This window comes from Falco biarmicus, chromosome 11 (genome assembly GCF_023638135.1).
Source record: "Falco biarmicus isolate bFalBia1 chromosome 11, bFalBia1.pri, whole genome shotgun sequence".
In the NCBI taxonomy this organism is placed as follows: domain Eukaryota; kingdom Metazoa; phylum Chordata; class Aves; order Falconiformes; family Falconidae; genus Falco; species Falco biarmicus.
Genome location: NC_079298.1, coordinates 22,253,484 through 22,397,662, shown reverse-complemented (window position 1 = coordinate 22,397,662; position 144,179 = coordinate 22,253,484). Strand labels below are relative to the sequence as shown.

At 40.9% G+C, this 144,179-nt stretch overlaps 4 protein-coding genes across 8 annotated transcripts; 1 reads left to right on the top strand and 3 right to left on the bottom strand.

The window, feature by feature from the left end:
* Positions 1-36,326: 36,326 nt before the first annotated feature.
* RWDD3 (RWD domain containing 3) lies at positions 36,327-49,558 on the bottom strand. The gene is made up of 4 exons (XM_056356066.1): positions 49,368-49,558; positions 43,163-43,647; positions 42,341-42,456; positions 36,327-42,241 (listed from the first exon to the last, which is right to left on the bottom strand). The coding sequence occupies exons 1-4, from the start codon at positions 49,450-49,452 to the stop codon at positions 42,127-42,129; spliced, it is 801 nt and encodes a 266-aa protein (XP_056212041.1). The 5' UTR covers positions 49,453-49,558; the 3' UTR covers positions 36,327-42,126.
* Positions 49,559-55,852: 6,294 nt separating this feature from the next.
* LOC130156619 (holocytochrome c-type synthase) lies at positions 55,853-62,929 on the bottom strand. The gene is made up of 7 exons (XM_056355183.1): positions 62,823-62,929; positions 62,214-62,361; positions 61,324-61,472; positions 60,563-60,711; positions 59,319-59,438; positions 58,412-58,498; positions 55,853-58,171 (listed from the first exon to the last, which is right to left on the bottom strand). Exons 2-7 carry the CDS (start codon positions 62,326-62,328, stop codon positions 57,973-57,975), a joined length of 819 nt encoding a protein of 272 aa, XP_056211158.1. The 5' UTR covers positions 62,329-62,361; positions 62,823-62,929; the 3' UTR covers positions 55,853-57,972.
* Positions 62,930-66,667: 3,738 nt separating this feature from the next.
* Positions 66,668-112,419, bottom strand: TLCD4 (TLC domain containing 4). Of its 4 annotated transcripts, none has more exons than XM_056355180.1 (7): positions 111,989-112,419; positions 91,024-91,189; positions 86,397-86,486; positions 80,994-81,052; positions 79,029-79,123; positions 76,903-76,976; positions 66,668-73,462 (listed from the first exon to the last, which is right to left on the bottom strand). In XM_056355180.1, exons 2-7 carry the CDS (start codon positions 91,176-91,178, stop codon positions 73,147-73,149), a joined length of 789 nt encoding a protein of 262 aa, XP_056211155.1. In that variant the 5' UTR covers positions 91,179-91,189; positions 111,989-112,419; the 3' UTR covers positions 66,668-73,146. The 4 variants fall into 4 exon arrangements, with proteins under 4 accessions (XP_056211155.1, XP_056211152.1, XP_056211153.1 ...); XM_056355177.1 differs by lacking the exon at positions 111,989-112,419 and adding an exon at positions 96,342-96,525; XM_056355178.1 differs by lacking the exon at positions 111,989-112,419 and adding an exon at positions 95,977-96,140.
* A 161-nt stretch (positions 112,420-112,580) lies between these two features.
* Positions 112,581-135,523, top strand: ALG14 (ALG14 UDP-N-acetylglucosaminyltransferase subunit). Of its 2 annotated transcripts, none has more exons than XM_056355181.1 (4): positions 112,581-112,981; positions 115,189-115,340; positions 120,133-120,255; positions 135,138-135,523. In XM_056355181.1, exons 1-4 carry the CDS (start codon positions 112,849-112,851, stop codon positions 135,366-135,368), a joined length of 639 nt encoding a protein of 212 aa, XP_056211156.1. In that variant the 5' UTR covers positions 112,581-112,848; the 3' UTR covers positions 135,369-135,523. The 2 variants fall into 2 exon arrangements, with proteins under 2 accessions (XP_056211156.1, XP_056211157.1); XM_056355182.1 differs by having other exon boundaries at positions 120,133-120,259; positions 135,205-135,523.
* Positions 135,524-144,179: the final 8,656 nt, after the last annotated feature.

Sequence of the window (144,179 nt, the reverse complement as noted above, 5' to 3'; positions counted from 1 at the left end):
ATCCTTTCAAACACCGTGTGTGTCTGAGAGACAAGATTGCCATGTTACTGCCAATTCTCTAATACACAGTCTTGTACACTGGAAATCAGTATGGAACACTGCACTCATCTCCCCTAACTTTTTACAGCCTTTAAACTGACAGTCTTCTGACTACATTTCTTCAAACAATATTGCCATCTGACTGATATCAATCAAACATATTGCCCTTTGATGTCAGAACTCACAGAGTCATCCCACTTGACTGAATCTTGATTACCTCTCTATTCAGAAAAGTAATGTGTTGTTCCTCAAAAAATAAAAAGCGTAGCCACTCCGCATATTTAATAAAAGGACTATTGGCTCCTCTATTAGGAAAATAATGCCAAAAACATTAACTTTGAGATTCCAACTTTGTGTACCTGTTTTGCTTCCTGAGTGGAGGTAAATTTTTTATAGCATAGTATGGAATGGAGAATAAACATTTAGAGATTTAACCTCTAATATCAGGTTTTCATCTGTTTTGGCTCCCAAATTTCCCACATCCCACTAGTCCTACAGTACCAGTTATAAAAGTGGACATGATTGTTGATTGACAGTGCTATTCCATATGTATCAAAGCAGGGGAGATGCTACCACCCTTTTTTTTTTTGTTGCTGCCGTTTCTTTTTTGTTCGTTAAAGCATGACTCAAAGACAGAAGCCTTTGCTCAACAGGGGAAAAAAAAAAAAAAAAACAGATATCAGTTTCTCTGTTGTTTAAGTCAGATATGAAAAACTGCACTAGCAGAGGCACAAAGGATGGGAGTCCAACTAAAAGCCTCAGAAACACTGATCATGGCAACTGCTGCATTCAGGCAGTCCATGTGGAAATTAAAAGAGACTGGATAGCTTGCAATAAAACGTCAGAAAAGAAACTGTCTACAAAACTGTGCTGAAAACCAGAGTCATAACCTGGAGGTTCTCTGATGCTAGGGATTTGGGTTTGGGGTTTTTCTTGCATTTATGGTTTTCCTGTGCTTTACTTTAACCCCTGCAGTATTCTCTTCCTCGGTGTTCTTCTCTTTGATTCAATGAATGCACACCTTTCCCTCAACAAAACAAGAGACAACCTCAAACATTACACCCATTGCTCCATCCCTCCACCCTGCCAGAATGATGGCAAGAACAGCAGACTTGCATCCATGAGTCAGAAGACAACATTTCAACAAAATTACCTTTGCAAGAAGATATTTTAAGAGCTGTCCCAACAGATGAAGCCATTGGCCATCTTTCAGCCTGAGGCTGAGGTTAAGTAAATGTTGCTCTACTCCTGAACAGAAGAGACCAGTTGCAGGATGCAAGAACAAAGATTGCCTAAGCATACCAAAGATAACTTCTTGCAGAGCAGGCAGAGAGTATAGCAAAAATCACTTTCTCCTTAAATTCTTGAGTGCTGAGGAGATAGGAAAGATTCACAACCTTAAGAAGTAGGCAACGCAAGTCACCATCAGATGTAAATGGCTCCCAAACCTGTGGATAACAGAACTAAAAAGATTAGTTTCAAAAGATCCCTTCTAAGAGATAGGACCCCAGGCAGCTAATCTTCAAAGCATTTTAGAGAAAAACATCTTTTGATAGTAAACTAGTAGTTACAAAAAAAAAAAAAAGAAAAAGAAATAAAGGAGAGCAACCAACGCCCTTCTGTACCTTCCTAAGCTTTGTGTTTTGTCCTTTAACTGGATGGGTTGTAACCATTCCTGACTTGGTTACTGTCATACCTGCATTACAGTGCCTGCCCAGCATGCTGCTCAGACTCACTGCATTAGCACAGTGTCTATGGTCTGTGTTTCAGACAGCGTTGACTGTCTTTTGCTTATGTCCCTCATGAAAATTCAAGTCTTTTGCAATGCTTAGCTTTTGCTGCACTCTCACTCCATCACTGTTGCCAATACATAAAGTTCCTTGGCACATCAGGGCAGACAAACTGTTTCTCTGGATGGCTCATTTTTCCAGAAATGACATGTGTCACAAAGCACCTCAGACTCCTTAAACCCTGCATTCATTCCCAGCCAGTCAATATATTCTCATGCCCTTGTATACAACCTTCAGTCCTTGAAAGGAAGAAAAATTAACTTTTATAAAATCAATCCTCAGTATTCCTAGCATAACTGACTGTACTGTCACACCTAAAGCCTCTGCTTCCTCAAACAGCCTTCTCATCCTTTGGGGGGAGTAGGGGGGAAGAATAACACCCACTTTCTTAATTCATACCCTCAGAATAAGCATAAGTATTTATGGAGGTAGCAGAACTCTATGCCTTCAGAATTATGTCCTCTTTTTGCAGGAGACAGACACTCTGAACACTCACAGCATCATTTTCCATTTCTGGGCCAGGCAAATTGCCCTAGCCACTCTTCACCGAGTCTGATCAAGCAATAGGACTTGCTTGAGGCTATACATAATTCTTAAAATTGTACTTTGAAGAATGATTTTAACTCAAAAGCGTGGTGGGCTTTTTTTTTTTCCATTTCAGTCTAAATGGCTTATGCTGACACATATTTCTATTGGTCAGCTAAATGAAAAGATTGGAGCTGCCAGACATTACAGTACATGGGTAGTGCCAATCAGAAAAAAAACCACAAGATTTACAACTGTGTGGGTAGTTTATATCTCTGTTAGTCTTCTTTCTTAGTCTGCTTTTTCCAAGACCATTAAAAATCTCTTTGGAGTTGTACTTATGACACAACTTCTAATATATTGAGAGAAGTATCAGTATGAGTTTTCTTTGCTTTTTGCTGTTCTTGCAGACACACACGCTCCCATCCCACAAGGAAACATTTCATGCATCCAGTATTCACAAATGCTCCACTTACTATCCCAGTTTTATTGCCTGGCTGAGCGTGTTTAAGCAGAAGCACCAGGGAAAAAAGCCAGGCACTGAGGTAAAGACCTCAGGAGCGGAGGTGAGCAGGGCTGCCCTCAGGCTCCTCATGGGGAAAAATGTGGCAGAACCACCCCCACCACCCCCCAGCCATCACAACCCGCACCGGGGCATGGCCCGGGCGTGTGGTGAGGGGTTGCTCACCCAAACCAGCAAACCACAATGCTCAATTGCATTAGGAAATGGAATTCCATCTGGAAACGAAAAAGGCTGTAGTATTACAAGATCATTGCGTTTCCTGTTTCCCCAGCCTCTCTTCTTTCTTCTTTTTTTTAATCTAAGAATGCATTTGCCTTTGACTGTAAACAAAGAAGAATATAGAGAGAGCTCAAGAATCCAAATCCTTCAGTCTATAACTGCATCTATGGAGTGCTTAACTAGCGCAAAAGAGCTCCAGAATGACAGTAGGAAAAGCATAAGTGTGACTGAAATGGCATCTACAAAATTAAGACTCACATCTCTGCCACTTCCTAAAAGCGTCGGTTGCAAGAAAATTGCATTAGAAGTCCACTAGCATGAGGAGCAACCCTCCTCCAAGCCACTAATAAAACAGCCCACTGGTGAATGGTAGATTTTGCATCATTCAGGAAAAAAAAAAATAAAATTTGAGGAGCTGAGCATAGTATATAACAACATTGAATGGTTATTATCTTCTGGTCAGCTGTTAGAAAGCTGTAAGAATATGACACCTGCTTTTCAGAAGAAAACCATACTTAAATGGGGCTTACGTCTCTTAAGTGTAAGCAATTCATTTTTTAAGGCACACTCAGTCACTATTTTTTCAGACATACTTCTTCTTTTCCCTTCTGACAGCCTAACCATAAATCTGTTGTTGCAAATCTGATGGATACCACTCCATCCTCTGTAGGAGTCACGGTCTACTTACAGATAAGGAGGCAGTTCCACCACAAAGTCCAAATCATGACCTGTGTTTTCAACACTCCTAAAACACTACAGTATCCCACTTCCTTCTTCAGTCCGATCCCAACCTCTTAAATAATTGAGTCCAAGTTTCCACATTATGTGCAAACAGAGTCGCTGCTATTTAAAAGAAGCAGGGAAATTAAAAACAGTATGTCATTTTAGAACAGATACAAATGACAATTAGGATGGGCAGAGATATGCAGGCTATGGACTGGTTTAATGAGGAGAAAATCCATACCCGCCCCCAGAAGATGCTCTAGTCAGTGCAGGAAAGGTGCGAAATCCAAAAATTAAAAATCTACCTAAAGGCTGCCCATCCATCCACAGGATTAATGTGGGGGTTGGTTGAAACATCCAGTTCTTTACTAAAGTCTACTGAGCACAGAGAAACAGGAAGGTAATATGAAAGTTTACTCTGGTGTTCTTTAGGGAATTAATGAAAAACATAGGGAATAAATAATATTTTGGTCGGCTGAGATGTCCATTTTAGCAATTCAGAGGACAAAAGTATAACTTTAGAAGCTACTGGCAGGCAGTTCCAAAAGTCAAGCACAAAAAAGGTTAGCACCAGAGGATGCAATAAATAATAAGTTTTAACCTACCATCCAGAGTACTGTATTGTTCTTTAAAAGCTTACACATTGCTGGAAAACTGTATGCTGTGCTGCCAGAATACATTTTCAATAATATGTTTTTGGAATTGCAGTTCTTGCTTTTGGTGCTCATTTAAAACTGGCTGTTTCTTTTGTAACATGGCTCATCATGTTTTGCTGTTCTGGACCAATTCTTTCCTTCTTGATTTGATGTTTCTTGGATCCTCAGTCTCCAAACAACTTATCTTCTAATTGTCACATTAAATGCAGCACAACAGTCCTACTTTGGGGTATTAAGTATTATTTTTTGAGGGCCTGTCAGAAGGATTGACCTTCCACTCTCTTGCCTTGAGTCAGTGGGCTGTCACCAAAGTCTATGCTGAGCCTTTTCTTTTTACATATTTTTCCATCTCTGTATTTTGTCCCTGAAGGTTGCTAACCTCCCAAAAGTCAACAGAGCATCACCTCTTACTGATGGTTCTACAGGCCAATACATCCAGGTACCTACAGCATAATTACACTCCCATGCAAACAAGAGGTGTTGTATCTCAGTGAGGGGGTTTATAAACCGTGTAGTTACCAATACTTCATTTCAGTTCTTAGCTGCTGTGACAATTACCCCCAGGAAAACTAAGCATAAATGCTCAATTTTACCCTTCAGCAGTTCAGAACCAATTGTTTTATGAACTCCATTATGAAGTATTTGTTTATGGACACGTTCCTCTGGACCAGAATATTTGTATTTCTCTACTATCGGCTAGGATTTCTTTCCCACCCCGACCCACTACAGCCAAACTTTGGACAGGCAACAGCACAGGCCAGGGACTATTAGTAGATTGCAGCTCCACAACACAAAAATTTTGAGTCTATTATTCCCATTCTGCAAGGTCTCGTCAAAAATTAGCTTTTAACACAGTGAAATACTCAGGCGGTCTAAGCCCTGAAAAGATACACGTTGGCCGTTTTAATTATGAAGCTCAGGAAAGTTTTAACCACGAAGTATTTTAAGCTAGGAAAAAAAATACAAAGAAGAAACCATTTATAACTGTCTTTGCAACCAGTTCTGCACTGCCTCAGCCCATTTCAAAGAAGCATCTCTGTTCAGCAAAGCAATCATGGACATGTTCAAATTAAGCACTTGCTTAGGTGCTATCCTGAACACAGGTAGTATTTGGGCAGTTTTTATAAATCGGCAGCCCTGTGAAAATTTGGTTGATATATATTTTTGCCTTTTTGTTTGCAAAGGCAGAATACAATCATTACAGCAGTCATTACAAAACATTGCCAACTGTGGAGTGATGAAGACAAATATTGATAGGACCTTACCTGCCTCTGGTTCCGGCTCTGCAATGTACTCACATCTCATACATACAAAGGATGTGATCCTCCTATGTCATTCATTATTACACTCCTTATTTTAGGACCTTCTAGATTTTTTTGCTATAAATATGCATTTTCAAACAAGGCTCACTCCAAGCTATCCTTTTGACATCAGTGGGACCACCACAGCAGTTCTTTGAAATCTTCGTTCCTTGAGACAGGTTCAGTCTGCTCCAGTACTCCTGCACCGGTACGTAAGAGCTTGCAAGACAAGATATATGGCACTGGGTATTGCTATGAAGAGAGGAGGATTCTCACTCATGCATGCACGTGCAATAATGTGCTGCAATTGCCAACAGTCCTTTCTATTTAAAAGTTTACTCCCTTTCACATCACCTCCAAGCACTAGTACAATAATAGAGATACCTGCAAAGAGCAGCAAAAGATCTTTACAGATCCTCCTGCCCTACCGTAATTTACTGCCTTTACATTCCATCCTGATGGCTGGTTGCTTCCTTCATCACCATCGTGCTTTTCCCATTATGACAGAAAACGATGAGGCAAGAGGAAAAGACCTGCAATCACGAAGCAACCCAGCGATAGCCCAGCTAATAACATGAAATAAAATGCATTGTGCTTCCCTGCTCCTGTAAGAGAAAATGATGAAGCACAAACCCAGCTCTCATCATTCAGCAGTCTGGCTTAAAGGATGGGGGAAAAAAAAAAAAAAAAAAAAAAAAGAAGATTAAGGAAATAGACACCACATGATGGCCAAAGAAAAAGATTTTGGACTGTGTCATAGAAATTGTCCTGGTTTTTTCTATTACATAATGGAGTGGGTTTAGGTCCATCTTTGTACCCACACCTGCGAAGCTATCAGACCTGATAAAAGCGAAGAGATACTACAGTACCTGACAATAAATCACATTCTCAGCAAGCGGGAGCAGCCATCATGTTTTAGAAAGCACATGCATGTTCCAGTTTGCCTCCAATAACTCACAATCAAACTTCTTGTTGCATTTTCTATAGTCCAAGAAAAACATTGATGATTGGAATGCAGGAAGATAGTTGCTGCCTTCTGTTTACTTATTTGCTATAAGACTGCTCAAAACAACAACTTTATTGGGCTTAGTCTTTTCCCCAGAAGCTAAACTGTTAGAAATATAATCCAATAACATAAGGAATGTCTTTGCAGCCCATTTCATGATCTTTCGGCAAGAATTGTGGGGTTTGAGCATACTTTCACCATTTTTTTCCAAAACCAAAAAGCAGCATTTCTCATTTTCCACAAAAACGAAAAAAAAAAGGTTTGAAAAGCTCTGACTTTCCACATTTATTGCCCCTCACCATCTTTTCTGACAGTGGCTGGACTTTGGAATCCAGACTTTTATTTACCCCTTAAGCAGTCTGACTTCTTGAGGAAACCCACAAGAACAGCTAAAACCAGCCTGCAAAGCACGAGAAGCCACCCGAGCCTCGACAGTTCGGTGGCTAAGGGGGGCACGGTGCCAGCGCGGGGGGCTGGTCACCTACCAAGCGCTTTGCACGCAGGTGTGCCAAGCCCCTCGCAGCAAGCGGCGAGACATGGCAGCATGCTTTGGCTCACGCTCGATCCGCATAGCCATCTCAAATGGAAATGGCCAAGCTGTCCTCCACCTAGCCTGGGCCACAGGATTTTCTGAGCTTTTGAAAAGAGCAAGGAGCCTTCGGTCTCTGCTACTCTGCCTTCAGACGCTCCATCTGAACAAGTGAGTGCCCTTGGGATCACAGAGGGAAGAGATCTAAACATCTTCCGCCAAAGACATTACCAGGCTTCCCTGTTTTTCACTCCTATGATTTTATAGTTAAGTAAACACCATTTTTTGAGAATATTGCAAAGCATTGGGTACAAGCTGAGTAGGTATATTATCAACTGAGGGTTTTTTTCTTCAAATTTCCTTCCATCTTAAATACATAATATTACATTCAATTTCCATTACTTTTTTTTTTGCTATTTATGTTATCTCTGCCTTACTGTGCATACAGAGACTACATATTCTTTGCTATTTTATAGAGGAGCTCTTTGAAAATAAGCAAAGGCGTAAGTCAATTTATGAGATACAGAAGTGTATTAGCCCCTGAAATTGTAGCTTCCCATATTACTGTAGGTCCACATGCAGCATTTTCATTTTTATCAGTGTTTCATCAGAGTACAGTGATAAACGGATGTTGCATACCCCCAGGCTCACAAGCAGTTGAGAGAAAATTTTCCATAATAGGAATATATAAATGCTAGATTTTTTATAAATACGCTGTGTCATGCAGCTGTGGATTGCAGACATATATAACCTATTAGTATTAGAGGCACATACATATTATATAACTTCATCCTAATAATGCATTTAGAGTCTGAATAAATCAGGGTATATGTGATGAGCTTAATTATAAAGAGACAAATTAAGAAGTGCATAATAATCTTCAGCTCAGAAGCCAGCACCTACCGTGGTGGCCTTCTGCATAGGAATGAATTTTCTACTTAAAAACCACTGTGCTCCATAATTTGGAAGGAAATAACCTCCTTTGTCATGTTTGCATCCATCCAGCAAACGGAAACTAGTGATTAATGCTTCAGATGTTTTCCGCAATGAGAGAATCCACTTCCTCCATACACTTTGATTAACTCTCTCTTAATTTTATGTTGTATTTTGATAAAGGACATTGTACCCATCTATCAGGCCTGGTCTTAATCTTCATAACTAATCCAGCCTCTGAAATACTCCAGCTTCATGTAAGCCATTAGTATTTGTATACAACTGTATTACCAGCTGCTGCAGAAATAAAGGAGCTCCTTGCAGCCAGGCTACCCTTTCTAAAAGCCTCAATATTTTCTCTTACAGGACAAAACATAATCAAGACAAGGCACCAGAATTCATCCTGTAAAGCGATATTCATTGGGCAACTTTATGGCAGCAGCTTTATTTCCTGCCAGTTGCCAATATATTGGATTACAAGTTGCTTTCTCTCCGAATCAGTACAAGTGATTTTTTTCCACACGAGGCTTTCCAATACACCCAGTAACGGGGAGAGCCCCCACTCAGCACCGCGCTGTGGGATGCTTTGCCAGGGAGGGGTGCGAGGGGCAGCGGCAGAGGCGCCGGGGCTGGCCCTGCCACCACCACCACCACACTCCGTCCCACCTCATGCAGGCCACCTGGCCAGAACCCAGCCCATCCTGACTACCTTCCCAGTCCACACCTTCCTAAAACCAGTGAGCACGCAAAGCACTCCCTTCCCCATACCAGAGCTGAACTCCTAAACCTCCACAGTCCCCTCTGTCATCTCCCCATCTTCCCTTCCCCGCTACTTCCACCTCGATCCATCTCAGCAGACACCTTGCATCTCCCACACCCCGTGGTCCAGCCAGAGGACAAAAGCTGCACCAGCAGCCATAGCTGGGGGGCTCCTGCCTGTGAGAAGCAGGTAGACTGCGCAGGGACCCCGGGCAGGGCTTGGCTAAAGTGCTTGCCTAAATAAAAATCAAATACCAAAAAACCACCCCCGATTTTAACTCTAATTTGAATATTTTTGCAAACACTTGTTGAACGAAGCCAACAACTCACCAGCAGCACCTAATGCTCCAGGAGTCACTGTGTCACTCCTCAATCTGACAAGCAGCATTTATTCCCTGCATGCTCAAAATATGACACATGCTGGAAAATCTCTCAACTCCCAGCACTTAGGAGCCACAGTACAAAGCAATGTTTGTTTTGAAAATAAGATTACGACATATACAGTGATTCATAAATATTTGCATTTTAGAATTGTTTCTGCAAATGAATTGGCAAGTCGATCCATGAAGGGAAGGGATTCTCCCCCTATAAAGGCAACAAGCTGCAGAATTTTAATTAGCTTCCTCCTTAGTGCCTGTGAACCCTGGCCACTCTTCCCCTCACAGAGCTCTTCCCTCCTGATGTGCAAGGGAAAAACTACTGATTTTTCCTTTGTGTGTCTTCTTGGAGCTGTGTGGTAAAGGCAACCATTCCCAAAAAGCAACAAGGATGGCAGGAATAAAGCAACAGTCCATTTCAAAATAAAGATGGCATTTCATTCAGACTCCTGCAGTTCCTTCCTTGTATCGTACAGGAGAGTATATATACTGGCTGCCACAAAGAGACAACCGGCTCCAGCTCTTGCAGCACACAAATCCACCTGTTGGGTTCCAGACAGAAGAACAACTGGTCTTACAAATGCTATTTACAGTGACGTTGAAGAAATCCCTAGTAACACTGGGAAAGCCAGAAGAAGCTTAATTAGCCTGCGACACCAGGCTAATGCACACCCTCAAGGGGTGCTTTTCCTGAAGTCCAGGTACCCGGAGTGTCAGTCCCACATGTTGTCTTTACCCTGCCTGACCTAAGGCCATGCAGAGGATGGAGATCCTTCCCCAGGCTGCAGAACAGCAAATCAAGAGTACCTGGGGAGGAATTCACGAGTCACTTCTCTCTCTTTCCTCAAACACCATGGGAAGAAAAGAAGGGAACTTCAAAAGGTTAGTGGTGGGGATCCAGGTCACAAAACAATGATGACACAGCAGCCCAAAAGCGAGGTGGTCAACCTTAGCAGTGCACAAAGCAGCGACAGCACTACATGGAGACAAAAAGACACCTAAGGCTGTAGCTCACAGCCAGAACACCATGAGACAGCCCTCCACTGCCTGGTGGATATCCTACCCAGCAAAGGTTGCTCTCCCAGGCCTCCAGCACAAGGGTTGACCTCTCCTACGAGAAAACGGCATGTGCAGGATTTCATTTGGGAACAATCACTCTCAAGTCCTCTTCTCCCCCACTCCTTTCCACATACAGCTCCAGACAAACAGGTACACACGCTCCGCGGTTTTGCTCTTTTTCCTCACCAAGTTGGAATCTCAAAGAGTAATTCGGGCAAGAACACGCAAGGCAGAAGTTGGTGCTGCAAACCCATCACCCAGTGGGCCCTCCCGCCCAGCCGAAGGGACAGTGCTGTCTTCAGGACTAGTTCGCTTGTCAACTAAACCAGGCTGAAGAGAGGGAAGATAAGCATGTCTAAAAACGAAGATAGATAAACACATTTACAAACACCACAAAGGAACTGTCCACGTTTACCTGCCACAGAATAGGTCCCTGTTACTGAAACGATGATGGGGCATACAAGGGTGCCCCGATGTGCCTAACCTGGGCAGCCAGAGGCACCTTCCAAACCAAGCTGAATCCACTGCACATGCTTAAACTGCAGGAGAGTTTCCTTCTCCATTTTGGACATCAGCTCCTTTCTCTCCTTAGCCCATGTACCTGGCAAGCTCCCTGAGATGTCTCCCAAATTCCGGCAAGTATACCAATTTCGGATCATTTGAATGAGGCTGTTGCTAAGCAACACCTTTTCTCTCTCTCTTTCGTTTGGGTGTTGGAGGGTTTTTTTTGGTTCAATTACACTTTAAAAATCCAGGGTGTGCTGGATGTGAGCCAAAAGAGAAGATGCTGCTTAAAGTTTTACTAATGCTTTCACAGATTCTTTAACAAAAAAAAAAGTTAAAATTCAAAATTTTCAAGTTTTTTTGCCAAAACAACAGCTCAAAAGATGCTCATTTCTGTGGGAAACTAACTGTATTTCCTATACTCAGCCTTCAAATGAAAAAAAGTGTGTTTGTTAACAAATTCTTACCTATAGCCCATCTTATACTTTGGGGGCTCCAGTGTTAATCAGCCTCCTTACATCCATCCCTTCCTTCCCACCCATAATTCTGCTCACATGGGTGGATGTTGAAGGACCCTTTTCCCGTACTCTATTATTGTAAACACGTGAAATAAAAAATCCACATAAGAGATGACCGAAAGCATGCAATACTGGGGGAGATTTTCTTTAAATTCCGACAGATTTTGGATCAGACCCCAAGAAAAGAGTCGGGCCATTTATAAATTTCCTTGCAGACACTGCACATAAAATTATGAAGCCGTTTCTGTAAAGCGGCTCATTAATTTAAAAGGGTGGCTGATCCCTGAAGGGAAGACCCACTTCAACAGGAAGGTTCTGATGTCACACCGGGATTTCATTAGTGCACCAGCTAGAAAAGATGCTAAAATAAAATGTAAATAACTAACTAATTATGCATGCACTACAAAATGGAGCGCCTCCAAAGTAATTAAAAATGTCCATACATGGCAATCGGAACTGTAAGCTGAGCACAGAGGGTTCGTGCTCTCCAGCTATGACAACTGAGTGATCACGAAGAGTTTCTAGGCTGCGATGGGGCAAAAAGAGATGGCATTTCCTAAGTGTGCCACCTGTGACTAAATTTAAATTAATAAAATTACAAGGGATTGAACCATTGTCAAACCAAGACATTCCAGGTTGTCCTTGTCTATCAGAGACACATGTTAAGGAAGGCTGAAGTCTTGCATTAACAGAGAAATAAAACTGGATTGTTTTTAACAGAGCTGAACCTCAGTAAAGACAAACACAGTTCTGTATATTGCCAGTGAAAATGATGGGAGCCACAACAGAGGATGAACATGGCGACAAGTCAGGAACTAAAACATTTCCTCTTCCCTTTGCCAATTAATGACACGAAAATAATAATAAAAAAAATTATTCTACCTGTAAAACCAAAGGATTCAATGTAAATGCTTCATTATTTTTTTTTTAGAACTCCTTGTTAGACCTTTTTAATCCTTGGCACAAAGGGATGTCATTCTGAAATTATTTTCCTTCTAATGAAAGTACCATCTTTGCTAGGAGATGTAGGAAACTTCCTTTGTAGAGAACACAATTATGCAGAATGGCACAAATTTTGCTGTCATTTGTAATCCTAAAACTCCTGTGGAGCTATTGAAGCTACATGGGCATTTCAGAGAAGAATCTATTTTAACTCTTAGACACTCTCCACTTTTTTTTTACAGCAAGAGCTGTCACTTCCCACTCAATTCTTCTGCTAAAACATCACTTCTCCTCTGCTGCAATCTGAACTGAACCCCATTCTGTCACAGCGCTGCAATGCTCAATACCTGGGCCAGAGATTTTGTACCTTAAGTCAGGTCACACCTGTAGGAGCATCACTAGCAGCCAGCATAAACACCGGGTAAGGCTCCTCAGGCTCGATGTTTCCCTTCTAAATCAAAACAGAAGGGAGGCTTGAGAAATTGGTTGTCCTGGTTTCAGCTGGTACACTGAGGAAGAGCCTCTCATGTCTCTCATTTTTGGCTGGCTGTTGCAGGTGCTACTGCTACACACTTTGTCATATCATAGTAAACCAAGAAACACCCCTCGGTTTTAAGGTTCTTTATGGTTCACACTATTGGCACCCAAGCCAGTGTTTCCTCTTATAAATCAACTTTGTGCTTCATGCAAATGTCTATCTTGTTGCCTTTGTCATATCTATTCATAACTTCGTCTACTCCCAGTGTATATCTGAAAACGCTTCTATCCAGGAAAGCCAGTTTCCTCCTCCTTCCTTCTTTCCAGAGTTATTTAAAGCCTTGCATGTTACAAGAGGCATTCCAGCTCAATCAGCAACAATTTTACATATGTTTGTATAATTCCTTATATGTCACAGGTCTCTTCTGTTTAAATCACAGCAGATTACAAACCCTTGGCCACCATCTCCCCCAGGCTGGTCTCTGTTTTACCTCTCTTGTGCCTTTAGGCGGAAAGCAGAGCTCAGCGACACCCCAGACCAAAGTCCTGCTCCGAAACAGCATGGGGTCTAGTTACCAGGTATCCCCCTGCAAAACGATAGCAGTCAACATCGCAATTGTCGTAGTAACCTAAATTTTGGAACACAAGCTAAATAAAGCGTAAGCTGCTTTAACTGTGTGGTTTCGGTGTATTACTCAAGTCAGGTTTCTGATGTATGCTCCTGGAGAAAGCACCACTGTTCCCCCACTCTCCCCTCAGGCCAGCAAAGTCTGTTTCATTAATAACTAAGGCTAAAAGACAAATAAATCCGAGGCAAATAAATATACTTTCCCAAATGCAGGAAGAGCTGATGGTCTGGAAGAACAGTGCCTTATAGTAAGAAGATCCTAAGATTATCATAGGCTGGCCTGCACTTTCTGTGCAGTGGGGTTTTGTTTTTTTTTAAAACAGTGATGTTTGTTTACCTCGGGTGCTTGGGGTGTCTCAGCCAGGGCTCATTTTTGTGTGTTTTAAGGGAGGGAGCACACTCCTCAGGAGGGAGGTGCAGCGGAGATGCACACCAGCCTGGCCGTGCAGCAGCAGAAAGCATGGACCCCGCCACGCAAGGGCCAAGGAGGGCTCACCTCACACGAAGCCCCTGCCTCACTAGCAACATGTTACATACATAGCATGTGGTGGTTGCCATGGCAACCACCTTTATTTTCCCAGGCAGAGTACGCAGATGTGTGCAACCCACCAACTTGCTTGTAAATTATTGTTTCCTCAAGGGTTCAGTAACTTACGAAGGCTCCTCTCCAGAAGTTGCTTGAAGCATTATTAAATAAACTTTTTTGGGGTATTGCAACTACACCTGTGCCAAGCAAGGCAGGTGCCTGCCCAGAGAGAAAAGGGGAGCAAAGGGGCAGGAGGTGGGGTGTGCTGGGGGGCAATGGCCATTAGGCACCTCACCCTTTGGAGCTCCCACAGAGCCATGGAAATAAAGGGAAGCAGCTAAAAGGAGGGATGTCCTATGTAGAAAAATGTATCACAGAAATACAATTTCAGCTTAAACATATCAAATATTGTGACCTGATTGATGGATTATAGCAGGTTTCTCTGGAGCCACTATTTTAAGTCCTTAAAACACATAGGGTTTTTTTTTAGTAGCATGTGATTTTAAAAACCACCTGCAAGTTTAAAAATGTAGCTAGATTGAAGCTGAAAATTGAGAAGAGGACATGAACAAGTACTTTGGTACAATTATTAAATAAAAATAAATTTTCGTTCCAAAGTTTGAGGTGAAAAATAAATGCTTTAATACAGGCATATGCTGTATACCCTTTCAGAATCACACCCAAAAGAATTTAGAAATCCTTTGTGCATAAAATTTAGTTACCCAAATAAAAAAAAAAAAAAATCAATGCATTCACAGTCAATTACTTCTTCGCCTTCGTAAACTTTCCAGAAATAAACATACAATTATTAAACTAGACTTCAACAGAGCAGAAGATTTCAAGTGGTGAATTTCAAGTGGTGAACACTGGACACTGAAGAGATGACAGATCCAAAGGGCAAAACATACTCAAATTTTTCTGGAAGGCGTTTGCTGTGCGAGCAGAGCATTTGCAACTCTGTGCAGTCTTTGGCATTTTCTTTTTTTAGAAAATAAAGCAGGGGGGAGAGCTGCTTCTGGTTTACAGGCTACAAGACAGGATTTGCAACATGCCATATTTTGTGTGGTCTAGCAAGCTACTGCTGGTTCAGGGAGCATACTATTTGCAACTGTTTTCCTGGATAATAACACCACGTGCAAGTGTTTTCTAACAGAGTCATATAGAAGCGTTATAATCCAAATGTATAAATACTCAAATAACCTTGTGCTAAAGCAGGTAAGAAATGCTAGAGGGAAAACAAATAACAATAAATCCCCTTTTCTTGGGGAAGGAAAAGAAAAAAAAAACCTGAGAAGAGTGAGGGAAGATGCTGCTACTATTTTTCTAAGGTAGTGAGGTGGTTTGTGAGGACCTTTACATTCCTGTGAGATAATGTTAAATTATTACCATGCTTATATCCATTCAAATTATTAACAAGATTATTTAAGCCATCTCCTACCAAAGACTTGATCTGGAGGTAGGAATACACAGGAAAGAAGATGCTTCACTGCTTGCTATATTCTGGAAGTATTACTTAAATTACATTCAAGTCATCAGATAATTATGAACTTTCTTTTCCTTTATATTTATATGGAATATTTATTGAATTGCACAGTATGCTTTTACAATAAAGTGCTTTTTACGTCGGTTTCTTTGTTCCTCCAAAATAAAACTGACAGTTATCCTTTTATAAGCTATTCTGAGAACATTTTCTCTTCTTTGAAACTGATTGATGCACTACTTTAAATGTTCCTGCAAATATCGTTTCAATTCAAGTTTCTGCATAATGTAATAAGAAGATAAAAGAATTCTATACTTCAACAAGAGACATTACAAAGCAACTAGAGACATTATCAAGGGCATTAACAAGCTCCTAATAGCAATAAAACCTTTTAACTGTCTGATGTAGAACATGCTCCCACCAAACCACCACATATTATGGTAATTGGCTCCAATTTCTGAATCTTTCATTGTAAAGTTATGGAGAGTTAGGTAGAACGGAAAAGTGAACCTGGAATCCACAGTTTAGTTGCTTATCCTTTCTTTATTGTTATTATGGTGTTTTCCTTACAATACACAGAATCAGCATGAGTCCCAGCTGCTGCAGCAGCATTTTATATTCCACTCTAAGGAATTCTCATCTTATTCTTGTTTCTCAACACTTAAATGTAAATGGTTTTAGTCCTTCTAACAGCTTATCATTTAAAGACTATTACAACGTGTGAACTGGTCATATCATCTCAGCCACTTTGTATGTCCATTCACTGGAACACGGGAAGTTTAGACAATCAAATATAACTTAACTTCAAGGCTCTAATTTGCCTTAGGAAATAACATGATTCCTGCCTTTCTTTTTTGGGTTCTCCTCTCAAAACTCAGGCTTCAGCCAGAGTCCCACAAAAATAAATACAAAATTCATTAAACTACAAAAATGGAACCAGAACCTGCAGCAGAAAAGTGGAGAAGTGACATGAGGCTTTCTAGCGATTAACCTGCAGCATAAAGCCATATGTCCTGCTGACATGTCTATCATACCACACCATTCTTCACAGGCTGGCAACCCTATTGGTATCTAGAATTGTGCTCTGAAAAAGAAGCTGTCATTTCATGTCTCTGGAACAATCCCAATTTAATGGGCAAAATGGCAAGAAACAAAAGTACAGCAAAAGAAACTACAAGGCAAAAAAAAAAAACACCCACCACCAAAACAACCAGCCAACCTTATAACATTTCCAGCCCAAAGCTTGGTGTTCGGCTTTTGGGGCATATGTGCAAGGTTTGCAGAAGAACCACCAGCTGGAAACACCGAACAGGACAACTGGACTACACATGTCTTTCTCTCGGAAGAGGGAAGACCTACCTCATTTCTGAAGTTCTTGCTGATGGTGTGAAAGAGGATCACTTGGACTTCACAGAGATCATAAAAGCACAGCATGCAATTTCTATCTACTCTGGAAAAGTGCTTCCCCTATTTCCTGTAATGTTTAATGGCACAATCCTTTCATTATAGTGTCAATTAAAGTAATCCTTTATTATTGCCTTTATCAAAGGCTGCTTTAATTAGACTCACTTAAAGGTTTGTTAAGGTTTTTGACAGTACACAATTATTGCACAGTTACAAACATGCTTTAAACACTGTTACTAACAAACCCTCCGAAGCCTACTCAGAACTAAAACAAGACCAGGACAAACTCCTTTTCCCCAAAACCCTGTGCGTGCTCTTCCTGCTCCAACTATTGTAAAAGTTTGGGGGATAAAAAAAGAAGGCTTGAGGAACAACAGGAATAGAATAAACCTGCAATGACACCAATCACATAGGTGAAACATTTTAGACAAACATTGTAACTACCGTGACCTCACTTTCACCAAACACAGACTTTTTGCTTGACACCTGATTTTCTTTGTAAATTTCAATGAAATCTGTGTAGCCTCGTCTTTTGCTTATTGCAATCTACTATAGCTCTGGTGTTAACTCATTGACTATTACATGTGGGTTATTAGCCTCATGAAAACAAAAATGGCATCACTCAATGCCATATTATCTCACACACTTCTACCATGGATCAAAGCCTGCTGCTAGTGCTGGTCTCTGTCACGGATCGGCCTTTTGAACAGTGGCACTGCCAAAGGCATTTTAGAAGAATTTCGTTGTTAAAACAGTGCATTTTCAAGGCATTATTTTACAGGAAACAAGCAGAAAGGAGCCAACAATCCTAGAGCATGGCAAGGGAAATAATCAAGCACCACAACACTGTCTTTAGTATATAGTCAAGATAAAAATCTCACTGATACCGCCTGAAGAAAGGCAGACGCGTTAGTTATCCCCTGTAAACACGTTACCGCCAGACTATCGCTAAGGCTGAACGACAGCCCGGCCCCCCCAGCACACCGGCGGGTTCGGACCGAAAGTTTTAATCACCGTATTAACGTCTTAGGGAGGGGGAAAAAAATCATCCCGAGCGGCATGAGGAATTAATTACAACCCGCATTACACTGGCTGGCGGGGGAGACGAGGGGGGCAGGGTCCAGGCTGCGGGTCCTGGGAGCCCGGGCGGGGGGGGGGGGAGGGGAACCCGGGAGGGAGCGGGGAGGGCCGGGCCGCGGGAGCCGGGGAGAAGGGGGGGTGCCGGGAGAAGGGAGGGGGGTGCCGCGGGAGCCGCCCGCCGCGATCCACGAGCAGCCCCTAGCGGAGCCCGGGGAAGGCGGCGCCCCGGTCCCTCCCGCCGGCTCCCGGGCAGCCCCCGGCGGTACCGGCCGCTCCCGCACCCCAGGCTGGGGGGACACCGCTGCCAGCCGCCCCCCTCGGCCTCCGTTCCGTGCCGCCCTCCCGGGGTCCGGTCCCGCCCGGCTTCTCTTTGTACCCTTACCCGATGCTCCTCCTGGCATTCCAAGAGGGGAAAAACAATCAGCAGGTGATGCTCAGAAACGTCGATTCATCCCGCTAAAACGTCGTTATATTCAGAAAGAAGATTTAACAGACAAGCTGCTGTACGTGAGGGGGGGAATCCTATTAAAAAAAAACTCCCTCACGTCGCGCCCCTCGCTGTGTTTACAAGGGCATGTACGGCGCTGGGGTCCCACACGGACCCCCATTTTAAACAAGGGACCTCTTGCTCAACGAGGACACCGGAGGTGTCCCGGCGCCAGGCGTGGCGGGGGGTGAAACGTCCCGGCAAGTACCCCCCGCCAGGGGCCTGCGCCGGCCCCTGCCCCGGGACGTGCCCGCCCAGCGGGGGGGCGGCTGCCGCCCCAGCCCCGGGCCCAGCCCCGGCTCCGACAGGGGCGCGGGCCCGCCGGACCGAGCCCTTCCTCCCCTGCACAGAAAGGCAGCGGCAGGATCAGTTTCTGGTTACAAAAATCAGTTTGATTATGATTTAGAGATCAATGAAATAAATAAGCCACCGAAAGGGGGATAAAAAGCTCCTTTGTAAGTTTCTACCAAACATTACTTTATTTGAACAAGAAAGGGCGGAATGAATGTGAGGAAAGCAAACAGCACGAATAAACTTGGCCCTACCTAATGATTAATAATTGCTACTTACCTGGCATCAAACAGCCCCACAAGAGCCCTGGGGGACAGACTGTGGAGAGGCTTGAGGGGCTCATGCTAAACCCCGGCCAGAGGGCCATCACACAGTGTTTGCCCAGTCTCTGCTATGTCCCTGTCACCCCCAAAATACCGAGGCCTGTACCCACCAAGCACAGGAGCCGCCGCTCAGTGCCAGCACGGTGGCTCAGACCACCTTGCAGCAACCCCTTGGACCTATGCATCTCATAATAACCTCCTCACGAGGACAAACCAAACCACTACACACCATCTCCTCTCCTAATCCTGCCTCCTTTTTACAGACAGTGCTGGATGCTTTTTGTAAGCACTTAGACACACTACTGGGTTAGGGGAGCACAGGCAGCTCGTGTGCTGCTGCTGAGCTGCAGGAGCTGCCACACCACCTGAGAATGTGAGCCCAAGTACATCTGCCTACATCACGAACTCTCGCACGATGCATGACTCATTCTTGCACCTAGGAACGGAATTGCTTTTGCTCATTCATGGAGCTCAGGTGGCACCAGCAGCTGAATTTTACAACCAGCTTCCCAGCTTTGTTTACTTCTTGCTCTACAAAAAAAACCCGCGGCCCTGCATTTTGCAGTGTTCTTGAAAGTCTACCATTTCAGTGTCATTACATAGTCTAAGCCAGAGTGTGTCTTATATACTAACAATTTTTCAAAACTAAGTGGGAAAAATAGAGCTTTCAAAAAAAATAAAACCCAAAAATATTAAAGAAAGAGAGACTCACCTTTGAGATCCCCACCTGAAGATACAGATCTCCCCAGGGTCATTCCAGCATGGAGAAGTGAGCTCTCCTGAGTAAAAGCAGCTGAATTAGCCCACAGTGTTATTTTCAGGAATTTGCTAACCAAAACACATATAAATGGTTAAATATAACCTAACAAGACTGCACTGGCCAAACATCCTGGACTGGGGAATCCACAGAAAATCTGAAACTTAGATGTTTGAGTGTCATTAGGTTGTCCACCACTGAATTTCTGAACAATCTATTTTAATCAATTCTTGTCTCCCCCCTGTCACAGCAATATCAAAACTAGCTGGCTGAAACAAGGCTTTTACCATCCCATACCAGGTTAACTTCAATAAGTAATTCCCACACCTTGCCCCAACACAGCCACCAATCCCCCACAAGGTTTTCAGAGGTTCACCTACCGTCCATGCTATTTTTTCATCCTCTTCAGGCCAGTTCACCCCACTTCTTGTCTCTGCTGCATCTGGATTCTTCCTTCTCCAGGCCCCTCTTCCAGCCAGACTCTCCTCACCCAGGCCCCCTTCTTCTCCCAGGGCCTATCCTTGTCTCTCCTACACCTGGGGCAGGCACTCTCCTCCCTCTGCTTCTTCCAAATCTCTCTTCACCTAAGGTCCCTCTTCCATAACCCCTTAGAGCTATTTAACTACTTAGCAGGAACCAGCCACAGCTGCACCTTATCCACATCAGCCAACCCACCGCCCCTGAAGCAAGCCCACAGCTGGATATTATCAATGTTAATTAACCTGCCTTCATTCCTCTATAATTCCTCTACACCCCCCTCCCCGTTTCATAGGCCTGTCAGACAATTCAGGTTGGAAGGGACCATGGGAGTCCTTCCTGCCCAGCCTCTGCTCAGGACAGGGTCAGCCATGAGACCAGACCAGGTGACTCAGGGCCTCATCCAGTTCAGTCTTAAGAACCTCCAAGGCTGGAGGTTGCACAACCTCCCTGGACCCTGCTGGACAGTCCCTCCTTGTATCAGCCTGAGCCTCTGTTGCTTCAGCTTACCCTCGCTGCCTCTCGCCCTCCCACCACACATGGAGCCAGCATGAAGGGCCTGGCTCCACCTCCATTACCTCCTCACAGGCACTGGCAGGTTGCTGGTAGGTACCCCCAAAAGCCACCCCCTCCCCAAACTGAGCAAGCCCCCTTCCCTCAGCCTCTCCTCACAGGGCTCCAGCCCCAACCATCTTGGTGGCCCTTCACTGAACTCAAGCCACTTTAAAGATGTCTCTCCTGTATTGGAGGTCCAAGCTTCACGCAGTACCTAGAAAGTGGTCTCAGAAGTGCCAAGAAGAACTTCCCTCAGCTTCCTGGCTTTGATCCCATTAACAAAGCCCAGGATGGTGTTGGCCTTCGTTACTGCTGAGGCACCTGCTGGCTCACGTCCAGCATGCTGTTCACCAGACCCCTGTTCTGCTGAGCTGCTTCCAGACAGTCCATGCCAGGAGAGCCCCAGGGGTTCCTCCTTCCCCAGAGCAGGACTTTGCACTTGTCCCAGCTGAGTTTCACGAGGTCCCTGGCAGCCCCCTCTTCCAACCTGGCTAAGTCTACCCAGAGAGAGCCCAGCCCTCCAGTGTGCTGACTAGTGTCCCTCCCCCAGTCTAGTGACACCTGCAAACATGATGATGGTGCACTCCACCACCTCCCCAGGTTACTGCCAGGGGTGTCAAACAGGCCAGGTCCCAGGACAGACCCCTGGCACTGCACTTGTGAGATGCAGAGTGAGACCCACACCTAACCATGTTTGTATCCACCTAGTCAACCACCTACCGGGGCCTTAGCGTCCTCATTTGGACACTTGTTAGCCGCCTCCTTTTTTAAAAGCTTTTTCTCTTGTACTGATGAAACACAGACAGAAATGTCAGCGTACAAACCTGTTCAAGAGGGAGAATAAGCAACCCAATCACTGGAAAGATTATTTCTCCCAGCAAAGAGTGGAGAAGTAAGAAAACCACAGGAACGTCCTACATTCGACATTAGAGACAAGCCTGTTTATGCAGTTTGCAGCATTGCCTTGTAAGTGCCTGAGCAATTTAAGGAGTTATTACACAGTGTAACAGATGTTTAAACACTTTACACATCTAACTAGCAAGTAAAAGCCACACCATGTTGCTGTCACCTGCTTCAACACAGACAGGGAAAGAGGCGACTCCCCCCATTTTTCTTCCACAGCTTTAGCTTCTTTCTTCATAACTGCCGAGTCCCCACTGCCTTTGCCTTTCTGCCTGCCTGTGTCAAGGCCCCACCTCCCCACTGTCCCTAGGGTCCCTGTTTCAGATTCCCTTCTCCCTTCTCCCTCCACTCCTGAAGGACACAAGCAGCCAAAGCCATACAGGCCAAAACAGAGTTCTTCCACGGTCAGAGAGGGCCAAGTGAGACTCTCCTGACTCTTCGCCTGTCTCCTGCTGGGGCTCTGCTGCGGGTTGCCTCCAACACTTCATGAGGAACAATTTCCATTACATTCTTAATTTCCAGCTCTCAACCTTCCCATCATATGATTTCAGGTTAAAACAGCAGGAATTTTGTACAGCTTATCTAGTTCAATATGATCTTTCTGCCAGCTGCTGGAAAAAGATTAGTAGACGCTAAAGCCAAAAGCCAAAATCCAGCTGTGCTTCATCTCCAACCTCACACTAGAAACTTAACCTCATCCCAAATACTGGAGTTTTTCTAACTGAAACCAAGGGCTTGTACACATGAACCACCTTCCGTAACCTTAACACTCACCACAATACACTTTCAACTGTCATAACTAGATTTTCCTCGGCTGCCCATGTTTTTTAGTGATTAACATAGCACAACAGCTAAAATAGAAAACACCGTGTAGTTTCAGTTACTGAACCTGTATTTAACAGCTGCTCACCACCCTGCGGGACTGTCAGTGCTGCTTTTGCTACAGGCAGGTAAAAGAAGAGGGTGAGAAGAGTCATGTTGGCTTAGACCACCAGTGCACCCAGGCAAGGGCTCTAAGCATGGCCAACAGGGAAAAGGAGAACGCATATGCCTGCAGGGATAGTCCCCCTGGCCATCTCTGGCCTTAAAGATAACGTCTTTGTATTTGGAAAGAAAACATACAAAGAGGAGAAACACCTCACTGGTGTTTCCCATTGCATTCCTAAAAAAAGGGAGAAGCTTCTGACAAAAGGTGTCCTTCCCTGAACTGATGGTTTCCAGTGCTCCCGCCAGCACAGCTCTTCCAGGAGATCCAGAGCAAGCTCTTGCCCTAAACCTAATGCATAACAGCTCTACAATGTGTATGTGATTTATATGTATTAAATTGGATTGGCAAAGAGAGAAATGTTATTTCTGCCATTTTAAAACTATTCCCACATTTAGATTTCATATGTCGTTTCACAGAAGGACACGTACTCTTTCCTTAGCTGTCACGCCTGTACCCTTACGAATTTCTTTCATATCGTCCATCTACTGTGTGTCAGAGCAGATTCCTGGCATTGCCTTTGTAACGTTCAGTACATTTTAACGGGGAGGACGCTTAACTCCCCCCATCAGCCCAGCCCTTGCAACTTCACAGTTGCCTGTGGAAAGGCAAAAAAGCTTGGGAGTCACTGTCTGCTTTCTGTTCTAAAGAATAATGGCTTTATAATGGAATTTTCCAATGACAAAATTAATCTAGCCATATAAACAATTAGGATAACTAAGAAATTCGCAAAAGTATGTCTCTGCAGTGAAGTACCCAGATTCCAGAATTCTGCAAATCCCAGACACTAACTGGCTTGATCTTCTAATTTACACTGACACCACATTACAATGACCTGCCTGCATCTGACATTAAGCATAATTTAATGCTTGTTAATCAACAATGAGGGGAAGTGTAAGCCCTCCGTTCCTTATCTAATGCTTTCCTTCTCCTCTGCTGAGAGCGCCAGAGGATTTGCCTTGTTCCGTCTATCATCTTCTTTGGTAAACACCAATCACTGGAGTAAATCTGATAAGTAGGCTGACTTCTGACCTCTTTGTTCATATTTTTGTCATATATAAATATGTTGCTGGCAATATTTTCTGGTGGTAAGCTTCTTGTTTGTGTTTGGGGCGGGGGGGGGGGGGGGTTAACCCATTAAACAGAAATGCATTTTAGAATAGAAAATAAGGGAATTTCAAAGTATTATAAATATAGGATTAGAAAATTTGCCAGCAATATCTATTGCTGACAGCTGACTTTATTAAAGTTCATCAGCATTAATTGCCTCATTGTTGAATGACTTTTGCATGTAATTATCACCAGTCTAAACACAGATTGCCTCAGGTACAGTATCTAATGTGATCATGTGTTCTGAATCCTATTAAAATAGCCAAGATGTAGCAGAGATTATTCTCTCCCTAACAGTAAGGAAGTGAAAGAAGCAACAGAAACAGGGGGGATCGATTTTGCTCAGCGTTAATTTCTCTGTCTCACTCCAACGTTTCCAGCGATGCTTTGGTGCCATAGATGCTGAAGCAAGACTTAGAGATGCCAATTCTATACCAGTGTCATTTATCTCAAGGACAAGTGAAAATTCCTGTGCCCCACTAGAAAGAAAATGCCTGAGGCATGATTGCTAAAATGGGCTTTAAACGTCATGCTATATTTTAATAGACAGAAAGATGGATATATCAATGTCTAAAATAATAATTCTTCGATTATATTTATCAGAACAAGGCAAGGCTGGAATTGTAATTTGAAGAAGTCTGAGCTCCAGTATTGTCAGCTAATACCCAAGGAGAGAGGACACAGAGCCCCTTCTTTGAACTTCTATGCTGTTTTAAGATGTTTTCAAGATCTAAAGGCTCAGCATCAAAGAAAAAATTTCATACTTTTTTTACACCAACCTAAAATCTTCACACCGTATTACTATCCCATTCCCAAACCCTACTTTCTCAATAAAAAATAATCAATTACTATTCCCTTTCCTCAATGTACCAGCTCTTTTGAGACTTAGCAGAACGTACTTCACTCTTCTGAACCATTACATGCAATAGACACATGAAGGGTTTAAAAAAAAAATTAAATCAAATAAAATTTTGCAATTTTGCTTGTAGATTTATTTAAAGTCTTCAAAAGGATTGTCTTAAAAGCCTCCATATCTTCTTAGGAATGAGTTGCTCGTCACAGCAAATTTTGTCAATGTCAAATACCCACCATTCTTATGTATATGCTACCTTATATGCATACCTACCTATCACCTGCTGGGGCTGTGGAGTGACTTTTCAAAGAAATTTATATTCAAGACTGTGTTTCAGCCACAGATTTAACAGCAAAGGACTTCAAAACGGTTACACAGTATTTAAAAACACAGCATGAAAAGCTATATTGAATAAGGACGCACTGAAAAAGGATTTGACTACAGAACACAGACAGCTTCAGGAATTTTGCAATATTTTTTAAACGTCACTAAGCTGTTCTTGATTTGATGGGGTGTTGTCAAGGGCTTTTGTAGTTCTCTTGTAAGAAAAGTAGCTGCAGACATAAATGCTTGAATAAAGACAAGACTTGTCACATATTACCTTCCCTTACCCCTCCTCACATTGCTTTTTCTCTCAAGTTTATTAGCATTAATAACTGGAAGCACTGATGTAGCCTTTTAGGGTATTAGACCAAACCTGTAAATTAATGCATTGGTTCATCACAATTCATTAATCAAGCCTGTGCTGGATTTAACAGACAGCAGATTATTAAAGACACCAAATTACACAGACGAAAAAACCCAGCTCCCAGAGGGTCAGACGTAATGTGAATGGTTTTGCATAAAACCATAAACCTGCTATTAAATTAAAAACAGGCAAAAATTATGTCCGCTGCTTATCTAAAGTAATTTTTTTTAAAAGGGATGTTACGCTAATTTACTTCTTAACTGGTCCTGGTTACACAGCAAAGGACTAAAGGTTAACTGCAATGGTTCCTCTGATGCTTGGTTAAGCAACTTACACTAACATATCCTGACTGAGGTGAAGAAATTAATGAAATTACTACTGTAATTCATTACTAATGGAAAGTTGTCAATGCTTTCAGCCAGCAGTTCACACAAATTTTCTGCAGACATGAAGACCTAGTACAGTGACTCATGCTCTTAGACTTGCTACTCTTATTTCAAGTCCTCGCACCATTCATCACGGCCGAACTTTATGCCATGCTATCCAGCAAAGTTTAGTAACCCCTGCTCTCAATAGCTGAGGTCTTTCTAGTTCTGTGACACGGGTTTATGAAGGAAGAAAAAATAACATGTAATTTTCAGCATCAATCTAAGGAATGCTAAAATAAAGAGAAAAGAGAAGCAAAATCACTGCAACCAGCATCCAAAGTACAACAAACAAAGGAAAGACAGTCATTTGCCAACTAGCAGTGCCAAAAGCAAACAGCGTAAATGGGTGTAAAATTTATGTATCAATTACCAATTTAAAGGACAAAATATTTCTAACAAATAGCAAACACTAACAGTTACTGAAGAGCCTGAACACAACTGGTCCGTTGGGCCATGTAGTTCTGGTTTCCCTTTACGTTCTTCACTAAACCACAAAAGAGAATATCAAGCTAAGATCAGGTAGCAAAGTTGTCCATCCCAAAAGAGATTCATCCGTGACTGCTATAATAGTTGTCATTTACAGATAGCAAGAATATGTTATGTTCAGCGACTTTGACATAAATGAAGTATTTAATATTACTTGACTGCATATAACATGGAACTCCTAATAGGAGCATTCTTTTATGTTAATTTACAGGACAATGTTGTTTTATTGTTGTGGAGTTATGCTGGGAGGAAGCTAATAAAGATGATCTTTATGATCTTCCCATTGATTTTCTTTTTTGTTTGTGAGCAGGAAAAAAACTGTTTCTGATGGCCATAAATACCCAAGAAGCAAGAATTGTGCAGCACGCTTCTCAAAGCAGCAGCAGGGTTAAATTATGCAAACAAAAATTAAAGGTTTAATACCAATACAGTTTTCCCCCATGGGGAAGAGCAGAATTAGAAGAGGCAGGGAAACCCCTACCCATATAGGAACTTGAGAAAGCACACCCAAAGCTGCTTTGACTCTGCTCTGTGCATCCCACCATGTAAAATGGAAAGAAGATCTAGCACAATGAGAGTAACACCAGCACAGAGAGAGCTTTTAATGGAAGAAGACAGCAGATTTGCTGCCACATCCTTCCCTCCCTGTGGGGAGTGGGGCTCTGCAGATGATACTCAGCAAGCATGGCCAGAAATTCTCTGTACACCACCTATTTTAAGTGATACATGGTGTCCTCAGGAGAATCCAGTGCAAGCAAAAGCCAAAAGGACGGGGACCGGGGAAGAGCCCCTCTGCAGGTGTTGTCCCTTCCTTACTCTGTCCACCAGCTGCTTTCAGGGAATGAGCGCTGAGGCAGACAGGATCCCCATTGCACCCCGAATGGTATTTCTCAGGCTAAGCTTTTGCAGTGTTCAAAAATCAGCAATTCTCATAACTCAGTGACAGGTATTGCAAGAACTCTTACTCAAACTCCATCTAACCATGGTGTCACAGTGCTCTCTGAGGGCAAAGCGATGCACCAGAAGGTGCCTGTCTGCTTCACTTTGCAGTTGTTACTCCTGCAAATTAGTGCAGTGGCAGAGTTCCAAAATTAAGTAATGCAACCTAGAAACCAAAGGAATGATAAGGTCTTCATGGACAAAGGATGCTCCGAATGTTTTCAATGTAAAAGCCTCCAGTTACATTATTTAATACATAAAAATAACTTAAAATTCTAAGTTAATTCTCATTGAAATCAGCTGAGTACTGCCTTTGCCTACACATCTATACTGATAGATATAACATGCTATATCAAGTACAGGCCTATTGCCAGTATCCCAGGCCAAATCTCTGCTTCAGACATTGGACTCGTAACACCTTACAATGCAAATCAGCCACTCGTCTGTCAAGTTTGTAAAGCATTACTTGTAAACCCCACTTCGGCATTCAGTGGGATGGTATACACAGTTCCATTCTTTATGCCAAGTGTCCCATAATACTTGGGGGCTTAGGGAGAAACTTAGCACACATATGTAACCCTGCTGCAATAGCTGGACACCTCTATATACAAGCAGGTGGAAACAAGGACTAATTTAACAGCAACAACAAAGTACACCTTCCTGGCACTACAAAAATTACAAAATTTTAATGTTGAATGTGTTCCTTAATTATATAAAACTCTGCAAAGAATTACATAGTTTAAATTTATTATGCAAATGCTCTTAATTTATGACAGATTGCTACTTCAAATACAAGTATTAAATCTCTATTAGATTCGTTGAGGTAATGCACTAATATGCATCACTAAGGTCTTAAATTTCTAAGCAGCAATAGTGTTTGTTAGATGCAATAAGGATTACCTTAATTAAAACACTATCCTCAGCATCTCAGAAGATTTAATCCAAATCTTTATATAGGGCATATTCATTATCTATCTCCAGTTAATAAAAATATGACCTACTTCGGTTACATTTTAGAATTTAGCGTTGATTACCATTTTGTTAATAGAAATAAGATACTAAAGACTTTAAAGACAAGCCAAAAGCAATTTTGCCAGCCTAATTAAAATACTATTTAATGGCCTCAGAAGGAGCTTTATATTTATTCATAACTGTAGAGGTAGACTTTTTAGAAATGTTTCTAAAATATCGAATTAGACAACAGACTCCTAAAAATATACCTAGGGATAACAAGCGGGATTTATAACCAACGAGCTTAAAGCAGAGCCTGAAGAGATTCAGAGAACTCCTAAACCCCACGGGGACACTTTCGAACATGCGAGCTGTTCTGATAAGCTCAACAAGACTCCTCACTTCTGTAGGAGGAGGCCTATACCGTGTGTCTTTGCAGAAGCAAGGCTTAAATTAATCATAACACTCCAAATGTAGCGTCAAGTTACTGCTAAGTAGTAGTTTCCAAGGAGACATGATGCTTATCAAAACACTCTGATGCGCTGCAGCCTGCCAGATCTAAGACAGTATCTGAATGGGTTATTGCACTTCTTAGCAAAATGCAGCTTATTCTGGATTAAATCAGGGGCATGGCAGGCTCCGTGAGAAGGCAAAGTTTTGGGAGGGCAGCGGGAGCATACATCTTCACCATAAAGCTTCTCTTGTACCTACTACTACCATACTAAACATGTCAAAGGGAGTCCAGCGGGACCACGGCCAGCTGAGGTGTGTGGTCAGCGACCCTGTGGGACCACTGCTTCCCCAGAGCCCTTCACACACCCCCATGGGTTTCTCAGGCCCATGCACAAAGTTGTCTTTTCAGAGCATTGCTCAGCCAAATGTAGCCTCCCTGTACATATCCTATTCTTTGTACAGAAAAACTGGGCAAACACCTTTTTGGATTGCATCCTACAGAGACAGTGTGTCAGGATTTGTCCTTTAAACTCCAGCCCGCCCACCCACCCACAGGTGCCACTTCAAATATCCTGAAACAAAACACTTATTTTTGAAGGTAGGAATATCAGGTGATGGCTGAATCCAAAGCCTCGTCCATTTATCACCCAACAAAAAGTCTAGCATATAGAGTTTCTCTTACTAAAATTAATTCAGATTGGTCACCTCTAGTTTTTAGTAGGTTTAATCTGTTGAAGAGTTTTGAGAGGTTGAAGAGCCTCACTGCTTTCAAGAGACACAATGCATATGGCTTTCTACTAAAAGTGATTATCAATTCCCACATTGTAAACCTGCAAATATTACAAGCGAACACTGCCACAAATCTCTCACTAGGGTTCTCACCACAAGTGGAAATTCCCAGTTTAATTAAAGTCAGTACATCCTGTTCTGTCTTGATCTCCATCACATAGAAGCCATATGCTCAAGCAAGGGATCCAGGCAGCCACTGGCTACACCTGGGGTTTACAAAGGCTGGGAGACCAAGTGGCAGGTTCAGACAAAGCAGCGTTGTTCAGAGAGGCCACAGAAAGCTGCAAGGACACATGCCAAGCTGAGCAGCGCCAGGGAAAGCTCCCTGTGCAGATGTCTCTTGTTGGAAACACAAGAAGCAGGACCTGGGAACCCCCATCCTCTGCTTCTCCCCCGGCGCGGGGCGGCCTGCAGCCTCACCAGCAGCTGGCCAGCACCCGGGCTGCTACCCACAGGGCAGGTGGGAGGCAGGCGTGACCCCCCCCAGCCCCCAGGCACGGGGCGGCCGGGGTCCCGGCACCCACGCAAAGCCTCGCTGCAGCTGGTCATCTCCATCCACGCTTTCTGCCTTCAGATGGTGCGCTCCGCTCCCTCACACCAGGCTTAGCATCAGTTTCTAGTCCAGTGTCTTTTTCCTTCTCCTTCGTTCAGTGTTTCCACCCTGTTTCTTCTCTACTGTGTAATTCTTTGCTGGCCCTATATCACTAAAAAGTGACATAAAAGCTCCTTCCCAACTCCCAAAGGCACTTCCAGAAAAAACAAGGGTAATGACACGTCTTCCCCGCCACCCCTTCGGCCAGGCTCAGCCCAGCAGCAGTGGCCGATGCAGACAGCCCTTTCGGCTGCCACAGGCCATCGGGCAGCAGCGCCCGGCCCTGTCCCCCCGCGGGTCCCCAGCCCCGCAGCCTCCCGGCACGGCACAGCCCCTGCCCCACGCGCCTGCAGGCTCTCCTCCACGACCCCCAAGAGCTAATCACTGAACACGAGGAGTTAATTTTATGAGAGAAGGAATTTTTTAAGCCTAAAAAAACTGATTACATTAGAAAGCTCATTGTAAATTTTACATAAAGAGGTCTTGTCTCTTTATCATGTACATAAATGTCACCCACTGAAAGACTGTTGTCACAAATGCCTCCCATGAGTGCCGGATCTGTCTGTAACACGGCATATAAGATGCTTGTTCTTCTAGTAATCTGCACTTTTCAGCTATTATTAATTCCTTAAACGTTTAAAATAGACCTTTTGAATTGTGCTTTCACCTCTTGAGGTCACTGCAGCAATCTCAGCCCGTGTGGCTCATAGTCCCCCTTTTAGCATTCATTTTCAAAGACACATAAAACACCCAGACAAACCAAGAGTCAAAAGCAGACTCCTGAAGCTAAGATCTGTTTTTCCCCAAAACTCTTCCGTATGTTAATATAACTCCCTTTTACCAGGTTTCATGCATGAGACAAGGGACTCTAAAATATTCCTTATCTCAAGGAAAGCACAATAGTCAGGATTTTTCCCCTTTCAACTCTCAGCTGCTCCTCTCCACGAGAGCATAGGCTGGAAAGACGATAAGGAGAGTATTCTAGCAGATCTATTCCTCTCTCTTCCTCAATTATTAAGAAAGCGAAAAAATAAAAAACCTATTACCTCCAAAATGGAGGCAGGCTTTTTGTGAGATAAGCCACTCCTCCACATCGTGTATTCCACCAGAGAGATTCATATTGGGCTCAGTATCTTCTAATGGTTCCATCAGTTAATATTAAATTGGTTTCAGATAGGAAAGAAAGAATTTTCCTTGCACTGCACTAAATAATTTGCCTTTATATAGGCTGCATAAACTACATTTCTGAAGAGGAACAAACAATTATTGTTCCATTTATATAAGTGACAGTGGACAGATTGTCACAGATTGACAGTCTGCATCCCATACTTCTGCCATTTTGCTGTGTAGTTGATTTCACTGTTTGGTCATTTTCTTACACTTTACAAATGGAAAGACATTCTGTGGTAAAACCACAGAAGGATGGTGTTCTGTAGCACAGAGCTCTGGAATTAAGATCTTCCCATCCTTGCAACAGTGAGACAGTCACTAGTGTCAGGGCTAGAACTGCCCATATATAAGAATGACCCACGTAACAACTTGGATAGTTAATGGGATAATGTGACATATAACAAAATGGACCGAGGAGCAGCCTGCTAACCACTGCACATCTCTGATCTTTACCACACTGTGCAATAATTTTCCAGAACTGCCAAATCTTCCTAATTCGGCACAGCCTCAGTTTTCTGTTCGCCAGTGGAAAGTCCACCCTTTTTACTTTGTATGCAAAGGGCAATTACTACCTTTTGGAACAACTCACATCATGTTAGACCTTAAGTGGCTACCTAAGGTTTACTGCAGTTTATTTGTTCACGTACAAGTTCTTGTTCAGGTGTTTTGGCATTTCCAGCATCCCCTCTGGCTTTAATAGGAAAAAATCCAAACCAAAACAAAACCAAAATCCACCCCTTACCTGCACAGACCCGTGGTCTCCCAAACATGTCCGTGCACAACCCAAGAGTTGCCACTTCAGGTTGCCACAAGCTTTCTTTTGCCACAACAGTAAACTTTTCCCAGGTCTCTACTTCCTCTCCTGCTTGCTACTGGCCAGTACAAAAAGAAGCCTGTTACACAAGAAAAAAAATAACCTCCGTTCAAAATAAAGAACCAGAATCCTTTAGAAAGACTTCAATATTTCCATGTGTGTGGGGTTTGGGTTTTGTTTGTGTTTGTTTTTTAAACTTATGAATGAGATGTACAGATTTGTTAAAAGGTCTGTTACCCCTTCATGGTATGCTTACAGAAGTACATGCCTTTTCTTTCTGGTGTTGGAAAATAACATAAGTAGAATCGCTTGCTGCTGGCTCAGGAAAAAAAAAATGTAAATCCTAATTTCTATCAGAAAAATCTTAGACCACTGTACTGCTGCTCCCAAGAGTCCCTGCAAAACACTGAGTAACAGGATTTACACACACTCACATCTTGATCTGCAGTAGCTTATTCCACAGCAGCTGAAATTTTGTAACATTCGTTGCTGTTTTTAATGATTTGCTGGTAATAAGAAATTTTCAGTGAGCTGTAACACATTCCTACTTCAGATCCATTGGAAACCTAAGAGCTAAAATTTGTCTTAGGACTTTCAATCTCACATTCTACCTAAAGGCAGGAAAACTATTTGGCTGCTAAATGATTATCCACAACTCATTTGTTTCAACACAGAAATGAATTTATAGGAAAAAAAAACATAAAGAAAATGACTAAGAATCAATTATTTTCCTTTTTTACACAGCTATTACTCCTAACTATGCCAAAAAATCCCAGTGATTAGCTTTTCATCGTCCTAGCTACGGAGAACATTCCAACTGCCCACCTTTCAGAACCAGCTCTCCCCAATACTGAACGGTTTTACCTTCTACAACACTCTCTCCCCTTGGAACTATTCCACGGTTTCAATTTAGTTGCCTTTCCAATAGATTTGATCAGCTAAACAAACACTTCTAAGCCATTACCAGAGCTCCTGTGGGTGTTACACTGTTACACATCAAGTACCCCAATTTCCATAGCTGTTTAAAAGCTGAGACCTTAAAAATCATCAGTGTGCTGCCTGTACTTGCAGGCTTTGCCTTTGCCTTTAGCTGTCCCCAATCTCCCCCCACAGAGCTCTTCAGTGCCAGCCACAGGCACTGCCATGCAGATACCTGTTCTCCTCTGCTGAGCACTAACGTCAGCTTCCTCCAGGAGCTGGGAGAGATAGCAACTCTGGACCACTTCAGGGACATGCCTTTATTCCTGCTCTGCTTTATCATTGTCCTTCGTTTTCTAATATTTTTTTTTTCACAGCACCAATATGTAAATGAACAGCTTCTCCGGAGGTTTTATCACTGTTCCTTTGTTTGTTTTAAAAAGCATTCCATCGATTCTTCAAAATTGGTCTGAAGGAAACCTGTAGCATCTTTTAATAATTAGTATTGTAGGAAGTAAATAACAGCATTCACAGCAAGCAGCTTCCAGCTCCCTGGCTGCAGCTGCCTTTAAATAATAAAAAAGCAAAGAAAGAAATGTGTTGCATGGCTGGCAGGAAAGGCATGCGCTCTGAACCAGGCTCCAGGCACTCCCCAGGTACTGTACAGCCCAAAACCTCCTGACTGACACTCTCATACCCAGCTGAGTTTCTAGCATTTGTCTCCTTGTCAGTGCAAAGGCAACCTTGAAGTCCTCCTTTGCCATACCGGTACCTCAGCAACACAATTTTCTGGAACTCTTAGCCATTCCAGGGGAGTATTTTCTTTCCCTCCCCTTTTTGCTCTTGTTAGATGTGCCTTATCTAACCCATAAAGAGTGGCTCTTAATCCTGTAGCAAATCCTTGACCCAGAATAGGTTTGCAGCACTGAAATCTTAAACCTTGCAATGCCACTGACCACCGTCATCATCCAAAACGATCTTTGTAATTGACATGGAACCGAAATATGTCGGCATCCCTAGACATTATGCACTACTTGAGCAAGGACCGTGTAACATCTCCACGCCAGGTCTGTATAGTATCAGTGCAGAAAAAAAGGCTCATAAAAATTAAACACCTACCTGTGTTCTCCGATTCCACACATAAGCAGATTTTTTTTTTTCCAAAAGCAGTTTGTCAACACTCCTAGTCCTTGCTTTGCAGAATGCCCATGTTTTGCAGATAATCTGCTCCTGGGAGCTGCTGGTCACCTCTTCGATCAATCTTCCCCAACTACCTGGAGGTACAGCAGCCTGGTTTCCCAGTTTATGAAACTTTTGGAGGTTGTTGCCTCAACAAAGCCTCTGTCATCCCTGGGTCATTTGAGGAAAAATTCTAAGAATTGCTCTAATTCCTCTGCAGACAGCCTACAGCTCTTGAGTGAGGTTAGTCATCTCTACACCCATGAAAACTTCCATTACTTGTTCTCAGTTCTACACGTCGTTTCTGCTAACAAGAGAAAACGACAACGAAGCTGCATATTTATTTCAGGCATTTCTACTTGAAGCTTGGATACAGTAGCAACTTCTTTGCTCGTATTCCCAAACCTCTTTCCAGGGAGTAATCCATCCAAAAAAAACTTTCTTTTGGCTTCTCTGAGAGCCACATCACCAGTGTTTTTATTGCCGTCTGTTCCTTTCTAACACCTCCACTTCTACCAAATAAAAATCAGCCTCTGGCATAGCTCTATCCATACAGCTCAGCTTCTGTTCAGCATCTCACGTGAACAGTGTTTCCACAAGTAACTCAGTTATTTTACTTTAAAAAAGAACTGCTGTCTGCATTATCTTGACTGAAAGGTACTCATAGCATCAACTCCCATAAAAACGTACCCTGCCTCTGTATACTACTACAGATTACTGATCAATCAGAGACCAACAAAATCATTTTGTGTTGATTTTCTTCTAAGTGCATCCCAGGAATGGTAAGGGTACATTGATTTTAGCACCTTCAGTCTTAAAATCGTGGTGCTGATCTTGCTCTGCAGCATTCTCGGTGACAAGCACAGGTGTAAATTTTAGGTTATTAGTCCCTGTGGCACTAACATAAAAGGAGCACCAGGCTGCTCTCCTGATGGAAAGCTCAGATCAAGCAGCAGTCAACCATTTGTTTTCTGCATAGGTGAAATTAGCTCCTTCAATTCTCTGCATAAAGTTCAAGAAATACCCAGTTAATTGCTTCAGTGGAGCAGTTAAGATGTTGCCAAAAGTGGTACCCCACCTCCAGCCAGCAGGTATCAGGATCTTGTGTAACGCAGTGAGTTGGCCTGTTAAGTTCAGCTCAAGGAAACTGTGATCGTTTGACTATTTCCCATAGAAATCAGTCTTCATTTCTTACTTGCAGGAATGTAAAAGGTGACAATAAGAAAAAACCACAAACTACAGTCGTCATTCTCATACACAGCTCTCACCAAGCTGAGTGGTGCGGTCGACACGCTGGAGGGCAGGGATGCCACCCAGAGGGACCCTGGCAGCCTCGAGAGGTGGGTCTGTGCGAACCTCCTGATGTTCAACAAGGCCAAGCGCAGGGTCCTGCACCTGGGTCGGGGCAACCCCCGGTGTCCGTACAGGCTGGGCAGGGAATGGGCTGAGAGCAGCCCTGAGGAGAAGGGCTTGGAGGTGCCGGTGGACAAAAAGCTCAACGTGGCCCAACAACGTGCGCTTGCAGCCCAGAAAGCCAACCGTGTCCTGGGCTGCACGGAAAGCAGCGCGGCCGGCAGGTCGGAGGAGGCGACTGTCCCCCTGCCCGGCCCTTGTGAGCCCCCCGCAGCGCTGCGTCCAGCCCTGGGACCCAGCACGAGAAGGACACGGGCCTGTGGGGGCGAGTCCAGAGGAGGCCACAAAGGTGGTCGAGGGGCTGGAGCTCCGCTGCTGTGAGGACAAGGCTGAGAGAGCTGGGGTGGGTCAGCCTGGAGAAGAGAGGGCTCAGGGGAGACCTTGCAGCTGCCCCCCGGTACCTAACGGGGGCCTGTGAGAAAGGTGGGGACAGACTTTTTAGTAGGTCCCCTATTTAGATTAGGTTATTAGGTTTATAATTTAGATTAGATATTAGGAAAACATTCTTCACAGCGAGGGTGGCGAGGCACTGGCACAGGCTGCCCAGAGAAGCTGTGATGTCCCATCCCTGGCAGTGCTCAAGGCCAGGCTGGATGGGCTTGAGCAACCTGGTCTAGGGGAAGGTGTCCCTGCCCATGGCAGGGGGGATGGACCTAGAAGAACTTTAAGGTCTCTTCTGGCCCGAACCATGCCATGATTCTATGAATCTAAGTTTCATCCTAAAATGACTCTTTGCATTCCAGTTATAATAAATAACAATGCATACATACAATGAATCATAGATATTTATAATGGGAAATACTAATAAAGAATTGACCCCAACTCCATGATCAGCTGTGTTCTAATGCAGGATACAAATGGATTACTTGTATTACATTGAGAAACACAAAGAAAATCAGAAGGTTGTTACCTTATTAATACAAAATTCAAGCACCTGAATGCATAATTAACTGAAAACATTAATGGATTCATCTTTAGCATCCAAAGAATTTCTTAAATTGTCTTTTAGAAATTCTTCCGTCACTCTGAAGAGTTCTCTTCACTGCAAGTTAATACTTTGAGGTTAGAAAACACTAATATTGATATAAAAGCCAATATATGAAAATGGCACAGAATAACTGCAAAATGCTATTAGCATATTTACATTTAAAGTTCCATTTATGTCTATAATTAAGCACATAAACAATCATAACTCTTGCATAAGATGACACAAAATTAAGTATACATTTAAAATATAAAACCAGAACAGAGTGCTGCCAGTGTTGCATGTGTTATGCACAAAGAGACAGGATGATAATGCTTAATACTACTATAAGATATATGAAAGTTGATTCCAGCAATTGCACTATTTCATAATACAAGCAATTTCAGTCTCAGACTCTGGCAGAAATACAGCGTGTGCAACATTTCATCATCTTATTTCAAATGAACTATAACATGATTATGTCTGTATTTTCACAGATAAAGCTGAACAAATCAAGGGACACTAGGTTTTAAATCATCCACATGTAGGGTTTATTGAACTATTTTTAAAAGAAAAAATGTAAACAAAATATTTTCCACCATGAAGTTTCTTTAGGCTCATTACAGTACTTATAATTTGTACTGATCTTGGTGGGTTTTGGGGTCATTCACACAGAAATAAGAGGCAAACAGACTTATTATAGGAAAATGAGAGAGAACTGCAAAACAGAAAAATTAGCCTTGTTCACAAAGCAATCAAATCTACTTTCAATTTTTTTTAATTGATTATGTCACAGATTTTTATCTATGAGTTCTTATAGTATCTTATCCTCCCTGTAACAGCAAAACCAGCAAATAACAAAGGGGGTGGGTGGGTACAAGAATGATAATTTTAATGAGACTGAATAAGTAAAAAAAGCTGGTGGATTCCCAGTACTGATGATGTTCCCCACTAAAGTATTTCCCTGCTCTGGAACTCTGCATGGCTTCCACTGAAGTCACGCTATTCTCCTGAATGGCAGGCTTCTTCACAGTATGTGCTGCTCATAAAGGTTTCTTTTCAAGAGATGATAATAGCAACCCTTAAATATAAATTGTACATATTAATACTGTAAATAATGCCTTGAAAAATTAATACAGAATAGAAGGGAGTTTTATTCCTGCTCCTCCCTGTACCAGACAGAGATGATTTTATCTACAGACCTTGGTCATAATGGCAGTCAGTAATAATTCTAAAAACCAAAACTATACAAAGATTGATTTCTTGCAGAATTTAGTAATTTAGTCTGTTAGCACTCTGATGTCCTTGTTTCCACAGGCATCACTACTCTGCCATAGTAGTAGCATACATATATAGCAAGACGTGATGTTACGTATAGTAGTAAAAATTATCTTGGTCTCATGTTACCCTTTGGTTACAGTTTACACTTGCCACACAAAGGGTAAAGAGAGAGAAGTGCTCCTCAGATACCAGACCATCCTTCTCGTACCACAGAAAATGCAGGCATACAATGCATACAAAACATATATTCATATTCATGAATCATATGAAAAGAGCAGAAAAAGCAAACGCATGCTGTTTGCCTACAAACCCACCCAACAAGAGCCAGTGCCATCTCTTCCAGAGACTGGCAAATGACCACCCAAGACATTCATTCAGTCGTGGTTTAGCACACCCTTCTGCAGATCGAGCAAGCCTCCAGGACTGGAACAAGTGCTTTGGTGGCGATGCATCCATGCAAAAACAACTGTGCAAACAGGGCTGACATTAGGGTTGGCATTTTTGCTCCTATTCCTATGTATCCCTTCTTAACCCATTTTTTGTTTTCTTCACACATTACACCAAGGGATTCAAAAAGACCTATCAAACCTCAGCTTTAAATCATAAAAACTTGACTCTTCAAGTTGTCAGTCCTGTTGCAACAGCTTTCATTTTAGCCTGATTTTCAAAGGAAACTATGATTATGCAGATGTGTTGTCTATACAGAAGCACACATATTTATACTACAAAATTCTTCTAGAACTTCTGAATTCAAATCAATTCCATTAAAATGAGAGGTTAATAGCCTGAAAGAAACAAAGTTCCTACAACTTCGACAAAAACAGGCAGCAAAGAAAAATGCTACTGATATATTAACAACTTATGCAGGCAGCACAATCAATATCAGGCACTGGGGAACCCACCTGGGAGAACACCATCATGAATGTCTCTTCTGCAAGAAAGGCTTCATGTGTGCTATTGTTCAGAAACAAGAAAGTCCACAAGAAACAAGGCTTTACTAACATGCTGTTCAAAGAATTATTTATAATACAATATCCACAAGAAATCTAGCTTCGAATTTGTTAAACCATTTTTTCTTTAGAGATTTCTTTTTCCTTGCAGTCACATTGCCTGATTCTGATAGCTATATACACTTCACTAACTTTTTAGACACTGATATGCATTCTTCAACAATTCTCAGGAGTCTTGACTTTGTTTCCCTGCATTTTGTTCTTCTGTGTCTGCTTCAGTTCCCTTGGAGGGTAGAACATGCACCACAGTATGCGTTTCAATGACTTTTGTGCCCCAGGGGCTCGCAGGCTTGCCCATCTCTTTTTACAATAAATGCAAACAAACCACCAGTTAACAGACAGCTGCAACATCCTTCCAAAAGAACAACCTTTAAAAATATTGTCTCCTTGTCTGAACACAAGATATCCTCCTACCCTTCAAAATAAGTGACTGATTGATGGGTAGGCAAAAGCATTTGCTTTCACAGAATCAGACTGACATCAGTTTTCATGTTCTCTGATGTCTGAACAGTATCAAGCTGATCAGATTTGTAATTCTCCTGAAGCACATCAAACCAAGCAAAAAAACTGCAGTCCTTCCCTACATTGGACTTGTTGATTTGTCCAATATAAGTTAGTAACAAATTCAAGTATGATAAAAATGCACTGCATAAACTGCTTTTTACAGCTCCTGAAATACAGAAATCATCTAGCTTCCTACAGCTTCATTTGGCAAGAAGATAAGCACAGATCAGAAGAGAGCTGCAACTTACCCAGTTGTTATTTGCTTTTTAAATTCTTTTACGTTTTTAAACTGCCTGCTGCTCCAACCAAACAGTTAACCAAGAAGGCATCAGGCATTAATATTCAAGAAAATACATGAGTTCATACCCGAGTGCAACTGGCAACCACTGACCCTACAAACGGCTTTTCTTATGCTGCTAGTGACAGTAGCTTTTATAGCAGGGAGGAAACAGTTGGGAGAGTCTGCATCTGATCTTGCAAGAAAAGATGGCCGCAACAACTGCGTGCCTCAGTTATTTTGCAGTCACGTGCAATTTGAGATCACATGATTATGTACGCTATTCAACCCAGTTCTCACAGAAAGGATACACAACTGATGTATATGCATGTTGGATAATGCCCTTGCTAGACTCTGATGGCCAAGACTGTAATATAGGTTGTACTGAAGTACCTTACTATTCTCCTTCCAGAAAAGTGAAGCATTTTAAAGTAAGTATCTGGCTGAGGACATAAAATCCATCCAGCAAAACTGTACAACATTTAGATCTGCAGAGAGATACTAATTATGTTTTCTTACGCTGCACATGCATAAGCCTTTTCTTGTTGATACTTGTCAGATCTACCACATAGCACAAGGAGAGAGCCTCTGCATCTTTCAAGACTTCCTGCTGAACTGACATAGAATGGGTATTTTAACTGAGAATAGCTCAATTCTGAAAACTATAATTTAAAATACATGATATTTTAATATTTTAAAGATACTTCAGTTTTATTCTTTTTTATAAAAGTAAAAACTTACCTCCACATACACTTACAATGACAGAAAATGAGATTCCCTTTCTCTCAGGAAACCATTTCAAAATAATATAGAATAGATTTGTAAATCTTGTTTAATCCAGTCTGTTTTCTACTGCCCCTGAAGTACTATATATGATACACATGAAAGACTCATCAAGAAAAGCTTTTGCAACTGACTCACTAAATAAGCCTCAGTGCACAAAATAACATGCAACATACGTATTTGAGACGTTCCATATCAGGAAAATGACCAAACTCCTTAAAAATTTAAGAAACTCTCAAATGGTCTACAACCCTTTATGCATTTGAAACCTCGACAGTAAATGCCAAAAAGCTTAATAGTTTGCTTTAGTTGCTTCTCTAGTGTACATAAAGAAAGAGGTATGATCTTATGGTCTGGGTATGAAACTGGAAATCAAAATGTCTTAGGTAATGATTTGCCAAACCACACTACAGGAGCTAACCAAATCGTACCAGTCTTCACCCAGTACAATGGAGATAAATTAATTTACACTGAATTGATCAAATCTTTTCAGTTAACAAAGAATACATGAGTCATTCAGCTTCTGGGAGTGAGTTTCAGAAAGCAGTAAAGCCCATGTTTAGCTATGTGCTAAAACCAATTGAAATGGCATTGCTAGTTACTGAAAAACCCATGACTTCGGAATTTTTACTCCTGCACAATTTAGTCTTGCTAGAGAATGGTATCAGGTAAAAGAGAAACCAAAAGGACACTAGTAATTCTAAGAAATAGGTATCCAAATCTCCCTAGGCAAACAGAACTTGCACAACTTAATCTGTAAAAACTACATATATATTTGTAACATTATGCTGAAGTAAAACACAGGCTAGTGGTAAAAAAATGTATAAGCTGGCCAAGGCCACTGACCCATCCAAAAAAAAAAAAATGTTAAAGGTAGAGAAATTTTAATAGGAAGTTACAGCTTACCAGCTTCTCAAATGACAGAAGCCTTGATATAAGTCTTGAGAAAGAAGACTGAAGTCTGTATGCATACTGGTCTGACAGTTTAATAGAATCAAGACATCTGAAGATGCACAGGCAGTAAAACCAGATAAAGTGCAAAAAGGAATCTGTAAACTATCAAAGAAAATATTACTATTGGCTTTACCCTAGTTTTTTAATAAATTAAACTCTCCACTTGGGTGTTTTTATACATTTTAGAATAAAAACTAACATTCAAAAAGACACTTCTGTTTTTTCAGGCCTCAAGTGACATGAGCGTTTTCTTTAAATCAACAGTCTAGCATTTATAGTAAAATAAATGGAGAAGGAAAAGTTAGCAGATGAACTCCTAAGGGATATTAAGTATATGCTGTCCTCACATATTCAAATCTGTTTGCTAGGCTTTTTATAGAAATATCTGCACATAAGCTTTCAAAGCAAAATTAATCATGCTTTCTAGCAAGCCATTATGAAAAAACACTACCATGAGAGAGAAAAACCAAAACACTGAAACACAGGGATCGCAAAACAGAGTCTAACTAGAAGACTATTATTTTAACATGATTTCTTCCCAATCTCTCATGCTTGCCATGCAATAATCACAGTTAACTCCACATTCCTTGGAAAAAGTGAGCAATACATAAATGTCAACAAGTTATCAATTCTTAATCGATGAATTCCCTTCTCCTTCTTGCAAGAGGATGGCTACTTCTGGCATTTTTTGGAGAAAAGCTTTAATGTTGTTTGCCAAAATAGTCCTTTCATCTTCCATCGGCATCTGCAATCAACTGCTGCTTTGGTCAAAGGTCCAGCATTTTCTTTTAATTTTACTTTAAGAGAGGAGGCACAAACTCAGAGAAAAGAGTTGTAAGTCCTGCTGTTTCAAATTCCTTTTGTAGCTCATCCAGTGTTGAATATTCTTTGACTTCAAACGCCTGAAACCTACATTATAAAAGGGAAACTCATGAATATGCCTAGATTTGTCAGAATGTAATTATCGATTCTGTTAACTTTTCTATCCACAACAGTACTAAATTATACCTTTTATGCTGTGACTGTACTTTTGCCTCACACAGTATACTAATCATTTTCTCTTTGCATTTCTTTCCGCTTGAGTCCACATCTACCTTAGAAGTTTTCTGAAGAATCAAGTACTCCTAAACAACAAAAAAGAATAAAATATTAAATGTCACCTAGTATCTTCGAAGTTTAGTAAAATGCAAAAATCTATACGAAACTTACAGATTTTTTTCAGAACACAGGAATCAAACTTTGAAAGTGCCCATCCCAAAAAGCACATGACTATTTCTATTCATCAGCTTGAAGTTAAGTGCAGTCTTAACTGACCTATTGAACGTGAGTTTGAAAAACCAAAACATCCTCCTCCTATACCACCACAAATACCTGCCTAACGCAGCAGGAATTCCCAAGTACAGACAAGTTCAAAGCCCAGGTGTGTGCTAGGAGCACCACGTGGTCTAAGTCAAGGAAAGAGAGAGTAATGAGCTCACAATACGTCTGTTATTAATTTCTAATCATAAACGTTCTGTTTTCTAGGGCATTTGGGAAATACAGGAGACAACTTAGGCATATTACAGTCAGGGAACGCATGGAATACAAGAGTATAATCACAGTGGAAAGCAAAGCAATACAGGCCACAGATCTACAGGTATAACTGGTTTCTTTCTCACATAATACCTTGTTTTCCTTAAATACAAAATAAAGTTGTTGGGCCTTCCTACTCTTGTAATGATCAATGTGCTTCCAAAATTGTTAATCTTAGAAAAACACACACAGAATATTCAGACACATAGGTTTCAGTAGTAAATCAATAGAACTAGTCAACATTCATTGTTCCTGCACCTTAATGTTGCTCCTGTCGCCCTGAAGAAGAATCAATATTATCTTGCCCATGAACATCAGTCTTCCAGTCAGCCTTAGATCTGAAGCCCATTTTTCCACAGTTTTGACGTATTTTGCCTTTGCTCTCATGTGATCTAAATGCAAAAGGAGCATCCAGATATGATCCTCTGTACTTGCTCCTTTTGACAAAGTAGTTTTTTCATTGCAAACTGTTGCTGATTGCTTAATGACATCTTTAAGGTGCTGCTGTATCCAAAGGATCAGATCATGTACCATGGGTTCAGAAAGATGCTTCTTTGCTTGTTCAAGTAATTTATCTTTCACATCCGTACATTGGGCTCTTGTAAGCTGGTCTGAGTTAACAGAAATATCTGGTAGAACTGATGGATAATTGACTGGTAAATGAAATAACAGCTTTAAAAGTACATCTGTATCCAGCAGTTCTTTCACGCCGATTTGAATTCTAAATGTGATTCCATGCGTCTCTGGAAAGTATCAAAAAATAACCATTAATAGTTTGCTCAAAGTTGAATACATATATATTATTAAGTCATGTTATTTTCTTCAGCAATTCAACTCAAATGACTACCATTCTGTATAAAATAAGGGGTGTGGGTTTTTTTGCAGGGTAGGGGGTTGCAACCAATGGCGCAGCTATACTTACAGGGAATCCTGAAATGAAACACTTCCATATCATACTTAGAAGGAAAGTTATTAACACGTTCTAAGAAGTATTCACACCTTTTGGCTCTTTCAAAGTCTAGACAGGCCAGTAATAAAGACCTGTCTCTCTCAGAAACACCTAAGCAGGCTTCTACAGCTCAACAGCAGGAGCAGGGACAACCAAAAATAGAGACTCTTCTGGATGGACTCTGCACTGCCCTAACTTTGCTCCCAGAGAAATGTGTAAGACTTCTAACATCAGTACCAGCACAAGGCAAATAGACTTGTACTGAGTATTTTTCAAGACAACCATTCAAAAGCAGTTCCACGCTGAAGAAAGACTTGGAAAAAAGAAAGTCAGATTCTTTGTCCCCTGCAGCTTTCGGAGAAAACATGCTTAATTATTTTCTGCAAACTTCTGTACATTTCAGAAGTTGGACTGGTGTAACGAAAACATTTCTGTTGCACATCTGACCCAAGACACTACATACATATATTTATACGTGTATATACTTATATAAGTGCATGTGTATATAATCTGCATATCTACTCAAAACCTGTTGTTGGTCCACTTTAGAACAGAATTATTTCTGGATTGAAAAGGATGCATACATTATGCAGCAGGAAGGGGAAAAGACCACATCCTCCTGAGAAATCACATAATTAAAGATGCTGAATATGAAAGTTATTCCTGCAAGAAAGCCTTCTTGTCTAAAACATGTTTCACAGAAAAACAATACAAAACTTCATAAAGTAAAATGCCGGGACAAAGACCTAACGTACTTTTGCTCCTCTGCCATGAAGAAAAGAGGGCATTAGATAAAAGATTATCTTCTTCAGATGTTCTCTGCTTCACCCCTTTGATGCACTCCAAACATTTCACCCCTTTTCTTTAAAAAACTGCTAAAATGTCAGGTTGATTCATTCTATGAGGGCAGGAGAAGCCAGATTTGAAAGGCAGATTAGAGCAGAGCTGAGTTTCAGAGGAGCTCTTTTGAAGTGACTTGCCGCCTTCTCCCCCTACCTTATCTTACCTTCCCTTACATGACAGTCAGTTGAATTATGTTTGATTAGTATCACTGATGCCACTAACCAACCTCAGTGCTCTCTATGATTTTATATTTGAACCCTGCTAAATAAGTGAAAGAACCTAAAAGTGACTCGGACAGACAGAAGCACTTTAGAGAGCTTAGCCAAAGGCTTGCTTCCAAACCTCCTTCTTGGGTCATATGAAGAACTCTCTAGGTCACAGCAGTTACAAAATAAAATTAGCAAACGCTCCAAACCCAATAATCAAACCATAGCATTATTGTAAAGAAGTCTCCAAACATCTTCAAAACATCGCTAGTCAAATCAAGTGCTGAAAGCAGTGGATGCAAATCCAGTGAATTAAACGAAATTACACCCAATCAAGCCCACACCTAAAGGCACTGCGTGTCCAAGCCTTCCCTGCCAACAGGAGTTGGTCTCCAGTCTTCTAAGACCCTATGAAAGGTTCCAGACTACCTTTAAGGCAAGTTTATTCCTCAGAAACGCACCAGCTTGGAAGAGACCCCAGTCTTCACAGTATCCTTGCCTTCTGCTGCCCTGACAAACGTTTCTTATGGGGCACCAGCCACAACAGCTCCTCTGCATCACGCTAGGCTCGGTACACATAACCAGACGTAGAAGAAGAAAAGCCTGCACTATACCTCCTGGGACCCCCAGCACCCTCTTGGCCGTCACGGAGGGTCTCCACACACCTGAGCATCACACCACACACAGCCAGTGCCTGACGAGCCATCTCCATCCAGCCGCCCCTTACCCAGGGCAGCCCCACCAGGTACGCGGCCAGCTGAAAGCCAACTGCATTTGGCTGAACGGTATTAACATTACTCTCTTCCTACCTGTGAATCACTTCATTTTAAACTATGTGGCCAAGAAATTGCACAGCCTCTAAATGAGCTGAAGAATACTACTCTATTGCCAGCTTAATTACGGTGACAGAAGAACATGTTACCTTTCTGATAATCCTCCTAGGATTTTTTCACTAGCTTGTCATAACAGATCTCACCAACTCAGAAGTAAGTGAGGGATAAACAGACAGGCCAACCTTGCCCCTTCGGCAAGGGCCTCCTGCTGCAGTGATCATATTCTTAAGCCTGCAACAATCTCACACCTTTCCCTGTGATGATGAACTAATCTGAAGGAAGCAGCGCAGCCTCACATCCCAAGGTGTATCACCCTGAGCCATCACAAAAAGCCCAGCCGTGCTCATTTACATCTGCTTCAGACTTACTTTTAAAGAGGAGACCCAGTTCAAAACATTTGTGAGGCTACAGCATCTAAAGTTTATTTAAACATTCCAGCGTCCATTTTCTGCACCAGCGCTGCAGACGGCTGGCAGAACAAAGAGCAAACCACCGTCGCCCTGCATAACGAGGCTCTAAAGAAATATTTCCTTTGTTTGCACACGCTACAAGATCTGAGTTGTCTTCACAGCAAAATGGTGATTATTTCTGAAATAAAGGGTTGGGTATGACCATTCTGCTGGCATTTAATGTGCTAATAAGACTAAACTCAATACATTTTAACTCATTTCCCCCCCCCATAGCTGCATGCTTATCAGTATATTTAGCTCTAGCATACTTCAGATTTTTTCTTATGTTCCATGTCAACCAGACAGATATCCCCCTCCTCTCCTGCCCAAAGGCATTTTATGCGACACATGCAGTCTATTTTTAAATTCAGAAAATGGCACCTACTAAAGTACAAGCTTAGAATATATAAATATATTTTTATAGCAAGCTTGGTGAGCAAACCAGAGAAGAACAGATTAACAAATAAATTATAGATTTCTATCTGTAATGCTAATCTCTGTAAATAGATACATAAGGTAGAAAAAATATGCTGTAATTAGTTTATTTAAATTAATCAACACATTGGTTTTGATAAAAACATATTTTACATTCTGAATACTTCATTGTTAAATTCCAGAAAGCCAAAGTTTTTAGCATACCAAGAGATCTGCAAAAGCATTTTCTTACATTCCTCAAAACCATAAATCCCCGATGGCCTCCTTTTTGATCCTGGGGATCTACACGCAAATTACTCTTAATGTTATTAGAGATAGTATAACATAACAGTCTTGCTGGAAGTTACTTCTGTGCACTCTTTGTCAATGACAATGTATATGTTTTGAAGAGATAAAGCAAACATAAGCTAATGAATACAGCAAAAATTGTTTGCAAACTAAAGGATTCTGTAGCTGCAACATAAAAGAGAAGTAAACTCCCAAAGTATCAAAATTACCAGTAATCATTGTTGTAAATAATCTTTTTAATTCCAGCAAAAAAACAATGGAAATCAACCAGATATACATGATCCTAACATACCATGAACACAGCTTGGCTAAAGGCTATGCAAGGTCACATAACATCAACATAAATATATAATAGCCTGTTCCCATTGTGCACTTGTGGCACTTCACTTTATGTTCCAGGAAGGCTTCTAAGCCTTTTACATCCTGTTAACTTATGAACACGAAATTACTTTTCTATGTATGAAGCACAGAGAAGGATGCACGTATATTTCTCTAACAGATTTAGAGGAATGGATGTGCACATGCAATGTTCAGATATGTTCATATTTTTTATAATAAAGGTCTGTTAAGCCTGAATAAAGTATTCAAATTATATCTAAATAACATTCCAAGATTTTTTCACTTCAATAAAACTCAGTCAAAACATTTCATCAACTGTATTTTTAAAATACATCTCTAAATACCAATACAAAAATAAAATGGCAGAATTACAAGCCTACCCTGGAGCAAAGGGCGTGTCGTGCAGATCTAGACACAAAACAATTCTGCTTTTTAGATTACCCCAGTTAACTGTGCTCCATGCAGACACTGCCTTCCTCCCTCTTGAGGCTGTCTACACACAAAGTCCTCTTTCCAAATAACCACTTGCTGTTCTGTACAAATCTATTTCAACAACTATTTTCAAATAAAAGTCTGAGGTTTATTCAACTAATTTCTTAGTAACTTTTTAAAGTGAGTCATTCAAGAGCAGCCACTTGTAATTTCACACCAAAGCAGCATGAAGTTATTTGTACAGAATCACAGAAAGGTCGAGGTTGGCAGGCACCTCTGGAGGTCATCTTGTCCAGCCTCAAGCAGGGCCACCTACAGCAGGCTGCCCAGGGCATCAGCCAGACAGCTTCTGAGTATCTCAGAGGATGGATACTCCACAGCCTCTCTGGGCAACCTGTTCCAGTGCTCGGTCACCCTGACAGTTCAAAAGCGTTTCCTTATGAATCCCAGTTCTTTTGGGCTGAATACATGCACAGCCAAAATCTGACAGCAGGCCACTGGATCCATTTTTACCAGTGTTCCCCAGGACTTTACTGCAGTCCAACCAGCGGGAAGCTGCTTGTCCTGTCCCTTACTCCACCAGGGAGCTGGGCAGCACGCTGTGAGAGCTCCCAGGACAACAGGGAGCAGGAATTGAAATGGAACACACACGTATTCCGTCTGTCTGCGTGTATGTATCTCCAACAAATACACAAAGCTGTCACATCTGGGGTAGGCGCCAAGTGAAATTTGCTTATGCTCTGGATCTGAACAGACACGCAACACACACGCATCCCACCTGACACTCCTTAAGCCCGATAGGAACTGCTGTTGTATGGTGGAACTACTGAGATTTATTCTCCCTCGCTGAAGGGACATCTTCACAGCACCGTGACAGCACGGACGAGTCAAAGTCACCTCTTAACATTATGTTCTGATCAGTGGCCGCCATGCCTCGTGCCGAGAACGTGGTGTACAGGCGTCTACACTCACTGTGTTCCCAGCCTACAGCATCCAGCAGGGGATGGCAGCCAACACTACAAACCTCCCCACCTTCCCGCCCGCAGCAAACACGCAAGATTGGCCTCAGTACCCCCTAAAACCGACAGCCACACATGTACGGCTGAAGCTGGAGACCCTTCGGCACGTCGCAAGGCCCAGCCTGTTACCTTACCCCGGAAAAAGTCAGAGATGAGCCAAGGCCTCTCACGCACGGCAACAGCTGCACCCCTACGAACTACTACAGCCCAAATACCTGCTCGTTACACATGAGACGCAACTGCTTACTTCCCTACAGGGCACCAGCCCGCCCCCGGCGCTGCCCTTCGCCCACTGCGGGTTTTCTGCGCACGCTGCGAGCACCCGCCATCGGGAAGGTCGCTAGCTGTGAACGGGCAGCGCCCGCCGGGCCCCGTCCCCGCAGAGGCCAGCGGCACCGCCACACGGCGGGGCAGGGCGCGCTGCCGCCCACAGCAAGCGACGGAGGCGGCGCGGCCCCGGGCCGGAGCTCCCGCTGAGCGGCCCCGCAGCGCCTCCTCCCGGGGCCGGGCCGGGCAGCGCGGCGCCGCTCGGGCCGCAGCGGCGGGGCACGGCGGGAGGGCGGCCGGCTGAGGAGCTGCCGCCGCGCCGGGTCTCGCTGGGGCAGCGCGGCGAGACCGTGTCGAGCGGGGCCACCCGCGGCTGTCGGCAGGGCAGCGCGGCCGCCTTCACCTGAGACCGCCAACACCTCGCAGGCGTCCGGCTCGCAGTAGATGGCGGCGAGAGCGGAGAGCTCTTCCAGCGCCAGCTCCGACATGGCCGCGGCCTGCGGGACGGGGCGGCGGCGGCGCCCCCTGCCGGCCACGGGGCGGCCACCCGGCCGGCGCCTGAGGGAGGCTGCCGCGGGCGGCGGGGCGCTGCCAGCCCGGCGGCGGCCTCGCCCAGCGCTGCCCCTCGGCCCGGGCAGGCGCGGCGGCGAGCGCCCCGGCAGGCTGCGAGGCAGCGAGCGGCGGCGGGCGGCAGCAGGGGCGGGGGCCTGCCTCCCTCGACGCCCAACAAAATGGCGGCGCGCTGAGGCGGCGGGTCCCGGCGCGGCCCGCTCCCTGCTGCCAGCTGCACCGCTTGGCGTGGCGGCCCCCTGGCCCGCGGGAGGGAGCGACCTGGTGGCCCTTAGGCTGTGGGCAGCCAACAGCACGGCCGCACACTCCCAGAGAAAGTTTTGCTAGAATATAAGTTCATACTTCTTGCATTCGGATGTTGTGGGTTTATAATCCCGTCAGCAGCCACCCGAGGCATTCTGCAGCCATGGCAGCACAAACGCCCAGGTGCAGTCACCTCAAAAGAAACACTCAGTGTCTCCCGTTATTGCAAAACCACTTTTTAAAAGCAAGGGATGGGCGGGTTACTTTTTCAGGAAAGCATGTCATGCTATTTTTAATCCCCTGAGTTCTGTTGAAATAACAAGAAACATGAGCGTGCGGAGCCAGGAATGAGGGAAATGCTGTGAAGGGCGGGAAGACAGGAGCTGTCAGCACTGCCAGGAGCCCCGTGCATGCCACTGTCAGGCGGCTTCAGCAGAAATTAGCCTTAAAAGTGCCTCATCCTATTATTAAGAACTTTCTTGCCCCTGGTCTTTCCCCTTCTCCTCATCCACTTTGCATATTCCATTTTACATGTTTAAATAAAAAAAAAAAGTCGATGTAAATGTCTTTTAAATTGACACTATCACAAGACACTGAGGTCCCTATGAATAAGTTACTGCACTCTGACATTTGGAAGTCATCAAATGAGACAGTATAATGTCAGCTTGATATTTTTCACGCTATGAAAATATCAGCTTCATGTCAAAGATCTAAATTCCATCTTAACGTAATAAATTTTCTTGTATTCGCAGACTAGTGAAAATGCTAAATATTTAAATTTGAAATGAACTTCCACAGTTACAATCTGGCCTTCATATTCCATTATTATTAAAGTGCAAGTCAAGATCTTATTTTCTCCCCCCCTTTTTTTTTTATGATTTCTTCAAACATTGCAGTGTTTGATAGAATAACATTAGCCATATTCATTTCTCTAAATGGATGTTTTCCTATCAACATGTGGCAAATAAAGTTCAAAAAAATCTTGCTTTTTAGAGTCAGCCTATTAAACCAGCTCCAGCATCCTGTCATAAACAGATATGCCACTGACAATACCAGTATTTTCCACTTTGCCTGACAAGGCAAACAGAATGCAACCTTTCCTCCATAGGTAAGATTAATCTTCCCAGTGTTATCTGCAAAGTAGTATCCTTTGCTTTCCACTCACTATAATTACAGCCCCAATCAATTAGGTGTTGCGTCAACAACCACTAGTGATTACATAGAAAACTCAGCATTTAGACCCGTTTTCCCCTAACCTGAGCGGCAAATAAGAGACGGGGGAGTAGACATTTAGAAAGAAATGTCCGTTGGGAACATCCGTCCACATATCTTTACTGTCATTTCCATGCCAGCCACCCTGCCGACCCAGGTACCACAACTGTAAGCAGTCCTAAAAGCATGTACTCAAGAAGGCATTAAAGGACCACTAGGAAGAGTCTAAAAATCACCGCAGTTGCCCATTTTGGGGTCATAAGACAAATGCTACCAAGGAACCCATAACCACAGGGAAGTGTGATGGCTAACCTATGCAGCACAAATCACATCCATCTTTCGGCACTGCTGTAGGACAGCTGCAGTCCCTATATTTTCTGCTACAACACTGTTGACAGCTCTAATGCAGCCAGAATGGTATTCTTACCAGTCAGAACTGTTCTTAACAGAGTTAAATAGCACTGGTTTTTCAGATACTTCAGAAAGAAGCTATTCTTTCTGTAGTAAATACTGTAAGTGTTATTGCAATGGTAGAAGTTTTCTCAAAAGTGGCTTGTACAAAAACAGCAGAGAGAAAGCAACATGAAAACCTGTAAAAATCACTCCAAATAAGCTAGAAGGCAAAAGCTGAAAGAAAACAGAAAGAGAACCAACCCCTGTAACCCTGTAATTGTGAAAATTTGCGATAAAACATGGAGATTTTTTCCTCAGAATTCTCAAGTACAGCCAGCAGAAAAGTTGTCTTTCTTTTCTTTTCTTTTTTCTTTTTTTTTTTTTTTCCCCAAAGCATGTGTTTTTTTAAAGCTGGCATAAATTCATTTAACAAAAAATTCATGTTGCAAATTAAAGCTGCCAAAATTTTTGTGGTTTGTTCTAAGGTTAAATTCAGCATTTTCATGAGGTTTTTGCTCTTTGGTTTTTGAAAATGAGCTAATGAATTCTCATAGATATATAAAAAAAGCCTTCTCTAATTTGAGAAAAAAATCATGGGAAAAATCTTTTCTATTACTTTTCCTTGTAAGTATTTCAGAAGCAAGTTTTTCAAGGATTTGTGGTCTAGCAGTGCTTTTTAAAGGCACTTGCATTTATCCTCCATGCATCAAACTGCTCTAAGTCAATTCCCTAAGACACTTAATCTTTTGGCAGATGGAAACTCATTTTGAAAGTCTACTAATGATCAATTAAAGCATTAGCTATCTCTATAGACAGGAGGTTTATGGGGTCACAGTCTTCAGGAGCTGGAGGCAAGAGCAGCAGCATGTTAGAAAAATAGCTAAAACCTTCTGTAGTTACCACAAAATTGGCAAAACATTAAGAAAAAACAAAATCATGACTTAGTCTGTAATGGAGTTGTTTTGCCATAGTATGTTGAAAACAAATGTGATGGTTTCTGTTTTATAAGAGAGGCCATGGTCCAAACAATGTCAGCAAAGGAAACTGGTTTTTTAACTTTTTTTAATGAAGGCTAATAACAATCCCAATACTTCCAATACATTTACATTATCCTTTGAAAATTCGATTCATTCAGACTCCAGTCATAAAAATATGTACCCATGCTGCAAATATGCAGACGTGTCTTGTGAGTAGCTGCCATCAGAATCAGTGGTTCACTGGTAAATAATGCATCATATCACACATGCTCAAGGCCACACATTGACGTTTGGAGTCAAGACTAGTACCCTGCCCACAAGGTTCCATACAATTTGATGTACAATTAGTAAGACCAAATAAATGCAACTGTCACATTCGTAAAATAATTTTAAGATTCTTTCTCCAGGAGTTTGGCAAACCATTTCTTTCCTGAAGGAGATGCACAGAAAAGTGATTAACCACTTAAGGCAAACTAAAAAGGATGCTTTCTACAAAATGACATCTCTACTATGACCATAGGTTTTTATTATTACTAACATTGCCAAGAGAATCAATATTTACTTGATTCACTGCATATAGATCTTTGCCTGCAATTTACCTTGTGCAAAGATAGAACAATAAATAGAACACCTTTTCAGTGACAGTAAAAATGCATGAAGTTGCCCACTAAAAATTTGTAGAAAACTAGCAAATATGGTGTATTTTGAAAAAGAACATATGTAATGATTCTTGTGGGTAGTGAAGGGTGTGACACTGAAGACATAAGCTCAGCTAGCATTATGAGTAGTATATTCTATCCTCAAAATAAGTTCAGCTTCCACATCAAATACATCTGCTTGTGGAACCTTACCACATGGATTTTCCTCCAGGTGTAAGCAAAGGGAGACCAAAGATTAAAGTGTCATTTAATTTAGTAAATGTTGGGGACAGATAGTAGTGGTATTTTTGGAAGGGACATTTCTATAAAACCCACAACATTAGTAAGAGTCCAAAAATTAGGCGGTTCTCCTTCATTTACCAGTTCCCTTCATTTTTAGCTGCTGAGATACAGCAACCTTAGTATCTGTGCCTTCATCTTTGGAACTTTGGCACATGAACTATTATCCCCCAACTTTGGCACAAGAGTTGAATGAGCAAAATGGGAGTGCATAAGATGACAGACTATGATCATCTTCAGAGCACCAAGAGATCCTTTGCCACTCTCACACCTTTTGGACACAGAACAATATTCACCATCATATTTTAGACTTTAAATAATTATTTACAGAGCACATCGAAGTCCTGATAGTAAATACATTATGTAAACATTAGGCAGCATTGTTGTCCCATTTCACACTAAACTAGCATACCTCTTTCACTCATAAATCCAAAAATGCTAACCCAGAACACTTTGCTTTTTCAGTAAAAAGCCAGCACTAATCACCAATGGACACAAATACCTTTTACCAGCAACACAGTCTCTTCCTTCTATAGCAAATTAGGGCAGAAATTCTAAGGCTTAGTTGAAAAATTCTTCAAAAGATTGAAGCTAGGACCATTGGCATATGAAAAGGAGGAGCAAAGTTGTTTCTAGGCGAGAAGGAAATAAATAAATAAAGGGTAACAGAAAAGTTACCATTCCCCTTTCCAAACTGCCTACTAGTACAATGCAAAGGCAAAATTTTATAGGATGACCCAACATAGCCAGGAAATCCAGGCATCCTGAAAGGACAAGCCTGTGAATTACTCCTTGTCCCAGTAACAAGTACCATGCAGCTGCTCGCTCACTCCCTGCCTCAGGGCAGGATGGGGAGGAGATTTGGGAAAAAGGTAAAACTCACTGGTTGAGATAATAATTCCGTAAGTAAAATAAAATATAGTAACAACATTTGTCATAAGAATGAGAGGGAGGGAGGAATAAAATCCGAAAGGGAAAAAAGGCAAGTGATGCACAACACAAGTGCTCACCACTTTCTGACCGATGGCCAGCCAGTCCCCCAGCAGCGATCGGCAGCCCCCAGCCAGCTTCGCCCAGTTCATATACTCAGCATGACGTTCTATGGTATGGAATATCCCTTTGGCTAGTTCGGGTCAGCTGTCCTGGCTGCGTCCCTTCCCGATTTCTTGTGCATCTGCTCACTGGCAGAGCATGGGAAACGTGCAGAGTCCTCGATTTAGAGTAAGCACTACTTAGCCAAAACCAGGACACTCTCATTACAGGGTCCTCACGTTGGCCAGATGCTAACAGGACTTACCGTGGAAGAGCAGAGAGCTGCACCAACGTTCCTGAGTAGGGAGGGTGTTGTAGGCACAGCAACCACAGGTTTGGTGCCCCTCTAGACTGCCAGGCACCCTAACTGCAGGGCAGTCACTGGCTGCCTGAAGCGATAGACAGCAAGAGCCCAAATCCAGGTATCCAAATGCAGAAGGGGCTCCCGCTCCAGCAAAGAAAAAGATCAGTCCCACTCTTAACTATATATGACCCAACACCTGGTTACAGTTGGAGTGTTAAGCTGGAGTTCTTTTCTATCAATCTGTCACAGAGACTGCAGTTTCTGAGCACTGCAATATCCTTGAAGGAGGCATCTTCAGCTGCGGAACAGGAGCTCTCTCCTAACTTGTTTTAACTGCAAGAGTCAAACGCAATAGGTCAAGCAGGGCTTTGACACTGTAAAGCAGAACACAGGTGAATTTTAGCGATCTAAATGCACAACTGATTTAAAAAGTGGCCCTGCTGTAGTTACAGTGTCCAGATTTTTCCCTTTTGCATGTACCCAAGGTTAGCCTGGTTTGAGATGCTGGGTTCTGAACTTCTGCTTCAGCCTGACTGGGATTGGGAACCTGGCGCTGCTGCAGAATTCCATGAAAGGGCCTGTCAGGATACTTCTTCACTTTTTCGAGCTTCACGAACTCTCCATACCTTTCTGTACTTACAAAGAAAGGATATAAATGTATTTATTTATGCATATACACTCACACATACACACACACTATCTTTAATTGAGCCTAAACAATAGTTTTACAGTTAAAACATCTTCCTGAAGCGTGAAAGGTATCAATTTAAATCACTGTTTTTCAAGTTTATGTTAAGACTTCTAATTTCTCTGACACACATATTCTGAGAAATTGTGAACTGCTAGCATCATGCATAAAGTAACCCAAACCTAAAAGAGAAAACTGCATGTTTACTTAAGTTTTACTGCTTGTAGAAATGAATTAATTTCATTCATACTTTAAGGATTAAAGAAAAAAAAATTCCTTGCATTCCCCTCCTAAGAAGTTAGCTGGACTAAGAATGAATTTGTTGCTATATGCTCTTACTCTTGAGAGCTGTTGGTTTGCTTGGCAAACATTTGAATTTAGTCCTTGGGTTTTGGTTCTGTATTCACCTAATAAATGAGTAACATCTATTCAAAGATATGATTAGTTGTAACAGACTATAATCTCATGACACATGCAAAAGCTCATCTTAATAATCTGTACAGCTAAAAATATGATCACCAAATACCACAATTAAGAAAAGTACATTTATTTGATTCTTCTTGTAGTTTGATGACAAAGTAGTATATTTCATTAACAGTAGCACAGAAAAGAACAGGTTTGAATCTATGTGAGATGGAACATAACGGAAGACGGTAAACGCATCAAGTAGCATGTGACACCTTTCACCAGATTTAGCAGCAATTACAATTTCCATAATGCACTCAACATCATGCTTCCAAAATCAATAAAGCAAACTTGTTCTTTTGAAGCTTCTGAAGCGCTCCTTACACTGGCGTACCTTTTCCATATCTAGTTGTGAAAAATGCAGAATCTACATGTATCAAGTTACCCAATGTATGTAACAAACAAACAAAAAATCCCACCCCAAAAAACAGTAAGCCTCAGTCTTCACGCTAGAACAGAGAAGAGCAGCTCTTTATCAGATATGCTTCATACAAGCTCACATTCTTCTCACGTATCTCATATATACATGGCCCACTCAGATGGAGGGGGTTTTTGCCCCAAACTATTTTTCATTTTTATATATATATATATGTAAATACATATATGAATCACTAAAAAGGTGAAAAAGGAATGAGGAAAGTGGATAGGGGTAAGAGTGTAGTTTTCTCTTAGGATTCTGGACTTCTGGGTACTGAAACATTGAGGGGCTTTCCCCTCAGGAAAAAAGAAAAAGCTTCCAATGTCAGTTAAAAATCACAACTTTCAAGAAGTGAATGTACAGCTGGTTCCCCATTGAGGTTGTGAAGTTTCCTGAAGGAAGTTTCTCCCCCCATCTGAGAAACTACAACATGATGCTCTTACTCCTTCCATTCTCAAGTGTTTTGCAGGAAAAACTCCTTCTCAAAAGTAATATATATGCTGAAAGGGAGGAATAATTTAAATTTAGGGGTATGTGGCACCTGAGATTTACCAAGCCATGCAAATTTAAAGCTATTACAGTGGAAGACTTAAAAAAAAAGTAAATTTTCCCTTATTAAGCACAAACATTACTCAAATCTTTAATCCGCACACCATTAATGTGCATCACTCTTAGAAAGCACTCAAATCAACCTTATTTCTTGGCAATTTTGATACCCTTTTAGCCAAGTTATATAAACATCTGTAATAAGTCTCACTATAATTACTATGCAGAAACATGTATGACCGTGTAGTCATACACCGTTGTGCAATTCCATATTATATAAAAAAAACTCACTATGGTACAGTTGATGAAGTGAAGATGCAAAATACAGATGCACTGCATGACAGTTTCTTTAAATAAGGCTTAGTTCTGTCCTGAATGCATTACGGGACACACAACAAAGACATGAAAATACTAAAAGAATAGTTCTCTTACATCAGAAAACAAACCTCTTAAATTACTTGAATAAATAGCCATTAAATATCAATTTAATCTCCTTTTAGAAACGTTGTTTTAAAAGTCACTCACACTCATTTTGTTTCTAACAGATGTTCTTCTGTTCAAAGATAAATTGCAGATTAAGGCCCGAGTATATTTTCCTTTCCAACCTAACACACCTTTAAAAATATTCATACTATACTATACTTCCTTTAACAGAATAAACTTGACTGAAGTTTTCTGAGGAAGTATGTATTTGAACAGGTAAAGTGCCCATTTGAAAACAATTACATGGCTTTATATAGTTATTAAAACATGCAATTTGGAACAGTCCAGATCTTCTACTCTTTATTCATCATCTAAGTATCCAAATACTCTTTTATTTGTATATGAAATTGTTTACGAAATTTCCAGTTTTCACTCTTTAAGTAATACTCAAAGCTGCAGTCAGAATCAGAAACCTAATGTATTTGATGCAGCACTGGAGTCATGAAATGTAAAGGAAAGTTTATGCAGAATCTGCAACTAAGTAAGAAAATATTTCCCAGCTCTTAAGAAAATTAAGATACATGTTTTTGCTGCTTTAATTTTATTATTTCAAAACACCATAATGCATCAGTGTACTTAACAATGGATTTCCCCATTCTCCCTTCCCATCCCCAAAGAATAGTGGTGATGATGAAAATAATGACAGTTGCAGTGAACTTCTGTTTCAAGTCCCGGTATTCACTTATCCTTTGTCTAGGAGGAAAGTGGTTTACTTCTCGACTACACACCACAGGAGTAGTTAGGAAGTCCACCGCCACCAAGCTACCTTCATTCTGTCCCATACAGCTGAGAGAGAGTCAAATGCAGGGCGAACATCCAGGACAGTGAACTGGTAGTTCTTATCTACTGCTCCACCGTCATAGTAATCAATAACATACCGCACTTCTTTCCCACATCGGTCAACAATCCAGTCATGTCTGTCGAAGGGAAGTTCGTATCTGGAAAGGCAGGTAACAGACCACACACATATTTTAACAGTTATTAGGAACCTGGGAGAGGGAGTGGAAGTCCTATTTAAGATTTATTTATCCAGGTACTGACATAAGATCCCCACTACTTCTGTCTTCTGGTAATTTTAACAGTTCTGAGACATCTTAAAATTAACTCTACGCCATGTTTTCAGACACATGCCCCTACCCTCCCACCTCACTGGAAGGCCTTCTCTCCTGCCAACATACCCCATCCATGAACGTATTCTGGCTCTTGGTGAATACTCCTTTGCTTTGCCTCCAAACCGCATCAGTGATGGTCCACAGGGACATTCCCTGTGCACGCAGTTAAAAAAGGAAACAGGTTTTAGCTTTTAAAAGTCTTATTTCAAGTGTTTTATCCACTATGGTAATTCAGTTTAGTAACAGAAAACACAAATATTAGAAAGAGCAACAGTAAAAAAATAATTACAAGTGATCTAAACCAGCTTCCAGATTTTTTTTTTTTTTTTTTTTAAGGTTTGAAAAGTCCCCCAGCTTCTGACAGCACTTACTGCTGGTAAGGTAAAAGTAGCTTTGTTACGCTCCACATCACTTTGTAACTTCTCAACAGAGCAGTTCTCAGCAAATCTAATCCATAGACTTAACAGTTTAGAGAACAGAAAACCGCAATCCGAACTACTCTGTAACAAAGGTCATGGAATTTCAGAGGAAAATTTCTACGTGCAAAATACTTAAACTAGTCTGTCTCTTCTAGGAGCACAGACTATACTGACCTAAAAAGTGAGTTTGTTTTACACCTGTCACTTTTAATCTAAGTTTACATCTCATATATTTTTCATAACATGAAGATTTCAATTAAATAACTCCCAAATAGATACGGTAAGAAGCTAATTTCTCCAAATTCACATTATACACCCCCCCCCACCAAAACGTTCATGAGTTTTACCAATTTAACAATTATTCAGTTCTAGTTAAGCTCTTCTGGATAATCTTCTTCCATATTAATGAAAATGCAGGCTCTTACAAGACAAAAATTTTTGAGGTGTATCAGCACCAGAGTATTTCTGAAAAGTGAAGAGACATTCTACTTTCAAAGAATTACAAAAGCAAGAGCTAAACCAAAGGATTTGCTTTTCATTTCATGTGTACATACCCAGCGTGAAGAGCTTCCCACTTCAAAATCTCCTTCCAAGCTTGCTCGTTATTTTGATTGTGAATCTTAATAATGTTGGTCATGTCTTCACTTGTTATGTCATCATCTTTCCACCTCCACCTAAAAAAATAAGAATTTGAAAACGGTTTACAAGCATTACAGCATAACTACTCCACCTTCCTCAGTTTATCTGATGGGCTTTTGAATCAAGAGATTTAAGGTTTTATGCAGAGACACAAAGCAAGCATAGAAACTTCTGGCTCATCTGCTTAAGCATCTTGAGAACCACTTCATTTTCTGTGTAAAAGTGTAGTTATCAAAGTTATCATCATAGAGATCCACAAATTCTAGACAGCTAAATTAAGAGCTTAACTTGATCAGAAAGTTATCAGCGCGCAAACATCAGCACATCCATGGTATTCGTAAAAATGCTTAGGAAAAATCCCACTTGCATTCCTAAATGCACAGAACTCCTGTATTCAATACATTCTGCATACACTTAAAGTGCCTTTCATCTCTCTGACCCTGCGCTATGACATGCTTCCTTTTCAACAGACATGCCATTGAACACATTTAGGTGTTTACAGGATCAAAACTTGTGTGTTCAATATAGACTGCTTATGACATAATGTCTTAAGAAAAATACTGATGTGTAAACAAAGAAATTAATATTTTAATAGTAACCGCCTTTACAGTTGATCTGTTTGAGAATGACAAACAAACCATTACAAAAGGATGAGGAACCAGCAGCACAGAAGGTTTTTTAGGCCACAGGAAACATTTAACATTCACTTAGATCTTGCCTACACTGATTTTTTGTGAAAATTAAAAACATCTACTTGTCAAACAATTTTCACATTTTTAGCAATTCTGTAAAGTCAAGTTAGTTGTTCTCACAATCACAGAGCTTTCACTGTCAGTTTATAGGAACAGCACGAAGCCAACTGAGTTTGAAAGCTGGCAATCATGCAAAATTTGTTTATAGCTATGCACTGACTTTTAATAAAATTTTCTGAGCTAGTGGCAGCTGTCTGACCTTCCCTACCATCTTGCTGATCACTAGAGGAGACATGGGCCTTTGAGACCAGCTCACCCTTTAAAACAAAGCTGTTGATATAAAAATTGTAATTTTAAAACCAGCTAGTTATAAACTCTTAAATAATAAACGATGAATAATAACTAATTGTATTACTTCATGGATTTCAGATTCATAGACTCCATCTGATAATTCACAGTGTATTTACCCTTTTCTCAACATAGCATTCCAGAACATTTGCTCTGAAGGGTAGACCCATTTCTTGTCAGAATGTGCTCTAGGAATGGAAGATTCTTCTCTAACAGTTGACAATGGAAATGGTTGACCTGGAGATGGCTGCTGATTAGGAGGTGGCATCTAGAAAACAAGGAGAATCAACAACAAACCAGAGCGTGACTTTTTTTTTTTTTACTTTACAGTGTTTGAGAAAATTTAAAAGTGTAAAAAAAATTCAGTCAGCTGCTACAAAGATCAAGAAGTTCAGCCTTTATTTAAGTCCACTAAAATTATCTTTCTCTTTTGCAGCAGAACTCTTTGCACAAGTCACCTAAAGACTAAAGGAACCCTTCTGCCTAAACTTTTTAAAAGAGCAGTGCTTCTTGTAAATCAAAGTAAATCTTGGAGAGGCCTCAGTCAGAACTTACCCATACTGCTATTACACAGAACCTAAAACCCACTATTGTAGCATAAAAACCATGCGTGTAATTAACAAACAGAAATAGGCAGCAAAAGATATTTACAAACTGGAAAACCACCTTTTATCAAAAAGGTGCAGATCTGAAGGAAATGGTTAAATAAAGTGTAACTTGTTTTTATAAAAATATTTGCACATACAACGAGAAAAAGCAGTATTCAAAACAGTTATTTGCCAGAGTTCCCACCTGAGACATTTACCGCTACGTACATTTTGAGGATAGCGTTTCAGAAGAAACAAGACTTTAGAAAACATCTGAAATAAGCAAAAGTTACCATATTGCTAGGATCTATGTCATCTTTCATTTCAGATGCACCAGACTTCACCGGACACGCCACAAATTCATACGCTCTTTCTTGATGTGCAGGAACATCGTCTGTGTTCTCAGTTCTATGATCAGGAGTCTTCATGTGCATTGGACAACCTGAAATACAGGAAAAAAATAGCATCTATTTTGCCACAAAATGAAAACTCTTAAGATATGACAGGAAATGGAAAACAGTTCATTCAATACTCATGTAAATACAAACTGAATTTTGCTGCTTCTTCCAAGCTTTACAAGTTTTAACTGTTACGTTGCCTGCATTTCAGGACCCAGCACCCTGGTAAGAACTAAGTTTCCTGCATAGTCATTGAATGCTCATTCCCCACCCCATGCTGGCCCCTATACCAAACTGTTTGCACTTAACATTTCCACAGCAATGTTAATCCAACACATGTTGATTGTGTCAGTGGAAATGCTGATGTCCTCTCTCTCCAGACATTCATTTTAGCCCACCCTTCTGTTGTCCTTTTCTAGATGCATGTTCTCTAGCGACAACCACCTGCTCCCAGCTACCACCTTCACAGGGGCTCCTGCAGCTCCCTGACCCTTTGTGGATGTACAACTGGATGGGAACAGACCTGCAGGGCCCCTGTGAAACATGACAATCGGGAGTGACCCACAGGTCCTACTGCAAGCACCAAGTGCCTCTGCTGACAAAGCAGCTTGCACGCTGTTCTGGAGAACAACTGACTCCTTTCCATGAACAATTACTTGAGAGATATTTTTGCTAAAAGAAAACCTCAAGTTTTTATTTGTAGGGTCACTTTCTTTTTTTCCCCCAAATATTTTTTTGTTTTCCACATAAAGAGTTTATTTCACTTAAGTTTCAAGAATAATTACCGCTCATTTTTTCCTGGTGCATTGGACACTCCGACGGTGGAGATGCCACCTGACGGTGCTGGGGCGCACTCAGCGGTTGGCCCGCAGCAGCCGGAGCGGAGGCCGACAAACCCATGGCTTCTGCACGGCCGCCCGTTCTACGCCGGTTCTAATTATAAAACCAAAAATAAATTTAAAAAACAAACAAACAAACATCCAATAATACAAAACTACGCTGGTTATTTATTAAGGTGAACGCGAGTACAGGTTAGGTTGCTACATCACAACTTAAAAAATTAAATTTAAAAAAAAAAAAAAAAAGTCTTTGTAATAAACATCCAGCCTAAATGAGAGGCCGCGGCGGCCGCCAGGGCAAACAGCGAACGGGCCGGCGTGGGCCAGGGGGCGCCGGGCCCGGGACACCGGCACCTGCCCGCCGCCCGCCCCCTGCCCCCCGCCAGGCCCGCCGCACCGGCACCGCCGCACCGCCACACACGCCGTGAGCGACCCGGCGGCCGTGGGCAAGGTCAGGCCCGCCCCCCGAGCCCAGCCGGCCGGCCCGGTGGCCTGCGCCCTCCCGCCGCGCCCGCCTCCCGCCGCCGCCCCCGCCCCGCGGCCGCCGCCCCTCACCTCAGCTCGGCCCGGCCCGGCCCGCGCCTCCGCCGCCGGCCCCCAGCGCGGCCCCGCGCGCAGCACGCCGCCACGCGCCCCCTCGCGAGACCGCCGCGCCGCCCGCCCGCTCCGCGCATGCGCCCGCCGCCGGCAGGGGCGGGGACAGGGCTGCGGCGCACGAGCCCGCCGGGCGCGCGCGGGCTGGGGGCGGGGCGGCGTTGAGCGGGCCCGGCGGCGGAGGCGGCCCGCAGCGCGCTCCCGGGGCACGGCCGCAGGCACCTCAGGAGCCCGCGCGGCGGGAAGAGGCCGCGGGGCCGCGCGCACGCAGGTGGCTCCGAGCCGGCGGGGCGCGGTGGCGGCCCCCGTGCGGCTGGGTCACCGCTTGGCCTCACGTTGTGTCGTTGGCGACCCATCATCCCTCACACCTGCAAAATGGTGTTGTGAAGCATATTAGAAACAGTGCACGCGCCAGCAGCGCACGGAGAAGGTGCACCCCTTCGCGTCTTTAAGCCTACAGAGATACCGTGGGTCCTTAAGGTGATTTTTAAACATCAACTCGTCAAGCCAAGTACCACAGCGCTGCAGGCCGCACTGAGAACGTTGCGTCGCCGCAGAGCCAGGAGACGCAGCTAGCTGTACGTGTGCAGTACTGCGCTAACGCTGCAGCACAGTGGTGCACAACGTGGAGCTCGTTTCGCACCAGAGCAACTCCTGCTCCTGCCCCGTCCCTTTCTGAGCAACAGATGTAAGAGGGAGCACTAATCCTGCACGACTACTTCAATGCTCATCCCACAACCTGGAGTCTCAATAGGCTGTCAAGCACAAAAAGCAGGGTGGGGAGACACAAAACAAACATTCTTTATAAATGTGTAACAATCAGAACTGATCAAAAAACATATTTTTTTTGAAACAGCCTATTTCACTGGGGCAATTAGAAATAAAGTAGGGAGGCATTTAAGCTTCAAGCGGCCCGGTTATTACATGAATTTGGGTTTTTTTCATCCCCAGTTAAAAGTCTGGAAGAGGAGCCTCCTGTGCTCTCTGTTTGTATTTTGGTGTAAAGAAAGAAATGAGTGATTATCGCCCATTTCTCTTGAAAAAGATCAGGAAGATGAATAAAGACAAATTCTAAATCACACTAAGGCAGTTCTAACAAGTGCTACTTCAAATTACATAGCTACCTGAATTAATAAACTTCTTTTATACATTCCTCTCAAGAATACTTCAAAAAACATGTTCACATACCATCTTTCAAAATTGGGTATTTCTTATTAACAAGGACGTGGCCATTTGGTGCGAACATGGAATTAAAAAAAATACAATGCAATATAAAATACCCATCCTTTCACTCATTTCTGCCCTTTTTATAATCTTCATTATGCAGAAGGAAATTGTTTGATTGCAGGAATTATTAGCACAGCATACAGAGAACTTGAGTTAGGAAAGTGGCACCACGTGAGTAACTGAGTATCATACACCTTAGAGAACAACACTATTGCCTCCATCGTTGCCCAAGTGTCAGGCGTATTTGGCTTTGCTGAAAACTCTTAAGACTCTTCGCAGTAACAGCTGTGTAAAAGCAGCACTAAACAAGATAAACCATTTCAGTTTTCACTTGCTGCACTTGACAACACAGTTTAATAAAAAGAGCCTCCTGCAGACCAACTGACACCTCTGCTTCCAAATATTTCAAGACAGTGGCAGAACGACTCTTAAGGTAAAAACGCATTTTTCTCTCTCTGATGTTCTCAAACACGGAATTGGTTCTACACCCTCCTCTCAAAGGACATGATGTTGTTGATGTCAATATGCTGCCCCCCTGCTTCCCACCATCACACTCCACCAGAAGCAACAACTGCACTACTTATTGTCATTGTATAGACAATAGTTTTCACCCTTTATAAGACAAGTCAAGTAGCAAATACTTTCTCCTCAAGGTAAAGCATTACAAAGAACACAAAGATCACAATGAAGCACACAATCTACCTTTAAGTGTGCTGCACTGTGAAGTCCAGAAAAGCAAAGCAAAATAAGAAGATACAACAGTAGTCCACCATCTAAAAAGTGACAGATACGCACTGTGAAGACTAAATAAAAAATAAGTTTTAAAACCCTAATGCAGAATTATCACACCAATAAAAGTACAGAAAACATTTTTCAGCAAGAAGAGAGTAATAAAATTAAATTTGGGAGAAAACGAAGAGCAACTTTGCACCAGAACGTGACAAAGAAGTGGCTATACAAAATACTTTCTATATCCTACATCTTGGGGCGAGGCATGTTTCCCACACTTTAAGCAAGATTTGTTGGATTTGTCAGGTTAAGAATGGCTCACTGAAAGGCAGCCCTTGTTCCCAGCCATGCTTAGCCCTTCCTTTCCACCATTCAGTGCTGCAAGCTGCCCCGTGCCAATCGAAAGTCTCCCACCAAGCCCCCATTGTCCTTCCTCAAGCGGCTGGAAATCTGACCTATATAGCATCTGACCCCAAATAACGTTGCCAGACATTCTGTCACTTCCAAAGAGACCGACTAGTTAATAAGTAGTTTTCTACACTAACAGTGTAAAATTAGTATCCTAAGAATATAATTTACAAGTGGAACTAAATACCCCTTAAAAGACGAGATGATAAAAGTAAAACCCACTGGAATGCTTTGCGTTTTCTTCTAGTAGTTTAACCATTGCATGATATAAAAGAAAACTCAAAGAACCACAAGCAGTTCCTGTGCTTGGAAACCAGTGGTTAAGAAACTGCAGCAACTTCCTCTAAGGATGCTCGCTCCCTACGCATATATTCACTGCACATACAGAATCTAGGAATTGCCATATTAAGGAACTTAATTGCCCACCTTAGCATTCAGAAAGGGACCGTGTAGTGCATCACATCTGGAATACGCTGGCAGCATGTGCTGGGCCTGGCCGAGCCCCCAGCAGCCCTGCAGTGCTGCGCTCGCACCGGTGCCCGCTGGCGGTGACAGCCCACTGGGGTTCTGCTGCTGAGCGGGGCTCCCGCAGCACCACGGCTTCTCCAACCACCCACCCCAGGCTGGGGGGGGCAGGTCTTGGCAGGGGACGCAGCCAGGACAGCTAACCCAAAGTGACCAAAGGGATACTCTGTACCGTATGACATCTGCTCAGATATAAAAGCGAAGAGCAAGGAGGAGGAAGGCAGGGCATTCGTTATTTACGGCATTTGTCTTCCAGAGCAACCGCTACGCGTACTGAAGCCTGCTTCCCGGGAAGTGGCCAAACATCACCTGATCATGGGAAGCAGAGAGTAACATCTTTTGTTTTCCTTTGCTTCCATGTGTGCAACATTTGTTGTTGCTTCACTAAACTGCCTTTATCTTAACTTACAAGGTTTTTTCGTCTTTTCTCACCGCACCATTCTGCTGAGGAGGGGAGTGACAGAGCGGCTTGGTGGGCACCTGCCATCCAGCCAAGGTCAACCAACCACGTAAGAGTAGCTCTTTATCCCTAGAGCCTTCAGACAACTGTCCAGCTTATGTCCTGAAACATGTGACATTACAACACAGTGCAACATAATCATACCATCCAATGCAAGCTTTTTCTCTATACACAACAAAACTCAGTGTAAGTTACATTCCTGGCCCCAGTGATGTCCTACATAGAATTTCAGGCTTTAGAAGTCCAGCCACCTGAACAACAGTGTGGCTCAGAACCCATACTCCTTCCTCTTCTTTTTCTTTTTTAAAAAAAAGATGTGGCACAGAACTTCAAGATACCATATAAGCCAGCTGTTTCTGAACTGAACCCAAAGAAAACTGTTCCTTCATGATGCATTCATTATGGGTGCATAAGCTAATACCATATTAAGAAAGAAAAAATTCACAAAGTAAGAAACTGTGTTCCTTTTCTTTATTATGAAGTACCGATACCTTGCATACAACATGCAATTTATTGCTTATTGACATTATTGCATATATCAAAGGGGAAAAAAAAAATCAGCCAGTATCATTTTATGCAAGCTCCTAAACTGTTCAAACAAAATACAGAAATGCTTCACAATACCACTGAAATGCAAACAAATAACTCAGAATTTATAATAAAAAGTAAGTTTAAACTTATAATACTTAATCATTTGCTTTACCATAACCGATTACTTTTATCACTGATCTGCAGAATTGTTATATTGCATTTTTAAGTTTTTGTGCCGTGATAAGGATTGCTACTACAATCAGGCCACATTATAATTTGAACTTAATAATGTGATCCTGACATTTTGTGACAGCATTAGTATTTACTGCAAACCAGATTGTCAACATGTACCAGAAATCAGTCTAGCAGAGTTTACAGTTTTCAGCCTTGCTCTGCACATAAGTTAGATACATTTATAAAGTTTCTTCTTAGACAGAAGATTATATAAACATTTTTGAATTACAGGCTCCGTTACTTATGCCTAACTTGTAACTCATTTGTTCCCAAGAGATTTTGTGGTTTGGTTTTATATCAAGTTAGCTGTGCTTACGTGTTAAATTATTCTACATATATATAGGTACCTGTCAATATTAAAGAAAACACTGTTTGGTATATGCATGCTAGAACCAAATCCAGGATATTTGGATGTGTGCATATGAAGTGTGCAAATTACATAGCCGAGCTCATGATTAGCCCTTTTCCTCCTTTTCCCCCATCGTGGGTTATTTTGTGAAACTTGAACAGGGTTACAATAAACAAAATATCCAAAATATCCTGCATTCAAAATGTTATGTATTACAGCTTAGTATTAATATTTAAATGTTGCTTTCAAACGTAGCAGATTTTTAAATACCAAAATCTAAAAACTTACATGCAACATCTTCCACTTGGGTGCAGATTCTTATATACTTAAATATTTATAGGCTCATAAAAGCATGTCCTGTCCACAAGACAAGTACAATGTTTGACATCCCACGCATAGATTAAAAATAAAGATACACTACAGTATATTTTATTTGCTTTTGTATTTTCAATTTCAGTAAGTGGGAAGTTATAAATAGCACACTGAATCATTATATGGTTGATACCAAGTCATGCTGAACTCTTCATAATTCACTCTTTTAAAGACGTTTCCTTTACCTTACAACTAGATTTAAAAAAATTTATGTACGTGGTTATAATCAGATGCCCTCTCAAGTGCAGGACATCACACAATGAAACTGATCTCGGAAGAAATTTTGCCAAAATATTTCTTATACCAAACAATACAATTTATTCTTCATAGCTACCTTCTATTCTTTACTGAGCTATAAAGTGCTTGGTTATTATAAATAGAGCAAGAATGTCAAAGGAGGTAGCTAGTAGAGATTTATAACACATAAGAAACCTTATCAAGTGTTAGTCACCTAAAAGTATGATCTGATGCTTAATTCCAGATCTCTAAACATCCCAAGATCCCACATATCTTTCACCTTCTCTACCCTAAAAAAAGAACTTGAAAGTTGTGTTCAGGAAATCCTCAGACCTTGGCCTGCCCAACAAAGAGATTTTACCTGGGTTTGGATGAATGTTAAAGTTCATGAATACTGATCATCATTTCCATTTGACTGCTGTCAGGATCTCAGCAATGAAGTACTGTTCTTTTTCCAGCTGTCAGATATATTCCACAGACAGAGAAACCCCACCAGGAACAAATCCTTCCCTGTAGCCAGATAATGAGGTTGTACAGTAGGCTATTAAAAATATGCAAGAAGGTTGTCCATACATTTCAAAGTCATAGAATGTTTTGGGTTGGAAGGGACCTTAAAGATTGTCTAGTTCCAGCCCCCCTGCCACAGGCAGGGACACCTTCCACTAGACCAGGTTGCTCAAAGCCCATCCAGCCTGGCCTGGAACACTTCCAGGCAGTTTTTAGTCTGAAAATTCTAGTCCCTTTCTATTTGCTTTATTGACAGCCAACACTGCACCAGATCCTAAGCTGGAGTAATTATCAAGCAGCCCTTTATTTTCCTCTGAATGGTTCAGCAGAAGCATCACAAAACAATTTTACAAATTTCTCTATTTATGGAAAGCTTGTATGTCCGTGTACTTAAAACACACAAGTCCAAGAGAAAAAGTCCTCTTCATACAGCAAACAACAACTGATAACCCATTTTATACAGTTTGAAAATTGTAAATAGATTAGTTTTCCACTGTGAACAGATATAGAAATACCTAAACCTTTCTGCTATGTATCGGTCTGCTGTTGTCTCAACCAGAGCAGTAGGAAGACATCTGAATCTTTGTTCTTATGTTCTCAAAGTCTCCTCCACCTCTCCTCCACCTGATTGAATGCATTTGCTCATTTGTGTAAGCTTTACTCATAGGTTAACATTAGTTCTGCAGTATGAGTAATCTTCTCCTGTAATTTTCTAAGTAAAGATGGAAGTAATTCTCTTCCAGACACTGATTAATTTAAGAAATTTTAATACAAAATTTGGCATTGTTAAGAACTGGTATATAAAATCAGCTCTGCTCATTTTCCTGTGCATAGGATATTTTTCATTATTCAATAGATTCTGTTTTTTAAGCAATTAAGTTATTAAATTGAGCTCACTGAAGATAGCATGTATTTATAGAGGTAGAGTAGGCTTCAGAGATGTCATTCTTACCACTGAAGAATGCACACAGATAACCCATAAAGCATCTCTGTAGTGTAAGGCGCTCTCGACTTCACTGAAATCCACCGATACACTCACTGAGAAAATGAGTATTTGAAATACATTTCTTCTCTGCAAGTACCGTATCCACAAATCAATTGTAAAAGCAAAACCTGACATGCCATTCCCCTGTAGTAGTTCTGAAAGTGGTATTTACTCATCTTTTGATGAAGAAGTTAAGCCATAAAAAAAAGGAAACTTGCATTCCTACATACAGCCTTATCAATACAGACTCTCCCATGATCATCGTGCTAATTTTATGTCACCTGGTACTGAAGCATGTAAAAGAAAAGAAAACTAAGATATCTGAGCAATTTTAACAGGATTAACTCCTTCCAATTGATATGTCCATGCCAAAGACACCTGGTGACACACCAAGAGTCTGCTTTTACACTAGACAATGCATCTGTTAAAAATAGAAGCTTTAAGCCACTAATAAGAGAATATTACATTCTACAGGTAGCATTTATTACGATGCTACTTATCATGCATTTACTTTTTTGCATAAAAAAGCAAAGACACAAGCTTGCAACATTAAATTTCATCAATGTTTCACCACAGTTTTAAAATAATAAAGTGCAATTGAAGAACAGGTGCTGCAGTTATCTAATTTGCTGTATTATAAGCCTTTAATGCCAGGTAAGAAGTGCCCTACACTAATGTATTCAGTACATTACAACTTTGCAGCCTGTTTACTACACTTCTTGCTGAATACACAAGTGTTAATGATTTTATTTTTTTTTTTCATCAGGAAATTGTCTTCTGACACATAGTAAATACGTAACATAACTGCAATATATTAAAAAAAACAAATTAGAAAATTTAAACCTAATGCATTGCAAAACATTGTTTTAATTACACCAATTTTGTATAGCACTCCAAAATCTTACACATTTTAAAATAATCGTCACACTGCCCTTTCATTCTGGATTGTTGCCTTGTTCCCTGAAGTGTATAGTGCAGGGTTTTGGGTAGGTTTTTTTGTTGTTGTTGTTTTTAATGTAGTTTTAACATAATTTTATTATATCTTGACCTACTTCCCCCCCCCCATCACATACAAGTCTATGTGGAAGTGAAAGAAATGGACCATTTTAATTAATGTTCTCCATTGAAAATAAAAGATTTTAAATCCTGAAGTTAAAGATTAATGCTAAGAAGGGATGAAATTCAAAAAATTTTGTGAGTTATCCCTTTAAGAGTTGCTCCCAATCAACTTCTTTCCTCCTACTTCCTGAACAACAAAAGCAGACTTCTACTTTCAAACATATTCTCCAAAGTGTTTGAATTTACTCGATTTAAAATTAATTTTGGAAATGAACGAGCTATTACAAAATGGTTCCCTGATCTAGTGACTTAAAAAGCAGAGGAAAAAGCATTTAATGTACACCTTTAAGTCATAGAGGTGACAGAACACAGAAGCTTCATACGTAGCATAGCTTTTGCATTAGATACACTGAAATCACTATTTTAAAAGATACCACATTCTGCAAATTAGTGTAAAAGGGAGACTCTTTCTTTCAGCAAAGCAGGTCACAGGATCAGCTCTCGGGCTATGGATTTACTGGTACCCAATAAGGTACCGCGCTCGCTCACATCACACCGCTGAGCAGATTGCCAGCTTTCCCAAGGCATAAACAGATCTTTTGTCTGTAGGCTTGCGAGGTATTAGTAAGCACAGAACCCAAAAAACACAAGTATTAACAATCCTTGATCTCCCTTAACAAGGCAGGATTGGGAAACGGTTTTGGAAAAAAGCCTGCCCAGCTAAACAGTAGAACTAGGCTTATAAAAGTGCATATCACACTAGCCCAAACAATGCTCCCTGGCATCATTTTAATTGGGGAACTACACTCATCACAGCTGCCCTGGTTATAAGGCATTTCTGCCTGAGCAGTCCTCTTGGGGTCTTACAGACACCAGAGTCCAGGAAAACAGGAACGCTCTATCCCTCACCTGAGAGCACGGTACTGGGATGCTCGCACCTCCAACCACAGCGGGGAGAGCTCATGTCACCCCGTGTCCCGGTTTCAGCAGCTACATGGGGCTTAGTCACCGGCCAGGGTTAAACCACGACACCCAGCTTTGTTAGAGGAAACAGGGCAAGAGCAAAACTAATCAGCCTACGCAGGGTAAATATTTTACCTTTCCGTTAAAAAATAAATCGCTTAAACAGCCTGCTACAATCATTGGGATGCGCACTAAAGTACTGAGCCAAAATGGACACTTTCAGCACACCTTACCAGAAGGTATAACAGATAAGTAACATTAAAAAAACACCAAACAAACCACACAAACCCCCCAAACCACCAAAACAACAAAACCCACACCAAGAAAAAGAACAGAAATTAATCAGTCCCAATTCAGATGTGGTTTAAAGTAAGCAAAACAAAACCAAACTACACGCAAATGCCGCCTTCAAAATCATTCAGAAATAAAAAACAGGATTTCCTCAAATTGTATTATAAATTAGACTCAAGACTACTCCTAGGTGGTAAGATCACTTCCTGATAACCTCCAAAGCTTGAAGTTTGCAGAAGAAGGAACAGAGTACCTACTGACAAATAACATGGTTTAAAAAAAATAAAACATGTCGTCTACAAAGTGAACTGTCATTATTCTATGGAATTACCGTACAGCTTTACAGAAGTTTGGCACAGTTATTTAGAGAATGTTTTCAGTCAAAAACTCAGATTTCTGATGCGATTAACAAGGAAAGTGTGACAAAAAAAAAAAATGAACACTTCACATCAAATGGGTCACTTCTGTCACAAAAGAAAAAAATATTACCAAACATTACATATCACATATACAGAAGAATTATCTCCTTACAATTCAACTTCATATCCAAATAGCCAATGGTTAAAAATACTCCGAGGAGAGCTGCAGCACTTCTCAAAGGTAGTAGCAGCAAAAGAAAAAGCACTCCAGTAAGAATTATGCAGTTTCCACACATCATTTACCATATTAACTTATGCAAAAATTTCCATGGGCAACATAGATGTACTATTGCATGTAACCTAACACAGCAAAAGTGAATCCTTCCCATCAAAATCAGAGAATCTTCACAATTTTTAAAATATTCTGTAGTCTTATAATACAGCATTTTAGATAAAATTATTTCATAAATCTCCCCAATTGGTTTGCATTCACGTAAGGCAGAACAAAAAGCAGTAAAAGACTTCACAGAATCAAAGCTACAATTTTAGCTTTTCTTGCAAAAAATTAAAAAGTTGTCAAGAATGAAATCTTGATTGTTATTCCTAGAAGAAAACATAGAAACGTGCCAGGAAAATTGCACTGTATCAGGAGTTTGGGGATTTTTTTTTGTTTTCTAAAAAAAAGAGAGATGTCAGTATTCACGGGATTTACAAAAGACATTAATCTGAGAAACCTGAGTGAAACACTTTGAACACACTGGTGGACAAGCAAGTAACCAGTCTGCTCTTTTCTAATTTCAGTAGCTTGTAACTGTTTAGAACAGACACGTGGAACTCATTTGTGTGAGCTTTTGCTTTTACTCCTCACTGGACAGGATCCGTAAAGCATGGCCCTGTGTGTGCAGGCAGTGTGGCTAGGGAAAGAGTAAGGTCAGTACAGAGGTAATACCTTGTTTCCTTAAAAGGAGCATTCCATGGCAGAAATGTGCACTGTTTCAGTGAACCCAAATTATTTTCATAGCAGAAACTTCATTTTATGCATATGATTTCTAGTCATATTTTCCATTTCTATGCGTTTTGGCTTCCTCCTGTCCAATAAGACAAATGACTTTGTAGCATCCTTTTGCAATTTTGACCATCCACATCACGTTCATAACATCCAAGACAACACTTGAGATAATCCAGGCGCTCTGGGCTGCAAATCCTAATCTCTGGAAAGCCTCTGTTCCAAATGAAGAAAGTACATGGCTGTAATATATAGGCATGACGGCAATCCTCACCACGAAGAACACAACTGTCATCAGCACACCATTGACGATGTTGGCCTTTGAAGATTTGGGATATCCCAGTACTTCAAAAAACCACCTGCAAAAGAATTGTTCACAGATACCAGGCAGACTTGAAGCCATGTCATTAAAAAAGGATTTTATGTCATGGTTTTTCTAATTAATGATTTACTTTATTAATTGCTTCTACCCTTATCATTTCTAAATAACTGCACTGTGTCTTGGCTTAGTTACAAATTCCTCTGCTTGGCTGCATTTTATTTTCCCCGCTTAAGCAGTGTGTGATATCCAGTACATTGCAGAACAATGCGTAGAAAATCTTGCTTTGAATTGTAAACCAATTGACAGCCAGTGTGTATTTCAGTGACTATTGTATAACACACTATAACTCAAAATCTCTTTTAAAATTACAAATACAGACTTATTACTTGTTACTACATTTTGCACCAATAGGCAACTAAAATTCTATTTGTTTCCCTGAAAGCAATTCTAGCATGGCATTTGGATATGGTAATCTAGATGCAGCTTTAATTTCCAGTTTCTCAGATTCAGGATTTTCTCACTGCTTCTGTTCAGCCCAAAACCAGAACTTCAGAACCAGACATTGTAAACGGCACTGGATCATGTCACAGCTAGGTATGTTACTTAATGAAAAAGATAAATCTAACTCCCCAGCCTTTCCTACTACTGGGTCATAAGTGATCTTTAAAAAAAAAATAAATAATAATCTTGCATATTAATTCCCTAATAGACAGGAATAACATCTATTGCCTAGAATACAGATCCTACAGCTTGAATTCCTAGGAAAAGGGACAAACTCCTCCAATTCTTTAACATTTACACTTAAACCAGAATAAAAGCAAGGAAAATTTGTGCAACAGTGGCAGGTTAAAGACAGGACCAGAGGAAAACTACTAAAATTACTGTATTCATGATGGGGGATGGGGAGGGGAAGTGGAATAATCAGTTTCATTCCAAGAAGATATGGGGGTAAAACTATTTAACAAAATAACAGTTTTAAAACTGGTTTTAAAAGTATTTTTAATTACCTACAGATTACAACTTAGGTAATTATAGATATACTAAAAAGATTTGCCAGACATCCAGCTCTAACAGAAAAAGTCCAGGAATTCATTAAACATGCAACTAAGGCAATTAAAATCCTGGCTTTCAAGGTAGCAGTTCAGCCTGGAAGCAGGATACCTCACCACAGAAACACTTACTGGGATGATAAAAAGAGAGACCTGGTATATTTGGTCAGACTAACAGAGTCTACAAATTCATTGACATATATGATGCAGATTCCAAAAGCAGTATCAAAAAAGGTTGTAAGATATGTTGTGATGTGCCAGTATAGGCAACTGGACACCTGCTTAGCAACTTCCCTCTCCCAGCAAATTAAAAAAATAACAGTCAGCACATCACAGTTATCATTACAATTTTACCCACCACAGTTCATAATTGATTACAGAAATGCTGATACCAACATTAAAAGATCTAAATGCTTGGCATGGAGACAACCTCCAATTAGACACCCCTAACAACACAGACAGCAAATACAGACAATTCTGAGATTAGAATATCTTCTTATATTTTAATAATAGCTCTTTTGGCAATACTAAGAATGCAAACAAGAGACAATGTAAGTCATTATCATTATCCACTACTTACTGTCTTCAGGGTCTGGTTCTCTTCAAATTTAATGGGAAAAAAAAAAACCACCCCAAACCCCAAAAAAACCGCAAACATTCATGCACTAATGAGATGACATCCCTTAGTGCGAGGGACCTTATCTCCTACAGTGACTTCCATTTCTCTGAGAAAGCAGTAAATGTTGGTATTCAACGACACATGATCTCACCACAGGCATTTTAAAAGTATAACATATATTACTTCTAATAGCCAGATGTACCATGATACTTCCAAACACCAGCCCAAAAGGTAAGCATCAGTATAGGTACCACTTAAACCCAGGATGAAATCCTATCTTGGTAGATGTCAGCTGGGAGAACAGCCATCCACCAGGACATGAATTTCAATATAGAAACCTAAAATATAATGCCACCTTTTCCATTTTCTTACTCTCCTCTTCCTTGTATTACTAAAATAAGTTTAAAGTGTTAATTTTCTCCTCGGTTTCTCTGTGCACATGAAGCATGGACTGCATTAGACTATAACCTCCTACTCAACTGTGCGTGGGCAAATGAAAGCAACCTCTGAGGAGCTCCATTATCCCACCCTACCCTCCTGTAAGTTGCACTTACCAAGCTAATGATCTAAAGGGATTTCAGCACAATCTTTTTTATTCTTAGAGATCTGAGGAATGGTCAAGTCTCATAAAATATTTCAGAGTTTACAGTCATAATGTAGTAACAGGTAATACTCAGTACCCTATTTGCAGGAGGATTACAGTTCCTATTTGCCTTACAAACCTTATCATTTCTTTACCAGGCACCTGGAAAAGAAAACAGATGCCACACATGTACGATCAGTAAAGTAAAAATACACCCCAAAAAGTACACTTAAGGAACAGGCAGCTGATATGCTGAAAGATCTGACCCTACATTGCAAAAAAACAGAGGAAGAGGAGAGAACCGTAGCACTGCTTATACCAAAGCCCCTCTTCTGAGGTGAAGTCTTCCTGGGGCAAATCCCTGTCCCCAGCTGGGTTATGGTGGCTACAGAGTAAGGAGAGAAGCCACCCTCCCCAGAGCACCGGGAAACTCCACTGACTGCTTTCCCCTACCTGCTGTACATGGCGTTACCACGGTCCGTTTCTGATACTCACAGCACCAGTTCTAGTAGCAACACTAGAACCAGAAGCCGTATCAGGCTTTGACTCCCACTGAGGTCTGCAAAAGAGCCTTCTGCCACTTTCTTCTCTGATCACAAGTGTGAAGATTAACCATTCCATTTAGATGCTTTACTGTTTTTCCAATTTAAGGGATTAAAATAATCTACAGAACTATTTTTAAAGTAAATAAATAACATTATAAATGTTTATTCTATGTATTCATATGCCTATATTAATATTGATCTATAAACGTGCAGTATTGCAAAATAAACTTCAGACTATCTAGGGCAATGCAATTCCATTCTTGTACGCTGATGACAATGCTATCTTGCTTCTTTTCCTGGCCCATAATACTGAAAGAAAAACCCCTGTTGAAAATTATGGCTTTATTATAATAATTAAACAAACATACAGAGGTTAAACACCAATATTATTATTTTTGAAGTGTGTGTTCAGTAGTTTCATAAAAATCTGGCATTTCATATGAAAGCAGGTCTACTCTAAAAAGGAACTTGGGTATGAATACATTAGTTATACTGTTGCAACTATAGCAGAAAAAACTTCATAGCAAAAACCTTATCTGCATAGCAATCCTTAGTTCAATATATATATATAAATTCCCTTTCAGCAGACATTCAACAAAAAAGAAATCCTTCTTAAGTGACAGAAATAATAATACAGATTCAAATTTAAAGTAACTACACAAAAACTCCCTAACCACTTACCGCTGATTGACAAAAGGAGTGGAAAACTCTGCAAGCAGACGGAAGTTTCCAAAATAAGCCAACAGACCTTTGCTCTGGTTAGCAAAACAAAATAGAGATACAAAAATCAACAATGTAGATGTGAAATCTTGATTAAAATCTTCAAGTATACACAGAATGATACATCTCAACCTCCTTATTAAAACTCATAGTGAGTTTGTCAGCTGTGGCCAACTTCCTTACAATTTCAAAATGAAGTTTACTACAAAAGCTGCGGTTGTCCTTCAGGTATCTTGAATCAGTAGTTCCTTACTTTACCTTTTGGATTTCTCAGTGTCTAAACAAACTGAACAGAAACACTGTAAGCTAAAGAAAAGTGTCTCTGCATTATTTTAGGAACATAATTTGCCAAAGTGAAGATGAACCCCAGCTCTTAATTGGCAGCAGAAAGATCACACAGAGCCCTTCTCTCCTCCACATGACAGGCAAAGGCCTTTCCACCAGCTCTGCAGCAGTCCCTGCCGTGCCCTGGCCGTCAGAAGAAGACCACATCTTCTCCTTGCTAGCATCCAGGTAATGGTGTGGTACATTTACACTGATACGCGTAAACTGAGCCCTTTCCTCCAAGTGACAAAGTACAGCATATTCTCTGCTTTATCGTTTGGTTGTGCTGGCAATAGTATCCCGTTACACAATGGTTGGATAAGCAGCAGTTTGCAGATATAGAAAGATTTTTTGAAAAATTTTGGTAGGTCTCCTGAAAAAACCCATAGAGTGCGTGTCACGATTCCTAGTTCCCCCCCTGAGCATGCTAATGCCCACTACTTCAGGCATTTCATGTCATTTCACACTGAAATACCAAATAGAATTTGGTATACCAAATACCAAACAGAAAATTTGTGTTCTTAATCAAATTCTCTCCTATCTTCAAAAGCAATTTTTGAAATAAGATACTTAGGAATAACGTTCTCTGAAGATAAGAGAATGACAGTAACACAGAGACATATCCAAATAATAACTGCTTTTAAAAAGTTCACACTAACACTACGCTTTCTATCTACTCCAGAAAAAAACTAATGGATTTTCTGCATCAGGGATTAGCCTTGGCAGTGGTATTTTCATTTCTCTAGTATTCAGCTCTAATTCACTTTCATTCGTGATAATATTAGTAGATCTAATTATCTTCAACCCGAAACAGAGCATTTACTTATCCGTGTACTTCATCCTCTTTAAAACATTACATGGGAAATCTGACAGTAATCTGGCATCTCGACACTTTTAATATTGTAATCCTGGGATTCACACAGTAGGCAGGGAAAGAAATGTGGTAAATGAACTAAATTCTATTTTATAAAATGTATTTATTTATTGAATGAGCTTTTCAGAAGAAATTCAGAAGCATTACTCTGGAGGTCAATGGGATTTGTACCAAGTCACATGGGCATCTCCGAGAAATTCCAGCAGCAGCAAAGAGTAACCAAGTCTTTATCCTCAACAGTATCCTTCTCTTCCTCTTTTTCCTTTAATGTACATATGACACAGATATTTGTGGATATATACAGTTAATCATCCGTTGCTTCCCCACAAAGTAACCTTAAACAAGAAGCCTCAGAGGACCAGTTTGTATGACCACAGATTTGGGGGGGCGGTAGGGTGTGTGTGTGTGTAAATCCCAGGAAAAAACACACCCAGCTGTTTGTAGTACATTCACCAGAGCTAGGGATCACTGACCTATGGCCTCTGCAAATAAGAGCAGAACATAACCACTTGAAACCATTTCTTTCTAACTTTCTAACTAACTAGTCACACTTGTGATTTTATTTGAAACCCTTTTCTATAACCATGTGAAAAGCTCCTCTATCAAAGTCTCTCTACAGCAAAAACTGAGAAGAGTTTTAATTTCAGCACTTTGGTAAGTTACACATTTTTTGTTGAAGGACTGTAACATTGAAAAGGCATGCACTTACCGCAAATGACTGATAAAACCATTTAGAAAATAATGATGATTCAAAATATGAATATGCCTTTCACAAAACTAATACACCAACCAGTGAAAAAAAATTTTAAACACTAAGCAAATGAGATCTCTAAAAGCATTGTCTTCAACGTCATCTGCTTGTTATGTTACTGGAAAATAGAGCACTCACCAGTACAAAATAGTAAGCATACAGAGCTGCCAAGTGATGTATTACAAAAAACTTGTCACCAATTGCCTTCCAGTAGTAAATAATAAGCAACAAATCTACAAGAGAAAAGAAATAATGATAAAGAACAATTTATTACACTACCACTGACCTCAGAATAGCGTTTCTCTAAGTTTTAGAGGTATAAATGCCAACATACGGCATCAGTAGAAACTCTCTGAATTATCTGTGAACAGAAAAACTTTATCCTAAAGACTTTACTAGTCCAAGCATTAAGAAACAGTATTCTTCCAAAAGTTGCCATAAATTATTACTTTCCACATAAATGGAAGTACAGAGGTGACAGCTTTAGCTGACATATTTTGGAAGGAAAAAGTGGATCCCAGATCTTATAGCATAACTTCACACTTATGAACCCAAATATTTGGAACAAGTGACCAAAAAAAATAAGGGGGCGGGGGGGGGGGGGAGGAAAGGAGGAGGAGTGGGCTACCAGCGGCATAGCCAATATAAAAATACATGCAATAAATGCAGGGATCTATTATGGGGAACTTCTGAATCAAGAACTAGTTATATTAGCAAATGGAACCATTTACCAAAAATATTTTGTAATGGGCACTTGGAATGAGTAGCATGTTTACTTAAGTTAATCAGAGTTTTCCAATTACCACAAAAGTGATATAGTGGACCTGAGTTACTGTTACCAGGAAAGCTTTGACACAAAAGTTCCTTCTTCTCCCATGATGGTCTGAGATTTCAGAAGATTTTCTTTTCTTTAGTGGAACAAGCAATTTCTGCCCCTACTTTCTCCAAATGAGTACTTTGGACTGGAATATTAGTGACCAAGGTTCCAAATCAAAGATTCTTCCCTGTGCCTTTTGTATCTCCAGTGATTACCTTGATGTCTTTTATATTAGCTAACCTCAGGCAAGACTCCATCATCTGACTTAGCCATGCCACTTCCTATCAATAATTAAAACATTAACTATATAAAGAAGCGAGAGAGAATGAGTGCCCAGGTTCAGGTCTCTGTTCAAAGGCATTCATTAATTCATAATGAAAGTCTAATGCATAATTATTCAAAAATAGATACCAATGAATTTAAAGATGGGAGCTGAAGTTCTTACAAAAAAACAGACTTAAACTATCCCACAGTTTAACTGAGTGTGCTGATCACCCCATTATCAGTTCCACTAGGGTGAGAAATGTAGTCTGAGATACAATCAAGTCCACAGCCCAATCTCTGACCAGAGACTCCATCCTAACATGAGAAGTTTTCCCTGAAAATAGTCCAAGTCACAACAGGTTTTTGCTTTGGTAAGTCAGTATTATCCATACACACCACAAAAGAAAACTCCAAAGCATTTTGTAGCAAAATTCGCATGCCAGTTTTAGTTGACAGTAAATGAGGAACACAAAACATATATAGGGGTAAACGCCATACCAACAAAATAACTAAATTTTCCATGTTTACACATGACTAAATTTTGGCTTAAAGTGAGACTGAAAGGTGGACAGGCAGGATCCTATGGCATCATTCGCTCAGCTTGTATTGAGGGTTACTAAAATGCTTGTGCCAGCATTCTGAGGTCACAGAAGAAACATGATAAAAGAGCTACAAGTTGTAGACACTCTGAAGGGAGTGAAGGGCACTGCTTTAACACCTTCTCAGCTGGCTGAAAAACAAGACTGAGCTGGAGTTGGTGGTTGTGTATCAAACCATCATAAAGCCACACGGTGGCATTTCCTCAGTGCTTGGGGAGATATCATTCCATCTTCCACATTCACTGGCAAGATCCTGTGATTTCACCACAACCCACAACTCCATTAGCAATTTAAAAGCCACAGCAGAAACTATTGTATACACATCTTATCTCCAGCATAGTGGCTCAATATAAACATATAGGCATAGTGACTCAATATAAATATACAGGTTGCGTGTGTGTTATATACATGTTGCATAATTACCAGAAATGAGGTAGCCTGTGGTAATAGCAATATTCAGTTTCACAATTGAAGGGTCACCCCTGTAAACATACCAAAAATACACAGTTACAGCCTTTATAACAAGGTAATTTGCAAAGGACATACACATACCAAACACAATGTCCATCGGGTCACCTTATTCTTATCCCATCAGTAAGACCTTATGAGATTTGGTTAAAAAAGGTCCTAGTCACGCAAATGGATTACTTTTTACCCAGATATAAGACTAACTACCCTAACCAGGACTACCCTCTGCCTTTGGATAGAGACTGCCCCCAAGAGCCTTGCTATTGCTAGGGTCCAGCGCTGAAACCCAGCAAGTACCCTGAGCTGGCTTCTCTGGAAACAGAGAGCAAGAGAGAACAGCGCAGGCAGTGGCTCTTTAGCACTTTAACTGACACTCTTGCGTCTCCATTTTTGTTCTTCTGCCAGTGTTAAAACTTTGTTAAGGGTGACAAAAATATCTTGCTCAACTGGTGCTTTTCATATTCATAAGAGGATGGATGCTTATAGGGATAAGCAGAGTAGAAGAAGACATGAAAGGAATTATTTGCCAGTTCTTTGGAGCCAAGGAGCCTTCAAGAAGAAATGCTTTTCAGAGTAGTTTCACACCTTCTGTCCCTTCCCTTTTGGTGCCAAACATTCAGCAGGCAAAGCTCTTAGCACACACACAACTTCAGTTCCTCTAGGATTTTCAACAAATCCAAACTTGTGAATACAGCTCAAGAAAGGGCAGCATCCACGTTAAAGCAAGTAACATTTGTTCTTTCCTCCACTGTCCCCTCTGCATTCCTACTTTGAGGAGTTTTGTAAGCAGATCTCTTTTTCTCAGCACAGAGATCGTAACTTTTATTTTAACTAAGTTGTGCATCTAATCTAGATGTTTTCTGTAAGTATGAATTGAGCTTCAAGTGACAGATCCACAGATTTATAAAACGTGCACTGCTCCAGACAAGCTGTGACAGCAATCTTTGTTGTAAACCTTTTGAGAAAAGAGGAACATAACTGTGCTTACAGCCACCTCCAATACAAAGTCTACCTCAGCTAGAAAGCAGTAAAATGCTATTACTTAGCTATTACTTCTTAATCCTATCGGAAGGAAACAGTGGGAGAGATTTCCTGTATTATTAAAATCTGCTCACTAGATTTGAAGGCTTTCTTAGTGTCTAAAACTAACTGCTTCTCTGAGCGAGGGGGTAGCTTACAGGAAAATAGGACTCACAAAACCAGAATTCTGCCATTAGGTGAGGAAAAGGATTACCAGGAGAGCCTGAAGCGCACTCCATCTCTTAACGCTGGCCACAGAAGCTCTCTTAACTACAACTTGAGACAGGAACATCCTTCCATGGCTTCAAAACCTGGTTTCATGAGTTACATAGGTTGTGGGCTAAGCGCTTCTTTAGGGGTAGCTCTTCTAAAACTCACAGCTAGACCCCAAGCACAGACAGATGTGTTCTCACAACTAGCAGAAACAAGAGAGTTACAGCCCTCCGTCAGATCTCCCAGCTGCAGCAGCAGCAATGTCACAACTGAACTTGTTGTTGGGAGGGCTCCCAACACACGTCAGCACCAAGACTGAGCCTGTGCCCAAGAACCTTCCTATTCTTCTCTAGAGAAGATGCAAAGGACTAAGCATGTGAAATCGGTTCCTTGATATAGGTAAACATGAGTTAACTGGATGAGACAAGGAATGACTCAATTCCCTTTGTTCTTTGCATGAGAACAGCCACCTTGCAACAAACCTTTTCTAGACTTTCTAAACCAACACTGTAACAACATGTATGGCTGCACTGCCCATCTGTCACATCCCTTCAAGAAGAGTCCATGTTACAACCCCCAGTTAATCTCAACTAATGGAAAACCTAGAATTTAGTCTAAAATCTTCTACATCTCCTGACCTATCTCCTTGAATAGGAAGTGCAATGGAGCTTATGAACCCTGACGTTTGCAGCCTAGTTTTGATGCAAGCAATAGCCAGGAGTAACAAACAGGGAGTGACTTAATAAGCAAGAGGGAAGAGCGATCTCTTTTGTGATTGCTAAGGAGGTGTGTTGGCAAATGAATTGCACGTGAACATACATAGGCAGCTATAAAAGTCCACATGACCAACTTTCTTCAAACTTCTTTGCAGATACAAAGTCATATATTGGCAACTGTAAAGTGGACAGTCATATGAAAAAGCCTGCTCTTCTATGAAGCTACAGCTTAGTTTACTTATTTACATGTTCTCCCTCTCCTAATCTGATCTCTACCACCTCCACATGTTATTCTCACCATCTCAAAAACAATTTCTACATCATCTGTTAGCTAGTCTGTTTTACATATTAAAAAAAAAAAAAGGCTAAGCGTTATGAAGTCCTAGACCATCAAAAAAAGTATACATACACAGTGCTGATGGCTCCCTGTAACTTATCAATGCTCCAGACTTTATTATCGTCTGTTGGCATCTGTCATATCTAGTTTCAGTCACTACCTGGCAATAATACCATATCCTCTCTCCATTGAACCCAAACCCTTAGGAGAAGTCCTGATCCCTTTCAAGACATGTCAACAACATGCATTTGAGCCCAGAAGTTAGGCTGACATACACAGAGGCTCAGAACTTGTGACTTTCCATTATAGGTATAGGTATCTTTTTAAATCCCGCAGAAAAGAACTGGTTGGGTATGTCATAAAGTCAATGCCTACACAAAGAGGATAGCAATAGCTAGAGGGAAAGAATGGATCAAAACCATCTCAGTGGTCTAAAATTGGCGCATCTGTGTAATGTTTTCAGGCTACCTGAGCAAGAACAGTGCAAGGAAGCCGCACAAAGGACTCCTGAACATTTACTTAAACTACTGAAACTAGATTCACAGATGTTTCTTGTATTGCTAATAAGAGATTCCTACAAAAAGGCTTGTCTGTGTATATAGTTCATATACATCTGTGTGTGTGTGTACACATATATATGTATATACACATAAGGCTCAAGCCCCACAGCTTTATGCCTGCATTTCAAGAGGGTATTAGATTTCCAGACTGAACAGCCTTGCAAAGGTCCATCTGGCACTTCCTGTATAACTTGGGTTTTTTTCCTCTTCAGTCTTATTCAATTAAAATCGAGACTATGTGGATTCAGCTACAAATCAATGTAAAAATGATAAGCAACTTAAGACTCAGTGTACAGCTAAGCCATAAAATAGACTGGGAAAAAATAAATGGTTAAAGCTCCACATGGTCAGCTAAGGCTTTAATTACTGTGTACCACAAACCAATACAATATATGGGGGAATGCAGAGACTAATGCTAGCATTCTCATTTTTGAGAGTAATGTACATTTTCTTCTAAGGCTGACTTTTACATCTGTAAATTCTGAGAAAACCACCCTATGATTCTACTTCACTGGCAGAAGAAAGTCTAACACAAAGTTTTATTTTACTCACATGCTGCACACAAGTAGTTATAAAGCCATGGGCAATATTACGTTTGGTCCTCCTTTGCACTTAATCACTTGCATGAACATGAATTCAAATCATTGCAACTGTTTTAAATACATTAAGTGATACTTCACACATTTTAAAACTATTAGTTGAATAACTAAAAATACTGATTTCCACATCTAGAAGGTGTGCTGTGCACTTTTAATTGACAGACTCCTGAAACCACTAAGATAATTTTGACCAAGAAACAATTTACAGAAATACTGCCCTGAAATGAACCTGAAGTTTTCATTTAAAACACGGATTGGATATACTTCCACTAGATTTTTAAATATATCTAGTTTTCCTTACTCTACCAAATGTAAATAAAACCACTGACAGCAATTGTTGTAAACATATCCAAACAGAAGAAACTATTTAGAAGCAATACTAGAAACACAGAAAAAAATCCCCCAACAGCAGACAGATATTTTTTTTTAAGATTTAATGTTTTTACATCATCTGGGATGCTAAGGCTCCATGAGCAAGATTAAGTTTTCAATGCAGAATTCAAAAATATCTAATATAACATTTCGCGAACTTAGTAAGAACAAAAAAGTGGCTCAATTTCTGCTCAATTTGATATTTTCATGGAATTATACCAGGAAACTTTAGTAAGTGTGAAGACTCGTATTTATTGTCACCGAGAGGCTTTTATTTCTGCATGACTTCTTTTGTACTGTTTTAGAACAAGGTCTAATCAAACAAACCAGGGTAAAAGCTTCAATCTGATAAAGTTTACCACAACATACACTGAGAGAGTTATAATAACGTGCAGCTTTTCACACAGTTACCAGATCTCATAAGACATTCAGACCATATGTAGTCTCACTAAAAATACCAGAACACAATGAAAAAATCCAACACAGACAAGAAATTAATCATATATCACTACATACATAAGAGGCCAATCTTGCCTAAATTTGTGTTATGAATTAGTGCTACATTTATTAAAGCCACATAACAAGTCAGTGGCAGAGCATCTGAAGCACCTAATCCTATCTACCACATGCTGCATTATCATTAATTTACAATATGAAAAGAACCAAACAAGCATCATACAGTAAATTTATTTAAGTTTAAACTAACTCACAGTGTAGTCCTTTGACAAAGTTAAAAACAACAGTCTATGGCAGAAATATGAAATGAAACTTAAAGTAGTTAGTCTTCAGGAAAAATCTAGCCTCTTCCTTCTCTAGGGAAAGAGTTCTAGAAGGTAATGAGTGAAATGTCAAAACACCAATAGCAATCTATAATTAACTCCATTAAAATAGAGCCATCTTGTTCCTTCTCCATCAAAAAAGTGTGAAACAAAACAATATAACTAGAAATCAAGAAAAGATAAGCTTAATATAGAATATTTTGTTAGCTAGAGAAAAATATTAGAAGTCCATTGATTAAATATTCCTATTTTTGTGAAGACAGCACTTGAAACTTTCATCCTTTTTTTAAAACAAAGATTGATAGAAGTTTTACGGGAGGCAGAAATATAAACTTTGTAATTTATCAATTTAGACACATATTTTATACATATAATAGGCCCCTCCAGCTTTCCCCCCACCTACGCAGTCCAGACATGGAACAGCATTTCAATTTCACTTTAAAATTATTATAGTAAATAGCAGTCATGATGACTTACAGTTACACTCTTGGTTGTATGCTTTAGTAATTTAGTATGCTATTTCAAATCAATTGCTTTATTTTACCTATTCCCCTTCGCAGAGACACAATGCACTAAGACACTAATACTGACAAAAAAAATTGGTATTATCAAATAGTACAGACATAAAAATCAACACATCACAACTGCATGTTTTAATGGGAAATGAAACAATTATTTTGGTAATTAAGACCCTGCGGGGTTATTTTTTTCCTTCTCAATTATGTTATTGTGTAAACACAACATATACGTAACAAGCCTTACCAGAGTCGGTCAGCATTAACAGCGTCATCGTACATCAAAATATATAGGCAAAACCCACCAACCACCAAGGCGTGGAATGTGGACACTGTCCTGAAAAAGAGATCACAATCACGAGGCGGTAGTGCCATTCACAACCTCCTATACTGCGCTTAAGGTAGCATGTTTCCGAAGACATTCTCAGCTGCATCCAGACACCCCTGTGAAAGACAACCAGCTCTTCCTCATACTACATCCAAGCACTTATACAACGACAGGTGGGAAAAAAAAAAAGGCAGAAAGAAGGAATCTGTTAGACTGGAGCAGAGGGTGGGGTACGTTAAATAGAAAGTAGGGTCTTAAAGTAACGGAGATCTACATTTTCCTCCAATTATCCCATGTATTAATATATTCTTAAAGACAATACGGGATCCAGTTCTCCAACAAACACTGTATTGTCCCATTTGCTGGGAAATCTGTATGCATTTCATATTCAGACTGGCCCATGAGTCCTAAAAGTTTCTCCTTTTAGGCACCAAATTAATAGATGACTCATAATAAATCTGCCAAGTCCAGGTTTCAGAAAGAAGGGCATTGAATGAGAAATCCGATAGAGTAAAGCTTCAGAAAGAATATCTAGAGCACTTGAAGTAGATTCTGGTTTCCAAAGAGAAAACTTGTATAACAAAAGGTTGTAGAGGAGTGCCTGAGGTGTAACAGCTACGGGTTCATGTGAACTAGCAGTTCACAGCTTTATTTTATACTCCTCTTGCCCTACATAAAATCACAGTCATCAGAGCGGCCTTATCCATACTTCGGTACTAAACACTTTTCCCCCCCCCAAAGACGCCCCTCTCAAGCATACAGGCTGCATGCAGACTGCAGATAAATGCTGGATGTTAACGAGCCCATGAAGGGAACTGCCAATTTGCAGAGGCCTGGCAGGTTTGTGCCAGCTCCCGGGCCAGGCCTGCCCGTTCCTGTTCACATGTGGCTTGGAAGGCAGCACAACGCAGCGGGCATGGGTCCAAAACGTGTGGCTTTGTTCCTCTAGCCATGGGTTTAGCACTACTGTAAACTGCATCCCATGCTGTTTAGCTACAGTCTGCTTTCCCACTCTTCAAGCGTGACTAGGAAGAAAAAAAAAAAAAAAAATCTACGTGTCAAAACAGCTCTTACCGAATCACCGATACTATTTGAAAGATGAGTACTTTAAAGTTCAATACTGTGTGACAGGAAACACCTTTGCACAGTATTCACAGCATTAAAAACATGACAAAAACATATAGATGCTGTTAGGTATTAGTCTTTGACCATACTGAATACACGTATTGGGAAGTTATTAATATTTTAAATGTGCTTAAGTCACTCTCAGGAGTCTAAACTCTACCACACGATTTCAAGAAAACATCTTCAGTCTTGTGGAAGACTGCAAAGTTGGTTATAATCCCCAGTCTGTTTCCAGAAGTTATATTATTGTCTATTAGCATTAGATTCTGTAACTTTTAATAAAAGAAGTCTCCAGTTACAATTTGTTTAAAGAGCATCATCGTGGTGTTTTCACCAACTTTTTCAACAGTGTTCCAAAAACCAAATGCAGATTAATATAATATGAATAATCAAATGTAACAAGCTGGATGAGAACATTTACTATCACAGCACAGCTGCTTTTTTTTTTTTTTAAACAAAGAAAGAAAAATTAGTTATCAGAATTTTAATTAAACTATTAATTACCGTTAAAAAGTCTACTCTTGCAACAGAATTAACAGAGAGCTAGGAACGTTTCTTCCTTTTTACCTTTTTAAAAACAAAGCATGGCATATATTACTGTTTGAGAAATACTTAGGATTTTTGAACTTTACGAGAGCATAATGCTGAAAGAAGTACAATTTGTCCTAGAATATAGCTCATTAATTTACAATTATAATTCGTCTCAGGAGTGACTTTATTCAAACCTTAGTGTTTAGAATACAAGCTATACACAAGCGCAGCACTTCAAGGAGAAGGGGCTGGGGCGGGGGGGGAAGCAGATTTCCTCCTGAAGTCTGGACTTTGAGGTTCCTCCATAGACGAGAGGACACAAGAAGGGAAATAGTGCAACACTCCACTTTAATATGGAATCTAGGTCAAGCTATCAAGCTCTGCACATTTCCTTGAAATTACTGTCAAAGCTTGCATCCTTTAACTCCTCATTAAACTGCAAAGGAAGAAGTTGCACTGATAAGTTGCATACTTGTTCCTTTATCATTGTATATATATTTTTTTCATAACTGCTTAATAGCAGTACAAACGTGTTACAGAAGAGGTGAAAGGAATTTATGCACAACAACTTAAGGAGTTATGCTACATCTGTGTCGAAGTAGTTTTTAACTCAGCTTCAGCATCTACATGCTAAAGATTCCAGGAGCAATTACTTTATTGCTTCTTAATTCTTGGAAGGTCAGAATGAAAAAATTGACAGTATGAAAAACACAGTCCAGACTTGCAGCTCATATGCTTGACTACAAAACCCTCCGAACTGCAACAATATATTTTCAATGCTACAGCTCATTTCAGGCAGATGCCCTCTTCCAGACCCAGCTGAGCTGATAAAAATGCATAACCATCCTCTGTGCCAGTTTCCTTCAGGACTGCCAACAGAACCATTTGTGCGAGCACTCCCCACACCAGTTCAATATAGGACAAAATAACAACCATCTACTTCTCAATCATTTAGGTTAACCCAACTCATTTTACCAGAGGACAGTAACTTTCTCTACCTGCACAGCTGTCTGCAGAGTACATATGTCCATCTACATTCTCTGAATATACAGGATATTCCCTGGGGTGTCTCTTCGTTTTGGTGAAACACTGGAGTGATGAGGCAGTTTGACAAAACACCGTGTGGGGTTAGCAGAGCTAACAGGCAAGCTTTTCTAGAAATGCAAGCACAGTTCGCCTTTCTTTCACTTCATGCCCTCCTCAGGTGTAACATCAACAACCTGTTAATGAACGATGCTTTGTGTTTCATGCCTTCTGACTCCAAACTGGATATAGCACTGCACCATGACTCATCCGTGTACTGACATCTACATCCTATCATCAGCCCCAAGGGAAAACATGGGGAAAGAAGTAAAAAAAATGACACAGCCTGGGATGCTGTATTAACTTCAGTAGTTAAACACCTTAGCACAAAGTAGCCCAGAAATTACAGAGCAGCTTATTTCCAGCACACTTATGATGTGTAAAACAATTGACATGTTATTATGAAAAGCACTACAACTTAGCATAGTGCTACCAGGCATGGGATAAGTTCTCAGAAAGCCTATTATGCAATTCAAGGGTCACTTGATGTGGCTTAGAGACAAAAGTTCAGCTTCAACATGATTAACAGTTTAATATAGTTTCCCTGTCAGCCTGTATTGTCAATTGTAACACAGAGATAAACCTAAGCTGCACTGGTATCTAGAACTGGCATCCTACAGTTGTTCCAGTAGATTGGTAATTATTCAAAGATGGAATGAAATTAAGACGGTGTCTTTAAGAACACTGCAGGTGGACATTTGCCAAATGGCAGAGCAAGACTATTTGAGTTGCTAATGCTGCCTAGAACAATGGAAACAACTTTAAAAGTATCCACCTGATACTGCCTTTGAACAGCACTGAGGAACAATGATATGAGTAATGCATTTTTAGTCCAGCCACACAGTACACATTTTTGAGCTTCAAATTTGAGAAACACCTGGAAAATATTTTAAAGTTGTAATAGGCTACTCAAGCATAAAGTTATACTGTATCAATTCATTTCAACTGGAGAAGCTTGTGTACTATATGTACCCTTTTCAGAGTATATTGCAAATAAAACCTCAGTGATCACCCTGTTTGCAATTACTACCCTGTACTTCTTTTATAGCTTAAAAGAGAGGAAGGCACCCAGGAAATTCACAGGGCTGAACAAGTTTTTAACAGTGCTGTCTGGGGAGACAAGTGTAATACAGGTCGAACTGCCTGAGTGACGAACTGCAGAAACACAAGGGAATGAGGAAGGTTTTCAGATGGAGTTTCCACAACTCCCATCCCGAATGTGTAACCTGTGTCTGTCACAGCTTCCCCCTCCGCTTCTTGTGGTCTCCTTCCCCAGCAACACACAGATGTACTGGTCTGACCTTGTCTCACTCCAATGCTACACTAAAGATTCATCAAATTTCTTAGAAAACCGTAACTTATATACAACAGGTTGTAGTGTAATACAACCAGGAGAAGAGCGAACAATTTACTTTGCACCCAAAAGCATAACCAGATATAAACAAGCATAACCAGATGTAAAGTAGCATTTACATCATAGATTAAGTTGCGATACTTTTGATTTTCATGTATGTTTGGGGGAAGGGAATTTTGTACCTCTTTAACAGATGTGTCACAGGAGAGCCATTTAAAATTAATCCACCTCGGCTTATTAACACTCACCAGTCATCATTTTTCTTTCTTTACTGACTTTCACATTTCAGCATTTGACATTCAGAGTTTGTCAAGTGCCTAGAGCCGTCCCTCTAACCTTTACAGATGTTTAACTAACAACGTTTCCTGCAGCTTTACACATACACACACAGGTGGTTCATTTGTTGACAATTTCAGATAGGTCATTAACTGCTGTTTGTTTTGAACAGTCTACCTGGAATTCCACTCGATCTTCCTTTTTTCGCTGAGATTGTTAAAACCAGGTGTTATTCGTGTTGACACCCAAGAACTTAAAACATGGAACAGGAGCTGAAATACAGTAAAACTGGCAACAGCGATGCCAATAGTCAGGTTGCTGAAGGATGCCATTGTTCATCAGCCTGTGAAGAGAAGCAGAAGGTAATTTCAGTCCATTCTCCATCTAATTATTTTAAGCAGCCACAGAAAGTGTTTTTGAGAGCTAACATCAACAGAAATACTATTCACTAGAAGTTTCATCCTGTTCAACGTTCCTACTTAAGCCTTAATAGTATAAAAGTATCCCCAAACTTTTATACATGAAAGTTGTATTTTGGTTTGGGTTTCGGGTTTTTTTTAACATTTGCATACTATAAATTTTTGTTGTCTAAAGTGGCATGTATTTTATCACACAGAAGGGGCAGGGAGGACTCCTGACCAGTGCACCTGCCACCTCAGAAGCCTCTACTCCTGTCCCAAGAAGCTGCAAAGTTAAAACTCATCTCATTCTTACCAGACCGACTGCTGCCGACAGGATTTTGAAAAGCAGCAGTGAAATCAGATAAGCGTAGTAGAGAGATTTTCAGGTCAGCCTCAGGAAGCAATAGCCTCGCTGCAGCATTATGTTTGTATACTTTACAGACAGCAGTTCTCAGTTTGCACTTCATTCACAGTTGAGGGATCCTCTTCGTGATAGCAAGTAGGCTATTGTATTTGAGATTTTTTTTCCTTCTTTACATGGAAGTCTAAACTTTGCATAGTTTCAGAACACACTGAAAAGCTTCCTATCATCACCGCAAATGCACTTTTCAGATGCTGGATGTTTAGCTATCTCATGAGGCCTAAATAAACAGCTAAACCATTCCAAACAGAAATGTCAGTCTCTAAATGCTTCAATCATTTCTCCTGAGTCGCCAGTATTTTGCAAGACTGAATATTTTCCCAGAAGCCACAAACTTCTGACATACATCTCCAGTTTGATCGTGTTATGAACTGTTCCAGGACTAGCACAAGTTACAAAGTTATAAAAAAAAAAAAAGGGGGGGGGGGGGGGGAAGAAGCCAAACGGCTTCATTTACAGTATTTAAATTGTTTTTACTGAAGAAAATATCCAAAAATAAAATTAAGACTTAGAGGCTGGCATAATTTGATGTTACTACAACAACGTAGTAGTCAGCAAAAACTGATAAAATTATATATTTGTGTCCACCTTTAGTTCACATGCATTATGGAATGAGGAAACATGCCTTAGATTTTTTTTTTTAAATTTCATCTGCATTGCAGATGGAAAAAAAATGCACTTGGGGGCAGGGGGAGAAGGAAAAGTCCACCAGTTAAAATAATAAGTTTTTAAAAAATTAAGTACAATATTCTCACTTGGTAGTGTGAATGGTGAATATACTGAAACATGATTTACATTTAAACTCAGAACTTTAACAAAAGGTGTATAACAGACCAGGAATAAAAAATACCTTTCTCTGCAAAGACTTAGAAGCTTACAGTTCAATGATCTCAAAAATTTCTCCCTCCTCTTACAATTCCCACCCCACCCCCCCACGCCCCCCGCCAGGAACTGAAGAGTAAAAAAAGAAAGTGAATTATCTGAAAACTTTATTTGACTAGTACCCATAGTAAAAGCTACAACTATATAAGCAGAATGCAAGACCAGTAAGAGCAGACTTGCTGAGTGAAACCTGCATCTATTATCACGTGGATTTCAAGTGTTTACTTCAGACCAGCTTTAATTCTGTACTAGGGACACCGCACTTGTCAGATTGCATTTGATCTGCTCTTCAGGCCTATCTTCCTGCTCAGCTTAACACGAAAGGAATCCAGCTTGCATGCTGCAAGACAGCTGTGGCACACAAACCAAAGGGCAGTAGGTGGGCATGATCAGAAGATTCAGTTCCCAAGTGCATTTTTACTCCAAACCAAATTGCAACAAACTCTGGTTCACTCCAGTTGTTTATCTGATGGCCTGTTCTAGTTCAGCAGCATACTGGTCTTGCACACTTTTTAATGTCCGTTTATTAAAACTTCCAACTTCAAACACTATCCTGAATATCCAGTATTCTCTCAAGTACTTCTTACACTTTTGTCCACATACTTCTCCATTTGCCTACTAACCAAGAAGATACAAATCAAATTTTATGTACTTTTTACAGCTTAAAGTACTAGAGACAATGGGTATTAAGCTTGGTTTTCTAAAACTTTCCCATTTGAAGTAATGAAACAACCAATTCAGTTTTATATCTTCCAGTTTAAACCCACTGATAAGCACTGTACAGGGTCCATTCCAGATTCTACTCCCAGGGCCAAAACTTCATTATTACATCATCTCATTTGTAGTAAGCAAGTCCTCTCTTGGACCACGTAAGGAAAAAAAATAATAAAATCTTAGATGCTTTAATTCCTAAAGCAAAGCAAGCCAAAATGCATGTTGAAGACAATTCTCTTCAGAAAAACAGCAAAATCACTGAACATCAATCACACCTACTTCATCCTTTTGACTAAAATATAGCAATTCTCATGATGCTACCAATTTTATTCATCTGCAATGACTATACTAATACCTCTGAGTTTCAAAGACACTGACATAATCTCTTGGACAAAAGAAAACCATATTTTGTTTTGTTTCCTTAGTATCAGAAGATTTTATTAGATAAGTAACATTTCAGCTTGTGACAGGTGTTCATTTTAGCACAGGAGATTATGGAATCAAACAAAAAACCTCCCATGCAAAAAATGCATTGGAAGAGCTCATCTTTCTTCTAAGGAGCCTGTACAGGGAATTCGTTTTAAGAAAAAGTACTTGCATGAAAAGTGTGCGATCTGACTTTCAGAAGCATTATGTACCTCTCTCAGGAGTTTTAGCATCAAGTGTAGAACAGTGATGCCTACGAAGGTGAGAGGTATGATGGCAGCAGAGCTGAAACTAGTCACCCAGCCTCTCTGGTTGGTCTCACAGATACTCCTAGGAGTTTTGCAAGACTGATTTCAGAAGGTGATTTCATATATGTTTATTAAGACGCTGTTTAATACATTAACTACCAAGTCCAGGAATAATTTTATGTTTTACTTAGACAAATCAAGTGCTGCATTTTAATTCAATTCAAGGACCAGGTGTAAACAGCATTTCACATGAGATGGAAGAACAGTTCACCTATGAACATTTTCTTGCATCTCTTAAGTTTTCAACCATATCCTGTTTCACATGAAAATTAACTGTTGTTTACAGGTTGTTTTTTTTTGTTTAAAAGAAAAATAATTTATGTTGTTGAACCAAAGCTTTTCACTTAAAAGAAAAATAATAAGCTTCTGATTACATACAATTTCTTTGCCCTCAGGACTATGGCCAAAGTTAGTAAGTCAAAGGTGGCTTCAACTACACTGTGTTTTTTCTGCCCCGGTATCTTCTTATAGCCGGCCAGCAAAGCCTGATCAAGATACAGAAGTTCATGGATTATATATGAGCAGACACTTTATCACCCAAACTGCATAGTCATTGATTACCATTCAGTCAGCTGATACCACTTCTGAGTTAGTGGAAGGCTGGGTGGGGAGATAGTACTTTTTTTCCTGAATTACAAAGTAGTTCTTTTATCAAAACCCTACCTCCAGCTTGGCTCTTCACAGTTACTTTTTTAGCAGTGGTCTCTTCCTAGCTTACCCAAAAACTACTGTCTTAGCCATTCAGTTAAGACAGTAGTTACTAATGATCAGAACTTCACTCTTGCAGCTTTTCAGTGCAGTCTTTAGGTAAATAAGTATCAACAAACACTTGAAACTAACAATCTTCAGCTAGGTATTGCTTACACATGTCTAATGCTGTATCAGGTTACTCTGTTGACCCCAGTATTTTTGAAAAAGCTAACAACACAGCTTATCAATCACACTCAGCAAGAGCGGAAAGTACGCTCTTTTCATGTGCTATTGCCATGCTGTGGTTTTCCTGCAATTCTGTCCTACTAGAAATTTAGAAGAAAAAACCCAACAACATTAAGACTCAACATTCATTCACCCCCAACGCGATACCCTTAAGAACTTCTCACAGAAACAAGTCAGCACTTAGTGAAAGAGGATAAAGGAATGGAAGAGTTACCAAGCACTGTACCATCAACGGCATTTAGCATTTCTCTTCTCCTCATTTCACTGTTTCCACAGCAATTTTTACATCATAAAAATGGGAAACGCAACTGTATCACCACAAGACTCAGCGAAGAGGCCCAGGGGAAGGCATAAGGCCTGCAGCCCTTGCTTTCTTTAAGGCTGGATTTCAAGATGAGTGGGATCAATTTCCAAACAAGATTACACCTAAAGCTGCCAGTGATACCAGGACATCCCATTCAGCCACATGCTCTCCTGATCCGTTTAAAACCGAAAGCCAAATCCAATCACCATAAAACTTGCCACACTAATTTGCAGAGAGCAACGCGGGACTACTGACTCTTTGCACATTTTATAATAAACCCAGTAATAAAACATCTGCAGTGCTTGAGTTTTGCTGCGCTGTTGGTTCTGAACGGTGGTTTCCATTGCTCCTACTCAATGAGGCACCCTGCATTCAGTATCTTACTTAGTTCAATAAGCAGCACGGAGGAGAAAACACAATAAAATTCGAGCTACTCACAGCTTAAGCCATTCCTTTTTCTGCGAGGGCTAACTAACACCCCATGCTCCGCTTTGCTTTCTGCTCTTAGGACCCCCAAGCCCCTCGATGAGCACGCTTTTTGTAACGGCTGGGTAAACGGGCTGCGCGGCCGGCTCCCGGCACCGATCCCCTCCAACCCGGGGAGAAGTTCGCAGTCGGAAAGCAACAGGGAGGGGCAGCCCCCCGGCCCGGAGCGGCACCGGGACCCCGACGGACGAGCTCCCGGGCGGCGCACGGCTCAGCAGCAGCCGCCGGGCGCTCCCCCGCGCCGGGCATTACCTGGCTCTCCCCGTCGGCCCAGGCGCCCGCCGCTCGCACCGCGCCCGCCCGCGGCGACAGCCCCGGCGACAGCCCCGGCCGGCAGGCGGGCGCCGCACACAGCCGCCGCGGCACCGGCTGCGCGGTCGGGCGGCGGGCGGAGGCGGGCAGCCGCCGCACTTTGCGCGGTCACAGCGCCCAGCGCCGCCGGCTGCGGCCCGCGGCCCCGGGGGCGGCGCCGTGCGGGGGGCGGCCCCTCACCGAGGGAGGGCAGCGGCCGCGCCGCGCAGCCCCGCGGGGTGGGGGGGACAGGGCTGCACCGCCCCCGCCCCACCGGCCCCTCAGCGCCCCGACAGATCCGCCGGGCCCCCCCCCTCCCGCCGCACCTGGGAGCGGGGCTACCGGGGCCGCGCCGCCGCCTCCGCCATGCCTCCCCGCGGCGGCGGGGACGGGACAGCCCTTCCCAGGCGCAGGATGCTCCGCCGGTGGCTCCGGCTGCGGCGATCGGGTTACGGCAGGCGTAGCCTTAAAGGGGCCGAGCAGCCGCCGCCACCTGCCGCCGGGCTGCGCTCGCCGCCTCTGAGGGGCCGGCGGCTTCCCCCGGCCCCTCCCCTCTCCGCAGCGGCTCCCCCTGTCGCTCGGCCCCGCGGGCCTGGCGGCGGCTGAGGCGCGGCCCCCGGCAGGGGCGCTGGGGCGGCGGGGCTCGGCGGCGGCGGCCGGCCGCGGTAACAGCGCAGAGGAGCGGCCGCCTGCGCGGCGCGGCGGGGAGGCAGCCCGCGGCCGGCCGCCCCGGTACCGCAGCTGCCATCGCCGGCCCCGGCGCCCGCTGGCCGCCTCTGCCAGTTGCCCCGGGAGGGGCTCCGGGCCCCCGGGTCCTGCTGAACGGACGGGGCTGAGAACAGCTCCCGCCTGGGGGAGGAAGCCCCGCCGTTAGGCATCGCATCCCGCCCGCCTTCCCGCAGCGCCCTGGTCACGGTGCCGTGCGCGGACGCAGCCCCATTGTCTCAACCCGTCCCCGCAAAAACGCTAATGGGACCGTCCGCCCCCTTGAACCCGTTTCTGCGCTCCCTGATGGCGCTGCGCAGCAACCTGGGGTCACAGGCAACGTGCTCACCACACTGACAACAGCTATTGCTGACACCTGCTCTTTTTATAAATTGGATTTGACTAAAATCACATCTTTTTTTTTATTATTTTACATTTTTGAACTGTTGGATAATGTTGAGAAATCAAAGAGAAGCCAAATTACGTTGACAAAATTAAATATGATGATGCTGCATGGCCTTGGGTTTTTTACCAACTGGAAAGCATAATGGTCAGGACTCTTGTTGCTCTTGCCATGTCCTGCTCCCATACGCATCCTAAACCACCTCAGCTTTCCATTTCCGTTAAGGATTCCTGATCCTTCAGATCAATAATTTAAAAATTCTCCTCTCTCAAACAACATAATGTGGAAGGTATTCACATATATGTCTCCCTAGATTAAGCTACAGCTGGCAAATCATCTCCCCCAACTACGTACACTGGTCTCTCTTGCAAGATGTCTCCCAGGGCAGGAATGCTGTGGCCTGAGCCTGAACAGAAACTGATGCTAGCTTGCCTTGATGTGCCAGTCTGCAACACACAGAAACTGGGGTACTGATTAATGAGGCGTTGAGCCATTCCTGCTGTAGAAACCGTAACCTGTGGGAGGTGAGCAGGGCGCCCCGCCAGCATCTGTAACTGTTTCAAGCCAGCTTGGCTTAATCCATTGCTGAACATAAACTGTGGGTAAGTGTGACCATCAGAACTACAGAAGTCTGGACTACCCACTTGTGTCTTATGGTTGACCAGCTTTTAAACTGATTTTTGTTAACAAAACTCCACAAAATGTTCTCAGCTGAGTAAAGGAAGAGATCCCATTCCTGCTTTCAATCTTCTTCCATTCCAGAAACAAACAGGTAGACCAATAAAAACAGCAGTATCATACCAACAGAGTATCTTAGTAAAACTGGGATAAAACCCTCATCTTTTACTCTGATGTCATTTTATTCATCATATACAGGAAGATTTCAACCTATTTTTATTGTGTCTACAGTTTTTAGTGAAACAGAACAGCCACTAAAACCTAAGAACTGCATGGTGGGATCATAAACCATTTCCAAGATGACATAAACTACAAACATTCAGAAAAATTTTTTTGTTCAATAATTCACCTTCCAAAGAACAGTACTTTCTGCTTAATCCAACATCACTGACTTTGAAGTTTCTTTGTACATACCACTTGCCCTTGTAAGTTGTAACTCTGACAACAGCCTTCCACATGGAGAAGCTGTGGACCTCTGGGGTGACAGAGGATCTACAGTGGCAGTGAAGGCAGGAATGGTTGTTCTCAGGTCTGTGGATGCAGGCAATGACTGTTTTCGCTCATGGTTAACAACCAAAGGCTCTGAACAACAAGCTTCAGCAGATTTAGCTGCTGTGTTTTAAGATGTTATTTCTCCCAGCTGCCTCAGGTCATGACCGTTCTAGCAAAGGACAACAATGAAAGTCTGTAGTTTTTTAATATGCCAGCCTGTGACCTGGAGTCCCCACCGCAAGAGTGTGGCAATACCTAGCAGCAAGGTAAAGCAGACAGCTGAGAGTGGCAATATCTTAAACTGAACAGGTAACTCTGCCAAAGACCACCTATCAGGGCTCTAAGCCTCAAAACAACGCGTCACCATCATACACTTACAGGTTAGGAAGCATCTAGAAGACAAACCAGACCCTGCCCAAACCCCTCTATATCAGAGAGCCTGTGTAGCACACAACCTACCAAACAATTCCTTGGGCCCAGTGCTGCGTGGGTGAAAGAAACTAGTTTGACCTGCCCCACCACTCTCTCCTTGGCCCATGTTCAGCACATTTTGGAGCACACAGCAGATCATGACCAGAGGCAATGCCATCTTTCGACAGCCCAACAACATGTGCTCATTGACTGTAAAGCTGAGAATGGCGATACAGTATGGATTCCTGGCTGGCGACTGCTCTCCATGGGAGCACTCAGCAGGATATCTCTCAGATTTCTGATAAAGAGAATTTGCAGATAAAAGAGAACTGGCTATAGGGTATTGTGGGAAAATTACTTTGGAGGAAATCAGGGAAAACTGGGACCTAATAGAAGCATAGTATTACAGAAAGCTTTTTAGGGTAACATACAGTTACCACTTTCAGGGTGGTCGGCATGCACGGAGTCTACTTTACCATGGCTCCCTAAGCAGCACACCCTGCCATCTTACCACGTGCTGTCAGCAGTAACGGGTGGCGCAGAGTGGAGACACCGCAGCCAGGCTCTGTTGTACTCCTGCAGGAATGGGAACTCGATGGTACCGCACAGCTGATAAGCTACATAGCGCTTGTCAAATGAAGAATACACGCGATGCCCACTGCTGAGCCAACAACTGTGGCAAAATTACTTTCCTCAGGCAAACCTTGCTCATTATAATCTCATTGCAATACCACATGCACCTCATCCCAAAGTTAACTGCCTCCAAGGCATGACCACCCTTCACTGAGCACGCATTTTATGTTTTTATTTGACTTTACCTTTAAAGGTAAAGCAAGAGAATTTTACACCTATCAGTAACAAAAATATGTATGACTAGAGTCACCCAAGCTCCACCTAAATGTAAAGAAAAGGTATAAAAGTAAGTTAGAAAGAAGAGAAATTAGGGAAGACTCCATCATAACTTCTGGGATCAGCTGATGGGCTGAACCTGTCTTCTCCATAGGGACGCCTACTGGGTAGGAACTCTATGACGAACTCGTGCTAGCTGTTATTAGGAGTATTGGTTTAAGCTTGTTTTGCAGTCAGTGTATTATCACCAGCAATGTTTGAACCTTATCCTGTCACAAACTTGCATTTTGTATAATAAAAATCTTCAGCTGAAGTTCATTTTGTGTAAGTCTCCAGAGGTCTGAGTAGTTGACATAAGGGATTTGACTCAGTGACGCTGTCAGCAGGGGACCCTGAATAGGTTAGTCAAATCACCCTCCAATACGGCGGGCTATCAAAATGCAGGTAGTGGACAGACTGGTCGGACACAAGGGTCCCATCTTTCTTGGGAAACTGACAGGCTGATCAAATATAAAGGGTTAATGGAAACCCCCCTTTCTAACGTGACAGGTATGAAGGTATTGCAGTAGAAGGGAGGCCTGCAGACGTGATTAGATGCGGCTGCCAGAAGTCCAGGTTGCCTTAGATTCATTGTCTGTCGTCTTTCCAACCAGAAATGTTCTCCAGGAAGATTCTGAGAGCCACCTGTGTGTCTGGGATTCTTGGTATCTAATAATCTCATCAAGTTGGATGTTACTGCATATGCGCAGCAGCCTCGCCTTGGGTATCCCATGTCCAGCAATCCCAAAGAGATCCTCAGAGCAAAGACACTGGGCCTGTATTCCATGTGCAAAGCAATTCCAACAAAACCAAGAGTGTACTCTACCACTCCTACAAAGCGTCGCGTGAACTTAATAATTACTTTGAGCATTTCCTCAAATGTATGAGGCTTACTATACTTAGATGATGCAACTTGTGCACCTATTTGTGCATCACAAGTACAGTAGCAAAGGGCAGGATAAACAGTCACCGGAGTGGCATCACAGTCAGCTGGTTGCTACACAGTGACCACAGTCTGGCTTTCACAACTAATACATCTCTTCCACACTCCCTTGTGATACACAGCCACCATTCTCCAGCAGCTGCAAACCAAAGATGCCACCGCTATATGGTAACTGTCAAGAACTCCCCCAGTAACAAATGCCACTTCTGAAGCCAGGCTTCAGCAGGGTAGGGAACTACAGGCAATGGGTTTGCTAAGGTGATGTGTAGAACAGAGATTTAGGAACACAGGGCAAAAAATGAAATTATATTCCATGTTGGGCACACAGGTTGAAAGACCATAGGGACGGTAGAACATGGAGATATCGCAGTAGCATTCACAGATAACAGCATAATTCTGTTGGCTTCAGCTGAATCATCTTATTTACACTGCATAAGAGAAAAATTGGGCTCTGCTTTTCATCTATGCTTTAATTACAATTAAACTTCTTTGATATATTCATCGTTTTCAGCTTTCTGCCAATTAGGCCCAGGAACTCCATAAACAAGGAACAAATTTTGCTGAAACGGACAGGGTCTGCTAAGACAGGGTGGTAAAGAGGAAGGTAGCCCAATGTAAGGAAGTTGAAGTCTGCAGTAATCCATCCTCAGCCAAGTTGTACACCCTGTTCCATACCCTTCTCATTCTGTAATTACTTTCAGGGTGGCACTTCAGGTATGGTAAAAATATGTTGTCAGGTGACTGCTTGTAACTCCCACTAAAATCTGTGAGAGGGATGTGACCATAAATAGAAAACTACACAGTACCTCTTCCCAAGCACACCTGTAATTTCAGAACCGTGCTTTCTCAGAGCTGAGCCTACTTCTGCCGAGAATGAAGCTTTTATCGTGGTTGCTGTACTGAAAAGTGAGGCATATGTGAGAAAGGAGAATATTTTCAGAGCATTTGAAAATTACTTTGGTTGTGGTTTTGAACTTACACAGAATGTAACTAACCTTTCTGTCTGAATTTACCAATTGTAGTAAAAATAGACTCTTAATGAATGGTAAAGCCTGATTAGTATATGAAAAAAATTATATAACATGGTGTTGCAGCAGCAGTGGATTGAACTCAGTGACCTAAAAAATGCTTAAATTTATTTCTGTCTTAGGAAGTTCCTAGGTCTACCTGTCAGCAGCAGGAGATACTCCCAGAAAATCAATTATACATGTAAGCAAAAATATCATGGAGATGAAAGAACGTATGAAAGAGCAAGCACAATTCTCCTTTCACAACACTGTGAATCAAGAGTAACTCCACTGAAGCCAAAGAGTTAGACTGGTGTGAGTGAGAAAAGAACCAGCTCCATTGTCTGAAAATTACTCGGGCCACCCATGGAGTCCAATCACAGTAACTGTAGGCAGCTAATATCACAGCATTTAATTCAGAAAGCCCAAGACTGAAAAGAGGAGACTGGAAAAAAAATCCAAATTTGGTTTTAGCTAAAGCTGAAAAACGTCAGGAAAACAGAAAAGGAGAAAAAAAAAAAAAAAAGACTCAATTTCTAAAAAAATCCTCACTCCCTCAAACAAAAATTCATAGAAAAAAAGAGTGAATCTACATGCTTCGTTTGTTGTCTTTTTTTAAACACCCTACATGTACCCAGTTAACAGTTGCTGAGCTGTATGCTTCCCTGAAGGAAAAGTGTTATCTTCATTTTCCAAACAGCAGACACATTTTGTGTATTGATACGTATTGTGTTACACCTGCTCAGATTGAGTGCTGCAGAATGTGTCTTACCTTCCCAGCACAGGTCACTGTAACAGATCCTGGTACATTTTTAGGTAGCACTGTACTAAACAATACTTTCACGTTCCCCTGCTTTAGTTTACTTCCTTTAAACACACCCTCCCTTTTTCATCTTAAGTCAGTTAGTTTAGCTTCCCTAGCTCCTGCCACCTCCCCTTTTAAAACAGCATTTCTGCCAGTAGTACTTACTCTCAGTAATGGAACAAGGGCTTGTTTCTGGAAAGCTGTCTGGTCACTAACCTCTTCCTCTATCTCAGTCTCCCTTCTTCAGTTTTCTCCCAGTTTTTCTGTTTTCTCCATTTATCTCTCATCACATGCTGTCTCTTTCACCCTGTTACACCTCACCTGCAGCATTACCCTCTCTATTGGTATTACTGTCCTGATTATAATCATCCAGAAGCTATTGAAACCTGTAAAACAGCACGTTGTGAGTTTATTATGCTGCATTACAAAGCGCTACACTAATGCACCATGTCAGCATTAGGACAAAACATCAAACCACATTAAGACAGATGTGCTGATTATGATCCACAGAACTCCGCCTCTTTTTTTTCTTTCCCAGGTCCTTCTGACTTCTCTTTTGGCCCTCTCCCATTTTATCCTTATCACCTTTTCTGTCACTTCATTTTCTTCCTCCCCACAGTCATCCTCCCCTGGCTTCCTTCATTGTCCACTTCACATTCCTCCATGCATTTTCTTTCCTTTGACATGCCTGCACAAAGGATTGTAACAGAGGCAGTACTGCAGCTTTGTTAAATGTGTCCTTGGGTCTTTGGTAAACAAAGCTGCACCTGGGTGCATCTTTGGGATCAGCAAACTAGGGGTCTAGAAAACATTCCATTCCCAAAGGCTTAAACCAGAGAGCTCTGAGATTAACATGACTTTTCGGTTCCCTGATCTCAGAGACAGAGCACACCAGAAACAGCTGGAAGAAGCCTGAAACAATACCGGATTCTTCTCTTCACATGCACGTATTTCCTTTTGCCTTATAGGAGTCTGGGCTCTTGGCCACAAGAGCACCATAGAACCAGGTAGTGACTAGAACCTGATGATGTCAGAACAACAGAAAATGAAAGATGTACTTTGTAATGGGATACAACTGAAAAGCATTAAATTGGTGCCAAGGGGTGCTAAAAACAATTTCCCAACAATTCAACATGCAAAGGGTCAGAAAGCAATGCTTTTTTAAGATGTTCAGACTGTCAATTAAAATCAGCATAATTCAAGCGGAGAACACGGTTCTTGGTGATGCTAGGTATTTTGATTTACATGATAGATTTTGAGGAGCAGCACATCAGGTAAAAGGACAGAGCGCATGTCTGGGACAGTATCACTCATCTGTATGCTAAAGATTGCTTCTAAGCCTCGCTTAGATCAGTCTAAACTTTGGCACATGCCATAGCAGCTGCACAGCATTTAACTATGCCTCTTTCAGCATGCTCCACAGTGCAGAAAGAATGTTTTATTAAGATACTTTAACAGCAGATACATTAGCCTGAAAAGGTTAAGTAGTTTCTTCAGACAATATAGCGTCCCCTGAGTGTCTGCCAATTTTTAAGATTTTGCAAAAATGTGTCTATAAGTTTTAGTGATTTTTCCATCCTCTGTTGATCTGTAAAAGCCTTGAGGAAACAAGGAAGGAATATTACTTAGTGGCACAGGAAACAATGAAACCTGGTGCACACTCCCATTATATACACCTAAATGCTGTTGAAATCCGTCAGAAAAGCCCTGAATAAGAAAACAAGGAGTTGTTTTTCACTTAGTTCTCAAATACAGTACTCAGTAATACTTGCAATAATTTTATATTTTTCGGAGAACTGATTTCAAAATTGATTTCTCTTAAATAGTAAAGCTTTTTTTTCGCATTTTGACATAGATATTAAAGTGTTATAATACACTGTTTCAAAAGGAAATACACTTTATGTCCTAATTTTGTCAGTTTAGGAGCCGCAGAATGTACTATTCATTCTTCTTTCACTTCTGATACTGTCTTCTACCAAAGGCACTGCTTTCAGCAGTGCTACTTGTTAATATTGTCATTATTTGCAAATTTTGTATTGGCACTATTATAGATTCTTACCTAGAGTTTAATTCTTAGTCTCCATTGATGCCAGCAGGTCTACTGTTTTCCCCCCTCTCTAAAGCCTGGATCTGCATGTTATTTCATACAGACAGATTTCTGTCCCTCTGTGCACTTCCAGCCATGTGAAGGTGATTGTGCTCCTTACTGTAACTTCCAAACCTAAGATTTAATACAGCAGTCATGGTAAGAAAGATACAAAGAGAAGAAATAGTACATTTAAGTACATCAGTGCTAAAACACAGAAATAAACCTTGCCTTCCAGATCAAGTGGTGAATTATTTTAGGTTTCCACTTCCAATTACACTGTTCAACACTGTCTTGCTGACAAGCAACACTCACTCTGATCGGCTTACTCAGATATCTAAAAATATTAGAAAAATACTGAATATAAAACCAAGGAAAATTAAAAATAAGGAAAATAGAAAAATAATCCTAATTGTATATGTGATATATATGAAAAAAATGCTAAGGTGGAAGAGTTCCACCTTAAAAATATATCGTGCCAACATTGTAAGTAGTTTTGAAAAGCCTTTGTGAATTGCAACAAATATGTTGTCTAACTGAATAAATTGCAGAAAAATTGTATTGTAATATACACTAATTACATCATCTTGGTTGTGGGGGGGGGTTTCCAGTGTTGCACATTTATTTTGTTGTAAACACACACATTGTGCCATAATAATGCTACTGGGACTGCTTGAAGAGCCAACATTTCAGCACCTGTTCATTTGATTTGCTGAGTAATGGCTATTACACATCTGGCGTTCCTCTGGTGGCGTCCTCTTTTTCTGTGTGGAAATTATGCCTCAGTGGAAACAGGAATCTCACCACTGAAAGTGGGAACTTCCAGATTCAAGGTATCTTGGGCAACAGTACCTGCACATATGCAGACCAAGATGTTCTAGTCCAAGTCCAACGTCATGTTCTGCAGTACACAAGTCAGATGCGTTCTGGACATACTGTACTCCATGCATATGCACTGAGTGTTAGACTGGACATCTCTGACTCACTGGCTGTGCCAGGCATACCATGCAGCAAGTCCATGATGCTCAGAATTCTGCAAATTTGATACTCATGTATAGCATTCATCTGGGCACTGAACAAACCCTTATATGTCAATTTATCCTAGGGAAAAATACATGAAGCCAGGTGCTGGAGCAGGTAATACTCTGCACCTTGTGTAATTAATCTTTCTTTTAAAAAGTCCGTATTTCAGTAAATCTCCTTAAAACAAGGACAGCCTTTTCATTTGACTTTTGCATAGTGCCTGTCCCAAAGAATTCCTGCATGTTGTAACAATAAAAAAAAATAACCTAGACAAGAACACAGTACTGCACACCGCCCCATCACCACTGTGGAAGTTACAGGAATCAAGGTTTCTCATGATCTGGTTCCTAACTACAAAAATACACCACAAAGGGAGAAGGTAACAAGTCCAGGGCAGTAACTCTTCAGTTTCACTTTAAACAGACTTTTTTTTTGTCTTTGTGTGTACAGTACTCTTTAAAGGTGACTGAAGTTTACCTTACAGTTTCTCAATTATTTTCTTTTAAATAATAATAATAATAATCAAAGCTTATACAAGCTTTTGGCTTGACTATTATCTACTTAAGAACTGCTTGTAAATACAATTGTACCAGTCTTCAAACAAAGGTACAATCAGACAACATAGTTTGTCTTCAAAGTATTCCAAAAAGAATATGAAACCACTCGTAAGATCCCTATTTGGAAATCAGGTGAGCGTTAGTAAACCAGAAGCTGCCATGAAAACTCCTAAGTGTTTCCACATGCATAACATATTTTTAATTTTCAGTAATATATTAATCATCAGTCAGCAAAATAATTAATACCATAACTCTAAGCAACTGCCTTATTATCGCTGTTTAATTCACAACAACAGGAATCAAACAACTCTCTTGACACCCTAACAATGCATTAAATTCACAATAACTAATGCAAATCATGTGTAATTTCCTAACATTTATTTAACCTGTAATATAGGCAAGGGCATTCTCTTGTACTACTGTATACAAGCATCGATAGAACAGTGTTACACATCACCTGTGTTTGATGAAAAAAATGTGAGGGGGATCTGGTTTTAAATTTTATGTAATCACATAATTAAAGAATGTTAAAATATGGTGCAGAAGGAGAGTTATATTGGCTACAGCTGGACTTTTAACTATGACAGCTTTCTGTTAACACTGTTTACTGTGCTTGACATCTTACATGTCTTTAAAAAGGTAGAAGCAATAGAAGGAATTTCAGATTTCAAAATTTTAATATTGTCTTGCAAGAATTATATACAAATGTACAGAAATTAAAATGCCAAGATAACTTATCCAGCTCTTGCAAACTCTACAAATAATTCAATTTATCTCCACTGAGAGCTAGTGGAGTCATTACTTTCACTTGACTTTAACAGGATTTGGGCAAATCCCCAAACCTGACATCCCCAAAACAATAGTCAATAAATGACATTTTTAAATAGAACTGCATAAAGAAAAGACACAAGAAAAATGGGAGGAAAAGAAAATCAAAGACAGTGTAGAGCAAAACCAGAACACATCATCTCTTCTATTTTAATATGATCAGTTCAACACCAGCATGTCATTAATTCAATGCTAGGCTTTTGGAAACCTAAACAGCTCACAAAACTGTCCTCACTTTCATCTCAGAAACCTGTCTCTACAGTGGAGGGTATCAGTTCTGATGCATTTTGTACGCTCATAAGGAGAGGGTGGAGAGAGCGTTGAAGGGTGAGGGGCCTTTTTTTCAGGCCTAGGAATGCTGAGGGCCAAGTACTGAAATCCAGATGGCCTGTGATGGCAGCAGCAACCGCCCCAGCTACCTGATTTTCAGTCTGAGAGAGGAAGAGGTATGCACTGAAGCAAGCTGGTAAATGAGACCAATGCACAAGCAATGGCCAGTCTTCTGAACACAGGAATTCAGGAAAGACTAAATAAAAAAGTGCACTTCTTCTCATCCTCCTGACAGATCCATGGAAAGCTCAGGAAAACCCCTCAAAAACCTGCAGTGAGTATGCAGAGAATGCTACATTCTAACCTCCAAGTACCCCTGCAAATTTCATTTAACGTTGTAAACAGATTTTAAGATATATTTCCAGGAAGGTAATATCAGAGTCCAAATCTATTTTTAGCAGTATTTTTTTAAAAGGCCTTGTTTTTACAGGCTGAGAGGCCAGAGGCACCCAGTGACCTCCAGGACGCTCTGTACTTTTAAGATTTGAAACAGAAGTCTCTTTCTCCTGGCTTTTTGAATAGACAGAAGAACATTAGTTTACATTATGTTACAAGGACTGCTCCCTGAACATGCTACCCAGTAATTACAGCAAGTTGCAATATGTAATTTTGGTGCTGTATACTACAAATGTTCTTGCTTCATAAAAATCACATTCAGAATGCACCCAAAGTGTCACCAGACCTTGTGTCATCAAAGCTACATGCACCAGCTCTCTAGCCATGCTGTCAGATGTAGTAGGTTAAAGAAACATCTGCTAGCAGTGTGGCTCATCCCTGTTAGAAAAAAAACATTTTTCCCTACAAACTGCTTCTTTGATTGTAAATTCTAACACCATATTTAGACCCTGACAAATTTCTAAAAACAACCTCCTCCCCCACTTCCAAAGACTACATACAAAGACCTTAGCGTTTCCAGGAAATCTTTAAATAGTGGGAGGGAAGGATACCTTATTTATTGAGTTTGTGTAAACTCACAACCACTTTGCTGTTTGTCACTGATGGCAGTTAGACCCCACAGTACACCACTGGAAATTAAAGTGTAAAGAACGGCAAGCATGCATGGGAGAACTAATTAATTTTCAATAGAGAATAAATCTCATTATTTGGGGAATTTCATTCTATCTTTTTGGCTATTTAGGACAAACAGTGTATAAGTGCTTGCAAACACTTTGCATCTAAACAAATGGGGGTCATTTTAAATATATATGAGAAGTGCTGTTATAACACGAAAACACAGAACTAACTGTAATGTTAACATAAATATTACAGATGTTATTGATTACAAATACAAATCAGGACTTCTAAGATTACATTCCCATAATTGTAATGACTCACAAGAAAGTAAATTGCACTTAGCCCAAACTAATTGAAAGTAACTGCTGCTAAAAGGGACAAATTTTGCCACAGCCCAACTCTGGTAACATCCTAATTCTGCCACCAAAACACCATAAGCATACAAAAAGAAAGAATTGTTTCCTGTAGAAAAAAAAAATAATCAAGTTTACTTATATAACACACCTTGATTTTCAAATCACTTCTCCTATGAAATAATCATGCAGAAACTAAGGCAAACTACATGTCTGAGGTTTAACATGATAAATGGTTCCACGTTACAATTTTTCCAGTAGCAAAGCCTGAGTAAGAGGTTCCTGCTCTTTTCCTCACCCAACTCCTTCCACCCTATTGCTCTTTACCCCTCCGTTCTGGTCATGCAACTGCTTGTAGAGTTGCATTCTAAGCCAAAACAAGGCAAAAAGACCTTATTCAAGAAAACAACACTACAATCGCTCTTGTTCATAGGTCTACTTTTAGAATTTGTAATTAGAAGAAAAGGAAAGCAATTATTCAAAACGCCAGTGAAGAAAACATGAATATAAGGTGTATTTCAGCTGGCTGGAAAGACTCTATTGTTTAACAGTTAATGTTAAATCACTTGAAGTGGAATCTCAGAAAGTGAATGGCCACCAGATAGCCAAAGCTGCTTACATTTCATTTCAGGGAAAAAAATACTTCTGTTTACATTCCCATTGCAGCCTTTCCCACTGGAGACAAAAGAAACTGAAACATGAAGAGAATGAGTCTTCCCCAGTTCAATTTATTACTCACCAGTGTAACTTTCAAAGGAGACATGCACCAGATGTACTAGTAAGCTTCCACAGAGAATATTCACATGTAGAAAGAATAGCAGCAGGTTTTTCTTCGGAACATTGTTTCACAAATGGTAAATGGAAAAAACTGTACTATTGTATAAAAACCTGTTTTCTCCCCATTCAGGAGTTTCAGGGTTTTCTTTTGAACAGTGATCAATTATTTAGAATGAACGTGGCTTATTTCTCCTTCAGTAAGTTCAAAGCTAACTTCCTGCTTTAGTAGCAGAGGTACCAGAGACAGCCCTTACAATTAGTGCATTTGCATCACTTTCTGTCAAATGACTTTTCAGGGCAAATGCACTGCTTCCTCCCAGACAAACAGGTTATACCATCACTTGCAGTATTATTAATTTTACAGACTGGAGAACAGTATGCAGCACTAGCCATTGCCTTCCTCACAGAAGTCCTATACTTCGTGTTATTTAGCTAACGCTACCATGCTGTGCTACACTTTGGGACAGTTAGTGCTTTTTCATATTAACTTTCACATGTATGTTTGATGCTGAGACGAAGTATTCTCAAGGCACTTGACAGATGGGAATCAAGCACCAAGCAAGCAGAGCAACTGAATTAGTGCAGAGCAACCTGATTGCTCTGTTACTCATAACAGTTCTTGGACTGAAGTCTCCCTGGTCCAGAACATTGTCTGTATTAAGTGAACAGGGAGTTGCCATGATGAAAACACACAAATACAGAAATGTCCTACTGAGAAAAGACATAATTAGCAGTGTTACATGGCAAATGGGATCTTCATGGGCTCTACTCAATTTTCCTAACAGAAAAAAAAAAAAAAAGCCTGCAAAACTTTATGGCATCTAGCTTGCAGTCCATTGCTTCAATCTTTAAGTAGGTGTTTTAACTAGTCTCACCAAGCCCTGACTCTTCCCTCAACCCTTGCAATCTGCTGTGGATACTACTTGAAAGCTATATTCTTTATTCAAGCAGGATTCCCAATGAGCAAGAAGACTTCCAACGCTTGTTCTAGTTTATGAGGCAATCTCACTGGTTAGCTTTTTAGATTTATTGAAAGTCAGGATGTTTGCTTTGTGTCAAAGGAACTGTCAGATCCTCATTTTACAGCCCAAAGAACAGGTAGGCATCACTCTTATTTCTCCTCATTTTTAAATGACCTCCCTAGCAAAAACCCCTACCCTTCCAACTTCAGTCATTTTAGGTCAGTTCCTCATCAATTTCACCGAACGGCCTTACAGAAGAATTCTATATAAGAAGGGGAAGTACATACATACAGAAGAAATAACATGAAAAGGAGAAAATAAGTTGAAGTTCTTAATGTCACTCTCTGCTGATGAGATTCAGGGATTCTTTCTCTGTATTAAATGCCTAATAGAAAGCAGTTCTTTAACACTTCTCATGGTAGGAAGAATAAGAGCAAAAGGGAAGATATAAAAAAGCCTTGGGGAAAAAATTCTTTACATAAAACAATTGGTAGCTATACACCCCGTGGCAACCTGGGATACATTCTGCATCAATTATTTTTACTGATGAAGGTACAAAAGGGGAAAGATCACCACAGACAAAATTAGTATTTAAATTGCCCTATAGAATTTACTGTCTTGTTTTAATGTAGTGGTTTATTTTCTGACAAGGACTATGGTGCTTTCTTCCTCTTCCTTCTATAATTTGGACTTGGGTCTCTGTTGTCCCTAATTACTATTTTTATGTAGCTAATTAAGTGGAAAGATAAATGATTTTTTGACATTCATACATCATCAATATAGCTATTAATTAAAACCTTGTTGTTTCCAAATGTCAACAATGATTAAGCAGTGAAGTATTTTTTCCGAGGTTACTCATTTGGGTGGAAAATTTTACCATGCTAACACTGTTTTTAATAGTCTCTGCTTAAAACAAATGCAAAATTACATGCTGCACCGATGCAAAGAAAACCAAAACATAATCTGTAGAACCGTGAGACATAAATCAAAAAGATTCGCTTTACTTCAGATCCTAAGATGGCAAAGGGAAGCTCAAAAGTATATATTTTACTTGTAAATATGCAATAACCACTGGAACCCTCAACTGGTACAAGTTTCTGTTAAAATTGAGAAAGAAATGTTCAGGTTCCAAGGCTGGTACAGACACAAAAAGTCCAACTTGTTCAGAATGAACAAGAGGAAAAAAAATCCAGCCAGAAAAAACATGCAGACAGATGCAGAATTGCAATGCGTTTGATCTATTGTGTTTGCGGTACAAGTGCACAGCCGTCGTGTTTCATATGCTTGACAGGTCACCCCATAAAGCAATGGTGTCAAACCACTCCAAAAAGTTCTAGAGTTCACTCATCCTGATTCATAGGTCAAGAGGAGTGCCTTGCTCCCTGGCAGATAATTTGAGGACAAGGATGAACAAACTCCACCTCCCCTAATCCTAAAATGTAGTATCTGGCTCTTTCTAGGAAATGCACATCCATCCCATCTGAGATTAGTCCAAGGGCTGAATCATCACCATCTCCCCAACAAAGAATGGATGCTGACAGAGATGAAAAGAGGGCTGACCTGTTGCTCCACACTTCTTACTGAAATAAAAAGCTAAACTATTAGAATGAATGTAAACAACAACCATGAGAGGCAGTGAAATATCAACAGTCTTCATTTCATGCCTTATTGTAGGGTATGTAAAATTATAGTCACCTGTAAGCATACATACCTGGACAAAGATTATGCCTGCGCACGATTGCAAATTCCTGCAGGAATCTGTACACGCCATGGAGCCACATGACTCCTTCGGCCTGCATTTCTTGATTTACAAATTTAACTAAAGCAGTGAGATTTCTTTTCGGCTGACCGCAGTTCATGCAGAAAAGGCTGGCCAGGGGCAGGGCAGCTGGCCCGGCATGCGGGGCTGTGGAACGGTCGGTGCTCACGCACCCTCGTGGTCAGGCTCCGCCACGGGGGTATGTTCGGGGCACCAGGGCCCCGGCCGAGGAGCAGTCCCAGCGGTGACGGCCGGTTTCCGCGGTTCCCACGGATAAAGGACAACTCTGGTCTCACACGCCAAACACAGGGGCACAGACGAAGCCTTTCCACATTTAGGAAGCGCCTCGCACTTTATTACCGCTGACATGCACCGCGCACCCGAGGGCTGCCGCGCGGCCCCGCTCAGGCGGCGGCCTGCGCCTGCACCCGCTCCCGCCGAGAACAGGCCGCAGCGGCCCCCCAGCCCAACCGGCCGAGAACAGGCCGCAGCGGCCCCCCAGCCCAACCGGCCGAGAACAGGCCGCAGCGGCCCCCTAGCCCAACCGGCCGAGAACAGGCCGCAGCGGCACCCCAAACCGGCCCGGCCCGGCCGAGCCCAACCCAACCTGGCCCGGGCCCGGCGCCGCCGCCCCGGCTCAGCCCAGCCACCGCCTGCCCCTCAGCGCCCGTCGCTCACGCTCGTACCGCGGGCCCGGCCCGGCCCGCTCCCCTGAGGGAGCCGCAGGGAGGTTTGAGCCGCGCCGGCTGCCGTACGGGGGAGGCGCCACCGCCCGCCTCTGCGCGGGGCGGCGGGACAGCTCCGGCCGCGCCATGGAGCCCCTGCGGCTGGTCGCCCTCCTGCTCCTCTTCCTTCTCTTACTGCTCGTCCCCTTGGGGCTCCTGGCGAGGAGGCGCCACGGCCGGCGGACGCCTCCCCTCAGGCTTCTGGTGGTGGCCGGCTCCGGTGAGTGGGGTTGCTGCCGGCGGGAGCGGGTTCCGCGGCGGGCCCCGGGAACTACGGCTCCCGGCGTGCAGCGCGGAGCGAGGGCCCAGGCGGCCGAGGCGGCCGCGCCGGTGTGTGCCGGGAGCGGCGGCGGGTTGAGGGGAGGCCTGCCCGCCGGCGGCCCTGTGACTGGCGCCGCTCTGGCCGCGACGGCTGCTCCTGGACCCCACCCGCGCCGGGCCCAGCGCCCTCGGGGCCGCCGCCTGCCTGTGGGCTTTTTAGCTCTTGATTTGAGCAACTGTTAAGCTTCAGTATTATTTGCGGCATTTTCGCCCGTATTTGTGCCTTACGATTTGGTTTCTGAACTTTTTCATCGGGCAGCACATGCGTTTCCCCGAAATCATTAACAAATACGTTGACTAAAACTGATGCAGGACAGACCTGTGCAGCTGCTGGAACTTCTGACAGAAGGGGCTTGACGGTGATTCAGGGCAAGGCGTTCCACAGATCGGGACCCCCCTTACGTGTGAGGTGTTTTGTAGTGATTTTACCCGAACCACGTTTCTGTGCTTTACTTACGAGAGCCTCACGTGAGTCTGACAGAGGCAGCACCGTTGTCCGAGTCACCCCCACACTAAGGGGACGCACACGCGTTTGCTACTCCTTGTTACCTCCCCAGAGCTGCAGAGCAATTAATTTGCCTCCCAGAATTAGACTACCTTGAAAATTTGCAGTTGACAAATCCAGGCAGGCTTTTGATTTAATGACCTCAGTGTCTCCGTAGTTTTTGTGCACTGGCTAATTGAGTGATAATCCCACGAGCTTTCTGCAATCAGAGTTTGACTGGCACTTTACTTCCGCCAGGGCTGGAAACGTGCTTGTTTTCCTTCAGTCCTTTGGAATCCAGTTTGTACATATTACAAAAATACATTCACTGAACATATGCTTACTGCATGAAATAATTCACAAGTCAGTTAAGATTCATATAACATTCAAGCCTATTTTTCAAGACTTCTTTGAAGTAGGAATCTCCTGCTCTTCTGTGAATACTCAGATGATTGCATTAAAATCTGTGAAACCTTCAAGAAACCATCACTCACAAGAAAATCCCTCCAAACACATTTGAAAAGTAGTGCACAGAATTCTGTAGAAAGGTGGCAAACTCGTGTCTAATGCAACATCGTTGCTCTTGCTGCTTGTCGGTTTGCCAGCTAAGAGTGCTTGATTTGTATAGCAAAGGTCTCTTAGGAGGCTAATGATGCTGGACAGCAGGAGGTAGAAGGAATACATTTTGTTTACTGTTTCGGTCTTCAACTTCCAGCAGAGTGAAAAAGTAACACATCTAGTAAACGCTTATGCTCATACTTAGGGGTATGGTTTGACGTTGAGCCAATCCAGCCCAAAAGTTAAAAGATGAGCCAGCTCCACTTTACCTATGCACACCATCTTCCCTCTCCCCTCTTCCACCATTACAGGTATTCCTGTTCAGGAAACGCAACTGACAAAAAAAAAAAAACAAACCAAAACCAAAACCCACTCCCCAAAACCCCAGTAAGTACACCCTCCCCTTCTCTCCAGTTTAGAGCCAATTTAGCTACCTGAACAAAGTGACCTTGCAGTTAGAAGGTTGTCAGCACCTGTCCAAGGGCAGCGGTTAAAGCACTTGGCAGGAGCTGGACTGTTTCTTCTGTCAGCACTCAGCTTTTACACTGGCTAGCTGCAGAGCGAACTTGCTGCCTGCTTCATTTCAGTATTACTAGCTGGGATAGTGCAGCCCCTGCTCTTACAGGTTGTAGGACTGAACACTGGGCCAGGCCAGTGGGAGTTAACGCTCCCGTGGTGCAGGTCTAAGCTGGATGCTGTTCAGCTTCATTTTGACCGTTGCACCATGGTATGGCTTTTGAGCATGGACTACAGTATAACTCTTTGCCCAGTCATTTTTGCATCATGTACAGGATGTTAAACATAAATGTACTTCTGTTTGATCCTGGTTCAATCCTATTTAACTGAAGAACTTCCATCAATACGGCTTCAGTGAGAGCTGAACCATCTCCATGTTACTTAAACAGTCTCAACCATCCTTTAACTGAATCCTCCACTCTCAGAAGTGTGTTGCTGAAAATAGTAGTACTAACAGGTCTTAAAAGGAAAAGGGACTGATTTAGCTGAAGAAACTGAAAGTTACAAAATCTTTCATATACTAACTGCATTTCATTTTGTTTTTACAGGTGGGCACACAACAGAAATCCTGAGGTTACTTAGCTGTTTGTCAGAGTCATACTCTCCTAGACATTATATTTTTGCAAACTCAGATAAGATGAGTGAAGCTAAAATACGTTCTTTTGAACAAAAAAGGGCTGAAACATTCCCCAATTCTCAGGTAACTTGTTAAATATGCTCTTGTAAGATAAAATTATCTTAACATGACATTCTAATTAAAGGCAATTTCGAAGTGATTCTTTAAAAGGGTATTTTTAAGATCAGCAGGTGCTTTTGATTTACTAGGTATTGATAGTCACTTGCACTATAGTTCAGCTAAAGGTGCTGTTCTGTCCATACTTGTTTTACGGTTCTAAAAGTGAACTAAATAAACACTATTGATTAATGTTGTGCTAGAAAGACACTGAAAATGCAGAGTAAATATACCTAAAAATAGCAAAAGCCATTGTTGCTACCAGTTTTCACTACCACCTTCCTTACTTTCTCTTAAAATGGTCTCTACCTCCTTTCAGTCCATTTAAAGCAATGAGGGAACATAATTGTAGTGAAAGTGACTGTACAAAGAAGACTATGTCTTGCTCAAGAAAAGCATGCATGCTGAAAATAAATCTCTCAATTTTTTGAACTAGTTAGCCATCAAAATGTTAATTTTAGCTATAAAAATACTGGGGCAGAAGTATCGTGGTCTTTTTCCTTTTATTTTGGCATTTCTCTTGGTGCCATGTTGGGTTTTTTTTAAGAAATTATATGTAAAAGTATTTTTTTTAAGGAAACCTTAATTGAAATTGTATTATTTTTGTGTTCTAGACTGTGTTTTGTTTGGATTTTAAAATTAAGCATTTAGTTACACGTTTAGAAATTATGCAATACCTCTTGGTATCAGATAGTTTTCTGGTTGATGACCGGAGCAAATGCTGAACTCCTAAAAATCATGGGGAAAAAACCCCCTGAAATTACCTTGTCTATCTTTTTATTAGATGTTTGCTTGCTTTGAGCTAGTCTGCTCTATGATTAACAGCCAGCGGTATGACTCTGGTGACTTAAAGTGTTACCTGATGTCCAGTTAAACCAGTAGAAAGATTATATTATTTTTCAGAAACTGGAATAAGTACAATGGAAATGAATGGTCTAACTACAAAAACCTTAGTCCTTTTGAGCAAGTAGTACAACACAATAATTATTTACGTGGTATTGATTTCATATGGTGCGCTTCTGATATTTCTGTTGTCTTCAGAAGTGCTACTGGGACAAAAGATTTTAGGACTGTACCAATGATTTTCAGAAAAAAACCCTTTTAATGTAAAGCAGCTGCTGCTGAGGTGAGCAACAGGCTCACTTAGGAATGACATTTTTAAGTTTGCTTACCCCACTTCCCCATGGAAGATGAAGGTTCCTTGTCTACCACAAGCTGCTGAACCAAGTGAAGATGACTTTGTTTAAAGTTGAGCGTGCTATCTCTTCTCCCATTGTGCATCAAGAATGAAAGTTTAGTAAAGTGACTGGAGGTATTTGCTGTTCAGAGAAATCTTGTTTTTTAATTAGTCATTCACACAGTCATACTCACTTCTCTGAAAAATGTCCAACCCTAGATTATTACATTTCTTAAAAATACGTATTTTGAGTATTAAAAGATTGTGCTATTTTCCACTAGTTTACTTAGTTTTGCTAAGCAGCTTCCCTTCCATATCCCCTCCAACTCCTAAAAGATCAGGTAGCTGTATTTTCCTTCAACACTGAAAGTCAGAGGAACATTTTTGGCTGCATCGAAGGTTGCTGTCCAGATAACATTTTCCTTTGACCATTCTTTTTCCACTGAGCAAAAATATTTAGAGTGAAAGTGGAAGATAACTTTTGGAAAGTAAATGTCACATGCCTATAACATGTATCTGCTAACTTTCATTGTGGTTTCAAGTAGTATGTGTTTTGGCACCGTGGATGCTGGAGATCATCAAGCATTTAAAAATCGTGTGTTAGTAGCTTCTTACAGCTTTGAATAAATTGAAAGAAAAAGTCTGAATGCTTCATCCTGTGGTCATTCCCTTTCTCTTCTCATCAGGAAAGTAGATTTTTCCAGAACTAAGGACTGGACAGAAGACATTACAATAATGACCCAAGGTGAAATCAGTGTACTCATTTAACAAATTATAATGTAAACCCCCCCAAAATATTTCTTTTTGGTCTGTGGTCTAGCCCAGTTCTAAAAGCTACAGTATTCAGGGAGAAGGTAAGGAAGCCAGAATGAGCATCTTGCTTACAGGAAGCAAAATGCTGCACCTCTACCCACTAAGTCTTTTTGAGGGAAAAAGAGATATCCAAAATGCCTCCTACGAAAAGTGTCTGGTCCTGCTGTTACTTGTCTTTTTGTTCTTTGTTGCCCCCAGCCTGTAACCACGGCTATTCTACATGGATGCCCTCAGAGCTGTTACTCAGGGAACATTCTGTGCTCAGCACAGAGAACCTGCTTCAGCTCCTGCCAACCTACTCTAGCAGCAGAAAGACAACTTAGATTTGTTGACTGAAGAACATGAATTCTTCACTGGATCTTATATCCACATTTGTCATGTCCAAGATGAGCAACTGGATAAACTAACCTTCATGTAGTGCTCATCTGACACATGTTCTTTTCCATTTTATGTTTCATGAGAGGTATCATACTAAGAAACCTTGTTGCTCAACATAAAAAAACCCACTATGTAAACCCAGTTTCTTTGCAAGCATTGCAGTACATTCAGTTGAGCATATTATTGTAGTTCACAGCAGTGTCAGTTTTCCACCAACTTCTCCTGGCATGTTTGCAAAACAACAGCATTAACTAGGTAAAGGACTACATCACTGGTTTTGAAATTGCAGTACCCAGTCAACCATTATAGACTTCCCAGTTTGGAACATTTGTCTTCAAATAACAAAAAGATTTCTGACTCCACTAAAAATGTAAGGAAAAATAAATGCAACAATGTGACACCATAGAATATAGGGGAGCAATTTGTCTGCTTCTGATATCAGACATGTACTCTGCAGTTTTCCAGCAAAAGATACAGGAGATGCCTTTGTCTGGAATACTAGCAGTACTCCATCAGATGAAAGGCTGGGATTGCAAAAGTATCTGGCAGTGGCTTTTAAACAAACAAAAACCAGCAACAACAAAATCCAGTTTTGTTTCTCAGCCTAAGATTTAAGAGTTAACATGTGGGCTGAAGTCCTAACATATGACATAGCACTGATGTGCAGAGTTTCAAGCATGTTTTTTGAAGATTATAGATAAAATCAGTGTGATCTTTACTTGAATTCTGCAACTAAATTTCTACTTTAATACTGTTTGGGGTCCCTGCCAATTTTTGCTGAAATTGGTTTTTTAATGATGAAGAAAATTACATACAGTTTTTCGGGAAATACTGTTTAACACCATTCTTACAGTGAAGGGAGCATCTGCATAGTTCCCCTGAAACCTGATCTGCCTAAAACCACCTTATCATACACTTATTCCTTGCAGGACCAAATACTATGCAAGGGTCTAAACTCCACTTACGGCATTTCTTTTTATCACCTGAACACTTCCAAAGCTTTAAGAAACAGAGGCAGTGATAACCAGAATCCTGTTGAATGGGGAGCAGAGGGCATGTTTTTTTCCATATTCTGTTATCAGACTAATGCAATCAGAGTTTCAACACCTGCAAATAAAACATAAAACAAACAGTTTTTAACATCTGTTAATGCTTTCCACTATCACAGCAATTAAAAAACCTTATCACAATGAAACAGGGTAATTTCAGTCAAGAAAATTAACTTAATATTCTGCATTTGCAAGTGTTGGGGTTTTTTTTATTCTTTCCACATTATTCAAGACTGATTTGTAATTTGTATTTACTGTACAGCTAGCTTTTGACAACGTAATCTTTCCTGGGCACACATCACCAGAGCTAAACTATGACAATTAGCAATGGTATATCTTAAGTAACTGGGGAATTTTCAGTATTTATAATGATAATTAGGGTCTCTCACTCCCAATATGACTTCTTCCAGATTGGTAGTGATCTTCGGTCCCACGAAGCAATCTAAACAATATGTCAACATCAATGAACAGTGCACTGCAGCTATTATATTTGTCTTTCATTTAAACAGTCAAAAATCTCATTGGCATCTGGACTGCCTTCTGATGTAGCAGTAGTTCTTAGGTGTAGTTCCTCTGCATCAGTCATCTGCAAAGAGTACAAGAAACCTAACTGCAGTTAACTGCTTACAGTGTTCCAAGACAAAACACATGTGTTTTATTAATTTGATGCCTTTTACACACAGTGAATAAGCTCTACTTTTTCCTAGGGAAAGAACAAAGAAAATGATTTCTTACACTTATTTTTTATTTAATGATAAGATGTTATTTCCTGTTTCTTTATGCAATTTTTTTGCATTTTGAATATGCATTTTGCGTATCTTTCGAATACTCATTGAGTACTTGTTTAAAGGATAGTGATATTTGCTGTTACATTTTTAGTAGTGTGCACCGGACATTAACTGAGGAAAGTTGTTACATTTTGTGCAATGTAAATCCTCGAAGAATTTGAACAGGCAAGAGACAGAAGAGTATCACCGGGTTGGGGTTGTATCTAATCAGACCCAGACTTGTGTCTCGGTGACCACGAGGTGGGGCGCTACGTTAACATACTGCGCGTGAAGCTGCTCTAGCCGAATTGTTTATTACGTTAGGAATGTTTTAAAGTAACGTGAGACGAGATTTAAAAAATAGATATACAGTTCTAGTATTACATTTTACTTTATTGCCAGGAGCGTTAAGCACGACACTAAACAAGGCATCTAAGAAAAGTTTTCATACCCAAACTTTTCCAAGCTAGATTAAAAAAAAAAAAAAAGATGGCATAGACAGATCTAATAACTATAGAAGTAGCAACAACATTCTTTAAAAAAATAACAATTCAGCTTATCGTGCTTTCTTCCAGTTCACCCTTGATAGCATTCCCAGAAGCCGTGAGGTTAGACAATCTTGGACCTCCTCAGTGGTAACAACCCTGCACTCCATGCTTTACTCCCTTCATTTGACCTGCAAATGGAAACCAGATTTGGTAGGTAAAGTAAATTTTAACTTATTGAGAACTTGCTTATCTTCAATCATAAAAGCATTTGTAATATCGAGACATTGCATATGTATGCTAAGATGATTTATGGTTCTCAGAAAAGGTATTTTTGAATGTAAAATTAAAGCTGAAAGAGATATAGCAGCAATACACCAAGAAAGAAAGAACAGGTTGCACTGCTGGTGAATTAGAGCAGTATATACTAGTTTCCCCTCTCAAAGTTTGCAGGTAACATCAGAGAGCATGTCACTCCCTTGTTAATGCTGGTAGAGCCAGCAAAAACAAGGTTGCAGGTTCTTGATACTATCTCTTCAGGATTGCAACAGCACAAACTGTGCCTGAAAACCTGGTTGTCCTGTTGGCTGGACTTGCTCCTGAAATGGTATGACCGGTCTGGAACAGGCAGGTTCAGACCAGCAGAAAATACATACAAATTCAGTTCTTGTGCTTACCTGGACTTTTCAGCTACATGCATATTTATTTAGTCTTTGGCTGACTAGCATTAATTGCTTCAACAAAAAACATCACTGCTGAAATGGCAACGCCTCAGCACTTCAGTAACTTTTTCAAGCTGTTCACAAAACTGCACTCTCATGCTAATTACAATATTCCACAGGGTTAATCAAGCCAGAAGCATACAGGGCTGGCAGATTATAGAACTAAAATAGAGGGAGGCAATCAATAAAGTTTTGTGTTAATCCAAGACTCAAAAGGCAGCGCATTGGACTCCCAAGTTTAAGTTCTACTGTTGTTTAAGAGAAATTTTAGTTAAAGGTGGCTTTCTGCTAGAGTTGTGCTATCTTAAGTAGTCAGTTATCCAAACGAGGTTTTTTAAAAAAGTATTATTTTAGCAGAATTTCAAATTAATATGGTATGGGGTTTAAAATATTTTAATGAAACCTGTAAAAACTTGTGCAGTTTCAAGATATTTTTCATAATTTAGTAGCAGCATATATACACCCATAGAGGATCTTTGTAAGCAGACTTATTTTTTAGCTGTCACTGTGAAGTGTATGGCTAATTCTAAAGAGGCTCATATAGATTTGTGATGTTTTAAACGTTTAGAGAAGTTGGGAATAAATTTGATCTCATTGTTTTCAATAGTACCGGCAGTTCCTAACAGATCAAAAGTTACTTGCTGGAATTTTCAGAGCAGTTTAGTGAGCAGAACAACAGAGGTAGCTTTTTGTAGTTCTTGTTTGTCAAGCCTGTTCTGAAAACTGGAGATAAAGTTGGACAGGAGGAAGAGATGGCTTACTATTCTTTTTACAGTGATTTTAATTTGAGAGGGGAAATAGCAGAGGGATGTTTACATGAAGCAGACATCTTAGAACAAACATGGGTAACAAATTTCGGAATCACTTTGCTACACCACTGGTTTTAGTTAATGTTTTAGTTTGGGTTTTTTTGGGGGGGTGGGGTGGTTTTTTTACTTATTATTGCAAAAGTAATTGACTGGAAGATCTCACTGTGTAGCTTAATATATTACCAAAAGTGTCAACAGGGCACATCATAGAAGAGCAGGAAGTTACTAATCTAATTCCATGGTTTCTCTGTTTACAAGAAGAATTTAAAGTGACAGGGGGATTTACACATAGAATTATTAGAAATGGTGTTGGAGTTGATAAACTGTGATAAACTGGTAAAAGCCTAATGCTTTTGAAAAACACTTGTCCTTGTAAAATGAAGGATACATTTTAGCAAGGCCCTTAAGCCCTTTATAGTGTTTAAGGGAACCACTGACTCAAAATGCTATCCAAAGAGTCATCCATGACATGAGAAGGGCTTGAGGGGAGGGAGTTTCCAAGTGTTTTTTTGCCAGATACCATCGTCAACCACAATAGCAGCTGGTAACTGCCACTGGCAAAAGCACCTCTGGTGTTACGCCAAATCTTACACCACTTGAAAGCTGCTTGCATACTACTACTTGTATGCATATCTTAGTTTAAGGATTCTATAAAATATGGTAAGTCTGAGAGCTGTAAAGATTTTAAAACATTTATCAAAGTATAGTGATTCAGGGATTAAAATGCCTCAGATTGCCAGTGAAATGATTATATGTGGTATGTGAAGCAACTGGTAATATTTAATCACCTTTAGAAGAAAATGTTCACAGTGAATTGCAACTCCTCATACCCTTGGCAAAATGAAATGCTTAGTAGTTTAAAGAACTAAAGGATGGGACAAATCCTGGCGTTTACAGGACTCATCTACAGCTTTTGGCATGGAAATCAACACCGAGTTTAGAAACAAGCACAGTATTACATCATGCTGAGAGCTTCGTATTTTTAAACAGTGGAGCTCATGGGTACTGTACATTTTCAGTCTAGGCAACTATTTTTGTTTAACTGCAGGAGGAAAAGACAGCTTTTAATTGCTTCTAAGTCATTTGTATTATGAGTGATTCCTAAATCCTTACACTCTATTTTAGGCGTGTCAAAAACATGTGCATGTTTGAAGGAACGACTGAAGTCCTCCAGACACCCAAAAGCTAGAGAAAAGCAGAAACGTTGCAGTTTTCAAGGAATGCAGAAGTACTACAAAGGGAGCCTGAAACCATTAGGTGCACAAAAGCAAGATTTGGAGCAGATAGGCTTAGGCTGGCATAACTAGCATATCTGTGGAGCCAAAATAGCTGTAAAGGGGAAACAGCAAATATAACTGCACAGGAATTACTTTATATGTGCTTATTTACATGAGCACTGTGTCCCCTTTGTATCTCACACTGATGTTCTGGCAAAGCTTCTTAGTTTACTTTGCATGAGAAAGCGGTTCCATCTAACCCTTCCTCAAGACAGTGAGTTCAGAAAGAACTGAACAACTTCCAGGAGACCTTTGCTGTCTTGCGGGACTTGACCCACACTTGAAATGGGCCCCCAGAGAGTTTAAGAAATGTAAAAGTTAGCTTAGTTGTTCGGTTTGAGATCATCTTCAAGAGGCCCATTTCTGAGTTATGAACATCTGCACTCTGCTAAGTTAAGTCCCTTTAGATATATTAAACCAAGTAACAGAATTAAGATGTCAGAAGTGATGATTCATTTATGTTCCTATAGCCAAAAATTATAGGACTACAAGTGTCGGTGTTCTGCATGTATGCTGGGCAGTTTTTACGTGTCAACCTTAGATAGGCTTCCTATGCAGAAGCCTTGAATTCCAGGAAAGAAAGGCTTGTGCCAACACACACTGTCTACACCTTTCTTCCCCCAGAAAAGCTTTTAAAACCATTCATCAGCTGCAGCCAGGTTTAACATACAGTCATATCTTCAAAGACCGCAAATTCCTACCGTGAAAACAGGCAGCTGGTTAGAGAAGAGAGACTTTTATTGCCTTCATTGAGAGAAAAGCTGAGAAGAAACATAAACCCAGAATGAGATGTTAGAAGATCTGCTCTCTAGGGAAAGATGAAAATTCTTCTTAGTTACAGAAAATTAGACAAGCTGCACAGAGGTTTTTCCCAAAAATAGAGAAAATTACTGAGTCTTACATAGATCATTTGATGTCTAAGAAGGAATAAACTAATGTTATGGCCTTCCTATAATATGCTTGAAGTCCGTCCACAGGTACAAGTTCAGAGGAAACCAGTCTTAAGTTCTCTTGCTGCTTACAGAACTATTGTCCTTGTCTCTGGGCCAGTTTATTAACCCTGAAGTCAGGTCTTCAGGTGATACAGCCCTTTTGCCAGATGTGATTATTCCGGTCATTCTGGCATACCTGAAATTAAAACTGAAAAGAATTTATATGGGTGCACCACACAGCAGTAAGCTGTACAGAGATTGCATCCAGTCCTTGTTCTCAGCCATAGACAGGCTATGTAATTGGGTCAGCAATTTGCTCTCCTTTAATGTAATTACATTAAATTTCACCTAGAACTGTGCAGAAATGCTATGTAAAGCTCCATTCATTAGTAGACTGTGCATCCTGGACCCTTAGGATGAGACTTTTTTTGCTTTTCTGGACAACATTCTCAGCAGTTGTTACTGCCTGAAATAAACAGATACTTTCAGATCACTTCTATTTGGAAAAACCTGGGTTAAATCAGGCAAAGGCAGCAGTCCTTCCACATTAGGGCCTCCTTCCCGTGGGAAGTCTGTAGTAAGAAGTTTACATTTGCACAGCAAGTACAAGGTCTGCTGTCTCCCTCCCCGCCAGCGGTCAATTGAATGAGTCTCTCCTTTTTAAACTTCCTTCTAGAAGCCTGAAACCTCCACAGCTCATTATGCTTCTAGCACTCTACCAATTCTTTTATGACTGCACATCCCATCACACACGCCTGTTCCCCTGGCTGGTTAAATTCACTACAAGCTTCTGGAGTTGTTACAGAAGTGTTCACACAGTAAGCAATATGAAAGGAGATCATTATTTCATTTAGCTAAGATTTTCCATTCTTTGTGCCCTGCCTAAAATGTCTTAAGTTCATAGCACTTTAACAAATTACTATGACGAATAGTAAATTACTGTCCTGTATATCACTGTTCTTATTAGAACTTTGTGGAAAGCTACAAAATCTGGGTGGTAGCGTTTTTTCTCTATTCACTTCATAACAAGTGAACTTTGTATAATGCAGTATTGAGACTAGCTAGTGCATTCTTTTGTACACTGAGTCTTTCCCCACTATTCATAATTCTTCTGAACCAGATTGACAATATGTCTGATGTACTATTGTTCTTCTAGGATCAAAACAGTCAAAATAAGGAAGAATAAGAACATCAGAATAAGACCTTCAGTGACACAAATCATATAGTCTAAAAAGAAAACAAAGTTAACCCATCAAAATTTGTGTTTAACTTCTCAGTGTTAATGAAAATATGAGTCTTATCCCTCCTCTACCTTGTGCGCTGTGTACAGCTACCCTGCAGCCACCGCTGAGCACAGATAAACATCTAAAGCTATTCAAAGCAGTCAGTTTTAAGCTAGGTTGTAGCTCTGCTCTTTCTGTGACCGCCAGTTAGACATGCTTATAGACACCACGTTTCAGACAGAAGATGGAAGTAGCAGTAAAGATGAACTGACAGCTTAGATTGAAGCAGAGTCTATACTAAAGATTGGTCAGTCTTAACTCATCAGCTATCAGGTTCATTATGAACCTAATGGAACACCCTGGTCACACTTCCATGTATGTTTTAAAGCATGGATTCAAGTAAACGGTCTTGCTGAATGTGACCACTGAAGCAGGCCACTGGTATGCAGATACAGACTGCTAACACCTCTAAGTTTTGCGTTGTGAAGACATTTCAGGCAGGTATTTGATGCAGATTCTTGCTATACCAGCTGCAGTGATTAGGCAATAGCCTCAAAGATGTTTGTATATGCATAAAAATATCAGTTCTAGCTAACTTAAAATGCCACTTTCAAGTTCTAGTAAAATGAATGCTTGACTAATGCAACACACATTGAGATTTGCAATTAAAGGCTCATTTTAGGCCATTATTAGTAATATGTTTGATTATATTCATCAGTCTTTGGATGTAATTTCTCCTTTCCTTTTGAGTAGAAGCAGGTTGCTATAATAAGCAGTAGTTTTTGATATCAGGAGGTGAAATAAGCCCTTATTTTTAAGTAGGGTCTGTACGGTTAGATGGTATTTCTCATGGTGCTCTGACCAAGAGACTTTGGTCAGGTTCAGACTCAGCCAAGGTGACATTTAGAACAAGAACACGTAGTTAAGGACTTAGTTTATTCTCCAGCCTGCATCTGCCTTGGCAATCTTGTCCTTTTTTAACCAGCCTTCTATCTGTCTCCCATAGTTTCTCACAAGATTCACTGCTGCCACTGTTTCTTGACACAAGCCTCTGGCAAAGGTCATGATGTTTGGTTGGTCCCACTGACAGTCTGGGTGTTAGTTTAATGTTTTAATAACCACTAATGTTCCCACAGACTTGGGCATTAGTACTACTTTCACACCTGTCATTTATTAGTATTTTCCATTCATTGGTTCTATGTTTCTCATTTTACATTTGGCAGTTAGGCTGGGGAGTATGCTGATGGAAACTACCACTTCAAAGACCTTTTAATCCCACTGATGGACCTGCCACCTTTCACCTGAAATAGAGACAGCTAAGTAGTGTGCCTAAGGTTAGCTTCATACTAAAAAAAAAAAAAAGCCAAGCCTGCGGTGTTTCTTTATGCGTCCAAATCTAGATTCTCAGACTTTCCTTACTAAACTATTGCCTAACTTCTGAGGTTCTTAATGGCCCCAGTTATCTGCCTTTTCATCAGTAAAGCCCCTAGGCGTACCCAGAAACAGACCTGAGCTGTTTAAGTCTTTACAGCGTCAGATAGCCATATGCATAGCTGAACTCCTGAGCTCTGCTGAGATCCAGAAACTAGTAGCTTCCCTCACTATGCATGTGGGTTCAGATCCAGATCACATCAGCTGGACTTCTTTTCTTTTCTTTTGCCCCTGAGGACACTGGGCTGGTAACTTTGGTTCAGGCCACTAAGTGCCTAGAAGGCAGAAATGACAACACCTGGTGCTGTTACCATTAAATCCTGTTGTTAGATCTAGTTCCTAGTGGTTTTGTAGAAGCTCTCCTTTTCTCCCATAGAAAAATCCACTAGGTAGGATTTTTGTCTCCCTCTCTCCAAGCTTTTATAAAGTGAGAGCTATGGAAACGAGGGAGTTGGTCATGCTTCCCAATATAATTCATCCTACGATGAAAATAATACTCAGGGGAAAAAACAGTGCATGTCAGAAACCCAACTGCACAGTATGCTAATTTAAGTCCTTTCTCTTCTACTTCCCTGTTCCCCATGCTGGCATTTACCTAACCAGGATAAATAAGATCCATGATCGGCCTGTAAGACCACACATGCCTCTGCTTGTTTTGAAGAGCATCTCACCTACTGTGTGTATTGTATAACAACAATGGGAACCGTACCAACAAGACACAGACGTGGACTAGAAAGGTTTTCATGGCAATGCTACAAAGCTATAGCTGCTGACCAGCCTGAACACAAGCTGTTCCTACAGAACGCTGTAGCTATCTTTTTGCACCCCAGATGATTCAACTGATTTAGACAGTAGAAGATAAAAGTGTACCCAGGGATAATTCAGTTCTACTTGATTGTCTGATTTACATCAAACTACACATCTAGATTATTTTGTCCTAGCCTGCATTCCACAGGTAAGTTCAAACAGCAAATAGGCTGTGAAGTTTTAGCTCGTTTAATGAACAGGTTGTGGAGGGAAGCGAACTGGATAAGATCTTAATTCTTCAAAAAGAAGATCTTTAAGTAGTAGGTAGCTTAATGACCTTTATATTGTTCAAACAGTACCTGAAATTCTCCTTTCTCCCCATCAATAACAATAATAAAGAATTGTTGGAAAAGGTTCCTAATTTTTTATTAAAAAAAACACCTTAAAAAATATTAACAAGTCTAACGTAGTTTTGCTTGAGGTTCAAAACTTGAATTTTCAGACATGCTAAAGAGCTAGACTAGCAAGAAGAGCTTTAATAAGAACGCTCCCTCCCACACACTTAAGTATTTGAGTTAAGGATAAATCCCTTTCTGTCGTAAATTCTCAGAATTGTCTTGTTTTCCTGATTACTAAATAAATTTATATTCCGTAGAAGAGATCTTGTTTCTGTCATAACTGCAGTACCTCTGTGTAGAGGAGCAATGTATTTCTTGATACTTTTTACAGTTATCTCATTTAAGAAAAAGTAACAGTTTTTCTGTTCACCATCCAGGTGAACTAAAGTTGCCGTCAGAGTTACTAGCAGAAATTGATTCTTAATAAATAGGGCCTGCTATATCTGAACGTATTAAAAAAATAATTCTAGTCAAAAGAAAATAGCACATACATTTTATCTTATTCTCAGAATATGCTACTGACTCAAAATGCATGCTAATAAAAGCAATACTCTCCATACCTGGAGATCTTCACTGAGAAGGATATACAGGAATTTTGATGCATCCCTTGTGAGGAGTAAGCTATTGTTTTCCTGGTGTTAAAGTAAGAAATACCGATGTGAGAGAAAGTAAATACTTTGCCCCAAATCTCATGATAAGTCCACAGCACAGCTGTGAGTACAGCCCAGGTTTCTTGACTCTCCAAGCTTGCATCTTGGTCACGAGCTCATCAGGTAAATCTAGTTCCAGTTAAAATTTGAGGTATCTGTTCACTGATGGGTTTGTTAATTTAATTTCACGGTTAGAGCATCTCCAATATTAAGAAAGCAGGTCCCACAACTGCAGGGCTGTAATGCCTGCAGTTGTGTTTCCCACAGGCTCAGGGGCTGTTCGGGAAACACTGAGTAGCCGGTGAAACCTGGGCCTTGTGAATCACGGGGCAGGAATGGGAACAGCAGAGGCTGAGAAGCCAGACTACAGCTGCCTTTTTAGGTAGCACTCTGTACTTCTGCAGGTGAAGGAAAAAAATGTTCGGCTGGATTCTTCACCTCACAGGGCATTAGTATGAAGTTTTCAAAACAGTAACATGATACTAAAAACAAGCAAGGGCTGATGAGCTCATGAGATACTGTAATTTACATAGCAGAATACAAATGAATTCATTGCAGATTCTCTTGTGCCACAGAAACAACCTCCCCCCAGCAAAACAAAAAAACACACAAACGAAAACATTGGTTATTCCACTCTGAAAGCATAAAAGGCAGTAAACTCCTGAAACATCAAAACCCCTAGCACCTACCTGGTGAACGCAGGAGTCCAAAACTAGCCCTGACATAAAAAGGAGTACAGTGGGGTTTTTTTAGTTTTCCTTTCAGTGTCCAAGGACCTCTACTCAGCTTTCACTAAATGTGACTGCTTAGTTTCCCTGTCACTGGAGTCATTCTGTACTCCCTTTCCCTTGTTTCTGAAAGATCCTTCAGGTTATTTTATGGTCAGATTTGTAGTTTCACGAAGGAGGCTTTCTTTGAGTCAAGACCATGTCTTTTACACCCTTTTAGTTTTCTGTATTTGTATGTTATTGAACTGCATTTATTGTTACTCCTGATACCTTTGTGAAAGGCTTATTATTTTTGTCGACCATTATTTCTAGCATTTCTTAAAAGCTGATTTTTGTAAGGTTTCCATGTATTGTAACTTGCTATGGCACTTCAGGTTTGGGTTTTTTTGTGTTTGTTTTGGGGTTTTGTGTGTGTTTGGTTTGGCATTTTTTTGCTATACAAGTCCAGCTACCAACAACCCAACATTTGGGTATCTGTCCTCAACTAAGAACACACAATGAAAACAAAAATATAACACACATAGACTGACAATCCCTTTAGCTGCTTTCTCCAGTTGGTGTGTTTCCTTTCTGACCTTCAAAGACTCATTCTAAAGCCTTTGCCTAGGAAGGTGGAAACCTGTCAAACTGTCCAAATCAAGGAGCATTCTGCTGAAAATACCTTTGGCTGAGGAGTTTTGTCACATCTGTAGATGGTGTAAATTTTTCATCAGAGCCAAGTGAGATTGGTTTCTGCTCCTCCTTTTTCTTGATAGAGGAATTAAGGGATTTGTTTTGGGTTTTTTTTTGTTTATGAATGAAGTCTTATTTGCAAACAGGCAAGCTTTGTTCTCAGGTCCCTTCTTAGGGAGCATGGCAATATGGCTATGTTTTAAAACTCCTTTTTCTTCCTGATGTGAACTTCTTTTTGGTCATAGTTCAAACTGGTTTCCCACTTCCTCTCTTTGATATTTTGTCATTTTTTAATCCCCTTTTCCCTTACCTTCCTTAAAATATCAGGAATGGCTGTTCAAATTTCCTTGGCTTTTCTTTTTTTTTGTCTCCAGCTGTTAAATAGCCATTGAAACAAAGTACTTATCAACAAAAGCTGAGTTTTAGCAGTCCAGCAAAAACACACACACAAAAAATTATTAATAAATTACTGCTTTAGGCCCACAGTTTTTCCTCAATAAGCAGAAAATAGCTAATTGTTTGGAGTTTTTTCCTACATTGTTAAAAAAGTAGGTCTGTTTACTTGCTTGGGTGTACAAAGATCATGCTGCTAGCCCAGCTTGGGTCAGTTCTGTATCACTGCACTCACCTTTGCCTCTTTTAGTAGTTTTCTATCACCACCATTCTATTCCCTTATCTCCAGTTACTTAACACTGTGGGGAAAGGAACATTACCAAGACTAAGGAGGCCTGAGCAATGTCCTAAACGTGCTCCAGGAGGTTACTCCATAGCTGGCAAACAGCACAGTCTTCAGCTCACATATGTGTATCACCCTGCAGCAGCAAGTAGCCTTCTCCCACCACAAGTCCACCCAGCCCCAGAAAGCTGGGCAGTTTTTCTACTCTTGTCCAGGTGGCAAAGGGCAATCTCTGTGGAAGTCATTAAGGAGAACAGCAGGTGTTCACAGTTTCTTATGCAAAGCAAATCTCACATTAGTTTTCCATTTTCTTCTAAGTTTAAGGGGACTTATGTTGTCCTCCCTTTGATTGTTGTAACTTGTTCATTAAAGATGTACAGCAAATGTATGTTTATATATTTATGAGAAAAACTGCAAGCTTTCTGCTTTATTCATATTTGTTTTAACCGCTGGCCTGACATTTAATCCCAGTGAAGCTGTGAGCTATGCTTTCAGTGTCTTAGCTGGTAAATGTCACTCTGCTACAGTGCTGCATTCACCAACACTAAAGCAGCTTTTATCAGCAGTGATGCCATGTGCCAGTGTTCCCAGTGTGCCAGACTGCTGGCTTAGCTTGTTTTCTTTCAACGACTGTATAAAATATCTGAAACAGAAAGGCAAGAACTATTCTGGTTTTATATTAAAGTGATTAATATGAAATTAGATTTATCAAGAGAGTTGCTAAGTATAAATGTTGTATTCTGATCCTTTACTTTTAAACCTCCATGAATATACAGATTGATTAGTTTATTGTACTGTTTAAAAGTCTAGTTACATTTAATTGCTGGAGGATTTTAGTATGTAGGATTTAGTTTATAGGCCTGTGAAGCCAGGCAGCCAGCGAGCCAATATAACAGTTGCTGGACATTTCTTGCATTAGAGGTGAACGTAAATGGTGTAGGGAGACCTGTAGCACTGGCTTCTGGAATGATCCCTTACAGTTTGTTGGCAGCAAAGTCAGATAGTCCAGTGACCAAGAAAGTCCTTAGGCAGTTGCAGCTCAAGAGGTCACAAAGGTGACACAAAAATTGTCTCCAAACCTCACCAAGCAAGGCTGAACCAAATAAACTAGAGATCCTCAGCGAGACCTCGTGCAATGCAAATATTCTACAGGCAGTCTTGTAGCTAAAGTAAACAGATATTGGGAAACACTTACCCTGAATAGCCTGTGACCTTGTAGAGGCCCTGGTCCCTTCTTGCCCAATAGATGCCTGCTTCTTCTCCACAGCATACTAATGATTGCCACTGGATTCCCTGAGAGATGTTTGTATTCTGCTGGAGGGGAAAAACAAAAGTCTTTTCAAGGTGGAAGACATCAATCATTCTCCAAAATTTACTTCTCAACAATGTTTTGAAATTCACTAGTAGGACAGCTCATCTTCTCTTACAAGTTTAAGGAAGGCTGTAGATGATTCAGTTCCTTTCCACCATCAACAGCTTTGAATATTGTCAGCAGCAGGACAGCAGCATTTCTAGCTTAAAGATTCCACAGTGGTTCCTCTTAGTAATGTGCATACTTGTTTTCTCAGAAGTTGACTGTATGATGTTAGATTCCAAGCAAAAGGAATACTGGTCTCCATTCCTGCTGACAGTGTGAGAGGGAGTAAGTAAGGACTGGTCAGACCAGATTTTTGGAGGGGAATTGCCACTCCAACACATGAGCAGCTGCACCAGTCCTAGGTACAACATGTCTCCAGACACTTACTGAAGGTTAACTGAAGGTTAATTTTTAATGATCAGAAAGATTGATTAATAGTTCTGACTTACAGATCACGACCCCAAATTCAGATAGGTATCTCTTTGTCTGTTGGCTTCAGCAGGTTTGTACCAGAGTCTCTTTCAGGGGACAATTCCGAGACTCAAGCATTTTAGAACAAGAACATCTATAGGCAGATGAGTATTTTATGGGAATTTTGCATACAGAGATCCTGCAGAACCACATCTCCTTTGTCCTGTTTGAACCAATATGTGTGGAAGGGGAAAGAGCAGAGGACATGAGTTACGATCATGGTTTTTTTTAGAGATGCCTAGTCCATAATTTTCCTGATCCTTTTTCTCCGCATGCAAGTATTTTTCCATTAATCAAAGGGCATCTGAAAAGCAGCTTACAAGTTATAAGAAAGCAATAGAAGGTATAAACTGAGTGCATTATATTAAAACCTGGATATAGTAAAGGTAGTTTATCATGATTATGATAAATTAAATTTTTGATTATCGCTTTTCTGTTTTGCGCTTCAGCAAAGTAATAACAGCAACTCAGTGTGGCCTTTAAAGCTACACATAGATTCACAAATAGACCCCTTTACTACTATTTCATTTCATGATCTTTTAGTTTGGAATTCATTCTAGCATTTACCTTTGTGAGTGCATCTAAACACAAGAATACCAAAAAGACTGGAGCTTCTAGACAAGTTTAATAGAGGAGGGAAGCACGATGAAGCATATGGCACAGTGGCTTGATAAAGACCATGATTGTAATAATTCAGCTTTTTATAAAACCTGTTCTACAGTTCTCAACTTCTGGGCTGAGGAGAATGTTAGGATGCCTACCTGACCTAAATCATGTCTGTGACTGGTATTTTTTCATGTCAGACTGCGGAAAGTAAGAGACCAAAGTCAAACTCTCTACTTGCTTTAGACGACTGGATTGAGCTTACATAGTGGAGGGAGTCTACGAGAGCGCAGAGCCAGTACAAGTCCAGAAGGAAGACAGGTGGAAGGGCGCCTGGAAATAGGAATGCAGAGGGAGATGAATACCGGAGATCACAAAGAAAACCAGGGAAGAGAGGAGACATCTGAGGGCTGGGTAGAGCACAGAGAAACATCAAAATGAAAGACACTGAAGAAAGGACAGGGGAGATTAATGCAACAGAAAAAGGGCTTGGGAAGCAATGAAGATCAGACAATATTTGTACTCTAGGTAGCTCTACTAAAGGAAAAAGAAAGTGGATTTTCTGTTTAGCAATGGTGCACATTTTTATCTGTTTGCTTAAAGCTGCATATTGAATCTGAAATCAGTAGTCAGACTGAATACTCAGCTCACAGAAAAAAAAGGTAGTAAATAACTTTTTTGGTCTGTTTTCGTGTTTCTTATGTATTGGTCTGAAACAGACCAGATTCCATATCAGGGACCCTGGTGGGTTTTGCCTGCAAACACAGGAGAATGCTCCAAGTTGTTTCCTATGTTTACACCACAGTAACAAATGTTACTACAAATAGAGATACCTAAACATGCCTTAACTGAAATATCGGTAGCCATGTACCAGTAGCACAATCAACATCAGTGCAAATTCATCAAACTTGTCAAGAAATAGGGCAAAATGCATGGTTTAGTTCACAGGTATGGAAACGTTTCTTTGAAATAAGAAAAGGCAGCGTGTGTGGTTATATCCTTGCTTGCCATGTATAAATGTATAAAAAACAGATCTTCCTTCTCAGCAAGTTGTATAGTATGTTTTAAAGTCCCAGCATGGATTTATTTGCAATCAGGTTCAGCAGGTTTGGAACAATAGTATATTACTCTGATTTCAAAAATATAGTATGCAAAGTTGAAGTGTTCAGCTTCTTTGCCTTTTAGCTAAATAATTGCTAATATAAAAGAATTACACTTTTGCAGTTTTCTTATACAAGTATTTGTTGCTGTTGATAACCTAAAATTTCAAAATTAAACCAGTATACAGCCTGTTGCTTATAAGGGACTTCTAAGAAAAAGTCAGTAAATCTTGCATGAATAAATAGTTAAATTAAGATCAACAATAAAATCAGAACAATTTTGCATACAGTATTACATTCTGTTGGTTCTGATAAGAAAACCCTGCATCATGGTCATCACATCCCCAAGCTAGATTTCTGGCATCATCTTAAAGGCAAAGGAAAGTATAGGTGATAGTTTGGAACTCAGTAGCATCAAAACTGCTGCTGCTTTTGACCGAGGCAAGGTGCTGTTAGTCAGTTCATCAGTCGGATCTTGCCACAAAGCAGGGAAGGAAACACTCTGAAATGATTGCTACGGCCCTGAAACAGAAACTAGTATTTTTCTTTCCCCCCACCAATATATCTTTCAGATACTGCTGTATTTGGAGTTAAGACATGTGAGTTTATAGAATATAGGGCCATGATTTTATAAAAGAACTCTTTATTTCCATATAATCCCCAGCTGTGCAGAAAAGTGCTGATTCCACGGTAGTAGTTAAATTTACTAAGAAACATCTTGCCTGAAATCAATTTTGATGCCTAAGTAGAGTGCCTAATGTACCCTGGTAGATTCTGATGAAGGTCCTAATTCATCAGCACATTTTTGCTGAACTCTTCAGTGTTTTGCTGACTTAAGCCAAAGTTCAAGAGGTTTATAACTGGATCCCAGCTTTAGTAAGCCTAATTAAACTTCTTTGGCCTTATTATGCCTTAATCTGTGCAGAGATCTCATGATTGAGACGCAAAGCTGTGACTGAGGTTGAAAGCTGGTTTAGTTACATAGCCACAAGTCAGGGAGTTCTTCCTTCATAGAAATTAACTGTGCCCTTTCAGAGCTCTTTTCCTCTTCCTTGACATGTAAAGAAAGATTATCTTTTTTGGCAGCTACTTTGAAATAATTCCTTTTGTTTGTGCTGTTCCCCCCACCCCACCCCCTACCACCCTTTTTTTTTCATATTCACTTGCCTCTTCTGTTTTATAAAATATCTTTGGAAATATTTTTTTAATGTAATATTATATGAATGTGTGCACTTTTAATTCTTCACCATATGAAAAAACCTCATGCTTTACTTGTGTAAAATGTTTCATCTCTTTTAGATATTGTGCAATGGACCAGGAACATGTGTTCCTGTCTGTATATCTGCTCTTCTTCTTGGGCTTCTAGGAATGAAGAGAGCAATCATTGTGTATGTAGAGAGCATCTGCCGTGTGGAAACTTTATCCCTGTCTGGAAAGATTCTGTACTACTTTTCGGATTATTTCATCGTTCAGTGGCCTGATCTAAAGGAAAAATATCCCAAGTCAATATATCTTGGTCGAATAGTGTAACAACAGAAGACGAGCCTTACCTAAAATAAACTCTGCAAGCTCCTCACTGAAGAAATGCATTCATGTAGCAATTTATTTTCAAAGATTCCTGTTAAGAAATTAGGCTGGTACTGGAAAAGGAAACAATAATAAAGATATCTCTACATTTAAGCACATTTTTGTGTAGTTGTATTTATTGCCGTCATGCAGGTCTGTTTCACCAATACCTCATAATGGCCTTAAGTCTATGCTGTCTGTTTTCATCTAGTTTTCCTGCTATGTGAATGGCAATTTTTGTCTACAAATAAATATTGGAATTTGTATGAATGTAACATTTCCTGTAAGGAAACTTTGTGTAGTTTTCTAAATTGTAAGAAACAAAGTCTTGTTCTAGCACAACAGACTTTATTTCCTGTATGCTAGCAGTGAAGTCCCTTGTGAATCCTTGGAGTATAAAGGAAACAGTTATGTTAAGTTGGCTTCATGACAGTTTGTACTCTACAGTCTTCCAAAACCCCCAAAGCATTAAACCAGTATCATTTTTCCTCTAGGCTTGTCAAAGCTGTCCTTATAATCTGTAGTGCACCTTTTGAAAATTGTTGCTCGCTTAAGATAAATAAAAAGGTGATCAGTGTCAATGCTACAGGCACAGTACTTAGAAGTACTTTCTTCAAAGCTTACGTGCAAACATCCTTAGCAGATTTACATCATGAAGAGCAAACTGCCACTTGGGAAAATTGAACTGGTTCAGGCTCTGAAATATAGAAAAAAAACCCCGAAGTGTTACTATCAGCAATAGGTGAAAGAACAGAGTTTCCCCCTTTTCCTGATCCAGTGAATTTGACTTTCATTATATCCTGTTTTCTTACTTTAAGCACCTTACTTTCAGCAGTACAATATGCACTTAAGATTTTGTCATGGAAAGTGGTATTCTGTACATTGGAACAACTGTTAAAAGGCATTTTGTTGGAGCTAAGTGTGTGAAAGTCTACTTCAGTGTTTCACATTCATCTGGCAAGATGTAATCCTGCACACTGTTCCACCTATAAAGCAATGTAAACACATCTGTCATCTGTACACACGCAGAGCTATGTGTCTGGCTACAGAAACACATACAAAGAAAAAAGCTTGAAGAGATGTAGAAACACTCGACAGACTGCACAGCCTTATTCTGGTGGAACCAACAGCTCCTCGCGCTGCCGCAGGAGGAGACTCACGCTCTGCAGCCTTTGCCTCAGCATCAGATGTCAAAACGTTGCAGCAGCTATTCTGGCAGGGAACAGAAAGAGTGGTTCCTGCTGTTGGGAAACAAGGGTCTAGAGGAATAGTCTGCTTTATGCAGAAAATCATTAGAAATCATCAGAAAATGTTATGCTACTGTCATGACGTCGTGAGGCCCTCTGGGAAAGGCAGCCATCATAGTTATAACCTGTCCAACAGGCTTAATAGTCCTCAGCATAAGCAGAGTCCCTTGATGTGGTCACATGTGAGTTCAGAACAGAAAGGTTTTGCGGTTTTTAACCTTGATTAGTCTGACATGAAAGAATAGTTAATAGGTTAAGACTATGTGAGGACTCTGTGTAGTACGTACTCATCAGGTCCTTGAAAATGACCTGGCTGAAGTAAATCTGATGTGTTCAAGGGCTTTTTTTCCTTGACCTGGGGTGAGGACTATCTTATCAGGACTTTCTGCACAGTTGCAGATAGTTTGGTAAATTGGAGATACAATGGACTTTATTATGACTAATGGTAGTTTATTTTAGATTAGTGCTCTCTGCGCTGAATTTTGCTTTCTGTTTTTCAAGGGAACTGGAGGAGAGGGGAATGAAGACAGAGGCGGCCTCTTCCTCTGCTCTGGGTAAGGGGCAACAGCACAGGATCAACGCCCCGAGGCTTAGGGAAGCATGAGAAGAGAAAGGCGATGAATGCTTCCATTCATGCACCCCATCCGTGCCTGAACAGCAAGGCAGACTCCTAGACTGCCTTGTCCATAAACACAGCAAAGGCTCAAACGGCGCTGAGTTCACATGCTGCTTCTGTTCAGAGCAAAGCAGAACGTAGCCCAGCCTCCTCCTGCTCTAGATCTATACCTCACCGAAAGCATCTCCGGCTGCTCGGTTCCTCCCTCACAGCCCTGCCCAAGGCAGGATTTTGGGGTTTGGTGTGCATTCAGACTGTGGTTCATAAACTCTGTGCGCCTGCCTTTGAACATGGGGAGTTCCAGGGGTTTTCTTCCACCTGTCACCTGCACGGCAACGAGTGCTGCTAAAGGAAGGCGCTTGCCTGTTCGGACTTGTAACCTCCGATGTAAATGCTCTGAAGGTAATGGTGGAGTTCTTCACAAGAAGTTGTTCTGAAAAACCAAACCGCTCCAGGTGTGATGTGGAGGAATCTCATTTTCAAGGACTTGGGAAGACTTTTCCCCCTTTGCTTCACTGCCAGCCTTTTGGCAGACCAAAGCTGGGAGAATCTCTGCCTGCGCACCCCAACAGAGTGTTCTTTACTCCGTTTGGTCAACCTGGGAAACACAGGTTAAAATAGGGCATATAAAGTGGTTTTTAATCCAGATAATCAGCTGAGAGAGGAACAGTACCCATTTCCTTATATTTGTTGCTATTTTCCTTACCGATTAATGGTTCAAATGCCAGCTTGAGTTAAGGACTCTTCTCAGCAGTTTTTTAGTCTTAGCAGGTGAAAACTTGGATTAGAAAAGACCCAGAAGTCTGTAAAATTGAAGCAACAAGAACAGCTCAGGAGAGCTCAGGAACAGAAAGATCACAGCCTGACTCTGACCAAAGCCTTCAACAAAACGCTGCATCCCAGCCATCAGGGATGGAACACAGAAAAGAGTTCCTGGCTTGAATCCTCATAAGGGAAGTTTTGTTATCAACTAGGTAGACTTTTCCTTGAAAAGATTATCTCAAATAACTGCTAGTTCTCTCCAAAAGCATGGTGGAGCTGAAGTAAACTAGCATTTTGTTTTTGAGTGGCTCTTATCTTTTGGTTTTAGTAGGTGGGTACAACCAAACTGTCATTGTTCTAGGGGAAAACTGCATTCTTCCTGCTCCCAGCATGGAACAGAAAACAGCTCCCAGAGTCTCGCCAAAGACTCAAATGTTGCTGACTGGATTCCTTATGTTTAGATTGTTAGGTTTTGCTGTGTCTCATTCTTTCCCTTAAATATTAACATCAAGGCAAACACGTTTGTGTTACGTACAAGTGACGTTTGGAGTGAAATACATTACCTCTTTTTCTACACTTCCAAAAGAGGAAAACTTAATTATCTTAAAGATTTAAAGCAAAATAGGGAAGATGTATTCTTAAATAAAACAAATATGACTTTATGGAAATGCCATCATCAAAAGTGGCAAAGATTCAAGAGAGAACAGAAGGCATCCAGAAATTCCTTCCCTGAGCCCTAGCCTGGAAGCCAAATTCTAAATGAGTTTTAGTTACCAGATTGTTTTATCTAGATATGCATTAGTTGACAAATATTGAGTATTCAGAGTTGCTTCTCATTTGACCTGGTTGTCTTCTAATGGAGGGTATATATTGCATGTATGTTAGAAAACAGGTTAATTTTATTTCAGAAAAGGAGGAAGGGAAGATAAAAGAGGAGTGCCAGCTGGACTGTAATAAAGTAACAAAATGAGAAGGTTGACTCTTGATAAATACAGCTTCAAAGATTATTTCCAAGTTATGCCAGAAGAAAGCTAAACAGGCCTATCGGAAAGCTAAACAGACTGATCTACTCTCAGCTAGAGATTCAAATTTCTTACAATTCTGCAGTGACCCTTCCAGTAAAGTTGTGCTGTTCTGTAACATTTTGTAAGCCTTTAAGAATTTATGGGGACAGTAGTGGAAGTCTCAAAAGTAAATTCTGAAGTTGTACTGACACAATTCTTCACATGCAAAAACATCCTGTTATAACAGATGAAAGTTAATACATTGAAACGAAAGATTCCTGTATACAAATAGCACATAGACCATTTAAAAGGTACAAAAGCAAATCATGTTTGTAAAGCAAAAAGATCCTCTTTTACCTATGCAAAGGGCCACAGAGCATAAACAGACCTAGTGAGACCATCTTTTCCATCCTTTTTTCACCTCCAAATGAGCTTATCGGTGTGCTTAGCCAATGTGTTATCACAAATTGCATCCAAGCATCAGCCTGTTCTCCTGGGACAATTTTAACCTAGACCCTTCTGAAACTTGGATTTGACTTTTTTTAATCACCATACCTCCTTAATACCATAATGATAGTCTCATGACCAGTACTGTTGAAATCAATAGGAAGTACATTGAGGCAGATGTCCTCTTACAAAAAGCAGCTTCATAAGGGACAGGATTTTGCATGAGAATTTAAAAAAAAAAACCAGTAGCTTTCACTGTGATAGCCTTGGACAGCATTTTTCGTCTGCATTGCTGTTTCACACTACAGTGGTAATGGAGAAAGAAGAGAGAGTGGCATGTGATACAAGAAGATCAACATTTGTTAACATGCTTATTTAAACTCAGGTGACTATTCTACACAGTGTAAAATTTCACATTTAGTATTTCTTGTATCTTTTTTTACTTTCTTACCCAAAAAGTTTTTAGCACGTTTTGTAGTCCAGTTAATGGGTCAGGCAGAAATAGGCAAGCAAAAGAAATAAGCAATTTCACTTTTAACTATGCCAGTGATACGCTTTAAACATGCATATATCTATGAAAAGCTGTATTTGTTGATTGATAAGATCAGTTTTACACATACCTTCTGTTATCTTTGCTGGTACGTGAGAAACAAAGCTAAACAAGATGTTTGACATGTTTCTCTAACCAGAGAGAGACTGGGGGCAATAGTAGTATCTAACAGACAAAAATGGGAGAAGCGAGGGGTCTCTGCAAGGAATATTTCAAACAACTTATAGTACTTTATAAATTAAAATATTATATTTATTAAACAGATCTATTGTAAATTGATGCTTCATGAATGGTAGCACAGACACTAGTCCAGTATTACCAGATGTTTGTCACTGTTCCACTCGGAATGTTTCATTTGGAGTTTGGAGGGCTTTTTTTTTTTTTTTTTTTTTTTCTTTTGGAGGAGATGTGTGTTTTCTTTTTTGTTGTTGTTTTGGGTTTTTTTTCTTTAAATACAGAAATCAGGTATTCATGATTATGCAATGAGAAGACCTTCTGGACAGTACTGGATTTATACAGGCACTCAAAAAGTTTTTTGTATAAACTTCAGAAAGACAGACAGAGAGAAAGAGAATATTCATAGGTAGTCTGAAGTTCTCCTTGCACTATAGAGCAGATAATTTTAAAGGAGTCCATAACACAATGTTACAATATTTATTTTTTTTATATTGAGATTTAAGAAGTATTTTCAACCATGAAGTGAAGTAGTTGTGCATAATCCTGCCCCTTCTATGCATTGGTGCACAGTGAGTTCTTAAAAATAAAAAACCCCAACTCTACTTGGTTTAAGAAAAAAGTGGATATTTGTAATGTTATATCAGTCAGATCTGCTCAGTTAGCATTACTGTAAATTCTACTTTGAGCTGCCAGTAGTTTGGCAATTAGCGTTTCCTGCTTTATTGTTATACAGTGCAATGGAACTCTGCTGCTTTTATTTATGATCCAGCTTAGGATGTCAGCTGACACCAAAATGAATGTTCTAACCTCCAATTCAGTGGCTTAAAGGATATCTCCCCAACATTCACTGCCAAGATGAAGTCCAGAAATTACTCTTCAGCAGCAGTAAACAGGGATTGTTTTTGCAAGCAACCGTTTGCAAAAAAGCAAGCATGAGAGCTGGGAATCACTGTTAATGTTCTTTTTATAGCCACACTGAAAAGAAAAATATTTGTAAACAAGCACTTAAGTGTTGCCTTAACAGCTCTACATTAATATTTGTAATAATTCCTTTAAAAAGTAACCTGGCTGCAAAAGGGTACACTAAATCAGATTTTGCAATGTAGCTAGATACAAAATAGATACCTTCAAAAATTATTGGTGTGAGGTTCTCCGCTCTTAGGTCACTTCCAGACAGAAGTTGGCCATTGACAAGCAAAGGTAGTTGTCTCAGAGCACAGTCGCAGTTCTAAGCCTAATCTTAACTCCAGCCTAGAGGTAGTTCCTGAAAATCTTCATCTAACTTTTTCCTTGAGTAACAAGAATGGGGGTACAACGGGAAGGCTGAGGAAGAGCTGCTTCCATGTAAAGCTGCACTTTGGAAGGACTGAACAGGTAATTCTGAGAGGAGGGAAATTATTACTGCTGCCTTGCCCCCACACACACACGCACACACACACCCATCCACCCAACCCCCAGTTATTTCAGATTTATTGAAGATTCAGAATATATATCACAAAGCAATTAAGGTTTTATGCTGTGTAGGCTGAATGTACTGCTGGTCTGTAATGCTGAACTGTGCTGGCTGCGATGTCATGAATATTTCTAGAATATCGTGCTCATTTGCCAAGCTTTTCCTCTGAAGAAAGTTCATTACGGGATGCAGATACAAAATAAAGTTGTCTCTGTTTACTTAGGGTTTTTAACCTCTATAACTAGAATCTTCCTTTGTCTTTACAAGTAAACCTTACCAGTACCTTCTACTTGTCTGCAGCTCTGGCTTTGCCCTACACCCCCCATTTGGAGATACAAACAGAACACAGGCGAGAATGGCGGGTACAGAGCAGAACCATCCCTGATACTGCGTTTACTGCTGAGTGAGCACACCTAGCACACACAAAGTACATTGTATTAATATCACTCGAGTGTTAAATAGGTACTACTTGCATTAAAACGTAAGCAAGTAACTACTTTAGATATTAAATCTTTGTTCCAGTTTGAGAGAAGAGGGGAGGGAGGGGGAAAACTCCATAGCACATGCACACACCACAAAAAAAAACCCCAACCCCCAGAAAAACCCACTGAAAAAAAACCAACCCCACATTCAACATCTTTTGGAAATTCTGAAGTTTTGTGGGATGCAATACGAGCATAAAATGGACAAGATTAATGATCTGGGATAAAGTGGCTAAAAACCTCAGGATTCTGTATTCTGGTACAGTCTCAGTTATCTGAGCATCAGCTATTCCTAATTCCCTTCTCTCCCCCCCAAAGTCTGAATCACATCCTCTGACATCTACTGAAGTACATTAACAGTGACACGGATTATTCGAAACCTCTCTATTCAAACAGATTCAGGATCCTAACTATTGTAGTAACAGTTTCCGCACCATGGTAGCCAGCCTCTGGCTAAATGCCACTGTGTCTCAGCTAGTCACTCATCATGTGCAACACTCAGCAGCCTTTTCTCCCCTGCACCATTTCAGTCCCAAATAACCCTATAAAGCACTCTGAATATCGCTTGCTGGGTATTGTTTTGCTCTTGAAATTACCTTAACTTCTAAGTAAAGCTTTACTTTGGGAGTCCAGGGAAGGAGAATGAAGGAAAGTTAACAAAAAAGCAAAACCCACCGCATTTTCTTAAGCTTGTAAGAATACCATGTTGGAAGTGGGAAATATTTCTGATGAAGAATTAGCCTCACTTAGAAAACACTGCCTAGATAATGGGAAGAAGTCACAGAATTAGGGAGCAAGGAGAAGATTTCTGTTCCTTTTTTCAGATTTTGGCCATTATGGTAAAAGTATTACTGGATTAATTAACCAGCCTTTTAAAATACTAGCACTGCTGAAGCATAGCCTTGTTTCAATAAGTATGTGTGAAGATTTTAACCATCAGAAAACTGATCTATCCATAGGTCCATGTGTTTTAATTCTTTTGCAATTGGTATCCAAATAAATAAGTTTGAATAATGCAACATGAAGTTGCATTAAAACTTACTACATATTATTTTAAATCAATTCTGTTCTGAAGTTATTACTGGGAAACACAATGGAGTATGAAGAGAAAGACTGGCTGAACACAGCATTCCTTGAAAGATGTGCATATGTCCAGACCCTATGCAGAGCTGCATTCAAACAAAAGCAAGGAAAACATGCTCAAGTGGCATAAAAATCAAGTTTGGGGGGGGAGATAAAATGTTCAAATCAATCTCAGATTACACTGAGCAGGCATCAGCCAAATGGTAAATGTAGCACCTCTGTCCACACCAAGGAGAGCCAGAAATTGCCTCTTTGAAAAACATACACGGAAAGTTACATGTGTAGATGATGTTAAAGCGGTAGCTAAAAGTCAAGAATTACAGAAGCACAAAGCATCACAAACTTACTGTTTTCTCCCTTCCTCTAATTCCATTCCTCTCCAAAATAGAGCAGAAAACTGATTCATGAAGCTTAAGGGTAAAATAAAGAAAGCTTCAGGTTTCAAAGTCATTCTGCATTAGAATTAACTGGTTATATCATTCACTTTTGCATCTGCTTAGAGTTTAAGAAGTGTGGGACACTCCCTTAGTATCAAGTCTTGATAATTTTAAGGTGTTCGGCCAGCAGCCCCCTCTCATCGGGGCAGAGATGGCCTGTGGCTTTGAGCACTCCCTGGGCTCCTGGAGCAGCATGCTCCCAGGTTAACATCACTGGCTACTGTGAAGACCATTGGGTATTTCTCTCCATCACTACATAATTACAGTTCTAACACAGTTTGTCTGTTGGCAATAGGTGTGTGTATGCATGTCCTCTGCTCCCTGCCACTGGGGAGGAAAAATTCTGGCATATGCGGATCAGCCGGTCCAGAGCTCAGCTCTCTGACATCCAAGGAAGTGTCCCAGTGAACTTCAGGAGCAACAGGGCAACTGATGGGAAATTCTAAGAAGAGCCATCAGAAGCAAAATAATTAAGAGGGAAAAAGACATCATTTTTAAGGGGTCTAGTGTTCTCTTT

Bases quoted from the DNA above. Each gene is read 5' to 3' on its own strand.
- TLCD4 (XM_056355180.1), bottom strand. From the start codon at position 91,178: ATGGCATCCTTCAGCAACCTGACTATTGGCATCGCTGTTGCCAGTTTT. The intron at 79,124-80,993 runs GTAATTATGCAA...TTTCTCTTGTAG, and splicing joins CACAGGCTACCTCATTTCTG to ATTTGTTGCTTATTATTTAC. The intron at 76,977-79,028 runs GTGAGTGCTCTA...TTTGCTAACCAG, and splicing joins ATGCTTACTATTTTGTACTG to AGCAAAGGTCTGTTGGCTTA.
- RWDD3 (XM_056356066.1), bottom strand. From the start codon at position 49,452: ATGTCGGAGCTGGCGCTGGAAGAGCTCTCCGCTCTCGCCGCCATCTAC. The intron at 43,648-49,367 runs GTGAAGGCGGCC...GATACTTTCCAG, and splicing joins CGAGGTGTTGGCGGTCTCAG to AGACGCATGGAATCACATTT. The intron at 42,242-42,340 runs GTATAATTTAGT...TTTATAATGTAG, and splicing joins GTACAGTCACAGCATAAAAG to GTTTCAGGCGTTTGAAGTCA.
- LOC130156619 (XM_056355183.1), bottom strand. From the start codon at position 62,328: ATGGGTTTGTCGGCCTCCGCTCCGGCTGCTGCGGGCCAACCGCTGAGT. The intron at 60,712-61,323 runs GTAACTTTTGCT...CTTGTTTTCTAG, and splicing joins ACATAGATCCTAGCAATATG to ATGCCACCTCCTAATCAGCA. The intron at 58,499-59,318 runs GTATGTACACAT...CTGCGTGCACAG, and splicing joins TGGGAAGCTCTTCACGCTGG to GGAATGTCCCTGTGGACCAT.
- ALG14 (XM_056355181.1), top strand. From the start codon at position 112,849: ATGGAGCCCCTGCGGCTGGTCGCCCTCCTGCTCCTCTTCCTTCTCTTA. The intron at 115,341-120,132 runs GTAACTTGTTAA...GCTTTCTTCCAG, and splicing joins AAACATTCCCCAATTCTCAG to TTCACCCTTGATAGCATTCC. The intron at 120,256-135,137 runs GTAGGTAAAGTA...CATCTCTTTTAG, and splicing joins GCAAATGGAAACCAGATTTG to ATATTGTGCAATGGACCAGG.